The 112,860-nt window shown below is 38.4% G+C and overlaps 3 protein-coding genes and 1 long non-coding RNA gene across 9 annotated transcripts; 2 read left to right on the top strand and 2 right to left on the bottom strand.

Moving 5' to 3' along the window:
* Positions 1 to 1,948: 1,948 nt before the first annotated feature.
* pds5b (PDS5 cohesin associated factor B) lies at positions 1,949 to 57,584 on the top strand. 4 transcript variants are annotated; one of them, XM_081371261.1, is made up of 35 exons: positions 2,121 to 2,254; positions 2,920 to 2,976; positions 24,462 to 24,588; positions 26,281 to 26,484; positions 26,914 to 27,000; positions 27,093 to 27,190; positions 31,300 to 31,426; positions 32,973 to 33,053; positions 34,014 to 34,154; positions 35,625 to 35,740; positions 35,853 to 35,947; positions 36,485 to 36,630; positions 38,026 to 38,177; positions 41,291 to 41,404; positions 41,677 to 41,758; positions 41,867 to 41,915; positions 42,041 to 42,180; positions 42,276 to 42,391; positions 42,471 to 42,576; positions 43,257 to 43,417; positions 43,689 to 43,812; positions 43,989 to 44,147; positions 45,587 to 45,655; positions 45,920 to 46,056; positions 46,851 to 46,974; positions 47,809 to 48,013; positions 48,555 to 48,669; positions 49,190 to 49,322; positions 49,562 to 49,681; positions 50,190 to 50,252; positions 50,337 to 50,479; positions 51,717 to 52,184; positions 56,040 to 56,138; positions 56,229 to 56,337; positions 56,779 to 57,584. In XM_081371261.1, the coding sequence occupies exons 3-35, from the start codon at positions 24,481 to 24,483 to the stop codon at positions 56,812 to 56,814; spliced, it is 4,227 nt and encodes a 1,408-aa protein (XP_081227387.1). In that variant the 5' UTR covers positions 2,121 to 2,254; positions 2,920 to 2,976; positions 24,462 to 24,480; the 3' UTR covers positions 56,815 to 57,584. The 4 variants fall into 4 exon arrangements, with proteins under 4 accessions (XP_081227386.1, XP_081227387.1, XP_081227388.1 ...); XM_081371260.1 differs by lacking the exon at positions 2,920 to 2,976 and having other exon boundaries at positions 1,949 to 2,254; XM_081371262.1 differs by lacking the exons at positions 2,121 to 2,254; positions 2,920 to 2,976 and adding an exon at positions 12,524 to 12,650.
* Positions 11,522 to 12,176, bottom strand: LOC308694027. Its single transcript, XR_014030549.1, has 3 exons — positions 12,104 to 12,176; positions 11,964 to 12,014; positions 11,522 to 11,634 (listed from the first exon to the last, which is right to left on the bottom strand). It is a non-coding gene; the product is annotated as an uncharacterized lncRNA (long non-coding RNA).
* A 2,411-nt stretch (positions 57,585 to 59,995) lies between the features above and the next one.
* Positions 59,996 to 71,878, top strand: trmt9b (tRNA methyltransferase 9B). Of its 2 annotated transcripts, none has more exons than XM_081370410.1 (4): positions 59,996 to 60,200; positions 66,484 to 66,674; positions 67,086 to 67,259; positions 70,224 to 71,878. In XM_081370410.1, the coding sequence occupies exons 2-4, from the start codon at positions 66,521 to 66,523 to the stop codon at positions 71,180 to 71,182; spliced, it is 1,287 nt and encodes a 428-aa protein (XP_081226536.1). In that variant the 5' UTR covers positions 59,996 to 60,200; positions 66,484 to 66,520; the 3' UTR covers positions 71,183 to 71,878. The 2 variants fall into 2 exon arrangements, with proteins under 2 accessions (XP_081226536.1, XP_081226535.1); XM_081370409.1 differs by having other exon boundaries at positions 60,006 to 60,200; positions 66,487 to 66,674.
* Positions 71,879 to 72,838: 960 nt separating this feature from the next.
* hdac12 (histone deacetylase 12) lies at positions 72,839 to 78,045 on the bottom strand. 2 transcript variants are annotated; one of them, XM_081371711.1, is made up of 8 exons: positions 77,708 to 78,045; positions 77,442 to 77,585; positions 77,188 to 77,347; positions 76,318 to 76,514; positions 73,954 to 74,104; positions 73,678 to 73,794; positions 73,430 to 73,572; positions 72,839 to 73,008 (listed from the first exon to the last, which is right to left on the bottom strand). In XM_081371711.1, exons 1-8 carry the CDS (start codon positions 77,834 to 77,836, stop codon positions 72,985 to 72,987), a joined length of 1,065 nt encoding a protein of 354 aa, XP_081227837.1. In that variant the 5' UTR covers positions 77,837 to 78,045; the 3' UTR covers positions 72,839 to 72,984. The 2 variants fall into 2 exon arrangements, with proteins under 2 accessions (XP_081227837.1, XP_081227838.1); XM_081371712.1 differs by having other exon boundaries at positions 77,974 to 78,016.
* Positions 78,046 to 112,860: the final 34,815 nt, after the last annotated feature.

Raw genomic sequence — 112,860 nt, 5'->3', positions numbered from 1 at the left:
ATCAGAGGATGGGTACATGGTGGTCATAAAGGGATGGACATGGTCAGAAACAATGCTCAGGTAGGCCGTGGCATTTAAACGATGCCCAATTGGCACTAAGGGGCCTAAAGTGTGCCAAGAAAACATCCCCCACACCATTACACCACCACCACCAGCCTGCACAGTGGTAACAAGGCATGATGGATCCATGTTCTCATTCTGTTAACGCCAAATTCTGACTCTACCATCTGAATGTCTCAACAGAAATCGAGACTCATCAGACCAGGCAACATTTTTCCAGTCTTCAACTGTCCAATTTTGGTGAGCTCGTGCAAATTGTAGCCTCTTTTTCCTATTTGTAGTGGAGATGAGTGGTACCCGGTGGGGTCTTCTGCTGTTGTAGCCCATCCGCCTCAAGGTTGTGCGTGTTGTGGCTTCACAAATGCTTTGCTTCATACCTCGGTTGTAACGAGTGGTTATTTCAGTCAAAGTTGCTCTTCTATCAGCTTGAATCAGTCTGCCCATTCTCCTCTGACCTCTAGCATCAACAAGGCATTTTCGCCCACAGGACTGCCGCATACTGGATGTTTTTCCCTTTTCACACCATTCTTTGTAAACCCTAGAAATGGTTGTGCATGAAAATCCCAGTAACTGAGCAGATTGTGAAATACTAAGACCGGCCCGTCTGGCACCAACAACCATGCCACGCTAAAAATTGCTTAAATCACCTTTCTTTCCCATTCTGACATTCAGTTTGGAGTTCAGGAGATTGTCTTGACCAGGACCACACCCCTAAATGCATTGAAGCAACTGCCATGTGATTGGTTGATTAGATAATTGCATTAATGAGAAATTGAACAGGTGTTCATAATAATCCTTTAGGTGAGTGTGTATATATATATATATATATATATATATATATATATATATATATATATATATATATATATATATATATATATATATATATATATATATATATATATATATATATATATATATATTTATTTATTTATTTATTTATTTATTTTTACTTTTTTTCCTGTTCCCAAAGCAGCATTTAAACCTCTTTCAGAAAAATAAATGGTAAAACCTTGAAATATTATAAGTGTGGCCTTGGCAGTAACTGAAATAAGGTAAGTAACTGAGTGTATGTATACGATGGTAAAAATGTTAACATTTTTGAATCAAAACTTTTTTGTGATGAAACATTGACTCCTAAGCTTCATTTTTTTGTAAAGGTCAAAGCTCATAGTGCACCAACTAAGAATGACCCCCAGTGCAGAATCATTTACTAGTGTATTTTACAGTATTAATCAATTTTAGATTTTCAGTTTTAATCTTAGTTTTTAGACATTTTGTTATGTGCTTTTGTCCTTTTCAGTAGTTATATACAGTATCAGTTATAGATATATATTCATCACACACACACACACACACACACACACACACACACACACACACACACACACACACACACACACACACACACACACACACACACACACACACACACACACACACACATACATATATGTGTGTGTGCATATATATATATGTATATGTATGTATGTATGTATGTATGTATGTATGTATGTATGTATGTATGTATGTATGTATGTGTATATATGTATGTATATATATATATATATATATATATATATATATATATATATATATATATATATATATGAATTCAATTTTTATTTTAGTTTTAGCTATAGTAATTTAGTAGGCTACTTCGTCTTCAACTAAATACTAATTTTCTAAGTTTAAACTTTTTATATAATATTCATATGATATTTTATTTCAGCTTTATTTCAATTACGGGGAACATTTTGTTGGGTTTAGTCAACAATAGCAGCACTGGTGCACACTGCATTGATTGCATCCATAGCTGTCATAAATGTGTGTGAATGAAGGCGGAGACTGACTGTCGTCCTGCTCGTGACCTATAGATGTCGCTGTTACACCACACACTCTCCAGCCTGCTAAGCGACTCAACATAAACGCTCGTTTATGCACTGACCATTTACATTATTGTTATAGCAGTTTATTTGTTTTTCCAAACCAATACCGCAATATTGCCACACACAAAAAAAAACAGTCATGCACTTAAATAAGTAAACTCGAGTGGAGGAGGGAAGTGAAGGGTCTGTATTGAGCGGAGCTGCACTGACTGGTGCAGATAGGGACAAATTGGCGCCATTTTGAAGCCGACAGGAGGATCACAGTTGTGGGAGAAACGAGTGGAGCGCGCACTTTTTCCAAAAAGGTAAACGACTATTTAAATTTAAATCGCTCGCGAGTGGAATCGACCTCCGCCGATTGGAGTCCGTTAATGGGAATTGTCATTTCGTGGCTGTTTTAGAATGTGCTTTTTCCCTTTTCGGCGGTTGGTTGTCTATTCTTCTGTTAACCCATGCGAGGACATCTGACTCTCACTGTCTTTCCCCCCAAATCGGTTCGTTCTTAACTCAAAATCCCAATGGCAAGGACAGTTGTTGTTGGTTTACGTGTAACGTGTGTTATCGTGGTCGTTTTCATTGCAAAAGAGGGCCGTGCACTTTTCTGATGCCTCGTGTACATGCATATGAGTGTGTTTGTGTTTTAGCTCTGTTAGCTTAGCTTAGCTGCTCGTAAACCGCTTCAGCCTCTATTTAAATCTGATTCAGAACCTATTTCAGATTCTGCTACTGCAGTTAGCATTCATTTTTGTTATGGGTTAATATAGTCCTTTGCGTGTTGAGATCGGACGCGCTGTTATGCATTGGATCTAGATAGTAACGGAGGATCTGTAGTGGTGTGCAATGAATTTTAGCCTGTAAACACCCCCTTAGGGCTGTTATCTGGGTTTGCACGGGATAAACCACGGTCAAAGGAATGAAATGACAGCTGATGTGTGATCAAAACTGTATTTTGTTGTGGTTGTGGCTGTAGACAAGCAGTGAAGGAGCACAAAGACATCAGCTGAGAAAGCCAACCTGCTGTCAGAGTGTAAGCCTCTCTTTTTTGCATGCAAAATCATTGTAAGGCTGTAATTTTGTCTTTTAAATGTGTTGCATTGTTCAGTAATTGCATGCATAGAGGTGTTGTGAAATGCGTTTGGTGTTTGCTGGGAGTTTGAAACACCTGCACTGTCTTGATCCTCCTTTAGAAATGACAGCTATTTTCACTTCAGCTTGCATTAATTTATTAATTTCTTGCATAATTGTGCTGTTATAACTTCTCACTGGGAATGCGAAACACTTATTATGCATTTTGACTAATTTATTCGTACTGTTTATTTACATAGTCTATGGTGTTAGTGTACATTATTTGTAGTATTACATTATTGCATTATACATATTTTTTGACACAAAATTCTAGCAATTATTTCAGAATAAAAATGCATGTATTGTAATTTTGTGTTGTTGTAATTAGCACGAGTGTAAATCTATCACTACTTCCATTTCATGAAAATTTAACAGATTTCATTTTAATGTAAACATTTGAAATGGTCTTTTAGCAGATTTAGATTTAATATAACACGTTTTAAATGTACAGTCTTTTTCTCCTGGAAAAAATTTAACCAAAATATTGGTAAATATTTTTGTCCAATCAGATGCTTTCTAGAATGAGAATGCCCCTCCCCCTAATACCTGCTGGTTCTGACTGTCAATAGCCAAGTTTCCATTAAAGTTTTAAGCGCATAAATTCTAAATCAGTGATTCAAATGTTGCAAAAATTTGTTTGGAAGTGCTTTTTTTTTGTTTTATAGAAAAAAAGGGCTTAACGTAAATAAATGTGGTTACGTGACAGAATTAGCTTATGTAAAGCATCAGTGTTCATGGTGTTGCTCCCGTTAAAGCACCGTTTCTCTGTAATGAAATGTTCAATGGTACATTTATATTAATCTAGCCTATTATATTCATATTATTAAACTATTTATATATATATTTTTTATTACTGTTGGTATTTGGTAAGAAAAAGATGCATTACCTCTCAAACATCATCCTTATTTTTGTAATATATTTTTGGTTCATGATTACACATCTTAATTTTATGTTCCTTTTATTTTTTAAAGTTGCAAGTTAAAATGACTATTCTTTTTGATCTGAAGATGAAAAAATCAAATTGCATTCTTTACAATGTAACAAAATGGTTGTTTCTTCTTAAAGTAAGAGTTCATGCTGCCTTAATGTTATGTTTAGTCTACATAAAATGTGGGGTTGTATTAAGTGACAACTTTGATATTTGAGTTATCTCTACTAGTTAAATCGGTCAAAGTTATTCGAATGCAAATTTTGAAGTTGTGAGAGTGACAGCAAATTGCAGCAAGATTTATACAGAGTGAATTCGGAATAGGTGGTTGTCTCACATTTTAAAAATAATATTCCCATTACCCCATTATTAGTTTAAAAGTAAACTTTTCAATCTACAGTCTATTAAAAAATATATAACTGCACCTGAATATTGATTGATGATTAAGTAATGATCTAAATAGTCTAACAAAGTGACACTTGTTAATAAAAAATAATTGTATTATGTGTAGCCTACAATTCAATAATATAATAAAGTTTTGGTTCAAATGCATGGATGAGGAAAATATAGCATCTTGAAAATCTCTGCAGCTCATCAAAAATAAAAAAAATTAAGTAAGGCTATTGGAGATTTCAATGCTGATTGCTGACAAAATAAAGGTAAAATACACAAATAACATGTTACTTCTGTATCTGAATTAATAAAATTATGTAAGTCTGTTTTGATTTCATGCCATGGTCATCCTATGGCACATGACAAATGATAATCACAAACATGACACTTGTTAGGGTTAGGGTAATAAAAATAGTTTTAAATTGTAAATAAAATAATTGTATACAATTTGTTAAAGCTGCTGCTCATACAGTGTGCGAGTAGCCGAGTACTTATCTTACTGGGCTTGAACAGTCAAATACACACACTTATGTGTCAAAATGCCCGTCTTTGTGAGTATCTTTGTAAACACAGTTGTTTAAGCTATGTCTTAAGTAAATGTAGGCCTAAACCTCCCAAAAAAATGACAAGTTAATTTTTCTCAAAAAATAAAAATCTCACCTAAAGCTATAAACAAACAGAGCCCTGTCAGCTGGTATTATTATTAAAGGTTAAAAATAACATTTCAAATTAAATAATGCGTTTTTTTTATAACAACATTATAATATTTTAATGATATAGGTCCAAATATAAGAAATATGTAATATAGTTATCATATTTAGCAAAATAGTCCCCTCTATTTAAGTCCAACTAATGTGCTATGGTCATTAAATGGCTTTCCTGAGGTAAATGTAACGTTACGTGACATTCTTCTCCAGCTGTTTTATGGACCTCTTTCCGCGGTTGAAAAACACTGATCGATCGATTTTATTTCATTTCGGTAAGCTGAACTGTATTACCTAACTTTCAAATGAACTATTGATCATTCATGTTTATTTAGCCTACTATTAACTAGTAGTAAAGAGTAACAGATTATCGGTTCACATGCCGTTTGAACTCTGTCAGAGATCTGTCACGTCTCATTTACAAGCGCCAAAACGGTGTTTATTGTTTGAATTTTGTAATTAAATTGACCGAATCTGAGAGCTGAGAATTTGTTTCGTTGCAGTAGTAACCTTCTCTGTCTTGTCTGTCGGTGTCAGTGTCTTCTTTGCTTCACGATTTTTCTCTGCGTGAGAAAATTAATGTGTGGCGTGAGACTGAGAGCGTGTAAAAAGTGACAATTGCGTGAGTCTCACGGTTGAATGAGTGAGAGTTGCAGGCATGAAAACTCCTCACCTTTCGGCGAAATTCGCCGTTTTAAAACCTAAAAGGGTCACCTACGTGATTTGTGCAGATCCGATGAGAAAATATTGAATGGGGGTGGGGGGGGGGTCGAGGTCGAGGCCAGCATTTATCCCCTATAAAGTTACCATAAACTTCGCAGCTTTAAAAAACAATCATCATTCCTAATGCCGAAACATGACAGCCAATACGAGTCAGAGTAACGGGCAGAAATGTTTTCAAAGTCTTTTACACCGCGAGTCTGACAACTGGACACACTGCCGAACATAGAACCGCACGTCGGAAAGCAAGCCTGAGGTAAGTTAGCTTACAATGTTAACTGTCCTGTCAGATACAGACAGCGATGTTGCCAATGTCATTATTTTTACATTTTGACATAGAAGTGGGCGAGATAATATCGCGAGCGGGCGCGGGCGCCGTGAGCGCTGAGCGAGCAGGAAACAAGTAACAGTTAGTGCAGTGTTATTCATTGCGCGGCTCGCGAGCCTCAAGTGGCTCGCCAAGCTTTAATTTGTGGCTCGCATGGCGGTAAATAATACGGTGATATGATAATGCATTCACTAGAGATATTTCATAAAAACATTAATAACAAGTAGGGCTTTAACATTACCCGTTAAAAACTCACAGTGTCAGCTCTATTACAAATAATTTCGATTGGATTGAAAGGGGTGGTTTATCGAGAGAACGTGAAAAAACTTGATCGATTGAAAACCGAAACTGAAAGGACGACGTATGACGAGCTGAACGAGCTGTTCTCGTGATGAATAAAGTGTCATATAAATGAGTATCCTTTCATTCTATAATTCTCCTTTCACTCAGCATCTGTGAAGTGAAGCAGGACAGTCCTTGTTTCAGATTATCATACAGACGACTGGTTTGGGGCATTTTTAATGCGTGATAAATAGTAGTAGTAAATAGTTTTTTTTCTCTGACACCCGATGAAATGAGTAGATCAGCGGCCCATTGGTTCTTTTCTTGATTAAGTTAGTATAGAAATTAGTACAAAACTAATTATGAAAGTTTCCTTTATTTTTCAGTGCATTTGTTTTACAATATATGGCTATTACTATCATGGGATTGATATTATAACTATTATTGTAGTAGTAATGTAGACAGACACTGTAACTAAAAGAGTTTTGAATTTTTCTTTGTTTAATTTGCACCAGATTGATGAATTTAACATTTAAAAAGCACAAAATTTTCTTACGGGGGAGCATGCCCCCGAACCCCCCTAGAGTGGCAGAGGTCCACTCATCACAGTGATCCGCCTTGCCGCCTTCTCACCTTTTTTACCCCTGACCTGTTTTCATGCCTGGAGTTGGCAGCCCTGCGGATTCAGTTTGTAAATGTTTGTAAGACTGTAGGTTGTTTTTTGGCGGGTGTGCTTGTGCTGCCGTTGTCTTATTAATTTGCTATGTTGTTTATGTATCTCTGTGGCAAACGCACGGGGGGAGGGCTGAGCCCTTTCGGAACTACGGGAGCCCAGAGGGAGCGTCGGTGAATATTAAAGAAAAAAACAATTTTCATTAAAAAAAAACGATGTAAACCAGGGCTTGACATTAACTTTTTGAGGCACTTGTCCTTCGGACAAGTAAATTTATGTTTTACTTGTCCATGCACAAAAGTCACTTGTCCGGGTAAAGATTTATAATTTTATCATTTATTTATTTTTTTGTGTTTTGCTAATGCAGAATTCGAACAAACCATTGAAAGCATCCAAACACTATCAATATTAATAAAATTCAGACTCAGATTCAGATAAGGATCTCCAGACTCCATAATACAAAGTAATTCTTTGCACGCTGGTGCGCAGTGTATCACCAGAGGAAGTGGAGACTCGTGTAGGTATCCTCAGTATTTGCAAGCTAGCTAGACAAGCTAGCTAGACTTATTACTTACTGTATACTATATCTAAAATATTTTTAGTAGACAGAGATGCACCGATTACAATTTTCTAGGCCGATTCCGGTTTTTCATTGAGTTTGACCTGCCGATTCCGATTTTTTTTTTCTAATCACTTTACAGCACACACAAATTTATTTTTGATCTTTTCTTTAACCCTTTCACGCATAAGTTTAAAATATTCTAACTGACACCACCTCCCCACCCCCAGAGTGAGTTTTTTCAAGGCGAACGTTCCCTTTAATGTTTCCATGGCGACGCGTCACGCGATACACCGCAGCCACAATAATACTGTATGACAGATGTGTCGCTTTTATTTCGCTTTTCCTTTTTTATTCAAAATATTCACAAACTTGCTTACCATGTCATCAACTAGCCTATCTGATATTCCGATTCTCAAATACGTGTAAGTGAGTGTGTTTGGTCGTTTAAAAACCTTTATAAATAATCTTGATCTATAACATGAGATGTCAGTCGGATTTAACTTACAGCACGTGAATTCATCAGTTTCTCCCGAAAGAAAAAAGTTTCTTACTGAAAGAATAGAGTAAACTTTATAGTTAACGTTACTTCCACTATGTTTGTCTGATATGAATAACACATGCACTCAAAAAAATGACTCATTGGACAAACTCAATTTAATTGATGGCAGGATTTCCATCCAATAAATATGTGTAGCCCCAACTTATAAAAAACTAATTCATGCAATGAAATGTAATTAAGTTGGTCCAACTCAATTTTGACTAACTTAAGTGAGTTGGTCCAACTCAATTATGAGCAAATTAAATGAGTTGGTCCAACTCAATTTTGACCAACTTAAATGAGTTGGTCCAACTCAATTTTGATCAAATAGTTTAGATGAAATGGATACATTTAAAAATAAGTTTTATGCTTCTTAAACTTAAATTAGAACATTTCATTGAAAAATCAATTAGGAAATCCTTATTTTGTACCCCATAGAGACCAGAGACAAATCTTGATCGAGATGTTTTTATTTAAAACTCAATAGTGCAATAGTTATTTAATGTGAAAAGTACTTAGAAAAATGCAAGTACACATTTTAAAGCCTTTTTCCAAACATGTACAAATGTCTTTGTTCTTACTGAACACAAAGGAATATATGTTAAAGAATATGGGAAACTGAACAGTTCTGGGCCACCATTGACTTCCATAGTAGGAAGAAAAAACAACTATGAAAGTCAATGGTGGCCCAGAACTGTTAAGTTTCCCATATTCTTTAACACATCTTCCTTTGTGTTCAACAGAACAAATACATTTATACAGGTTTGGAACAACCCCGAGATCAGTAAATGATGACATAATTTTCATTTTTGGGTGAACTATCCCTAAAGACAAGAACGACTAAGTAGAAATACACACAAAAGTGTGTAAGAAAAAGCATGTAAGAGTGTTAAAAAAAAAATAATAATAATGTGTGGTGTGTGTGCGTGCGTGCATAAGGATGTTAATGACTCAATATACAACAATGTATTCTCAAATAATTCTCATTGTGTTCTCAAAAAAAGTGCACATCTCATGCAAACAGCTTGATTTTAAGTTGCTGGATTTTTGCATTCAGCCTATGTCCATCCAAGTTCATTAGGATTTTCTGGATAAACTTGAAGGTTTACTTGAGGTTGTCAGGAAAATTAAGATCAAGAGCATAAATGAGACCGAACAGCATGATGAATGCCAGGATCACGCAGTCTAGGTCCCTCAAAACCTTAATGCCCTCGATCACAACTCCTATGTCTTCTGTACAATCTCCTCTTTGGATTTTGTAAATCCCCATTTTCTGCATCCTCAGTGGCCTGGACAAAACACAAAACACTTTGGTTAAGCCCAGGTGAATTTGACCCTTTATATTTTAAAAGTAATCAGCAAATTGCATTGCTACTTTTCACTTTTACTATTACATTGTTGGCTGCCATTTATTTTCATTTTATGGACATAGACATACACAGGGCTCTCAAGTCTCACGCATTGGGCGTGAGACACACGCAATTCAACCAGTTCACACGCTCACACGCCACACCGTGTATTTCTCACGCTGAAAAGGCAATGTCAACCAAGTTGTCCTGCGAGCTTTATATATAACGTTGTATACGAGGCGCAGGCACACAAAGTGAAGTTTCCTGCCGCCAGCACGTATCTCGGCCAGATTGCGTTTGTTACAAGGCAACACAGATGCGCGAACACACGGAAGTTGACGGAACATTCTCGGCCACCGTACGTTCGTTACTAGGTAACCAACAACATCGCGTGAACACACGTCGTGATGGAGAAGGTAAGTTGGAAGAAAGCTCGTCTAACATTTTTAGGCTAGAACATTTAATATATAGCCCATCGTACATTATTATTAATGCAGTTAAAAACTCTACAACTACTCTGCAACCAGGCCAGAAGCTTTGGCTCAGTTTGGCTAGTTTACGTTTTCTTAAATTAAGGGAATGTTAGTGGGTATGGGAAGGAATGAAGATGTATTTCTTCATTTTATTTTAAATACATTTAAATTAGTTTATTTTATTTTATTTTATTTTAAATTATATATTATTCTGTATTAATAGTCTTTCTAGTTACATTAAGGCTACATGTATTAAAGCAGAGTGCTCTGGGTAATATTTTATATCCTGTGAAAACATACATTAATCATTGCCATTGCATTTGTATTTTTCAAACACAAAACACATTTCATAAGCTGGAGTGTGTACTCTTGTGTACACACACACACACACACACACACACACACACACACACACACACACACACACACACACACACACACACACACACACACACACCTTAATAATACTCTAATATGTCATTTGTTCACAATGTCCCATGCACCACACAATAAATAATTATACCATTTTGACTAGACACATTCAAAATGCAAAAAGATTTGTTTTTTCAAACTGTTTGGAGCAATTTGTTATATTTTTGTATAACTTATTTGTAATTTTGAAATATAACATTAATGAGTATATTGGATGTGATGAATTGCTCTGTCATTTATCAGATTTACCAATTGTTATAATTTCAATTTGGGCTGGTTAATTATGAACAATGGGTCAAATTGGGGGGCGGGGACATATGGGGGCGGGGCTCCATTAGGGCTCCTCCCCTAACCGCATGTGATCTCACTCCAAGCTTTTGGTAAAACTTGAGAGCCCTGCATACACATCTGAAAACTTCTACAAATTCTATTGTGTTCAGATGAACAATGAAAGGCATACACAAAGTTATTACCCCTGCAAAATTATTCCTATTAAAAAATACCTATTTTATTGTGAAATGAAAATGAAAATTGAGCATTTAATAATAATCAATCATATATTCTTTTAAAACATAAAAGTATTAACATTGTTGTTATATTCATAATAATCACTTACCACATACTCCTTGAAGAAAGAGTCTGGATCTTCAGTCAGGTAGATCATCAGGCCTTTCAGGGTGCACTCTCTCCTGATGTTTATGTTGTCACACTACAGCAGGGGGAAAATCAAGACTGAAATTAGCCAAATGCAGAAAGCTGTACAATAACTAGACAAAACAGAAGACATTGCATGCATTTATACTAACAGAGTCTCTGATCGCCAGGGCGTTTTTGATCTTTTGCCCCTTAACTCCTCCTTTGCTCTTGAAGATCTGCATCAGTTTATCTGAAAAGTGGTCCAGCTGTAGGAACATTGACTGCAGTGGCTTCATAGTGATCTGCATGAACTCTGCTTACACCTTCAAAATGGAAAAAAACAACAACAAAAAACAATTTCTTATTACGAAAAGAACCCAATAACGACTAAAATAAAACACTACATAACATGTTTACTTACTTCACCCTGCTGAAATAGAGCTGGCCATTGATTCTTAAACACCTCTATCATGGGCATTGGCTGACGACAATGGGTTTGAATTCTATTAATGAATGTGGAATGTGGATTGTGTTTCCGGTATCTGTGGGTGTTAAATGTACTGTAAATATTACTTTCAAATGCACATCCTACAAACATACACTGAACTGTTTCATTATGCCTGAGATGTCCATTTATGTGTTGAAAATAATCTTTCTGTTGCTAGCTCCTTGCATGAACACACATGATACTGGAATGTTGTTAATTCTTCTGGCTTTGGAGTTTCCTGTTTAGCATGTATTTTTGTATGTGTGATTAAGAAGCTTACTCCATGTACTAAACGTGCATGGGCAATCTGTGTATGGACATGGATAGCGAAAACTGCCCCTAAAGCACACATGAGTCTGCCTAAAATGCTGCAGAAACAAATACCTGCTAGCTAGTTTCGATGGACACATTCTTTGCACTAAAAAAGAAACAATCCTAAAAAGAAGAATAAAAAAGTATTATAAGATACCATATTTAACAAATGACACAAGCAGCCTAAATCAGAATATTTGAATATGACTTACTATAAATAGGAGGTTGCTGTTCACCTGGTCATGTTCATAAAACTGTGAAAGAGAAGATGTTGATTAGGAGTGGGAACCAGTACTCACATGAAAATATGCTTTTTGTTTACATGGTTCTGTTTTACCCAACTCGTTCACTTAAAGGTATAGCGGAGGATTTTCTTTTTCCGGGTGGGTAGTGTAAACTATTGGTCCACCTAAGTGTCAATCATTCTGGTGATATGTTTACGTAAGGCCGTCGTACGTGCTCGTCCCCTAGTTTTCGCTTTCTGCGCATGCGCACTTTCAGGTGTTTATGTGTGGTGGTGAGCTAGAGCTCCGGTTTAAGCCATTCATTGAAGCTCGCCGTTTCACCGGGTCCTTTGAAAATGTCAGAGGGTCGCAAGAGAAAAAGTTTGTACGAACTGTATGAGAAGAAGAGAAAGGCCTCAGAAGAGAGAAACAAGATCAGAGTGTTTTTGGGAGATTGTTTCACACGATGGCGTGCGCTGAAAACACAGGTTGGGCTTCCCACTGATGCCTCAGTCGCGAAGTTTCTACTTGACAGGTAAAGTTTGGCATGCTATTTGGAGAAAAAGTGCAAATCTTCTTTTGGAAAGTAATCTTGTATGAGTGATGCCGACAGCAACTTGTAAACAGAGCGTGCACGAGGAGAACCTCGCACACGTTTAATAGGCGTTCCCTCTCGGGAGCAGGTAGTGTGTTGCGCATGTGCATTTTTTCAAAAAGTGGAGAGGGCGGTTCTTATCTAAAATTCGGAAAGATCCTCCGCTATACCTTTAAAGGATTAGTTCACCTCAAAATGAAAATTTCCTGATAATTTACTCACCCCAATGCCATCCAAGATGTTCATGTCTTTCTTTCTTCAGTGGAAAAGAAATTAATTTTTTTGAGGAAAACATTTCAGGATTTTTCTCCACACAATGGACTTCAACGGTAACCAAATAGTTGAAGTCCAAATCAATGCAATTTCGAAAGGCTCTGAAGTGCTTCAAAGGGCTCTGCATGATCCCAGCTGAAAAAAGAAAGACATGAACATCTTGTATGACATTAGGGTGAGTAAATTATCAGGAAATTTTCATTTTGAGGTGAACTAATCCCTTAATATGACACTTTACAATTCTCTCAAGTAATTAAATTGATTTTAAAATAATTTTAAATGTTTACTTGGTACAATTGTCTATATCTATGCATATATCTATGCATATCTATAGCATGCATTGTGTTTCATAGTGCAATTGATACGCAAAAATGACTTTTTATATCATATTATACGCCATCAAAGTGCGTATGTAATATATAGATAGATAGATAGATAGATAGATAGATAGATAGATAGATAGATAGATAGATGCTTATTTTTTTGAGAAACGAATGGGACTTCACAGAATACATAGATCGATAATTTCAACAAATATGCGTTTTATAGCGTTAATCAAATAGCGTGTTTACTGCAAAAACAGACGACTATCGTCCATTCTGTCACATTTTTCAGGTGTTCTGATGTAACTTAGGCTAACCCGTCTGTCACTTGCTCTGATTTACCTTGGGCAGCTCAGCTACGATGTTGTAAATAGGTAGTTTACATGATCAAAGTAATCTTAATATTGTGATTGTGAAACACGGAACACCTCACTTCATGATTTTATGGTGAAATGTCTTATTTTTCATGTTAGGCAGGTCAAATTTGATCAAGAAAAACGCACTGTGGCCAATTCAGCGTGAGTGAGTGACGCAGCTAAAAATAGACTCGGCGCCGAAACAATCGCGGCGATCGCAAGCCTCCAATTCATTTTATGACGGATCAATCCAGCTAGCAAGCCAATAAGTTAAGAACCAATTTTGCACAGTTACAGTCAAGTTCGGGATCGTTAGACTGGTCTAACACAGAATTTGCACGTTGCGTGAGTAAGTTAAGCTATCGAAGGGACACTTAAAACAATTCACCTTGCATAACTTTCACTGCTGTTGCATATTTCACTCAAAATTATGATATAAGTTACACATCCTCTTACAGTGAGATAAATTCTTTATTACAAATACTCAAACAAGTTAATACTTACCAATAACGAATACGACGATGCGCAGTCCTTGCAGCGGCAGACGATAAAATGGCGGCCACACCCTCTGAGCATGTTCTTCTCTGAGCTTGTCTTGCACATGCGCAAATGACGCTCTCCGAAGCCAAATTAATTTGAGTTAACCAAATTAAATGAAATCTCATAGATGACACTATTTATACATTTTATGTTAGACTTATTAAATATATATACGTATTATTCCTAATTAGATATATTTAAATAAAGTGAACACAATTTAAATGTGTCATACCTAAGAAGGCCTTGAATCATTTTTTTGAGTGTGTCGGCAAATTATGTTTGAATAGATTGTTATTGCTGCTTCCACAGACATCAGTGTGTATTTTACAAACTCCAAATGTATTGTTTTACTCGTGCTTATGTGTATTTAAATATCTGAAGCCTAAAATAAACATTATGAGGTTAAAAACACTGCTTAGTTGTGATATATGACAGCGCTGAACGTGTCCGACTCTGGCTCAGCGCCAGGCAACGCACGAAAGCACAGTTTGAATCTGGCAGTTATGCGACGTCTCAAATCGGTAAACTTAAATCTGTAAAATTATAGACGTAATGAGTGGCACATAACGTGAAGTAACATGGCATTTTATTTTGTTTGAAATTTAACTTGTCCAGTGGGACAACTAATTTTCTCTTCCACTTGTCCTACAAAAAAATCCACTTGTCCCGGGCAAGCGGACAAGCCTTAATGTCGAGCCCTGTAAACTACACATTCGAGTTAATCGATAAAATCGATTTATCGCCCAGCCCTAGGGACAACCTTCCCCTGGCACGCGTAAGCCAGCGCGACAGCGTCCACAATCCAGTGAGAAAGTCTCTGTTTTGAGACTGTTGTCTTAGTACAGCAACCAAAGCACACGAAAAGCTGGCCCGACTGAAGGAAGGCGGCCACGCGATTCACATACATCCGCAAAACCCTGACAGGGCAAACAGCGCTCTGAGCGTCAGCGCTGATGACAGCTCAGCAGATAAGCGGGCAGAGAAACATCCTGTGCTTTAGGCACGTAATACTGCAGTCGCCGGTCCGAAACAGATAATATCACTGTCCATGAGAACACATGTAAGTCTCCAATGCGCTTAGCTGAAGCAAGGGCATGGAACAGAGCTGTTTTTTGTCTATTTTTTTTTCAGGGAGAGCTCTTTAATAGCACTCGAAACCAAGAGCTCGAAAGGCGGTAGAGAATGAGCCCTCAAACTACAGCAAATTTCCACGGCGGCACTGAAGCCGGCCGTGAAGGACATAATCTCCTCGCTCCCCTGAGAATCTGACCACCAGAGCACGCCTTCCTATCGATTGCACCGTAACCGGGGAACGGAACGGAACGAAACCGTAGCGGCCACGTATTCCTTCAGCGTGGGTTAACTCACATTATTTTCCAGTCTGTGCTGCAGGAAACGCCAAACATCCGACACGGGGGGAACCACCGGGTCAACGTCAGTAACCTGGCACCATTTATACCAATATATACGCAGTTAGATCAGTATAGCCAGTAGGGCTGGGTAAAAAATATCGATTTCTCGATTTTAATCGATTCTCATTTGTACGAAACAATATCGATTCCTAAATCCCAAGAATCGATTAGTCATCCTGTTTTCAGTTGATGAATGAATGGAACATTGTTGCGCGCATCCCATAAAATAAATCGCAATAATATTTGTGCTTTGATATTATTGATATGAAACGAAGTCTCAGATTTCAAATTACGGCCATTTTCTTACGAAATTCAAAAACATAATTACCGTTTTGGCGCTGTTGCGTGAGATCGCTCTGGCACAGCTCAAGAGAAGCAGCAGCGCGGAGCGCACATGATCTTCTCTTCCGCCTTAACACCAGTTACAGCGCGAAATAAACATGAAAGAGCATCTGAAAGTGTGTTAAAAGATAGAGTACAACTTATCGAAGTCCGTATCATGCCACATGGAATCGCTCAATCAGTGTTTCAACCGTGGAAAGACGTTAGTAAACAATGTCATGTAACTCATTTACCTCAGAAAAAACATCCAGTGATCATAAACTCGTTAGTCAGCTAGAAAAATTTACTCTAGCAGGGCTCCAGACTAACTTTTTTTATTAGGAGCGCTGTAGCCCCTGACTTAAAATTTTAGGAGCGCAAGCAGAAAATTTAGGGGCACACCTTAAATCACCTTGCAATGCAATTATTCACATTTTCCCCCAAAATAACTATTACTGACAAATGCTTTGATAATAAATAGCCTTAACGTACAGAAATTACAATGTGCAGTTTTATTTTAAGTTCACAGGGCTCCAGACTAACATTTGAGGGCAGCGGCACTAAGTTCTACAGAACGTATTTGGTAGCACTGTGGGATGACAAAGCACTGAGCTTAATCTGAGGTGTAGGGTAAACGTACCTATTAAGCTCACCAAAATCTACATTGAGACATTTTTAGTGCACAAGATATTGGTTTTAGTACAAGAAGTTATTTTAAAATAAAATATTAATCTCTCACACTATAATATTTCATTTTATTTTAAATGACAAAAGTATTTCAATTAAGATGTACATCATTAAATATAAAAAGTCTGGCTGTGCTTAATGGGTACGTTTTGTACCCTTTAAGCACACCCCTGTTCCCAATAAGCTCACAACAAGTTTTATTAAAAATTCTTGTTTATTTTAAACAACCTTTTTAAGGAATAATTGAAAAAAGTTTTATTTGAAGGTACAGAGTCAATCACAAAAAAACAGAACACTAAAATCAAGCAACAAGGCATTCAATTTGATCAGGTAGCCTATCCTATTCATAGTGACGTGTCATTCAAACTCATTGCAACATCTAGACTAGTCCACGTTCAGCTATGTAACCCATATTGAAAAATCAAATAACAAAACAAACCAATGTGCTCCTTAAAGGGATACTCCATTTTTTTTGGAAATAGGCTCATTTTACAACTCCCCCAGAGTTAAACAGTTGAGTTTTACCGTTTTCGAATCCATTCAGCCGATCTCCGGGTCTGGCGGTACCACTTTTAGCATAGCTTAGCATAATGAATTGAACCGGACAAGACCATTAGCATCTCTCTCAAAAAAATGACCAAAGAGTTTCGATATTTTTCCTATTTAAAACTCGACTCTTCTGTAGTTACATCGTGTAATAAGACCGACGGAAAATGTAAAGTTTAAATTTTCTAGGCTGATATGGCTAGGAACTATACTCTCAAAATCGCACCTTTTCATTTTCCGTCCGTCTTAGTACACGATGTAACTACAGAAGAGTCAAGTTTTAAATAGGAAAAATATCGAAACTCTTTGGTCATTTTTTTGAGAGAGATGCTAATGGTCTTGTCCGGTTCAATTCATTATGCTAAGCTATGCTAAAAGTGGTACCGCCAGACCCGGAGATCGGCTGAATGGATTCGAAAACGGTAAAACTCAACTGTTTATCTCTGGGGGAGTTGTAAAATGAGCTTATTTCCAAAAAAAGTGGAGTATCCCTTTAACTCTCTGGGTCAGAGCTTTCCTGTCTACTCCAAACTTCTTGGACAGATACGACAGGTTTCTGATGGCTCCTTCTTTGTATGACATGCCTCTTTCATCTTTGGGCATACACTATAGTTTCGTCTAGCTTTTGTCATCTTAAGACTGTGAAAATAAGTTTATTAATCATTTTTTTGAAGATTAACATAGTGACAACCATCAGTTAATATTTAAATTCTGATTATTAAGTATTTACATAGACGTTTAATGTGGGTGAGCTTAAAGGGAGCACACACTGTGCTTAATTGGAGCAAAAACATTTTTTAATTAATAAATATTAAATTAAAATTTAAAGGAAAATATTTAGCTAAATTAATAATCTAGGTAATGTATTAAGTTTATACCAATTTTAATATGAACAACTATTATAGACAATATCTATGAAATTATGCTTTTTCTAATTGATGTCACACTGAAGCTGTGTGATTGTCATAGTAGTGCACCCTTTAAGCTCACCTAACAATAATATGAATTCTTTAAAAATTACAGCAGTTTAAAACCACAGACTATCAATAAAATGTAAAATTATAATATTATGGATTTAAAAGTACAAGCCATTAATTCCTGTGAAGTAATATATTAATGTAGCACACAATCTTATACAGCTAATAAGCTAGCTATGTTCGTAGCATCTGGGCTATGTTGCTAAAACTATCTTTTAGATCTAACTGTAATTATTTCCCACATCCAGGTTCCAGGTTATAATATTCAAAAGTCTAAACATTAATCTCTTAATTTTGCAATAAGAAGATGTACTTCTTCAAAATAAAGGCTTAAACATATAAAAAATGCACATCTGAGGGGCTCCTCTTCTGGTGAAAGTTTTCAGACAGCTTTGAAAATAGCCGCCAGACAGTGTGAACACATGGACACACATATCTCAGTGTGCAATGGTCTGATTGGTTTAAAATTACAGGAGGTATATAGTAACAAACACATCAATTGGTTAATACATCAAATAGGATAATACATTGCTGTTTCTTTTTATAATCTGAGCTCCAAGATGGTAGTGTGCTTAATGGGTACTTGAGCTTAATAGGTACGTTTACCCTATAGATAAAGTTAACTTTAATTATTATCATTCATAATGTCTTAATATTAATTCAAAAGCAAAATGAGTGACAAAATAGATATTATGGAGTGAAAATAGCCAGTAAGCGTCCTCTGCAGCTATGTTTACAATAGTAATTTAATCTTTTTCTTTTTTTTTAAAAAAATAAGTGTGAGTTTTCCTACTTCTTGAAACTTTTAGTTTTATAAATAGGTACAATCTTTAAAGGAAGAACAAAAAATGTTTTGGTCAACACATTAAAAAATAACATTTAAATATGATAATATAGTTTTGAAGTGCTGGAAAAATATGTGTAGGCTACTGTTATAACCACAGTATACCATAGTTACAGTTAGTGTTACTACATTAAATCCAAGGTGAATGTTGCTGATCTGTGGACCAAGCCTTCTATAACTTGTTCGCTCATTGCACATGTTTCTCCTGGTTTCCACGTCAGCGCTGTTTGATCTGATATGGTTTATAACAGAGAATTCTGCGTCAAATCTGAATGTTTCTCACTTGATCTCGCAGCAATGTTATTAATTCTGTCGCGAACTCAATGGATTTCTTCACGGGATCTCCACGATGTAACTGTTTCGCATAATCGCGATCGGCCCGCGACTGGCGAGAGGAGCTCTGTCTATTATTGGTTCGAACTATTGAACGGTCTGTGAAGCAGAATGAGTGCTGAGTAGCGCAGTTTTTTTTCCACTTTCATTTTGTTTTTATTTATTAACATGTCACGGCATACTCTATGCTTGAGGCTGAGATTGAGTGTTTAAACTGCGAAGTGCCTGCACTGTCTGCAAATTTCGTTTTCCCCGCAGTTCTGGGGTAGCGACTGCCACATTCGTAGCTCATGGAGTTCATCTCCTTACAGTACCTCAACCAGCTGAATTCTCGTAGCCAGTCTTCCCGAAAATAGTGGGTTCAGGCCTTTATCACCTTACAAACCTCTGACTCTGAATCATCATCATCCTACTGTGTCTGTCCGTGACATTGATATTTGTCTCCGTCTCCTTCCCACTGACGTTTACGCGCGCTCGATTATCTCTAGGACCCTCCCCCTTCACAAATTAGCCAGTTACAGTGGCCATTCCCTTTTCTTCTCACACTCATTGGCCTGCCACACATTCGCGCCCCTTCCACTAGAGGTCTTCACGGGTCCAAAAATTCGTGCCCGAACCCGAAAGAGACCCGTAATGTGCTAAACCGAACCGACCCGGACCCGTCTATTATTTCAAAAGCTGGACCCGGACCCGTGCAGATCCGAGAAATGCCTAACTGGACCCGACCCGGACCCGTCTATTATTTGAAAGCTGGACCCGAAACCGACGGGAAGACACAGACCCGACTGGACCCGATTGTCACATATTCCACCTAGGGCTGGGCGATATGGAGCAAAAAATATATCTCGATATATTTTGCTATATCTCGATATACGATATATATCTCGATATCTTTACAGGAAAAATAACCCCCCGAAAACTACTGCAAAAACAAATATGCCAAATACCACAAAGTCTTTTTTTATTGAAGTGCAAATAGGTAGGCAGTTCATGTAGGAACAAAGTGCTTCTGCGACATTTAAAAAAAAAAAAAATCCCTGTATACAAAAATAATAATTTAACTGTAAAATAAAGGAAGAAATAATACATATTGCACTATTTTTAATAAACCTGTATAGAAATATCATTACTAATTTTGGCAAATAAATAAAAAAAAAAATGCCACATATCCCCCCAAAACTGCACAACTGTAGAGTAAAACATTAATTTAAAAAAAAGTGATAAAAATGCATCTAAAAATTGACATGATTGTTACAAAATCACACTGTCTGGGGCCTCTGGGGAACTCAGAACAACTGCTAGCATAAAGTTTAAGGTAAAAATAACTGCCATTAAATTACAGTATCTTACTACTATGCAATTAGATAAACTCTTCATTCATTACATCACTTTACCTCTGTCTTTATCCACCTTTATCCTCTTCTCTTCTTTTTGACACTGTAGCCTATATAGCAGAATAGGTAACTTAGGCTAATGCTAATTTATAATGTGTCATGTAAATTCGGCCATCCGTCACAATCAGGAAACTTTCACCGTGTCTAGACCTGGCGCGAGCTGCCAGGCCCGTTTCTACAGGGGAGCATGTTAAGTGTGAGTGTTTTAAGCGCCCTCAAACAAAAGCAATGCGGCGAGAGGCGACGCTACACAAAAAATTACCAACAACAACTGATCGCGCGCGCGCGCTGTTTCTGACGCACTTCAAGCACTCGCTGGGCGGGGAAAGATTGATGTGCCTGACCGAACTCGGGGGACTTGGTTGAATGAGACAACACGCGAGGGGAGGGGGAACAAAAGCAAGGAGGCGGAGGAGGGCGAGCGCGAGCACAACACAGAGAAGGCAAACAAGCAAATTGGCGAAATCAGAATTAAATATAAACAATATATCGATATATACGATATGTCAAAATCCATATCGAGTTTAAAAAATATCTCGATATATCGTAAATATCGAGATATCGCCCACCCCTAATTCCACCTTAAACTGCTATTACAAGTCAATAAACCTGTTGCGAAAAATACAACTTTTTGTCTTACCTAATTTAAGCCGTGGTAGCTTAGTAGTCTCCTCTCCCTTCCTTGTAACGTTACCTGACTGGCTGTGATCATGCATTACAATCCTCCGACAAGAAAGTTATTCATGTTATTCCTCTCGTTATTCCAAGTCCAAGCTTAATCCACTCATTATTTCAGCTTCAAAAGTCCACTTGATGTCACGGTGACGGATGACAAATGCAACTTTGCACATGTAACGTTAACTTACATTCTGACTCGAGTTAACTCGCATAATAACTTTGACTGTTTGCCCTTTTGAACTAACGTTATAATAACGATTGCTCGTTCAGTGCCATGGCCGCTGACGTTATTTATTTGCTATCATCTCTGTGCTCTCTGCTCTGCATCGAGTCCTAATCTGACCACTAAAACTTTAAGATTAAACAAGACGGTTAATTTATATTGTAAAATCTAAAGCGCGGTTTGGCGGTCCCTCACTGAAGCTCTGGTAACTGGTTGCCATAGAAACATGACACGCGCTTGAGACTGCACATGCACGCTAGCTGGATCAACCTAAAATATGCTTTTTAACGCAATTTATTTTGAGTGTCCTAATTTTACAAGTTGCAAGTTACAAAAAAAACACAAGCAGTGTCTAATCACGACCGGGTTTTCTCCGAGTCTGATCTAATGACTCCGATCGCACGGGTATTACACACAATGTTAAACAGACCCGGGACCCGAAGTAATAAATTCGGACCCGACCCGGACCCGGCTGATCATTTAAAATATAGACCCGAACCCGTACGGGTCCCGGGTCGGGTCCCGGGTAGGCATGTGCCGGTATTCGGTAATGCGATAAATCGCGCTAATGAATATGCACGATATTGTTATCGTGGGCACTTCAAAATACCGTGAAAAATAATAGATCAGAATTTATATTTATAGAACGCGTATTAGCTTATTTTCCATCAACCGCTTAAACAAACACTGCGTATGCTGCGCGAAACACGTGCGCACTCTGATGTAAACAATCCCCACATGTATTAGCACTGTGTGCATGCGGCGCAGTGCGCACTCTAGTCTAATGTAAACAATCCTCACATGGAGAAGAAGCATGGCGGAAGGAGGCACGCTGCCGACGATTTATCCCCGTTCTAAAAGCAGAGCTGTCAATACGCATTCAGTGTGAGACTCACGCAATTTACACTTTTCAAACGCTCTCGCGCCACATGCAGTTTCTCACGCAGAGAAAAATCGCGGAGCAAAGAGGACACGGAGACCGACAGACTAGACAGAGCAGGTTATTATGGTATGAAAACAATTCTCAGCTCTCATGTTCTGTCCATTTTATTACGAAATTCAGACAATAAATACTGTTTTGGTGCTTGTAAATGTGACTTGACAGATCACTGTAGCGCCTCAGTTCAAGTAAACCGATCATCTGTTACTTTTTATTTAAAGATACAGTAGGCTACAACTTACCGAAAGGTATATATGACTCATACATAATATCGATCATTCAGTGTTTTTCAACCACGGAAAGAGGTCAATAAAACTGCAGGTGAACAATTATGTCACAGAAGGTTACATTTACCTCAGGAAAACCATTTAATGACCAACACGTTAGTTGACTAGAAAAAAATAGCTATAGAAAGGAGTATTTTGCTAAATATGTGCACTATATTACATTTGTATTTATTTTTACTTGTGTCATAATTTTTATTATAATGAAAACCAAATTATATTTAATTTAATTAGTTAATTTTTAACCTTTAATAATACCAGCTGACAGGGATCTCTGTATGTTTACAGCATTATGTGAGATATATTTTTTCTTGAGAAAAATTAACGTCTATCTACTGTAGCATACCTAATATTTATCCAAAAAGTCAATACTGAATCAAGATTGAAATCAAATCCCAAGAATTGAAAGCGTGAAAATTGTGTAAAATTCTATTTAGTTAGCCTACCAAATGTTTTGACAATCACTGTTGTAATGCAAGTAGTTTTTTTTTTTCTACACCCCCCCCCCTCCCTACCAATCCATCCATTTCTCTTGAGCAATTAAAATATCGTGATAATACCGTATACCGTGGTAAAAGCTCAATCAACTAATCGCAGCATGAAAAGTTGATACCGGCACATGCCTAGTCCCGGGTCAACGGGTCTCGGGTTCACTGTGTAGACCTCTAATCCGAACATGCAAACTCAGAGTGGAGATTTAGACTTTTTTTTTTTTTAAATTGCGAATTCAAAGAAATTTTCACTGCTTATGGTGCTTCAATGGTTAAAAATCACTTGTTTTTAAACGGCGATACTTAAAAACGCATGCAAACGATAAGCTTTTGTGACTGCGTAGCACAGAAATGTCACAAGCATAATTGCGATTTGGTAGTCCAAAATCCCTACCGGTTAATCGTGCCTGCTGGTATATCCCTAATTGTTGTAATGTAAAGTAAAGAGTATTTGCCTTTTAAAAAATTACAAGTGATGCATCTTTCTCCATCTTCTTGTTACTTGGATAAAAACTTAACTTGATGAAGCATTTGATTGTGTTTTTCCTTATTTAATCTTTACTCTTCATTATGCCAGTAGGCTTAAATGTGCTGTTTATAACTTGTTGTAACTTGTTTATAATATGAATTATAGCTGAAGAACATGCACAACACTTTTCAATCGCACAAAGATTGCTTAGTTTGCATTTTTGACTTGTCTATTTGGATTTAGAACACTTGGTGTTATAGCTGATATATGTGGGTGTAGTGTTTTAGTTGGATAATCGGCAAAACCTCTGTGCACATCAGCTTGAGTTGAAAGTGTAGCATTTCTTTGAATTTAAATGTCTATGTGGCAATAAAATGCATGAGACTGCTCTTTCTAAAATGGATTTTTTTTTTTTTAGAGTCGTCAATATTTAACCATCCACAGGAGGTGAAGTTTTGGCCAGCATCCTGCAATTTTCAAAAAAAAAAAAAAGTTAAAGATTTTGCCTTAACTTTTTTGGGGGGAGAGATCCAGGATTTATACAGAATCCATTAGACCATTTCTTTAATAGCACATTTTCCAAAAGAGTAATTGATGTAAATTCCCTGTTCATTTATAAGTGTTCATATTCATGTCTTTTTTTTTCTCTCTCTTTCTCAGCAATCACTGATTGGAGAGCATGGCTCACTCCAAGAATCGAGCCACAGACGGCAAAATCACCTACCCGCCGGGGGTGAAGGAGATCTCCGATAAGATCTCCAAGGAGGAGATGGTTCGGAGACTGAAGGTGAGGAACAATCTGTCATTCATCAAAGTGGAAAGAGTTTATGATTAGTGGATGTAATTACAATGAATAATTGGTACTGAAGCATGTCTGTACCACTCTTCGGTTAGATATACAATGAATGTACATGTAAAAAAAAACAAAAAAAACTGCAGAAACAGTTTGTAATATTAACTTATTTCAAGGGCTGGGACTAACGATTATTTTCTCTTTTTTCTATTTATTAATTACCCCCACCCCTTTTTACTTTAGTTAGTTAGTTAGTAGGGCTGGTCCGAATACCATTTTTTTGAGCTTCGAAGCTCGGTAGTAATGAACATCGTATATTCGAAGCTTCGGAGAGAGGGGGCTGAACATATTCTTCTCTCTAATAAAGGCAGTATTCTCTATGTCTGTCTGTCCATTTGCATTTTGATTATTTCGAGAACTTTTCATCCAATCGACTTAACAAGGGAGTGCAGTGTCGCATTTGGTGCAATATAGATGGACACGCGAGAGAATTAATAAACTTTTAGTAAATTACAGAACAGCGCGAGCGGGAAGCGGCGCGCCTCACGCGGGCAGGGCTTATATGCTCCGGGAACGGACACTGCACTAGTGATATAAAACGCACACACACAGGTCTGTTAAATTAAGCAATACTTTTAAGGTAGTCTAATATTTTTCTGACTAACAAATTACTGACACAGTAAAGAGTAGATTTAAATATAGAAAAACATAATAAAAATAGAGGAAAACGAAATTTAAATAAAGAAAAACGAAATTTAAATAAAGAAAAACAAAATTTAAATAAAGAAAAATGAAATTAAGTTAAATTTAAAAACGAGATTAATTTAGATGGATAATAACGGGTAAAAAGGCTAATACATTTTGTTTCTATTATTCTATTTTCCACAATGTCAAAGCAATGCAGCTTAACCCAAAATACAAGCTCAGGCATGCACTTCGGTCCATACAAACTCCGCTGTTCTGCACTCTAGCCAGAGAACAATCCCATTGCTGGAACACTTTTAGGCGTCGGTTCTATTTCTAGCATGCACGTTTTTCCGCGTGGCTCGAGCCGCGCCTGAGCCGCGTGTCTCACGCAGGCAGTATGCAAATCCCAACCTGTTAACATGGGAGCCGAAATAATGGACACACCACGCAGCTGAGATGCTCACGCCACGCAGCCAGTGTGTCGCCGGCCTTATTCAAGCGCGAATGAGAACCGTTTCGCGGGGATTCCAGGTGTGCAAGAAAAAACACGAATATTCGAATGTCAAATTTTCAAATCGAATACCAACCCACCGAACGAATATTCGAATATTCGTGTCCAGCCCTATTAGTTAGTTAGTTAGTCACTTACTCACATGCTCAACAGACATGCCTGTGATTTGGCTATAAAGCTCAACGCTGCAAAAACCAGTTGTAAATAGACACCTGTAATGCTCTCTATAGGGCACTTACACAGATACACAAACGGAAAACTCAGTTGAAGTTTTATCAGACAGAATGAAATTATCATTTTTATGCTCGTATTTCAAGCCTCTTTTTATAGCTTGTAGATAGTTTCCTCCCTCTGTGGGTTTGTCACTTATGTCTATTTTGAAGTAGGACGGCCAAGTGAAAGTGTGTTCCCCATTAAGAGTGTCTTACATCACACTGTTAGTTGGATGCGTGGTTGACACACGGTTCTATGGTGTTTTTCAACCTCAGATGGTGGTGAAAACCTTCATGGATATGGACCAAGACTCGGAGGAGGAGAAGGAACTCTATCTGAACTTGGCCTTGCATCTCGCCTCAGATTTTTTCCTCAAACACCCAGACAAAGATGTCAGACTGCTCGTGGCCTGCTGTCTTGCAGATATATTTCGCATCTACGCCCCCGAGGCACCGTACACATCACCTGATAAACTTAAGGTTGGAAAACTCAGTCTATTGAATGTCATGTTAGTTATTGTATATATCAGTGAAGAACTATAAATGTTTATATCTATGATTACATTTTAATTTCCCTCCATGGTGGCTGCCATGGTGAGATCACATGACAAGTCTAATACTCTTAAGTCTTTTATGGCCCCATTAAGTACAATTTTGTGATTTCTGGTTTATTTTGGGAAAGAACTGTTAGATTGTAATTTGGCATACATTAAAAATACATGGAAATTTTGAGGGTGATATTTATGTGTGTGCATGTGTCTTTTTCTTCACCTTAAACAAAAGACAGCAAGGGATCGAGTTGTTCTGCAGAAAATACTAAAATAACACTGCGGTCTCTCATGCATTGTGAAGTCTTGCCTTTGCAGGTGCTTAAAATATTAAAACTCTCTGCTCTTCTTTTCCACTCAGGATATTTTCATGTTCATAACTCGACAGCTGAAAGGGTTGGAGGACACCAAGAGTGCCCAGTTTAATCGATATTTTTATCTTCTGGAGGTATGGCACCCAATTAATGTACTCTGAAGCAAGGTCTTACAATGGTTTTTCAACCAGTATCTGACCTCGTCTTTCCCCCTCTGGCTCTCTAGAACATCGCTTGGGTGAAGTCCTACAACATCTGCTTTGAATTGGAGGACAGTAATGAGATCTTTACTCAGCTCTACAGAACACTGTTTCAAGTGATCAAGTGAGTCTGTTGTTCACGTCTAACCATTGAAGCATTCAGTATAGTAAGAAAATTATATCTTAGTATTTTGTCATTTTCTTTGGTGTGTATGTATATGTATGTATATGTATACACATATACACTAGGGCTGTCACTTTTTATTCGATATTCGAATATGCATTCGAACATGATGTGAAATATCCGTAATCGAACTATAAATAAACTATTCGGTTTTTAAAGTGCCATGGGTAGCGCATTTTTTACAGTCTATGATTAGACCGTTTGTTTTTTATTTTATTGTTTGCCATCTCATCCAGTAGCGGGTGCTCTAAACGTATTGTAGAGTAGGCCCATGACCAAATCAAGCGAATAATAGCCAAAAGCCACCCTGTTTTGAAAATGGAAGATAACGCCCAGAACGGCCAGCCTGAGCGGACAATTCTACCCCAACTCATCTAAAAAGTAGTGTCTGGAAATATTTTGGGTTCTACACCGTAAATGGTAAAGTACCGTATTTTCCGGATTATATATCAAAATTAATTCATACTGACTGACATGAACCAAGAGACACATTACCGTCTACAGCCACGAGAGTATATTCTGCTCCTGTAGCCTACCCCTAAAAAAATTAACTGAAAACAACTGAAAAACTGTTAACATTAAGCTAAAGACAACTGAGAAAGCCTGAACACAAACAAAATGCCCCCAAAAAGAAAAAAAAATCTCCATGTTTTCGGTGCTGATGCGGTGGTGACGCGTTCATGTAACATGTGAGGGTGGCGCTGCCAATAACACACCTAAAAAGCTGTCACAAAGAACCAGCAAAAGTAATGACTATGAATATGTAAAATATAGCAAGGAAACATGTTAATTTTTTACTAATAAACAAGTGTTTTCTGTGTCAGTGTCGGCTGCAAAGATGAAGTTGAAGATGCTGACTCGCGATCTTTGCAGTAGTGAACGCGCCAGAGAGAAATGCACATTTCATACGGATGGCATAAGCAGAGAAAAGTCTGTTTTCTTTCGTTTTGAATTGTTCTGTTTAAAAGTAGACATTTCAAGCTTTCTATATATGTCTCAGGTCTGTGAGGCAAGTAGGCTACCGTATACGCTGAGTTTCGGCTCATTTATGAGACGAGCTCCAGGTTCACGTGCCGGTGCCTCCGTGTCGTGATTATCTATTTTCTACTATATTTACTTCTTATTTATTAAATCCAGGCAAGTGGTTGATGAAACAATGATTAAAATTAAGATACAATTAATACAAAATGAAATTTAAATTTAAAGACAGGCTTTGTGCTTTCTGTTTGAGGTCTCTGAAAGTTTTAAAGCAGTCTTTTAGTGCCGCTTTCAGAGCGCTCATGTCCGTAACGGAGAACTGTCCTGTCCATAACATTGTTTTTTTTGTGTGAAATAAATTTCTAAATAAATGTGACTTATAGTCCAGTGCGACTTATATGTTTTTTTCCTCCTCATGACGCATTTTTTGACTGATGCTACTTATAGTCCGGAAAATACGGTAACCGTTAAAGATAAGGTAGTTTGCCGAATTTGCAAAAAAAAAAAAAAAAACGGTTTACTTGCGCATCCTCAACATCCAATCTTCGCGCTCACCTGTCAAGTTACCATCCAAATGAGGCAGCGGAGTCAGAGACACAGCAGACGGCCAGGCGTCCAACATCGTATGACTGCATACTTTCCTGCTTAACCGGTCAGCACCTTTTTTTCCATGTAACGTTAGCCTAATTTTGTGATTGGCTATGCATAGTGCATATTGGCACTACATATAGATTAAGTTGATAACCTGCTGTTTCAAACATTAAGTCAAAAATTATTTTTCAGACAGACTATGGCTTGAATCCTGTTTATGACTGTCAGACTGCTAATAAATTTGTGATTGAATCTCCGTTACGGTGATTTTTTTTTCATGGGAGGCTCGTAGATATTCGATTATATTCGGATACATTGCTTGATATTTAATACCCATTCGAATTAGATTTTTCTCAAAAGTGACAGCCCTAATATACACATACATGCTGAACAATTGTGCATCTCCGAGTAACACACAGCAGTGTTTAAATTCTGAATGAATCCACGTTTTGAAGAATTGGGTGAACCAATGATTTAATGACCCATTTATAAAGAGAGCCATCTACTTTGTTCCTGAATGAATCAGCTGTTTGAACTAATCGAATGAATGACTCAGTGGGTGCGTCCGAAAACGTAGGCAGCTGACTTGTTGCCTCACTGCCTTATCAGGCAATAACTTTGTAGGCAGCGCACAAAGGTACCTCACGAAACCGAAGACTTTAGATGTACAAAAGTGAGTACAGTGAATGGGAGAAAGTGCACCACCCAATGCGGGGTAAGTCCCGCCTTCTAAAAAAAGAGCCAGTCACCAATTGGGAAAATAGGGCTGGGCGATAAATGATTTCATATAGAGAATGTGATAAAATAAGCTCTGGATATTTTTACACGATTTTACACGGATTCATCTAATAGCCTATCACACAGCAGAAATAAATGCAACAACAGCCATTCAGTTCATGTCGCTAATAAGTGATTTCTGCATGTCTCTGTGTGAATGAATGGTGCTTGATACAAAAACTCACACACACATGTAACTCTCACAGTGCTTTCAGCGTCTGCTGTCTCAATATATGAGGACATGAACATATGAACTTCATCTCCAGAGCTGCTTTGAGTCACTTCATAAGCTTTTCACCGTTTCATTTGAGAAAAACTACCGTCAAATACGCACTGAAAGTGAAACTAAAACTGAAAGATCTTCATGACAAACCATCAAAATAAAATTTTAGTTTAATTTATAAATTATAACAGAAATATATCACTACTGTATACTAAAATTAACTTCTCGAAGTAATAATATTATTATTTCTAAGCAACCCAGATATTTTTTCATCCATGTTTTAAATTTATACAGCATCTGATTTGACACAATTTTTTTTATTGCATTTTAAAAGCTTGATTAAATTGTTAAAGTTTTTTTTAAATTTGTATTAAATCATAAAACACAGAATCCTCAAAAAAATTTAATGGAAAACAGAATTTAGGCGTTTCAAAGCTGGCCACCGAGTGAAATGACTTGTAAACATTTAATTTCTACAGTAGTAATTTATCGCTAGAAATGACATCAAGAGTGGACAACGTGGGTCATAAATGTGCATTTACACAAACTGACCTCCAACTGCAACTTTCAGACGCCATCTTTAATTTTTAGCTGAACTGTCACAGAATGGAAAGCACAGGATTGTGGGATATCAAAGGCAGCGAAAGCGAAGGATATATTTATCTAAAAATCATGGTCTGTTTGATACTTTTCACATTTAACACAACAATGACTTTAAATTATCATCTGGGGTAACATTAAGGGTGAATATTACATAAAATGAAAATAAATAATTTTTATGTTTCTTTTAACTTTGAAAATGCAAATTTTTTAAATTTCATTTAACTATGAAAATGCATATAGTCATATGAACAAACACACTTACCAACATTTTTTTACCAAGAACATTAAGATATTTTAGACTTCTGGGAAAGTTTTTGATGTTTTGAGTGATATTTGCTAATTTTATATTTTTTATAATTACATGACCCAGTAGTTTTTGTAATCCTGTAATAGTGCTGCCATTTGGTTAGAGAGTGCAACGTTGAATCTTTCAATAACAACTGTCATAATTCAGTAAAGCACCTCCTTATTTTGCTGTTTTCTGTTTGAGATGCAAATGTGAAGCTGCAGCCTATTTGTTATGTCCTAATGAACTGTCAGCCTCCTGCTCGGCGATATTATTTCCCTGCATTCGGTCAGATGACAATGATGCGTGCTAATCCCAGGTGGAAACCCTTCATTGCATGTGCACTATAAAGGCTGCATATGGGGCGATTCATCTCAGCCACTGATGTTCACTCAGTTGGAAATGTCCTCTATGAGCGGGACACTGCAGTGCTCTGCCCTCATGTGTAAATGTAAAAACCTAGATGTGTTTCTGTTTTCTCTGCCCCATTGCGCTTGCTTCCCATCTTGCGCTTCTTCACTTTGATTGCCTGGTGCACCTGATTTTAGGTCAGTTCTTGATTTTTATCATGATTTATTTATTTGTTTTTAGCAATGGACACAACCAGAAAGTCCACATGCATATGGTGGATCTCATGAGCTCAATTGTCTGCGAGGGCGACTCTGTCTCGCAGGAACTCCTGGATACTGTTCTGGTTAACCTGGTCCCAGCACACAAGGTACAAGAGAACAAATAAACTTGATTCTCATTTAAAAAAAAAGACACACACACACGTTCTTGTACATCTATCTTTATGAGGACATTCATTGACACAATGCAATCTGTAGCTGCTTACCCTAAACTTACCCACCACAACTAAGTGCCTAACCCAAACCCTGACCCTAAACCTACCCTTAACCTAATTATAACCTTATCCCTAAAACCAAGTCTTGACCCTCAAACAGGCCTTTAAAGGGGTCTCAGAAAGTGAGGACCGGCCAAAATACTCCTCACTTTATTCTCTTTGTCCTCACTCCAATGGTCTAAAACTCAAACTGGTCTTCACAAAGATAGTTGTACAAGTACACACACACACACACACGTACACACACACACACACACACACACACACACACACACACACACACACACACACACACACACACACACACACACACACACACACACACACACACACACACACACACACACACACACACACACGTGTATAGATATATGTGTGTGTGGCCTATAATTGCATGTCTATAATACTGTATTAATGTGTTTACATAATTTGTTCATGCATTGCAAAGCCATTTAAAATGTCATTACTTATGAACAGTCATGTACTTTACGTTACATTTTAATTTTACATAATGAATTTTAATGTGGATAATACAATGAAGCTTTTAGCAGAACTTTAGCTTCTTGGGTTTAGTTTTGTTTGAAGTAAACTTAGGCCGTGTGTCCACCAAAGCGTTTTTAGCCAGCTGAAACCGCTAGACGCTCTGCTGAAAACGCCTAGCTGTGGGCGCTTGAGAGCGTTTTTTTGTTTTTTTTTTTCAGTTCAAACGCTTCGTTGCTATGATACAGAATATCCGCAGCACAGTTTACTTTTACGCAGATAATTTGTTTCATACTAAAAATGTATTTTTTTTATCCATTTTGTTCGGTTAGCTCTGGTGGTTGATGTCGATACAGAAAGAATGTTGTGACAGTTGGTCGGTGTGGTATTTGTCCCGCCCCTCCTCCACTGTTATTGGACGGTTGGGTAAAAAGTGACAGTGATGAGCGCTGTGTTTTACCCAAAGTTGAACATTCTTCAACTCTCGGCGACCTGTAAAAAACGCAGAGCGCTTCAGCGTGAAAAAAACGCTCAGCGTTTTGTTACGCTCATGGCGTTTTAAAAACGCGGCGCTCCCATTGAAAACAATTGAAAAAACACGCCAGCCGCGTGAAAAAAACGCTTTGGTGGACATTTTTATACCATGTTGGTATTTGTTTTAACTATCTTTAATTTTATAATGATATTTACGTAAAGAAAATAAGGCTTATTAAATAATTTCCATGTCAATTAGCACACTTTACCCCTAAATGATTATTTTCAATGTTGATTTGATTATCTTCAAGTTATTTTACAGTAATTTTGAAATGTATTTTTAATTTATTAATATTTTTTTATTTATTTAATGTTATTTAAAATAAGACCAGGACATGTCCTTGACAGGTTTCATGAGATTCACACACATACCTTAATTATTAATTTCCTCCATCTTGTCTTGCAGAATCTCAACAAGCAAGCGTACGATCTGGCCAAAGCCTTGCTGAAGAGAACCGCTCAGGCCATAGAGCCATACATTACCAACGTGAGTAAACGTGATTTATAAATAGTTAACTTTGCATAAAACATACACCCTATCTCTTGTCGGCTGTGCCAAAATCATGCTGACTTACAAGGGTGCGAGTAAGTTCTTCTCGTTTATTTAAATCGTGAATAATCCCTAATGAACTTCCATGTTGAGGCTTGCAACATTAACCAAGTGTTGAGCTTAAACACATTTATCAGTAACACCCGCAGGAGCATGCAGCGCTCTTATGCTGTGAACCTTATTCCCTGCAGTGCTCATTAAAAGTGCCAGAGATAGTGCGGAGGTCCTTACCAGAGGAGAATCCTTCTCAATAACTCTAATAGATCAGAAAGGCCTAATTTTCTTTCTATTTCATACATCTGCGCTCTGTTGGAGACAGCCCCTCCAGCCCAAAGATGAAGCCACTTACTTTTTTGTTTTGATCTAACGGCGCTGATCCACTTGTCCGACACGACTGTCGCGTGGTGTCGCGACGCCTCCCCACATTGGTACGTTGATGGGCGTTTACCGCTATGGGCGTGGTTTTGACCGAGTGGGAAATGTAGCGTATCAGAACAGAGGACCTGCAAGAGACTTCCCTCCGTCTCCATATGCTCTACTTCTATTGGATAGACGCGCCGCGTTTGACGGACTTCATTTGCATAAAGATGGGCATCGGCCAGCTTTTTGACGCGCAGCACTTTTTCAAATGAAGCGCCGCCTTCCCGGAATGCTTTGCGGGTGCGACAAAGTCGCGTGACGTCACCCATAGGAATATAGTGGAGCGCGGCGCGACAGAAGTGTCCCACGGACAAGTGGATCAGCGCCGTAATACCAGCTTCCTCAAACTAATCTCTAATCAACAGCATGTGAAGAGCTGCTGCCAGACGGATATGCAGTGAGTTTTAAAGGGTTCTCCAATGCAGCATGGTAGACTTTGATGGATGCGAGTGTGTGATGTGCAGTTTGGTGTCTCAGTTCTTTAACCAGGTGCTGATGCTGGGGAAGACTTCAGTCAGTGATCTGTCAGAACATGTCTTTGACCTAATCCTGGAGCTCTACAACATTGACAGCCATCTACTGCTGTCCGTCCTGCCACAGCTGGAGTTCAAGCTTAAGGTAAGATGGCTTTTTAACGATACATGGCATTATGCTGTTTTTGGGGATCTCCGATAAAACTGTCTGTCTGTGCCTTGAGGTCTTTTTGCTTGTGTGTAATTGTTAGACTGATATTTGGCCATTTTGAGTTTTTCAAAAGATCTATTTCTCTGTTCCAAAATCTAACAACAGTCATTATGAATGTATAATTCCTGTTTTCTGTTTCCAAAATATTTTAGCGAAATAGTGTGCAGAGAAAAGTGTTTTTTTCCCCCATTTTTGGTTTTCATTCATTATTATTATTAATTTACTTATTGATAAAATTATTATACATTATATCAGCCAGTGGCACCTTTGATTTCTTGATACTGGCATTAGCTATTTGAAAATAACTTTTTCGGGCTCAGTGTGTGTGGTTTTATTTAGATGATAGGGGTCTAATGGTAAACAGAAAATAAATCACGTTTCGGAACTTACCTTGGTTTTGGGGTCATGTGCGATATGAGTTCGGCTTATTAGTTAGGGTAGGATTAAGGGATGTAGAATATGGACATGCAGAATAAGGCATTTATTTTAGTAGTAGTAGTAATATTACATTTCTTACATGCATTATATCAGCCATTGGCCCTCGATATTTGAAACCATATTATTGGGTATTATTTATTGAAGGTCTTGTTAGATTAGGACAAAGTTGAACTACTAAATCTTCCTTTCCCCTTCTAATGTCAGGCTGCTTATTGGTCTAGTTTTGGATGGCTACTTCTAAGAAAGCATGGTAGCCCTGTAATTGAGCCTTTAGGACATCTTTGATAGCTCATGATTAACATCTCACAACACCACGGAAGCTTGTTTACAACTTTTCTTGTGGCCTGTGGGGGTCAAAAACCTTGTGTGTATTAACTGTGGTCAGAACCTGATGACATATGGAGAAGTGTTTAAATGACCAAATAAATTCTGCCTTCTGTGGCTTACCTGAGAATAAATGTGTTATTCTCACAAATGGAAAATTCAGCTCAGTTGTTTGTGAGTTAACTGGAAGTTAATAGAAACTTTTAAGCAATAAAACCCACATCTAATATGGACTTGACGTTCCCGAGCGAAAATATGCTGACATGCTGCGTGAACATGATTACACTTCAGCCAAGTCAATGATCCTTTCTTTCATTTTCTTTCACATGAGATTTAATCCAGCATGGCCTGAAAGCACAGCATTTTTCAAAAACTAGCGAAGGCGATTACTTTCTGTTGTGTTGGTCATGTTATTAAACTTGTACACACTTACAAAAGCAGGTTGAGTTTGTGATTAGCGTATGAATGAATGCTATCGGTCTGTTAGGGACTTGTTGTTCAACGTACCGTATTTGACGTCATGCCTTTATTCTTTTGTTTTGATGCAAAGCACAATGATGACAAGGCTAAATGGGTTCATTCATTGTAATTAATGGGTTTCTGCAGTTATATCACCAGGAAATCCTCATGTCTGTTTTGTAGAGCAATGATAATGATGAACGCCTGCAAGTTGTGAAGCTCCTGGCTAAGATGTTTGGTGCGAAAGATTCAGAGCTCGCTTCACAGAACAAACCTCTTTGGCAGTGCTACCTTGGGAGGTACAGCTCACGCACCACACATCCAATTACCTGCTGCTTTCTCTACACAAACTGATAAACATTTCAACAGCAAGACGAAGCTGAACGATTTTGACCATCTATGTTTCCTTAGGTTTAATGATATCCACGTCCCTGTTCGACTGGAATGTGTGAAGTTTGCCAGCCATTGCTTGATGAACCATCCAGACCTGGCAAAAGATCTTACTGGTACAAACTGTTCCCGTACTAACTTTCACAACCCTCTTATTTCACGAATGAGCATTAAGGTCAACACGAAACCGAAATGGAACTTTAATTCATATTTATATTAAAATATAATGATAAAAAAAAAAATAATCCATCCACTGCAAACATTTAACAATATATTGAATATCTATCTTTTAATATATTGAATGCATCACACAATGTTTTGTAATGTTTTTTTAAATATATATATATATATATATATATATATATATATATATATATATATATATATATATATATATATATATATATATATATATATATATATATATATATATATATATATATATATAAAAATAAAAATAATAATATATATATATATATATATATATATATATATATATATTTTTTTTTTTTTTTTTTTCTTTATTTTTTTTTTATAAATGTATGTATGTTTGTGTATATTTGTTAATTTATTTAAAATTTTCAGTTAAATTTGCAAAGAAAATTATGTGAATGCACAAACCAAAATTGTGCATGTAATTATTTCTTCTGCAGAGTATTTGAAAGTAAGGTCACATGACCCGGAGGAGGCAATTCGACACGACGTCATTGTGTCCATTGTGACTGCCTCCAAAAAGGACCTTGCTCTTGTCAACGATCACCTGCTGAACTTTGTGAAGGAGAGGACTCTAGATAAACGGGTAAGCGCCACGCTCTCTTTGTGCATGTTTGTTTGCTGTCTCCTAAACAGTCTTTATTAGTGCTGAGGTCATTTTATTTCATGCATAATATCTGAGGGCCTTTTCTCCCATTAGTACCTCAAACGAACCAGAGACTTTGACATCTTCGCATTCAGGGCAGAGTCGAGCTGGAATACATTAGCTTCTTGTTTCTTTCCAGACACACTCCATTTCTTCTCCCTATAATTTAATCAGCAGTCTCCTTTAGCCACCCGAGCTGGAGGGGACGGAATGATATAAATTGGACTATAACCATTTCTCAGCCTTTTCAAAATGCTTTCAGGGAGAAATTTAATCGAAGAGCCCCCTGTGTTCCTGGACAAATGACACCGCAGTAGTCAAGGCGTATTTCCATCTCATCCTATTACACCTTGTTTGCTTCTGTAGCTTGCCATACATAAGCTGTGGCTTTATATGCAGGAATGGTTATATCGGGCTATTTAGATTCAGCTGTAGCTAAATGGATGTTTTTATGACCTTAAAAGCAGTCATTTCTCTGACATGTTCATGCTGAGGCAAAATGTGACTACAGGCTAGATTAAATATGATTTCTTTCTTATTGTATTCATTTTTACTGTTTTACTGTAGACATGTTCCAAAATGTTGTGAGCTGCCCAGCAAGACAACATTTTTAATCATAATTGGCTATAGATTCTTTTATGAATTCCAGATGGTTCGAAAGTTTGGGGTCAGTAAATGTTTTGATGATGATGATAACAATGTTTTTTGAGCACCATATCAGAATGATTTCTGAATGGTCATGTGACACTGAATAATGAGTAATGATTTAGAAAATTCAGCTTTGCCATCACAGGAACACATTACATTTAAAAAAAAAACATTAAAATAGAAATTACTTAATTTTAATACTAATAGTTCACAATAATACTGTTTTATTGTATTTTTGATCAAATAAATGCAGCCTTGGTGAGTATAAGAGACTTGTTTTAAAAATTATATATATATTTTTACACTTTTTTTTTTTTTTTACTATTTTATTCACTACTGAAAAGTTTTTTATATTGTATTGTTATGGCTCATTTGATTACATCACTTGCAGTGCGTTACTGGGTGAGTAGTTCATTCTCTTATAAAAGTTAAGTACACGGTCTACTGATAATGAAACTTTGTGCGTCAGATAAAATGTAAAGTTTTTTTTTTATGTAATATTTTTTTAATGCATAAAAAAAAAAAATCAACAAAACAAAAACATCTTGTCCCTGTAAAATATGTTTTCTGACTTAAATGGGCTGCTGACCAAGGTGTTTTTATTGCTGCTGGCTCTAGGGTATGATTTTTACACGGGAGTAGAATAATCTCATTGAGTAGAGTTTCTTGTTGTGTGTTATCTTGCAGTGGCGGGTCCGTAAGGAGGCTATGATGGGCCTGGCTCAGATCTATAAGAAGTACGCATTACAGGCAGAGGCCGGCAAAGAGGCAGCCAAGCAGATCTCCTGGATCAAAGACAAACTGCTCCATATTTACTACCAGAACAGCATCGACGACCGGTGAGTAAAGATTAGCAGGTCTCTCTAAACTGTGAGTTTTAGCATAACATATTTAAATGTGCTTCGGAACCTGAAATTACGCTTGAACTTTTTTTTCTTAGAAAGTTTGTGTAGGACCAAAACATTGACACATTTTTCTGAAGTTGCAGTTTCAAAAATGCTGCTTTTTCGGTGTTGGTTTTAGATGCTATTGAAAAAGAGTGCTGGTTTCTGACAGGCTTTGAATGTGCCATGAAGTTTGTAAGATATATATATATGGATGTCACAGTGAGGAAATATAAACTTGCGAGTTGCGACAACACAACACTGGAATTACCGATAACATCGGGGGAGGGGGTGTTTTGAATGCGCACTTTTCACTTTCGCTATTGAATTTGCGATCACGCGTACTCTGTGTATAGGGAGCGGCGGTTCTACTGACCACACATTTTACAAGATATTAGTCAGACACTCAGGATATGTTGCACACCAAATCCTCCGCCATTGTCCTGTCAGTCATCTCTCCTTACTCTCGTCACATAAGTGAAATCTGACTCTGCAGTTCGTACTGTATGAAGCAGACCAGGCGCTTTCAGTTTAAAATTGTAGTGTCTGATATACAACTGAACTAAATGGTTTTTATTTCTATAAAAAAGCAAAAAGACAGTGGGGGCGGTGCCACATTGGCCAAGTAATGTAATCGTGTATGGCCGACCACCTTGTAACACTGGTAATACCGACTACCGCAGCAAGTCTACAGTAAGAGCTTGTTATAAAGCTGGATCTCCTGTATGAAGGAGCTCTGCTGGGTAATTGAACTTTATAAGATAATTTGCAAGTTGTTGGAATTTAAGGACCAGTGGTGGACAGAGGATTTGAGATGGTGCAGTTTACAGAGAAACCTCTTTGACCGTACTGATGCCGTGGCACGTCCTCGACATTAAATATCCAGTCATGTTTTTAAGGCTTGAGGCAACTTTTAGATTCATTGACAGCCAGTGGGCATGTTTCTCAAATGAGAACATAGAAAAATGACCTCTGAGAGTCTGTGTGCTTTGGCTTAAAACAAGAGGACTGTGAAAATCCTCAGCTTGAACCTGTGTTGAGTGATTCTGCAGAGCTGAAGTCAAGGCCAGTCATAAAGAAAGAATAGTGATGTCACCAGACAGACGCTTGCTAACACAGATTCAGTAACGCATTGCTTGGTGCCTGTTTATATAATGCATTATAAAGCTGTTATATTGCACATTGTGGGCTATGTGAATATTTTACACATTTTAATGCATTGTCTTTTTTATAAAGGGTTTTAATTATAGTTGGTAAAGTTGTTACAGCAGTTAAATTATTAGATTTTTAATTTGCAGTGATGGCTAAAAATTATACAGATAATATTACTATGGTGGCTATATTCATAAACTCTTTTGCTGAAAAATAAGGGCATATTGATTTTATTTCCATACCATTCAAAATAATTGTTCAAAGAGATTTGAAAATCATACTTGAAAACTTGAGGCAAACTTGATCTAGGTTAACCAGCTACTTATCTATATCTTGAAGATGTGGCGTTGGTAAGATTTTTGCAATGTTTTTGAGAAGTCTCTTGTGCTCACCAAAGCTACATTTATTTAATAGAAAAATACAGTCCAGTAATGTTGTCAGTATCACTCGATCCTTCAGAAATCATTCTAATATGCTGATTTGGTGCTGTAGGAAACTCAAAGCGAAGACCAGGAGACTTGGTTGAATTTTCAGCAGGATTCTTTATTTAGAAGACGAGCTGTCGGTAGCTGCAGTCATCAAGTCTAACTAAGGCAGTGTACATTGTAGTTTATATAGATTGTAGGAGGCAGTGCTTAGAAATGGAGACAAAGCACCAGACTGACGACCTTAAATGCTAAATTCAAGGTACTTTACCTTAGTTTTTCATGTTATGTTATGTAAGGACAAAATCAGCAGATGTTAAACAGATTCTTAAATTTGTAATCCCACAGTGCTCAAGAAACATTATTATTATGAGTGTTGAAAACAGTTATGCTGCTTGCTTAATATTTTGTTAACGTGTGAACAAAATATTATGCAAGCAGCACAACTGTTTTCAAAACTCATCCAGTTTAGGATCCAATTCTCACTAACTATTAACTACAACCTTTTGCCTCAAACTCCTAATTACTGCTTATGAATAGCTAGTAAAGTAGTTGTTAAGTTTAGGTATTGGGTAGGATTAAGGGATGTAGAATAAGGTCATGCAGAATAAGGCATTAATATGTGCTTTATATGTACTAATAAACAGCCAATATCCTAGTAATATGCATGTTAATAACCACCTAGTTAATGGTGAGAATTGGACCCTTAACTAAAGCGTTACCTTTTTGTGGAAACCATAATATATTCAGAATTCTTTGATGAATGGAAAACAACAGCATTTAGAACAGCAAAATAACATGTCTTTACTGAATAAGACATGAAATCATTAAAAATGCCTTCATTGTGCTAGTCAACAGAGAGCTTACAAGTCACTTATATAAAGCTTGAATTATCGGTATTGGCTGATCATGATGACAAGAAATCGGTAGTCGGTATCAGCTGCAAAAATCCACCAAAGATGACCACAGATTCTCTTCACTTTAAACCCAAGAATGGAGCCACAGGATGAAATGCTGAGATGGTCTCGCAGTTCGGGCTCACAACTTGTTTCACTTCTTTTCAAATTTAAATGCACATGCTGAGTTAATTTGCAGTCATTGTTTGAAACATGATACCTTATCCCGTCTTGTAATCATTTCTGACCTTGTTGATGTTTTTTGTGCTCTGCAACCAAAGTACTTTTCATTTTCAAGCTTTCATGGCATGTTGCATGCAGCTTGTTCAGATTACCCATTTGAACTCCTCACTGATGAGTTGGTTTATAATGTTATTGCATTATTAAAGCATGCGATGACAACTGTGTGCAAATGCAATTTCGTTTTATGATTGGGTCATCAATTTGAGATTTGAGCTCACTTGAATGCTGTCTAAGCTCAGTTAAATTTGGGTAATGACACGTCAAAGAAAACAATATGCAATCTCAAAAGAATGTAAATTAAAAAAAATGAGAGATATATAAGAGATTCATTCTGATTTGATTTTTTCTCTAGGTTGCTTGTGGAGAGGATCTTCGCCCAATATCTCGTGCCTCACAATCTAGAGACTACAGAGCGAATGAAGTGCCTATACTACTTGTACGCCACATTGGATGGAAATGCTGTCAAGTAGGTGCAGTAATTCTTGTTTTATTCATCTAAAACATCTGCTTGTGCAGAAATTGAGTTGATGATTTTGAACCATGCAACCTGCAAACAAAAAGCCCCATTCTGTTAAACATTGTTTAATTTAGAAATGCATCATGTTATGGAAGTAAAATTGTTTCATGATGTTTTTAATGGAAAATAGGATTTTACAAGGGGTCTGAAAAGAGTTTATGAAGATGTATTTGCAGACATGGAATGTTGATTGTGGTTGTTGTGGTCTATCTCTCCTATAGAGCTCTGAATGAAATGTGGAAGTGTCAGAACATGCTGAGACACCATGTCAAAGATCTTCTGGATCTTGTTAAACAGCCAAAAGTTGGTTTTTCCTCTCAGTTGTTTGGTTTTGGTTATAGCTTTTCTGATTTCTTTGTATTACATGTTGTACTCCTGGTTGAACATTCTTGAATTCCTTTATCCCCCCAGTCTGACTCTTACAACAAGGCCGTGTTCTCAAAGGTCATGGTTATCACAAGTAAGTCGTGTTTGTTCTCTGCAGTGCTGTTAGATTAATCTCCTGTCAAATACAATCAGCTTTTTGTGTAAGAAAAACGTTCACTGAGGGGGAAACATCTCTCCATCTCCATTTCTGTGTTAAAGAAAACCTGCCAGACCCGGGGAAGACGCAGGACTTTGTGAAGAAGCTCGCTCAGGTTCTTGAGGAGGACGAGAAGATCAGAAAGCAGCTAGAGACTCTCGTGAGCCCATCCTGCTCGTGTAAGCAGGCCGAGGTCTGCGTGGTAAGAACCGTATTTCTTCGCCTTGCAGAAAAATCATTTTTTTATCTTTTGTAGTTTAAGTTTTCTCAGTTTGTGGCTGTGTTTGCACTCCACAGAAAGAAATCACCAAAAAACTGGGCAGCCCCAAACAGCCCAGCAACCCTTTCCTAGAGATGGTGAAGTTTTTATTGGAGAGGATAGCACCCGTTCATATCGACACAGAGTCTATCAGGTACATTAAGACTTTTAAATACCGGGAATAAATGTACCATCATTTGCGCGCTGTCTCACTGCTTCCTCTCTTTCTGCAGTGCACTTATCAAACAAGTGAACAAATCTATAGAAGGAACTGCTGATGATGAAGATGAGGGAGTCCCGACTGAGCAAGCAATCAGAGCCGGCCTGGAGCTTCTGAAAGTAAATAAACCTCTACTAGACCCATTACCGCATTGGACTGTGTCCGTGCCGATGTTAAATCCCATTAGCACAGAAACATACATGCATGTCAATATTTGGATTAAGTCAGAATTTTTTTGTTAGTTTGTTGCTCCAGTTTATTTATTTTCATTTTATTTATTTATTTTTAATACATTTGGTGTCTTCTTTATCCAAAGCAATTTATATTGAATTTAAGGGTACATTTTATCAGTTTATGTGCTAGTGCCATGGTCTACTATTTTATTTTTATTTTTATTTTTATTTTTATTTTATTGTATTCTATTTTATTATTTTATTTTATTCCTCCAATTCAGATGAACCATTAATTCAACCAAACAGTTATTGTTTGATTCAGATGTTACATATAAGAATTAAATCACTATGAAACATCTGGTAACATTACCATGAATATGTGCAAACTGTTTCAATGAATTGATTAAAACTTGATTCACCTATTCATGTACTGAGTCAAACTTGCCAATACTACTGTATTTTAAATGAGAAACAGACCATCTTTAGATCTTAACGGCCCAATAAAATACCAGCAGACAATATCAATCAGCCTTTAATATACACATTTAATAGAATGTAAACTCTTTTTATCATTATTTTGTTGGTATGTGTTCATTGGTGTACTGAAGTGTCTTTACGCCCCTCAGGTCCTGTCCTTCACCCACCCTGTGTCGTTTCATTCTGCCGAAACCTTCGAGTCTTTGCTGGGCTGTCTGAAGATGGACGATGAAAAGGTTGCAGAGGCCGCACTGCAGATCTTCAAAAACACTGGCAACAAACTGGAGGAGAGCTTCCCACACATCAAATCGTAAGCTTGAGTCTGTCTCATGGACCCCGCGGTCTGTTCAGAAGAGCACATCTGGGCTTTCGTTCTAGAGGAGTGATGCTGCTCGAATTGTTCCACCACTTCAAACGTTTTAATCATACTTATATTTATTGAAGACCATTTCTCATTTTGTGATTTCTGAGATGCTCTGCCACTTGAAATTGGAAAACCATTTTCTATTGTGCTGTACAGTCATCCATAAAGTGGATGTTGCCATTCACTTCTGCCCGTTTTACTTCTTTTTGCCCCCTAGAGTCCTGTTACCAGTACTGCAGCAGAAAGCAAAGAAGGGTCCTCCTCGTCAGGCCAAATATGCCATCCACTGTATCCATGCCATGTTCTCCAACAGAGATACACACTTTGCACAGATTTTTGAGGTAAGATTGTGAAGAACAGTCTTGGTGTCTAAAATATATCTGGAATAATGTTTTTGTAATTTTGCTGTTCCTCTGAAATGACTTTCCTTTTTGGCTAACGTGACTGAGGCCTTCACATGTTCACTTTAAAATTTTACCTGGATGCCTGACATTCTAACCAATTTTATCTGCCACAGCCTCTGTATAAGAGTCTAGACACAGACAACATGGAACAGCTCATCACCCCTTTAACAACACTGGGACACCTGGCCATGCTGGCCCCGGAACAGTTTGCAGCTCCGCTCAAATCTTTAGTGGCCAATTTCATCGTTAAAGACCTGCTAATGAACGACCGGGTAAATTACTGCACTGCTCATTACTGTTTCCGCAATAAAGCCTGAATTTTGATGAGAGGACACAGCCAATCAGTGTGATGCACTGCATAGAAATGCACATTTTTATATCTCCCCTTCTGGTGAAGTAGTGCAGAATACGAGGACTCAAAATTAACTCAGAAACTTGATGTATAAACTCCTCTGGATTGCTTCACTGTAACATACATTATGAACCCAAAGTTCTTTTTTGTAAATAAACATTTGTGTATTTTCTGGCCATTACAGGATGGGCATAAATTATAAAAATAGAATATATGTGATATTAATTAAAAATAAATTATAGTAAATATATTTTTGACTTGGATATATTACTGTTCCAATGTAGAATATTCCAATATTAAAAACAATATATTCCAATATCGTAATGCCAATAATAAATATTTTATTTATATATATATATATATATATATACACACACACACATATATATATATATATATATATATATATATATATATACACACACACACACATATATATATATATATATATATATATATATATATATATATATATATATATATATATATATATATATATATATATATATATATATATATATATATATATATATATATATACATATACATATACATACAGTATATATATAATATACACTCACACACGCACATTTTTAATATAGTTTGTGTACTTTTTAAGTATATTTTGGATTTAAATGTTACTGAAAAAATATGCCAAAAATAATATATAAAATATTCATATGATTAAATGTTAATATTTGTTTGTAAAGCCTCAAGGGAAATCTTTTTGTGTGTGTGTGTTCTAACTTCAATATAAATAATGACTGTTCTTAAGGTCAGTATGAATGTGAACTAACATGGAAAAAATAACAAAAACATTAGACATTTAAATTGTTAATCACAATTATTTGTATAACAGTGAATCATCAGCCAAAGTTTCATGATCGTGAAAGCACTGCTGATAATGAATACCATAGCCGGTCAAGAGAGCAGCATTAAATATGCATGTGTTGTTTATTTGCCTGTAGCATGAACTAATTTAGACTCATTTAATTAATGTGATTTTATGGGTGTGTGCTTGCTTAAGGCTCAAATCAACCCAGTATAATTATGAGAGTAAATGCCTTAGAAAGTTCAGAATGTATCAAACAGATGAGATCCCGTTTACTGATCTCATTTGATTGACCTTGTGGGCACATATTTATTTAATTTTTATAGCAGTTTTAAATCAAGTCGTGTGCTTTAATACACATAGACGTGTGACACATCATTTGTCTCCTCGCCTCTATTACAAGCCGTGTGCTTATTTTTAGTTGTAACCTTGTTAGCAAACTTTCAGACCAAGCAATAAAGGGTTCTCCACACTCTCTGGTTTTTGAGGCATCTGATACTGATCTAGATTTTCTGTTTGCTGCAAAGATTGCTGGCAAGAAAACCACCAAGCTGTGGGTCCCAGATGATGAAGTCTCTCCTGAAACATTGGCTAAGGTGAGACGCTCCGTAAATAAATCACAACTTCAGCTAAGATTTGTCTTTTACTATTTATTATTCATTTTCCCAGAGTAAATCACATCTCAGCCTGTATTGCATTGATTCCCAACATATATGGCTAGACAGCTTCTTTTCTTCTTTTAGTTTTTTTTCCACCTTTATATTTTAAATAAATGACACCTAAACTTGCAGTCTCAGGAGATCCTAGTTACTAGTGAGTAAATAATGAGTTTAATGTTCCTCTGTCTTTGTGTGTTTCAGATTCAGGGTCTGAAACTGATGGTCAGGTGGCTGCTCGGCGTGAAGAACAACCAGAGTAAATCTGGCAACTCCACTCTGAGAATGCTGACGGCTATCCTGAGCAGCGATGGGGATCTGACGGAGCAGGGCAAGATGGGGTGAGTGGCACTTTGAGTTTTGAGGGTTGTTTTTTTTTTTGAAAAAAAATATAGGTACATTTTATGGTTTTAAGAGCACTCAAAAGCATTTACATCCAACAAATAAACACTACCATTCAAAAGTTTGTAAAGATCCATAAGATTTTTGAAAAGTCTTATGCTCACCAAGCCTGAGAATTTATTAGAATTTAAAATAACTGTTCTCCATTTTTAAATATTTTAATATACAATGTATTCATGTGATCCATGATACATTTTTCAGCATTCTTTGGTGAATAGAAAAACAGCATTTGTTTGAAATAGAAACAGTTTGTACATTATACATTTCTTTGCTGTCACTTTTGATGAATTGAATGCATCCTTGCTGAATAAGTGTTAATTTCTTTCAGTTTTTTTTTTTATTTTACCTTTTTTCTTTTTAAAAATCTGACTGACTGACTTTTGAACAGTAGTGTAAGATAAAACCGTCAAAAGTTAAAATGTATGGTTTTGTTTAGAATTTAATGTATAGTTTTTACAAATGTATTAATATACATTTTTTCACACAAAAAATGAGTTCCCCCCCCCCCCCCCCCTACTAATACTGGGGGGTCCCAGTCTGTTACATGTGCTTTACCAAAAAGGCTGGAAATTATACTTTCATATTAATAGGAAACTCCAACATCACAATAAATTCATGAACACTTTGGCTGGAAAATGATGGCATATATGGCAAAACATTACTGATTCTTTTATTTGTATGTTGTGATGTGGGAATGATTTTATGTGCTGGCTTTCTGTGTGTGGGTGTACAGGAAGCCGGACATGTCTCGTCTGCGGCTAGCAGCCGGGTGTGCGATTCTTCGTCTCGCTCAGGAGCCGTGCTACCATGAGATCATCACCCTGGAGCAGTACCAGCTCTGCGCCCTCGTCATCAACGTAAGACCCATCGCTGGCTCCTTATCTGACTGCATATTGGTCTAATGTAAAAAAAAAAAAAGGATCAAAACATTGTTTTAATGGGTTACTCTGCTCTGACTAACAGGCTGCTTGGTTTTTAGTGATTCACTGTATTCCTGGTCACCCACCACGCTTTGAAGTCTTATCTGATGTGCAGGTTATGACAAACATATCTTTGAGGAAGCCTCACTAAGGGTCACTTAACTTTTAGCTGCAAACCGACCGTTAAAATCAGAAGTCAGCTTCCAAATAATGCCTCTCTTATTGCAGATGTAGCCTCAGTATGAATGTTCATTCACAATCCATTTTACTTTTATAAGATGGATGACTATTTCAGAGTACAACTGGATGTCCAAGCTGAAAAAAACAGGGTGGGAATTAATTGGATTGTTGAAAGTGGGCGTTTCATATTAAAATGGAGCCAGACCAAATGTATGTTTGACCAAAACCAAAGCTTAAGCAGGATATGCAGGCTGTTAGATAATATTGCTACCTGACAGCCAAAAAGTGACATCAGAAGAAAAATAAAGCAGTTTCAGAGAAAGAAACCAATCAGTCTTTCACAGCAAGTCTAAATATGTGTATTAAGAAATTAATTGGGGGTCCATTTGGATTTCACGTTGATCTGTACAGGAAACAAAAACGTTGTAGGTTAAACCCTGCAGGAATGGACAGCGTTGCACAAACCTGGTGGTGGCACTTAACCCTAGGTCGCTGCAAGGTTATTGTTCCTGGAGTGTTTTGTAATCTGTTGATGAAAAGCATCAGCTAAATGACTTATTAGGAACTAATGAGTGCTCTTGTCTTTCTCAGGACGAGTGCTATCAGGTGCGACAGGCCTTCGCCCAGAAGCTGCACAAAGGCCTGTGCAGATTGCGTCTGCCGCTCGAGTACCTGGCCGTGTTCACGTTGTGTGCCAAAGACCCGGTGAAGGAGCGCAGGGCGCACGCCCGTCAGTGCCTGGTCAAAAACATCAACTTGCGCAGGGAGTACCTGAAACAGCACGCAGCAGTCAGCGGTGAGGACAGTCCGTCTAAATCCTGCTCTAAAGACAAAGCTAGAATCAAGAAACTGTTCTTATTCAGCATCACTTATTTGGTTAATTAATTATTATTTGAGGTGAGGGTGTGAGGGCACTTTTAAAAGCTAAAGGAATCATTCTGGAATCAAAAGCAGAATCAAATTCCTTATTAAAGAGGCACACACATGTGGTGTGTTTGTGTGCTAGTGATCTTTATTAGTTAATATTCACGTGTCCAGCACACTGAAATCTTGAGATGCTCTGCTGAACTGTTCATCAGGGTCATTATGCAGAAGACTCTGTTGTTATGTCTGTCCTGTCAGGTGGATTATCCAGTCCGTCGTGTTGGTTTCTTCATCTGTTGCTTTTGGAATAATTTGTTAGTTTCAGACCCTTTGAGAATGTGAACCTTTTCCAATTGTAATTCATATTCATGAACCAGAGTAATATTGTGGGACCTGGAAAATGCCCAGGATTTTATAATACTCACATAGTGTGTGTGTGTGTGTGTGTGTGTGTGTGTGTGTGTGTACTGCAGAGAAGCTGATATCACTCCTGCCGGAATATGTGGTGCCATATGCAATTCACCTTTTGGTCCATGACCCAGACTACGTGAAAGTCCAGGACATTGAGCAGCTCAAAGACATCAAAGAGTGAGTCCACACAAACTCCACCGGCTTCTCTTCCATCTTTAATCTGAGAACGTTTATCTCGTCATTAGGTTGTCATTTCAAGCTTTGGATGAGATATTTGTTACCAATATGTGCAGCTTGTTGGATGTTTGGCTGGCTGCCGAAAACACTGATAAATGGTGTTCCAGAGTTGCCATCTGCCTTTAATCTTGAAAATGATGTTTCTCTCTCTCTCTCTCTCTCTCTCTCTCTCTCTCTCTCTCTCTCTCTCTCTCTCTCTCTCTCTCTCTCTCTCTCTCTCTCTCTCTCTCTCTCTCTCTCTCTCTCTCTCTCTCTCTCTCTCTCTCTCTCTCATATCTTCTCTTTCCCTCTCTCTCTCTCTCTCTCTCTCTCTCTCTCTCTCTCATATCTTCTCTTTCCTCTCTCTCTCTCTCTCTCTCTCTCTCTCTCTCTCTCTCTCTCTCTCTCTCTCTCTCTCTCTCTCTCTCTCTCTCTCTCTCTCTCTCTCTCTCTCTCTCTCATATCTTCTCTTTCCCTTCAGGGCTTTATGGTTTGTTTTGGAAATCCTAATGGCCAAAAATGAAAACAACAGCCATGCGTTTATCAGGAAAATGGTGGAAAACATAAAACAGACAAAAGATGGACAGTGTCCGGATGATCCCAAGATTAATGAGGTCCGTCTTGTTTGAAGGATGCTTTGCTTTTTTCATGTGGCTCTTCAAAAGTTGTTCTAACAGGGAAAACCTTAGAAATGTAAATGATTTTCAGAACTGGACATTTATGAAGTACTGATAAAACTTGTCAATGTCTATAGTCATAAATATTTTATACCGTTATATCACCCATGCCTATATAAATGTTTTTATTTACACTGTCCTTAATTATCTCTCTTCTCTTTCTTTCTCCTTTCCAGAAACTGTACACAGTGTGTGACGTAGCCATGAACATCGTCATCTCTAAGAGCACCACATACAGTCTCGAGTCACCTAAAGATCCTGTACTGCCTGCACGCTACTTCACACAACCGGACAAGGTGCTTAACTGCTGCCTTTCTGTTGAACTGCTGCAGGACTTAGTTGTAGAAATACTAGGGAATGTTTATTTTATTTTATTTTTTTTGGATTATGGGATTTTTTTTTTGCTAGGAAAGTGGATGGGGAGAGAGAGTCAGTATAGGATTGTGACTGGATTTGAACCCATATCTCCCATAAACACCAGCTCTTTATTTATGTATCATGAACCATACACGTTTCTGCCCTGGAGTGGAAAAGTCACAGAAATGTATGAAATCTTAGAGTAATTGAAACTTCTGTACTGTATAGAAAATGTTCTTGTTGAGCTTTTTTTGCGTCTCAAAAAAAAAGAACAGAAAAGCTTAACATCTTTATCTAGTCAGAAGTCATAGAAGTTTTGATTGGTTAGCAAGTGTGGAAGACTTGCTGCTGGTACAAACTTTAAATCAGTTTTAAAAAAATGTCTGTTCAAAATGATTTTTCTCCCTCTCGGTCACTATATCTTTCAATGTCCTCCCTGCCTTTCAGAATTTCAGTAACACAAAAAACTATCTGCCTCCTGAGATGAAGTCGTTCTTCACCCCAGGAAAGGTACGTATTTGCCTTCTATTCTGTGCTTTTAACCTTCTTCAGCCCAATTGGACTGTGAGATTGACTGCCTGATTCTCTCCGCAGCCTAAGGCAGCAAACGTGCTGGGCGCCGTGAACAAGCCTCTGTCCGCCACAGGAAAACTGCAGACCAAACTCTCACGAATGGAGACCATCAGCAATGCCAGCAGCAACTCCAACCCCAGCTCCCCCGGCCGCAGTAAAGGACGGTTAGTGTCACAAACACACATACATGTGAGATAATTGTGTTTGTGTTGAGGAGGAAGGCAAGGCAGCACTCGGGATTACGAAAGATCGTCCTTTCTACTAGAGATGGGAAGTCTCATTCGTTCTCATTCATCAAGTTTGTTTTTTCAAAAAACGATTCTCCAGTTTACATTTGCATGCAGATTACACAAAAGTAGTACAGTTAATGTTCTTTTTTTGTAGTAAACAATTTTTGGTTCAAAAATACTGTTCATCGCCATGTCTGAATAGTCTACCTTATATTTGATAAGTGTACAAACGCTTTGCAGTTTGTTTAAACCAATTAATTAACAACCCATGTAAAAGCAGTTTGTTTGTGATCTGACCTCACTATAGGTTGTAGGGGAAAACACCATATCATGGCTAGAGATAGCTTTTGCTCTTTATGCTCTGAATGCAAGAAACAACACATATAACCGGCGATTTTGAAAATATGTAGTTTAGCACATTCCTAAAAACGACATATTTGTTGCATGATCTGTTCAGTAGCATAAATTTGATCCAGATGTCCTGTAAAACCAATGGTGGTGTGCATAAATACACAAGTGTTATAAATAACATTTGACACACTCCCTCTCTTAAAACTAATATTGTTGTAAACACTGAGCTGTCTGAAGTTTGATCTCAAACCTTATCTGAATCCATTTTATGTTATTAACACAAATTGTCATACTGCAAAGTCTGGCTGTGGTATTAACATCCTGCTGTGGACTAAACAAGCTCTATTGAGGTCACAGTGCTTTGTAATCATACCGCCTTTCAGCATCCACACGAGTGAAAGCAGGAAAGGTAGGTGTGCGGTGGCTGTCTCCAAGTCCACTGGGTTATTGAATAGGTGTCATTGAGATTCTTTTGAATGGAGTGTTTTATGTGTCTGCGTCACGAAGGCACAATAATTGCTGTTTCCTTTTACCTGTGCTACACTGAAAGAGCACTCTGGGGATGTACTGTTCAATGGCATTGACATGACTCATGCCGTCCTTTCTAGATTTACAATGGCCAAACTCGTAGCTGTCTTTATAATGTGACCAAGACTAACTGATGAGAAATGCCTTGAAGTTTGTCATACTTGGAGTCTTTTATTTTAGTTTTTTTCACATTCTTCAATTAGTAGCTCATGGCCTTTAATGAGATTTATAAAAAAAAAATTCAAAGAGTAACTTGTCTCGCACTTTATGTGCATTTCTTTTCTCACCCCAGACTGGACTCGGCTGAAGTGGACCACAGTGAGAATGAAGACATTTCAATGAAGAGCCCGTCTGAGACAGAAAAGCCCAGCAGGGGCCGCAAGCGAGGTGCAGCAGCCAGCCAAGACGACAAGGGCCAGGAGTCCAAACCCAAGCGGGGCCGGAAGAAAGCAGCCAACACGAGCACTGATGATGCTGAGGACCAGTGGGGCGAGGACAGCAGCATGGCAGAGCCAACCATGGAGACCGAAGACGAACAGAACAGCCCACCCAAGAAGGGGCGGCGAGGACGGCCGCCCAAATCAGCAGCCGCAAAGGACGAGACACCCAGCAAGGGCAGGAGGGGTCGCAGGAAGGCTGCTCCACCTGTAGATGAGGAGAATGAGGAAGAGCAGCAAGAGGAAGAGGAGGAGGAAGAGGATGATGCAGGCAGTGAGAATATGGAGGTGAAGCCCAAAGGCAGACGAGGACGGAAACCAAGGTGAGTGGCTGCCTGCATGCACTTCTGTTCTTCTTCATCTTATTCTTATTATCATTTATCATATATACTGTATATGACAATCAAGTGTCAGTGGCTTTGGAACATCGGGAGAATTGAAGGTTTATATAGCCTTCAACCTAATATTGGAAGTTTTTATTGGTTGCTCCTTGAATGTTGCAAAGCAACTAGCGATGGTACGACAAAACACCTTTTTTTTGTATATGACACGAGGGAAGCACAAAGCTTTGTTTACAAAAGAAACTAGAGGTTGCAACCATGGAAACATTTGGATTCGTGCTGAATGAGAGAGGCACATGAGCCCATACATTTAAGCCATTTGTCGGCTTTGTATTCTGTTTTCCGCGGGGTCTTAAGTCTAAGATTCTGAACTTTAAATTTAAGGCCTTAAAAAGTCTTAAAAACGGCCAGATTTTCATTCTAGGTCTTAAATTTCATTTAGTCAGGTCTTAAGTGTTTACCCTCGTTCATTTCCAGAAACGCTGACCGCAGAAAGTTATTACAAAGTAGCAAAAAAGTATGGAGTTGTAGCCTACAAAGCGGAGCTCTAGCAGGGGTCTCCAACACGTCGCTCGCGTGCTACCAATAGCTCGTGGCTTGATATGAGCTAGCTTGCCAGAGGCCGTTCACATATCGCGTCTTTTGCGCGCTCAAGCGACGCACTAATTTTTTTACCAGGCGCAACGAGATGAAAAAAATCTAAACTTTTCAGAATGCCGCAAACGCACCGCAGGTCATGTGACAGGAACCAACCAATCACCCCTTTCCATAACAACATTGAAAGCTCAGTCAACATGAAGGATGGGGGTGCACCCAAACACTACTAATAAATTTAAGCTAATGTGTAAATGTCAGTAATTTTTTATATAAAAAAATATTTAAAGGCTGAAATATGAGGTTTATCTTTGTATAAAACCTTTTTTGTCAAAACTTTATTTGAACTTGTACATGTTAGTAGATAACGTTGCAAGACACTCTTTTAAAATCTGGCCATCACTTTTAATGGTATTTTAATGTTCACGTTAACAAAAAGTGTATATTGATGCTAATCAATTTGTTATTTGCTGTTTTTCGACATAAAACTTGTTGAATTGACTTCATTCTGTAGTATTAGTACTTTTTGAACAGGATTCTGTGATAACCGTAATAATTTTGGTCACTTTAATCATCTCATCATTTCCTCTCTAGTTATGATCAACTATGATCAACTAAAATCAACAATAATTGTGTTTTTACAGTATAATATGCAAAAGTACAATTTTCTATAAAAAAAATATCTACCTCTCCCTCTCTCTCACACACACATATCAGATAATCCTTGATAGATAGAAAGATAGATAGATAGATACTCTAATGATCCCGAGGTAACTATCTATCTAACTTGGATAATGCGTCGTGTAGGTCTTAAATTTCAATCTTTATGGCCTTAAAATGTCTTAAAAAGGTCTTAAATTTGACTTACTGAAACCTGCAGAAACCCTGTTTGCGATCTGGCAATTTTTCACGAATTTCAAGTAGAAAAACGCTGTAGGACAGATACATTTTAAGGCCCGTTCACACCAAGAACGATAATTATAAAGATAACAATTAAGATATAGTTCTAAAAATCATTCTCAGTATTAAAGAATAGCAGAGTTCACACCACATCTATAACGATAATGGCACAGAGACACGATATCGTTGAAATTACTTTCAGAACGATTTTATCCAGCTGATGAATGAAAAAAACATTGACAGCCATTCAGAATCCATCCTGCTGTAACAAGCTTGAGGAAGTGACAGACCAGCACACGCTTAGAATAAACAGAACAATATCGTCCGCTGTTGTGGACACTAATATAGTTATCTTTATAGTTATTGCTCTTGGTGTGAACGGGCCTTTACTTGTACATCAAATTCTATTTAACAGTTTGTGCTTGTTTGGTAAGGCACATCAAGTTTATTTGTGTAGCACATATCACACCCCTGTAATTTAGTTTTGCTTTCTCTGGCAGCACATCAAATAGGCTATAGCTTAAATGTCTCTCACCTGCGGAAGATAAAATTAGCTCTTCATACCTTTTACAACAAGTGTCATTTGCTTTGGAACTTCGGGAGGATGAAGAAAAATGGAGTCTTAAGACATGAAGATATTAGACAAGAGATGGTATCTGTCCTGCTCGTGTCCCAAATCTCTCTCAGGGGCTGTTTACACCTGGCCACTTCATGCGTTTTCTCAGATCGGATAGCTATCTGATTTATCAAAACGATTCCATTTACACCTGGTCACATAAATGTGTTTTTGCAAAACGAATTTAAACCCGATCTTCAATTCCCGCGCTATATGCAGATTTAACGGAGTGCACGTCACCGAAAGCAACAGATGAGCTGCATTTTATTGATCATCAGCTAAAATTTCTAAATCAAAGACCACAATAAGAGAGAGCGGCAACAGCCCTGGTAATCATTTCGTTTCTTTACTTTTAATGATGATGACTGGGTCGTGTTAAGTGTCTGCGACTTACTTTCACTTTTTGCCATAGTTTGCACGTTTGCTTAATGAATAGATGCTCAGCTGCTCACCTGCTGTGATGCGTGTAGCAGTAGCGTCGTCATATCTGGCTATAACAAGACATATAGCCTATAACAAGCTCTCACACGTTTATTTTTTATTATTTTTGGGAGTAGTAAAATTTACATATGTGGTTTCAACAACCAGATGCGTTTACACTTGTCCAGTTTCGTCTGGAATGCGGCCCATACCTCCTCCTGAAGTGGTTTGAGCGATCGGATTCAAATCCGTCTCGAATGCGTTTCGGAGGGCATTTACACCTGGTCTTTTCGCGATCGGATAGCTATCCGATCACAGAAAACGCATGAAGTGACCAGGTGTAAACAGCCCCTCAGAGTGCTATTTATGATGACACATTTATCTTTGTGGGGAAATATAAAACAAATGTATTTATTTATTTATTCAACTTTCTTATATTATTTAGGTTACCATTATTTACTGATATTTATTTCAATGTTTCACAGGCTGAAGTGTGTTATATATGTATATTTATGTATATATCCATAAACACATACGTGTATGTATGTGTGTATGTGTATGTATGTATGTGTGTGTGTGTGTGGATGTGGATATGGATATGGATATGGATATGTGTGTGGCCACTTTATTAGGTACACCTAGCTTAAAATTTAGACTAATTAGACCAAGCAACACTTTTTCAATCTTCTATTGTCCAATTTTGGTGGGCTGTGTGAATTGTAGCCTCAGTCTCCTGTTCTCAGCTGACAGGAGTCTTCTGCAGACCTCGGCTCGGTTGTAACGAGTGCTTATTTGAGTTAATGTTCCTTTCTATCAGCTCGAACCAGTCGAGCCATTCTCCTCTGACCTCTGGCATCAACAAGGCATTTTCACACACTGCCACTCACTGGACATTTTCTCTTTTTCTGACCATTCTCTGAAAACCCTAGAGATGGTTGTGCGTGAAAATCCTAGTGGATCAGCAGTTTCTGAAATACTTAGACCAGCCTGTCTGGCACCAGCAACAATGCCACTTTTAAAGTCACCTAAATCACGTTTCCTCCTCATTCTGAGGCTCATTTTGAACTTCAGCAGATTGTCTTGACCATCTACATGCCTAAATGCATTGATTTGCTGCCATGTGATTTTCTGATTAGATATTTGCATTAACTCACCCTGCCACTGTCAAAATCCTAAATAATATTCATGAACTGCATACAAAATTGAGTCTGTACTTTGGATAATGTAGGAAAAACTGCTACTGGAACTTCCTGAATACCCACAAACCCTTTTTTAACACATATGTGTTTAAAATGTTTTTTTCGCAGAGCGGAGGTATCAGAGGCCGCCAGCGATTCTGTGGAATCCACACCTCAGAAAAGGAGAGGAAGACCTCCAAAGTCACAGACAGCTGCTAGGAAAGCCAGGTACACAGACCCATGCTGCTGAAAGCTCAGTCTACATGTGTGTCTAGGTCTGTTTCATGGTTTTCATTCAACTCGTACAATCTGTTTCAGTGGTGGGAGATCAAAAGCTGCCGCCAACCAGGAAGAGGAGTCTGAAGAGGAGATGGACACAGCCCAACAGAGTGAAGAGGAAGAGGATGAGTCAATGGACTCACCTAAAGTGAGTTTCCTTTCGCTTGAATTCCCACAGTCATGGAAAGCCCAATTAGCTGATTTAAAAACATTTTGGTATCTAGGCAAGGAAGAAACACATCTTAAAAGTCTATCCTTAAAACACTTAGGATGATCTTCTTAGGAAGATCTTTGGTTTGGAGACTGGAGATTTTTACCAGAAATTTAATAATTGTTTAAATATATAAATTCCGCATAGAAATCCACTCCAGAAATCTGTATGAAAATTAAAATAAATAAAAAATCTGATATTTATCATGAATAACTTGGTCATATTAAATTAATTGGTCAGAAATCTTGAAATGTATAACTATTTCCATGTAGAAATATGCTCCAGAACTGTTTCTAGTAATCATGAATGATCATAAATGTCATGGCAATTCATTGTTCAGAAACTGTTGAGAATATGTACTAATGACATGTTTTATAGGTGCGACGGAAGGTTGGAAGAAGGGACAGAAGATGAGTGCTTGCAGACACAAAACACAAGATTGATTGGAGATTGCTATACTTAAGGAAAAAGTCCCAAAAAGAGGAGTGAACTTGTGGAAAGTTTGGACTTTGGAGCCATGCATCTGCTTCAGCTGTATTTTGCCGTCTTTTTCTGCCGTATGCTTCTGCCCCACCTATCCACCATGCCTTGTGGTTCGTTTTCCATTGTTTTGTGTGCCGACCATGTGATCTTAATCTTATGAGAAAGTGTAAATAGTTTTTGGGCTCTTACTCCCCCCTCCCCCCCCACCCAAGGTTAGGGAGGCAACTTGTATAGCTTTTACCTCCAGCTTTAAATATATTGCACCAGCTGATCTGTCCAAGTAAAGGAAAAAAAAAATCTGAACAACTTTTAGCAGTACTGTAAGTGTCCTGTGTGTCTTCTGTATATCATTCTGTACTGTGCTACACGAATAACCATTTTGTAGGTCCCTTTTTTTATTATTTGTTCGTCATTTTATCCTTTCCTTTTTTTAACCCTACTCATTTGTGTAATTCTTGTGTGCATATGGTTGTGCATGTGCAAATGTGCCTCTGCAGATAAAAGAAACACTGGTCTGATGTTAAATTCATGTATTTGTTACATTTTACAGCCCAGTATTGATTTTATCAGTGTTTGAAACAGGGAGGAGATGGTACAGAGCATTGGTTTTAATATTGGCCGTGATGGGAAACAATTGAAGATTCTTCCCCCACCACCAAAATCAGTTTTTCAGTCTGCTGAACCAATAAAATATTCTGTATAAATAACTTGCGTATTTGTTTATTGGTAATGTAGTGTTCATTTATGCAGGGCTTTTAAAAACTTTTATGCCACTGACCTCAAAATATCACGAGTCCCTTTTGAGGAATCATCTTTCTAAAATACAATGGCTATATATTTTCATGTAAATGTTTTTTCCATACTGTGTATATTTAGTAAAATATGATCTGGCAAATATATAGTTATAATTTTTTCCTTAAGAGTACTTTTAGATTTCAACTCAAATGCAAAACTATGGCTGGCAATGGAATAAATTAATTGTGATTAACGTCTTTAAGGATAACGTAACCATAACTATATTAGCGTCACAAGATAACGTTTTGTTTATTATAAGCACGTGCTGCAGTTTTGTCGTCTATGTCTTAAAATGCTCGAGCTCTTTAAAGCAGGATGAATTCTGATTGGTTGTTAATGTTTTTATCATTCATAAGCTGGATAAAGTCGTTCTGAAGATTATTCCAAAGATACATATCCTCTGTGCCGGTTATCGTTATAGTTGTGGTGTGGACTGCTATTCTTTTAAACTTATTTAGATTTTAAGAACTATATCTTCATCATGGTGTGAACGGCCTTACAGTATAAGATCACTCTATCTGGGTTCTGCGAAGTGAGAGAGAGCGACCGACCGAGGATGGTCCACATGTAAACCAAATTTATGATCAGCCAATCATTTATTTGGCATCATTCAAGTGCTTTAAACCATTCAAGCGCCATAAGATGCAAAAGAGAACTGGCGTGCTGTGTGTGTTGTGACGCGCAAACATCTGTCCAGAAGATCGAGATTTTAAAAAAATATGCATTGATTGAGGCAATTCAAATAAATGAAGACATACACCATAAGGTCAAACAGAATCTACAAGTACTGAGTTGTTCGGCCACTGAAACTTGTCCATGGTGTAAATTCTTATTAGGCAAAACCTGTTTCAATCCGAAATCCATCATGTCAAATGGAAATTATATACACCTTATGCTTTCAACTGCCTTTTCGTTGCTCTGTAAGTCTGCTTACATATCATTTCAAGTGTTTTGAGCATTTGGTTAAAAGCAAACAGTTTCAAAACATGTTTTTGTAAGAGGTAACAAATATTGTTTTTCATGCACCCACCGTCTGCTTACCAGCTGCTGTGTGGCATTTACCGGTACTTTAAAACTGGAAATCTATTAGACTGCATTTAACTTAGCAACATGAAGCCTTTTTGTACAATTATAACAGCTTTGTGCAGGACTGTCATTTGCATGCATTTATACACCCACACTATGTAAGAAGAACTCTACTTGCTGCCAACTGCAACTGAGAATTAGGTAAATAAGAGAAACAATTCAGTGTTGGTTTAAGCAAAGGCTCTTAACGGCCATTTACACACTGGCAGTTTATCTATCTATCTATCTATCTATCTATCTATCTATCTATCTATCTATCTATCTATCTATCTATCTATCTATCTATCTATCTATCTATCTATCTGTCTGTCTCTGTCTGTCTCTCTCTCTCTCTCTATCTATCTGTCTATCTATCTATGTCTGTCTCTCTCTCTGTCTGTCTATCTATCTGTCTCTCTCTCTCTCTCTCTCTCTCTGTGTCTGTATCTATCTATCTATCTATCTATCTATCTATCTATCTATCTATCTATCTATCTATCTATCTATCTATCTATCTATCTATCTATCTATCTATCTATCTATCTATCTATCTATCTATCTATCTATCTATCTATCTATCTATCATCTTTTACAGCTTTTAGTATGTAGCCTGCAAATCACAGTTAGTTTTTTTTAGCTGTTTAACTATTATTTATTTACACCACTTGTCTTTTGTCTCGCATAACACACTGTAGTAAAAGTCTGAATCATCCTTAAGTAAATGAAAATCCTGCTTAGCCTCAATCGTTTGCCATGTGTCACAGTGTGTATTGTTGTGTTGGGGTCACGTGACTGTGCTAAACCAATCGGAGTGGGGGATATTACGCCGCGCACTAGTCCTGTGTTCCCTGCGCTCTCATTAAATTCCCTCATCCGTCTAGTAGTGCATAGCGATATTCGATTCATTTAAACGAGTCGATTCGTTTGGTTTGTTGAAATTATTCAATTCGTTTGATTAATCACATTGTTCACGGAATTCTCACAAGTGACATTTATAGTTAAATGCTTCTGTGTATGACTAAGTTTTTGACTGGGCTTTAGCTTTTAGTTTAGTAGGCTATCTGTGCGCTACAGTTTGGTGTTGAAAAGTGTTTTTCCAACCTTTTTATTCACACTTTATTCAGTAACTTCCCTACTGGAAAAATCAGGAACTTTTCATGTAAGAGATGTATTCATTTGAGAATCGGTTCAACCGAATCATTAAAAAGAACCGGTTCATATGAATTTCCTATTTGTTCGCGAATCGGACATCACTCCAGATTAGGGGTCGAGTGTAGTGAGCATGTATTTATTAACACATCCCCAGTGTGCACCCTGAGCCGGTCGGTTGCACACAGTCTGTGTGGGGTGTCGATGTTTTATCCATGTGTTTTATTTTCACGTGAATAATATGTGGCGAATTACAGGAACAACCTCCCGACGGTTTTGACTGCGACTGCAGCCTTGAGAGGGGAAAGGTAGGTTTGATTCATAGACGGTTCTGATTCTTGCGTTGCAAATATACATTGGATAAAACTTTAGACTGGAACAAATGCATTGATTGTTATCCCTTATCCCTGAAAATTACCTTTCTGAAGAAGCTCTTCTGTTGGCGTTTAAACTTTAGTCATACAGGTTCGTCAGGAATCAACATGATGATGTGTCCATTTCATAATGATTCCCAAACATGAATGAATGAATGAATAAATTATCAAGTACCTGATTTCCTGTTATTAAACTGAGATCATGTACATTAATATGTGCGCATGTGTGTTGTATAAACATGTGCATCGCTCGCATAACACACACTCATGTTTTGTTTTCATGTTTTATGGGGACTTTCCATAGACATAATGATTTTTATACTGTAGAAACTGTACTGTAGGCTATATTATATCCCCTTACACTAAACTTACCCATCACAGAAAACTTGCTGAATTTTTACATTTTCAAAAACATCACTTAGTATGATTTATAAGCTGTTTTCCTCATGGGGACCAAAAAATGTCACCACAAGGAGAAGGATTTCGCTTTGTGGGGACATTTTGTCCCCATAATGTAGGGTTTACCAGGCCACACACACACACTTATATACATGTTAATCAAGCACTTTTGAGAATACTGATGAGATCATGTACATTTGCTGATTGCTGTACATGTTATATATATATACAGGGGTGGACTGGGACTAAACAGTGGCCCAGGACTTTCTGGCTCAGAGCGGACCACGGTACCCGGTCCACAACACACCAAACATAACACAATGGTTCATTTTGCGCGGAGTAATTTTTACACCACTTACTTAAAAATATAACATGATATTTACAATTTTTTACTGAAATACATATTTTTTTGTGCTTAGTAAAATGAAGAATAAATAATGCAATTAGAATATTTATTATAATTTAAATATTAAACTAAAACTGCCAGTAGGTGGCAACAAGTCACTTTCTTAATAAGTGAATCATTAATTAATTTGCTGTGTCTCAATTCACCTATTTATACTACGCCCTAAAAGTATGTACTCTTTTTGTGAAGAAAAGCGTGTGTAGCAGAAGAGTAGACAAGCTTTGGGACATACTATCATGTCATAAAATAGCGTCTTTAACGGTTGCTCTCTGTCGCTTAGATCCTGTCACGTAAACTGACCTGTCAATCATCTTGTCAAAGATAAAATCCTCCATTTCATTAAATTTCCTACTGTATTAGAGAGAAATGCAGAAGCACGTTGATCTGCTGTCGCGGGTCTTTAATGCGGAAATCATTTAAAAGTTATTGGCCAAACGGATCTTTATAAAAGTTCACGTTGTTGTTGCAGTTGAAATATAACACGGATAACATTAAATAAATATTTTTTATCAGCTTAAATGTTGATTATTAGTCACTCAAACCCCTTTATCTAAACCTCTCTACTTAACCATCGTTCTCGCATATCCGCCATGTTTTGTAGTTTTCTGAACACTTTTTACTCGTGTTTGTAGTTCTGAACCAAATCCTCCTCCAAAGCGCAATGGGTTGTGGGCAATATTAGCTGTTATGGTGAGCACGGATCCACACTGAAATAGCCATCTGGGTACTTCTGGCATACTCTTTTCAACATACTATGCTTTGGGACACACTTATTTTAATCTCACATTCTGTTTAGGATGGACAGTATGGACATTGAGACGCAGGGATTGATTAATTCAACCGATTGTTTCAAAACAGCTGAGCTGATTCATTCAGGAATGAAGCAAGTGAATATCTTTATGATTGAGTCATTGAATCATTGACTGAATCATTTTAGGAACGAAACACAACTGTGTTGATCAGAGATGCAAACATTTTGCTCTGACTCCGTTTGAAACTATTTTGAAGCGAAACACTCAATTTTGACGATATTGTGTCTAAAATGTACGTCACGTATATTAGCTTAAACCTGGTCTATGTTTTAAATGATTACATTTTAATTTATTGAATAAAGTTTTAAATAGTGATGATCTTATGAGGACAAATGAGTGTCCGACTCAAGGTGTGCCGGGAGAAGGACATGGTATTTTAAAACCAGACTGTGCGACCTAAAACCGGACAGATGGCCACCCTATTTAGCATTTTTATTTTGAACAGTTGGGAAATATTGCTGCATTCAGCCTCGTCATGTTCAGCTCCTGACATCTTACTCAGGCTTGACAATGACATGCATACTCAGGCTAGTATCTATAGGCGTACTACACTGCTGTATATTAAAAATATACTATTGCGTTCTTATCTTATAAGAATAAGCAATGCTTAGATTTATCTTGACAGAGCTTTTTAAGTTCTAAATCATCAGTTATGGGAAACTTGCATGGAGTAGTGAATCTATCAGCGGATATATTACTGAACAATAAAACTCTTTATCATTCATTCCATGAGCCAGACCCACTGTTTCTCTGTAAGAGAATAGTGGTCAGGCGGGTATTGCCTGTTTCTAAATTTAGATGCTGCTGTTCAGTATGCTGAAAACATCCCCCTTGCAGCTGCTTAAACAAGGCCTGTCGAGCTGAGCATTTTAATGAATTGAAGGGACAATAGGATGCAATCTAAGGTGATGACGCCGTAATGCTCCTCTCCCATCCTTCTGTCAGCGGGTGTGATCTTAAAATAGCCTCGTAATGAGGGACCCTCAGAGTGCGCAACGGTGCAGGCCAGGGTCCTAAGAGAGGTGAAATCATAATGCTCAAAACGGAAGGGTTTGAGAAAGTCACGGAAACGGTTTTGCTTTGATGGAGGTTTGATATTTTCCAAAGGTGTGTTGGAGCGACACTAGTTGACATCTTTCAGTTAGGTGACATTTAAGGTCGGAGTCGGTTATCTCTTTATTTGATGCAGCGTGTGCTGGACGACCTTTAATATTGCTTGCTTGTTGACAAGACTCTCAAGGCCAGAGAGTCTAAAACGACTGCTCAGAAAACAACTGTCGTGCGGATATTTTGCCACGGAGAGAGTGAGAATCTATGTGAATGCAGCCTTTTTGAGTTATTATTGTTTCATTTCTAAAAGGGCTCTATTAAAGTGCCCCTATTATGCTATTTTAAAAGCTTAGGTTTTTAAAACAATAGGTTTAGATGCATCCAAGGTCAAAAAACACTTTAATTTATTAATTATATACACTGCAGCATCACCTCTTTTCTCACAGTGTCTGAAACGGTTCAATCAAGGATATGGTCTCTTCAAACTCCTCCTTTCTGAGAGCCTGCTCTGCTCTGATTGGCCAGTCTGTTGTGATTGGTCTACCGCTTACTGCACGTCTCGGAAATGAAACGCTTATTACCATATCTGATTTCTGCTCAGGAGCTTCCTCAGCATTTATATATTTTTTAAACTTGGCAGATTTTGACATTAATAAACAGCTATATTACACATTACATGACAGGTAATATCCGAAAAAGCATAATAGGGAACATTTTGTGTAGCAAATTAGCTCAAAAGGCTAAATTAATTCAAATTAGCTCAATGAATCCAATTGTCCAATTGTTTGTCCAATTGATCAATCGATTAATCAGATTAAAAACAGATTAATCGATGGTCTATTAACTTTCAGAAAGGATATTTTTCATGACCACAGAAAAATAACTCTATCTTAGCATGTAGCTGTGATCACATCATTAAATTGAAGTTGATTTACTAGCGGGGACCAGAATTAACACTTGTTTGAATTTACACAAGTTTTATTAACTAAATCCCGAACACATAACTAATCTAAACAAACACATACGCACAAATCACGCATACACTGGATATGGAAAAGTGAAAGTGAATGAAACTGGAACAGTACAGGTGAATGAAGCTATAAAAAGAGTCATTTAACCTGAAAGAACCATCAGTTTTATTTATTTCAAAACATATTTTTTAACAAAGGGGTCTAAAGCTTCTACTAAACCTCTGTTTAGTTAGTTAAATACTTGCAATGCCGTTGACCGAGTGTCCGGATGCAGTCTCAGGAGAAAGTCTTGATGGTTCTGTGAGTTGCACTGGATTTTTCTCGTTTTGAATGATGAAATTATGAGGAACTTGTGATGTTAGCCTGACTTGAGGACAACATGCATCACGAAATTGCATTGTGAATTTAGAATGGCTTTAAAAGATACATTATGCAAGCCAAGACACTTCCAAAAATAACCATCTTCATGCTTGCTAATTTTTCTTCCATTTCTGTTTTAATTTCCTTATTTCAGTCAGCAAATCACACACCCTCTTGTCAAATCGCACACACATACGATCAGCCCACATGCTGCTGTGTTGTCTCTTATGGCTCATCTGTGATTTCAGCAGTGGAGTTTCCCCTTTAGGGCAGTTTGTGATTCAACCGAAGAGCCTTTCTGTTTTTACGTAACACTCATCAGACTACACCAAACCACTGAGGCATTATAATAACAAGATAATCATTTTTTCGTTAAAGTATCTCAAAAGGGGAATTACTTATTCACAATGGCTTTGTTACACAATCAAAAACCACCCCTTTATAGATTCTGGTCATTTTTGTAATTGTGAAAATGGGATGGAAACCTTCATTCGCTCTTTGCAGACATGTCCTAACCCTTCTGGCGGCCCACATGAAGGTCTCATCAATTTACTGGCCAGACCATGTGATTATTGACTGAAACTTGCCAATTGAAATGCAGGAATGTAGATCAGCATTGAATGTGGATTTGCTTCGAAATGTTCTTTTATTGGTCCATTACTTCTTCTCAAAGGCAATTAGTCTACTTTTACAGCTGAGCACATCCCTTTTTCAAATTCATCTGATGCCATATGTCACATACTTGACAATAAATGAATAAACAAAACCTGAAGAGCTGATGCGTTTAGTTTCAGGAGTATCGGTTATATGACAGTCAAGGCTTTGTAAACAGATCAGAGGTGGCAACGCGGTTTGAAAAGAGGCGTCCACTCTGCATTTCATTTACGGGATATGATAGAAGCACAGAAATCTCTGACTGTTTCTTCTTCAAAGCTTTGTTTGTGAGGTCCTTGTTGAGGGAGGTGTAGTGTGTGTTTGGAGGTGGGGAAATGATGAACATCCGTGTGTTGGTTGTGAAGCATGATGCTGTTGTACTGGATATTGTTGAAGATTTTATTATTAAGATAATAAGTAATTTAGCTATACATTTTTACATTGTTATTTATTTCCTCTTTGGTTTGACTTTGGAAGCCTTTAAGGCCCGAATCCCGACACAGCAGAGAATGCTATTTCAGTAAAGTCACATGGTACAAACTCTCACCCAAAAATAATCTATAGAATGTATTACCATATTTGGGACAAGGATGTAGGTATATATGTCAAAACTGGACACAGAACGGGAGCGCCTTTTTCTGCAGAGGCGTTCAGCTTTGTTTGTTAATAAAGTCTAATATTTCTGGCATCAAAGTTCTCTGAAGTCATTTCCATGAAAAGATTGAAACTACAACAATATCTGGTAACAGATGTGCTGCTGTGAAGAAGTGGCAGAACGGCAACAATTTACAAAACCATTTTACCTGAAAAGGAGGAAAATAAAGAATGAATAAGAAAATTTCAGTTTCAGCCAAATTTCACAGACTCTTGCTTGGTATCAAAATCAGAAAACCACATCCATCCTTCCATCCTTCCTTATCCATCCTTATCCATCCTTATCCATCCTTATCCATCCTTATCCATCCATCCTTATCCATCCATCCATCCATCCATCCATCCATCCATCCATCCATCCATCCATCCATCCATCCATCCATCCATCCATCCATCCATCCATCCATCCATCCATCCATCCATCCATCCATCCATCCATCCATCCATCCATCCATCCATCCATCCATCCATCCATCCATCCATCCATCCATCCAGGATGATTCACTGGGCTGTTTTTCCAGTGTTCCATTTCCAGTTTTTTGCATTTATAATTGAAATGGGAACAAATACATCATAATTTGTTTTACATTTAGAATTAAATTTTTATAATGAGATTATGCTATTTATCTCAATGCAAAAAGAAATGGCCCTTGTTTTTTATTGTTTCTTTCTTTTTTGTGGTGAAATATAACAATTCTTGACAGTTTTCATGTTGTCCACCCAGGTATATATAAATATAAGATTGTGCTGCTGTATAGAAGCAACCAATCAAAGTGGCATATTGGATTCATTTTTTTTATTTTTTTTTTATAGCTACAGAACTAAACCATTAAACCCAGGGTGGCTTAATATTTAGGTCTGATTATGTGTCTCGCCTCCTCCCTCTCTGTTTCTGTCTCTGTCTGGCTAAGTAGTGAAGATGCTTGGTGGGGTTTAATAGAGAGCAGCATGGACGAGGCTGCCAGCCAGCTGGAGAGAGACCATGTTCACAGCGTGTACGAGAGGATCGCACCCTACTTCAACGACAGCCGCTACAAAGCTTGGCCCAAGGTCAAACAGTTCCTGTTAGAGCAGGAGCCCGGCAGCATCGTGGCTGACATCGGTAAGGCTTCATGTTTGATCTTTATTTTCTAAATGAGAACTAAAACTCTCAGAAGCATTTTACAGCCCCGCTTGCTTTGTAAACGACCGTTGTCACGTTTTATCTGATGATTTGCTCTCTTACTGCTAAAAGAGACCCATTTAATCTTGTCTTTATTCTTTTGCTTGAGAAAAAAACTGTGTGAGTAATGGCCCGTTATATCACAGAGACTTTGTCAACAGCTTTTACTTCACCGTTGCCTGAAAGGAAATGCAATTATTCATATTAAAGTTTAATAAGGATGAATGAGCACCAAAGTTATTACAGTACAACACTGGAAAAACAGCCCAGTTAATCATCCACGAGGAACTAATTTATGAATTTTATGAATGATTTTATGACATGCACTGATTATTTAAAAAATTATTTCAGGATGTGGAAATGGCAAATATCTGCACATCAATGAGGAAATCTTCAAGTTGGGCTGTGACGTGTGTCGTCCGCTGGTGGACTCTGCATGGAGTCAAGGACACGAGGTGCAGCTCAGCGATGGCCTGCGTTTACCCTACAGAGACGGCTGTTTTGACTCAGTGCTCTCCATTGCAGGTAAAGCATCAACATAAATGTCCTAAAACATTCAGGTGGATTCATTTAGGTTCTGATTTTGATTCCACTTAATGATTTAGTTCACTGGTTCTTGCTGAAGCTCAAACGTGCTGCGCAACACGAGAATGAGCCTCATTGGTTCTCGTGCATCAAGTGAACATGCTTGAGCTTCCGTTTACCAAAATTGATATTTGACTTGATAAATGTTTATATGTAAATAAAAACCTAAATTCAATTTGTTTCATCATATAAAGCGATCAGAAAATTAAATAAATCGCTAAATTCATATGGATTAGTTTTATTAGTTTTATCTCTTTATGAACTTTTTGAAGCGTCAAAGTACCGGTAGTAGTTCCATAGCTGTCAATGGAGGGACAGAAATCTCCCAGATTTCATTAAAATAACTTCATTTTTGTTTTAAAAACGAATGGGTTTGGAGTGACATGAAGATGAGTAATGAATTAAAAATTTTGGGTGAACTAACCCTTTAATACCTTCAATACATTTTTGTTGTTGTGTACAACCAGCGAGAAGCATTCATTTCCATATTTTTTTTTCTTTTAAAGATGTTTCTCAATTCCCATCCCAGTGTAACGTACGTAGGCCAGTAAGAGCTGTGCATGTAAACCTCACTCCCCTGGCCTCAAGAGGCGCGCTATCAAATGATGCTAGCGGCTGCGGTCTTTAGTGTCCTTGTTAGCACGCTCGCCTCCTATGCCATAGACCCCAGTTCGAGTCCCACTCTGAGAGTAGGTCTTTGATAAATGTCACATTTTATTAAAATATTTTTTGTATGCAGATCTGTTTTATTATAGTGCAGAATGTGCTGGAACTGTAAAAGGTCATGTTGCTTTAAAAGGAACATCTAGTGCAGACATTTTCTGCACATTACAGCTTGATAAATCAGAGTTGGGATCATTAGCATAATGATTGATGAGGATGTATGTTCATAGGACCACATTTCATGTGATACAACCAAATTAACAGACCAGTATTTCCATGATCAAGCCATTTAATTTCAATCTGCTGGTAACGCTGCTATTAACTCAAAGTGGAGCAGTTATATAGGTTTATTTAAGCTTTATGAGGTGGAGGAAACAAGAGGTGTTACTAGGCTACAGGAGATCAGTGGTTCTTGGAAGAGGCCTGGGAGTATTTGTTGTCAGGCTTTACTGCTGGGTCACCTGGCAACCTCTCTCGATCCCCAGAGAGAAGATTCATGTGGCCATTGGTGATATCAGAGTCTCATAATGGTTTAAACACTCTGAAAGCCCATTCTAAACACACAAAACGGCCCACTGCCATGAACTGGGCTTTCTGCATTGATTGTGGTTTTACATTTTTCAGAGATATGTTCTTCATAGAGGCACTATCTTTTGTTTTTATTTTTAGTTCACCCAATTTTTAAAAAAAAATCATAATTTAATCACTGTAATGTTCCAAACCTCTATTACTTTATTTCTCATTTTTAATAATTTTTTTTATTTATTTATTTATATTTTGACTTGCATTTGATAAAAACACAATATTGCTGCTTATTATTATTGAATTTGTAAATAGGACAATATTGACTCACTGAATTATAATAAATTATATATTATATAAATTATATAATAAATTATAGTAAATTATATATTTAAATTGATATCTAATTGAAAATTAACTCTGAAATAATTACTGTTTTACTATTTATAATAATTATAAAAATAATGATGATGATAATAATAAAATGATTAATTTAAATGAATTGAATTATATTTTAAGACGGAATTGATTTAATGAATCAATATATTTTTGTTTTTTAAATAAAACTGACAAATAATGACCTTTTTCACTATTTATAATAATTTTTAAAAATTCTATTTTATTAGTTTAATTAAAATATATTGTTGTTATTATTTTATTATTAATCATCTTCATTACAATAGTAAATACTGAGACAAAAATGTAATACCAACAGACTAGTAATTAATGATCTACTTTGTTAAACCCAACAGTTACATTATGCATTAATAAGATACAGTACATTATTTAAAACGAGGACATAAATATACAGTATGTCTCGACTAAATAACACATTGTTTCACAAAATGTATTGCATATATGACAAAAGAATTTAGAAATACAAAATAACAAAATGTAATTTTTGGGATAAGCTATTCCTCGAAATAACTAGACTGGATATCAATGACTTATGAATACCATTTCGGTAACACTTTATTTCGATGGTCCATTTCAGACATTTTACTATAAGTAACTTTGCAACTATATGTCAACCAACTCTCATTAGAGTATTAGTAGACTGCTAGGTTAGGTTAGGTGTTAGTGTTTGGGTTAGTAGAATAACTTTTGGCAAAGTTACTTCCAGTCAGTAGAATATCTGTTGGGGGAGCATCATAATAAAGAGTTAGCAGATATTAAGCAGACAGTCTACTGGTACTCTAATGACAGTTAGTTGACATGTAGTTGCAAAGTTACTTATAGTAGAATGTCTAAAGTGGACCATTGAAATAAAGTGTTACCGAAATGATATTCATAAGTCATTGATATACAGTCTAGTGATTTCGAGATTAATAGACTGTCTGGTTAATATCTGCCAACTCTTTGTTATGATGCTCCCCCAACAGATATTCTACCAACTGGAAGTAACTTTGCAACTACAGTAGTCAACATTTGAAGTGGATCAAAAAAGTTAATCAAAGTTGTCCTAAGACAAGAATGGGTATTGTTCAAAATTCATGTATAACTTTGATGAAAGGTTTTGATACACTTCAAATGTTGACTACTGTACATGTCAACTTATTCTACTAACCCAAACACTAACACCTAACCTAACCTAGCAATCTACTAATACTCTAATGAGAGTTAGTTGACATGTAGTTGCAAAGTTACCTATGGTCAGTAAAATGTCTAAAGTGGACCATCAAAAATAAAGTATAACCACAATTTCTTTCAATTGCTTAGTCATCCACCACATGTCCACCAAAGAACGGCGTATCCGAGCAATAAAAGAGATGGCTCGCACCCTGCGTGTGGGAGGGCGGATCATGATTTACGTTTGGGCCATGGAGCAGAAGAGGCGCAAGTTTGAAAAGCAGGACATCTTCGTTCCCTGGAACCCCAATCCACCTTTATCTCCTGCTCTCAGAGCACTCGGCCGAACCAGACAGCGAGGCAACGGAACCCAAAGCATCCGCGACGACAGCGCTTCAAGCGACAAGCACAGGAAAGTGAAAAGCACATCCTCCATGGTGGACGAGGGCGACTTGATCAGCCCCAGTCAGCAGAAACAACCGAGGCTTTGGTTCTTCTCCAGATCTTTGGATTCTGTGCTGGACTTCGGCAGCCTGGCCATGTCCCGCTCCTCTTCCAGCAGTTTACAAACTCCTGTCGATGAAGCGACGGAAAGCAGAAGCCGACGAGCTAGTAGTAGAGGCCTCTTCAGGCAGATGTCCAGCCTCTTTTCTTCCTCTTCCAGAACCAGTCTAGAAGAAGACGTCTTCATCTCAGACGCTCACGAACGGGTCCATAAAATCAACAAAAGAAGTGTTGGGAATGGAAATGAGACTGTTCCTGTGGAGCTTGTCCATGACTGTTCCTCAGTTCCACTGCCCGACTTGGTGTCCTACCAGAGGGATCAGTCGAATCTTGAAGGACACGAGGAGGTAGATGGAAAATCAAGCCTACAAGAGCCCTTGCGAAGGCAGGAAAGCACAGCGTCTCTCCTGGAAACTGAGGGGATGAATGGACGGAGCAGCGAACAGATGAAGGACTCTTGTCTGCGGTACTACCATGTATTCAGGGAAGGAGAACTGACGCAGTTGATCCAAAACCACGTTGATGAGCTCCATGTTCTGCACACATACTTGGACCATGCCAACTGGTGCGTGGTGGCTGAGAAGGTCCACGCCTGGAAGGTTTAAATCTCATTTTAATTTATATCTTTTTTGATGTCTTTTAACATTTTAGTTTGAGATTTTAAGTATTGGGACCAGAGAGCTAATATTACATATTAGCTGTTCAGTATCAATGGCAATAACAAGCGAGGTATTGATGCCCTGATGTGACCAGTGTTGGTCCATATTGTAACACTAAAGCTAGTTGTACTAAATTTGGCATTAGTCTAGTTTTGTTGCATTCAGTTTAAAGTTACAAATAATTTACTTAACTTGCACTGATTTTAATGGTGTATCACTGTTAACTGTCTTAAGCAATGCCTGCCTGGAACAGAAAGCATAGCACATAATTTTTCTGAACCAAACAATGTGAGCACATAACTAGAGTTTTCTAATGAACGTTCTTCGCGCGTTTGTCTGTGTAGGTGTTGTGTTGTGTGGTTAGTATTACCATAAAGCAGTTGTGTTGTGGTCTGAAGCTTTTACATAAGATTTTAACTAGTTGGCTGCTTATTAATCGATTGCACATGTATTTCCATTTTGAAAACTTGAACAATTGAAACATGTTTGTGCCGTGTTGTTGTGAATTGTGTTTGTATTTGTGTAACTTGACCATGTCATTGTCACAACAAAGGTCTTTAATTTTCCTTTAAACTTGAACCATTTTTATGTGTATTTTTGACTTAAATTATAATAAATGCAGTATATTTTGTTTTTATCTGACCTAATGGCTTCTTTTGTCTTTTTAGTAAAAGAGAGGTAATTTTTTACAGTTGCTTGAAGTATTTTAATTCTTCTTCTTAATAATAATGAGCCAAAAAAGTAATTACTCATAAAAGTAACTAATTATCTACTTTGTAGAATACTATTTTTTGAAAATACATTTATTAAAAGTGATTTAAAAAACAATATAATAAAACTACTTTTGTTTTAATCAGACCCACAAAAATTAATGACTTTTTAGTGAAAAGGTATTTTAAAAGTATTTTATAAAATAATTTATGAAACACAGCTTATAGGAAACTGCATTATTAAGAATTATTTTTATTATAAAATAATAAAAGCACTGTTTTTATCTGACCCACAGGCTCAAATTAAGGGTAAGTTTACAACACAACGATATGCTTAATAAAAATACATTTTTTTTCCACGAACAGATGCAAAACGTTTGTCAAAACGATCCTCGTTCACACGGATCCGCGATAATGACTAAAAACACTGCATTCTGCTGCCAAGCCATTAGATGGTGATGAAACACTATAGATTTAACACGTAATACGCATGTGCAGGACGTCATCGTTTTTACAGATTCACGTTTTTGTTGTTTACACAGAGACCGTTTTCAAAGACCAGTTTTCAAAAGTTTGCGTTTTTAGCTGCCAAAAACGCTGTTGCCGTGTAAATGAACGGCCAAAACGCATAAAAAGTGTTACGTTACGTAAAATTTATGTATGTATTCCTGCAATAAAATAAATAGTTTTGTTTTTAGTTGAAAACGGTGTCGTATTACTTCACTATCATTTTGTTTAATTAAATATTATTATTTTTATAATAATAATAGAGCAAAAATGTAATTTTAGCAGACAAGTAAAAAAAAAATTGTAAACATTGTAAAACTCAACCTATATATATATATATATATATAATTAAAAATACATTACTAAATGAGGACCAACATAATTTAGTAAAAATTTTTGAAATTTTTTTTAGTTTATTCATGAAATCTATTGCATCCAATAGCATTGGCACAGCAAAATGTCCATATGGTCCCTCTCAGTACCCAATGATCTCAGTTTGTTTAACATCCACAGGCCATTTCCATCCTAGAGTTAAAGTCCATATTCTCTCCAAACCTAAAAGCAGAAATGTGAACCATTAAAAGCATATAAACCTCTGACAGTGCAATACTGCTGATTATAGAAAGCACTTGTTTCATAATAACGTCAACACGAAAAACGGCAACATAGCATGTGCCGTTTTTCCGTTTTTTTTTTTTTTTTTTTTAAAGAACAAAAAAACAAAAACAATTACAGTCATAAAAACATAGCAAAACATACTGTTTTCTCACAATCAAGAGAAAAACAATTATCAAAAATAAATAAATAATAGCAAGCTATAATAAAACAATTAAAATACTCCATAAATCAAACAAAGTTAAATCATATGAATACATACTCTATATAGATTGATACAAGGCACCAATAATATCCATGTTCATTTCACTCAGGTCCATTAAATACCATGTTACTTTCATTATGGATTCTGCGAGCTCACCTTTGAAGCAGCTCTGTGAATTATTGAGTGCCTGCGTGCCAGTCGATCAATATCTCTTGAATAGCCTCCACCAATGACAGTGGCCACAGGGATGCCCTTTGTTATGACTGTCTGAAGTACATAAAGATCCCTCTGGTAAAGGCCTAAGTTGGGTAAAATGCACAGACATTGAAGGGTCGATTACATAAAGTACTGCTTCGATTATTATAATATATGATGTATGTGCATAATAGAGTGGAATGATTGACCTTCATCTGTGAGACGAAGTCTTCCAAGTTCATCCTCCCAGTGTGGATCCACTCCAGAATCATACAGCACCAGATCCGGGTGGAATGTCTCCAGTAACCAAGGGAGGTGTTCCTGGACTGTACAGGAAATGACTTAATGCATTTTACCATAGTAGCACAGATAGGCTTATTTAATAGAAATATATGTTAATGTATTGAAATGTATTCAAAAGTCAAAACTGATCTGCTTATGTTTTTGTGTAGGTGCAAAGCGAGTCAGAGTGTAATAAACAGTACCTTTGGAAAGATACTCTTTGTCTTCAGTGCCATCTTCTAAACTGAGATCTAGGTCACTCTGCTGCTTTCGCAATGGAAAGTTTTTCCCACAATGCACTGAGAAGGTAAAAACATTGGGTTCGTCCTTAAAGATGAATGCTGTGCCATCACCCTAGTGAACGCAGGAAAGGAAAACATCTGCTATAATTCAACAGCGTTTTGGTCAGCACAAAAAAAGAATTTGGGATGGGAGTTGTTATAGACATTCCTTCCCTATTGTGACATATATCTGAGGGAAAGGGCTTCTCAAAATAGAAAGAATGTAAGGCGGGACTTGATTTTTGTCCATCAGGAATTGATTAGTTGGTTAGATTGTTGCTGTTTTCTATTGGTCGATCTGATGTAAGTGACAGGTTGTCCCGCCAGTAAACACATCAGAGAATTTGCATGATTCTGAATAAACTGAGAATCACAATTATTTTGGTTTCAAATACAGATAACGATTCTCCTACCCTGGTAATCCAGAGTTCTCGCAGGCACAAGTTGAATTTGCTCAGCGAGTTACTCTGGCGTCGAGTAATGATGCTCATTAAATATGCCCCTCGATCTGATCTGCACCAATCACATGGGGTTATCTGATACAGGCGGGCCAGAGGCGAGATGACGACAGTGCTGTGACGTCGAAGTCATTAGTAAACATTGCAAGATGGCTATGGATGAATACCAGTTGTTTGAAATGGCTTTGGCCGCTACAATGAACGAGTTAGACTTGGCTTTTTATCTAAAACAGGAACAGAAGACGCCGCTCGAATCGTTCCTTTGCAAGAAGGACGTTTTTGCTGTTTTGCCGACCGGATACGGTAAGAGTCTAATCTACCAGTTAGCTCCGCTGGTAGATTATACTTATGGGGTTTATTGTTGTGATTGGTCGTAGTGTTATCCAATTGCGTGCAGTGAGATACTCAAATGCATGCTTGGTGCCGCCCCTCGAGCTGGCCGATTTTCATTAGTCGACGCCAGACCATTCATCTTTTAGATTTAGGTCTGGATTTCCAGGCTACGATTCTCCACCGATTCTGAACAAACAAACAAAATAATGTAATTTATAAGAGGTTCTGACAAAATGTTAATTGCTGCAATCTATTTAAAAATGTTTAATTAATTTGAATGAATTGTTTTAAAGAAAATCGGTTTGAATGAATGAATCATTCAAGTTTTTGAACAAATCTCTTGAATGAATGATTCAATGACAAATACATTTTTCACGTGTCACTTCATTTTTCACTTGTCACTTTTTCACTTGAGGATGTGATGGACACCATCATTAAAGCGCCATGTTACTTTCAAAAGGTGATTTACTCAATTTGATCGCTACTGTAGACATCAGTGTTTATATCCGAATTATAAATTTGATCCCAGTACTTCTGTGATAACCTATCCGAAATGACTGTTTGTGAAGCTGTTTCATACCTAAACTTGACAACTCTTTTCTCTGAGGCAGCGCGTTCCAGTATGATTTTGTTTCCATTACCCTTCAAATTGCGCAAATTGAAATTGCGAATTGAAAATACGCTCAATGGAAACACGTTTTTTCGCAAAATTTCGCAAAAACTCCCATTTATCGCAAAAAAGTTTTTACGCTCGCATGAGGTGGTTTTTCAGGCAATTCGAAAAAGAAATATTTCGCAAAACTGCAATGGAAACAGTTTTTGCGCATTTACAGGTCAGCTGACTTAGAAGGCGCGGTGTGTTTGGACAGAATACGAGACGGAGTTCTTTATTGCATTCATAAAAGACAAAAGAATGACAGAAATACTGGATTCTAAACCTCAAAGAAATGCCACAATCAAGACCTCGGAGCAGAAATGAGCCTTCATATGTGCCGCTCACAGACACAGTATAAGGGTCTTTCCTTGCCATTAATGCTTGGATAACACGCCTACGTTTCCTTCCATTAATAATAATAATGTCTAATGCGGTACGTGGCTGTGATATATATATAAACTTACCAATGTCCATTGTCATGATTTTTGGAATGACTTATCGCGAGAGGAAAAAATGACGTTTTAGTCGCATAATATCGGTTAATGGAAACACCGTCATTTCGCAATAGTTTTTTATCGATATTTAGAAAAAATCGCAAAAGTTTTGCGCGAATCTTTAATGGAAACGCGGCTACTGTCATTTAGGAATAAGATGTTTTAATGGAGATTGTGATCTTTTAATCGGTTAATCAGAGAAGAGCTGTCACTGTAAGATCATGAGGGCACATGAAAATAAAAAATGTGTACGGATAAATAATTTATAATAAATACTGCAATATTCCATAAAAATACGAATTGTCAATTTAATTTAATTTTATGGTGACTAAAAGAAATTTTGTACCTGATGTACATCCAGATCCACGATGAGAATCTTCCTCTTGGATGCGGACTCAGCCATCAAGTGTTTGGCGGTCACAGCCAAGTCATTGAGCAGACAGAAGCCTGCGCCGTAGCCTGGGAAGGCATGATGGGTCCCTCCGGCTGTACTGCACGCCAGTCCCCTCTGCAGGGCAATCTCTCCTGCCAGCACAGTGCCACCTGGACCACATCTCAGATGAGAGAAACACATTACATGAAGAGATGGCAACTGGATATCAATATACAGAAGCTTTACAAATCTAGTACCGACTTCAGTACTCAATAACAAAATGAAAAATTTGCTTAGCAAAAAAAGTCCAATATTCCATCCCGTAATCAAAAAGAAAGTGTTTTGCATAAGAAAATTAAGATTTCTTCCATTGTGACATTATTTTCAGAACAAAAAGGGTCTACTGTAATGCAAAAAATAAAAATATTACAAGATGACTACATTTTAAAGTTAATTTGTAAAGTATAATTTCAAATGTATGTCACAGTAGTATTTCTTGTAATGAATTTAATATATGCTTGTTTAAAAAAAGTGTTTATAGTAATGTGTATTTAGGGAAAACTATATATATTAGGGAATTGTGTGTATGTATATATATATATATATATATATATATATATATATATATATATATCAGTGTTAACAAAAATAAAACTGTTAAACAAAGCTGCAAAAATAAAATATAAATATTAGATTAAAATAAAACCTAATTCAAAATATTAATAAATGCTATAATAATATATAAATAATACAAACATATATACACATTTGTGTTTTGAGGTAAAATGATCCTGACATTAATGAGGTTCACTCCACTGTTTCAGCACATACTAAATGACATACCTGTTTCATATCTGCAGCGTTGAACTAAACCAGAACTCCAAGGAAATCCAGTCCGCCTCTGATCTTTCTCACTGATTTTTCCACCGATAAAGTTGGACAGGTACTCCTCAGTATGCACACATCCCAGAAGCCCTTTGGAGGCAATCTTAGGAGCCCACACCTAAAAGATGGGTCAAGTAGCCTATTAATATTCCACAAGTATATTCAAAACATGTGTATTAATGCAAGTTACAGATTCACTAAACATGTCCAACCTGTTTATCTGTTATGACTTGATCTCTGAACAGACTCTCCAGGACTTTGGGGAACTTTCCCATGGGAAACCTGTGGTTTTCAGGGAGGTCACATATGTACTTGACATGATGAACTAGAGGAAGTGCTCTTGATTCAAGGCAAACCTGAGAAAAACAGATGCAAATGAGTTGCAGCAATTCACTGCAATGTACTGTTAGTAAACGTCATGTCTGGACTAGTTTCACACTCTGGGGGTTTGAATGTGATAATATCGAGGAAACATTACATGTTCAGCGTTGAAAGACCTCCTCCATGCCCGATGCATTGGGTTTCGTTTCAGAAGTGTTTCATTTTGGACCACATGTTTGCATTTAATAGTTGCTCTATGCGTTGATTTTTTACATAAATGAAACATTGCTGCTTTGCAATCTACCACGTAACAACTGTTTGTTTGCAAATCGCGTGCAGTTACACAAATAAATAACGATCAAGAGATACATGACATTTTAAAACGCTTTCTGAATCAGACTGAATGTTATTTAAGATACGCACGTAAAAAATGAATACAGTCTCATCATCAGCCCGTCACGTGTGTGTATAAGACACTCGTATTTTTCTTGTTGTAATGGAAGTGTGCTACTGCCACCCTCTGTTGAGGAGTGAGACATCAACAAACAGGAGGACATCAACCCCTGGTTTCACAGACAGGGCTTAAGACTAGTCCTAGACTAAAATGTAAGTCTGAGCTGTTTCCACTGAAATAAACTTGCACTGACTGATCTTAAAAATATACCAGTGCCTTTTTAGTTTTAAGATGCACATCGGTAATGTTTTTTTCTAAGCATGTTTATAAAAATTACTTAAATGTCCTAATTGATCTATGGTCTAATCCTGGCTTAGTCTAAGCCCTGTTTGTGAAACCGGGCCCAAATGTGGTGGAGTCATTTTGTCATAGTGCATTTTTTTTCTTCTTTTTTTCTATTCTACATTTATTCAAGAGGATATTGTCCACTTGAAGGAGAGAATGAGCACAACAAACACAAGTTTAAGTGTCCTAAATACATGGTACTGACAGGATGGGGTATTGTACTGGCTTAGTCTGTAAATCTGGATAAGTTGAATTTATTAAAAAAATCTGATGAAACTGGTTGCCTTAAAGGGGTCCTATTATGCCCTTTTACGAAGTCTTGATTTTGATTTTGGGGTGTGCTAGAAAATGTTTTCATGCTTGTTCAAAAAACGCATTATTTTTTATCATATTTTTTATATTATTACAGAACTTAGCTCTCCCCAGTCTGTCTAGAAAACGCCGCTTTCGATGAAGCCCCTCCTTCCGAAATATGAAATGTGCTGTGATTGGTCAGTTGGGCCAGTGTGTTGTAATTGGCACCAATTAGCACATGTTCAGGAAATGTCCCGCCCCTTCATAACGATTATGGGGTCTCTGCGGAACAAAAGTGGGCTTTTCTAAATTTTGGGGTGTTTTCAAACTGGTGGGTGTTTATAAATCATGCAATGAAAATGATGCCCTTCACCCGACCCCACCGCTAAACCCTACCCTAACTTCTTTAGAGTAAAGGATGGCATCAATTTCAAACCAATTCGAGCCCGATTCAGATCCTGACAATGTTAACGAACAAGAGGACTGTGCAAGAACGGATTCAATACACAGACTTTGCAAGCAGGGATTTCACAGGACATTTCAGAGTGGTATGTTTTTGTCATTTTCTTATACTACATTATAGATACGATATTATCCACCGTTTAATTGTGATATTTGTCAGAAAACTAAGGTAATACAAACAGTAATCGATCACAAAACCATGGCTAATTTTCCTAAGAAGCGATGAACCGTCTTACAAAAGCGAGCGCTTACAGAAAAGCAAAGGAAAACAAGATGTTCTCCATGACATGTGCAGCGCAAAGATAAATGTTTGGGTTTTAGTGTTCAGGAACAGTGTTTAAAAATAAGTTTTATCCACTCTAAGTTCGTCAGCCTTAGGAAGGTAATACCAATAAGTTTTGGAAATGTTGTGAAAAAACAGGGGCTCTTTGACAGCGACAACTTCTCTAATGCAGCTCAACCAGGCTCTGTTCCCTTTTTTTGTATTAAGTTGGCAGGGTTTATTTAAATGAGTACCATTGTGACTTCATTTTCCGGTAAAATCACGTTGTAGTCCAAACGAGTCTTTCGTTATAGTTCTTGGAAAGTGGATTCTGTTACATGAAATATCTCCCTTTGGAGTGGACTTCGAGCCTTGCTTGAACCTTGCAGATCTTTTTTTATGCTCAAACAACAACATTACACACTAACTAAAGTTGAAAAAGTGGAAAAGCATTATAGGACCCCTTTAAAGTATTGTATTGTGTATTAAGTATCGTGAACTTAATTTCAATTAATTTAACTACATTTTGTAATAGAAATTAGTTTGCAGTTATTACAATTAGTAGCCTAGAAATCTATGCACCCTAGCGGCAGCAAAATGTATTTTGCAGCCAGGGTAGTCTAGCAACTCTCCGTTGACTTTCGGAGCTGTAAAAACCTAAATTGGGTCAGGCCAATCACATCGTGTATAGAGTAGGCGGGGCGGGCTTAACATAATGACGACAGAGTTGCGACGGTTCCCTTCTACTTGAAAACAAAGAATGACTGCTGCTGGAGAACAGTCTTTCGAATCAGCTTTGGCCGCGATTCTGGGGGACTTGGAGTTAAGTTTTTCTGTGAGAAAAGAGCAAAGAAGTCATTCTTAAAAAAGGAAGATGTGTTCGAAGTTTTGCCGGCCAGATTCAAAAGTTGAATCTAACGTTAGCTCCGCTGTTGGGAAAACGCTCTGGTTGGTTGAAGCGCTGTCCTATTGCGTGCTGAGGGAATTTGAAAGACAGCCGTTTATCCCGCCTCTCGGATTGAGCCGTGTCTATGGTGAGTTGCCAGACCTAACATCTTGATGTAGGTCTGGCTTGCCAGGTTTACTATACAATTAGTATATTTAAGTTCAAAGTTCAATTCCCAAGGTAAATTTATAACAATTGTTTATTTTTTTTTATTTTGTTAAACTAGAAAAGTGTGGGTGAATGAGAAGTGAGGAAGCTTCCTGAGGAAGCATGAGGGTATACACAGGTGTATGATCCTTCCCTGGGAGGAGCTAAGACTCGAGGAAAGGAAGCAAGGCAAGGAAACAAGGGGTGCTTCTCAATAAGAAGGCTGTATCCTAGGAAGGCTGCATATCTCGGCTGCCACTTCATCAAACATTGCTGAAGGCCATCTCAATTTGAAGGATCCTTGGAAGGCAGCCTTCATTTCATGTCCTTCATTTGGCCTGTTTTGAAGGACGTATCGGATGTATCCTTCGTGGCATTACAATTCTTTTACAATTTACGGCATTACAATTCTTTTTACAATTCTTTGCACATATTTAAATTTACGAAAATAAACAGATGGAAATCGAGTGGGTAATGAGATCATTTGAGTTTATTATGAAATGTAAGAAAAAATAACGTTTCGGACATTAAGTATAGATGTTATCTGTATAGTATAGTATAGTTTTGCACTAAAACTAAACTGACAATAATGTAAGCCACTGGAAGACCACCTACGTTTATCATACACTGTACTGTGTTAATAGAAAGCCAGTTAATATAAAGATTTTTAATACAAAATTATTATATATATTTTTTCAATTAAGTTCAAATAATATTTTCGTGCGGTGACTGCGGGGCAGAAACATTTATGACGTAGCCATGCACACTTCCTATACCGTCTCATTCTAGCGTTTAATGTTGAGGAGGACCTTGGCTGCGTTCGAAAGCGCATAATCAATGAGTAGGCAGCCAACTTAATTTCAATAAGTAGGTTACTTAGTTAATGAGCGCTAAAAGAAAGGATAGCCTACTATATCTTGTTAAGTATGAATGCGATCCGACATCTGCCATGTTGACGTTATCATGTGACCTACGACGCATTATCACAAGCGCAACAACTTGATACGAACGACGCGTTTAATTCATCTATCTGTAAATATTTTGATATTGATGAAACTTGCTCATTTTGTGGTTTTGTTGCAGATACAGCTGCATGTTGCAGATACAACATATACATGTTGCTGCTGATTGGACTGCAGTTCTGACACACCCACCAAACAAGAGAAAACGTATCTCAAACCCCGTTGCATACCGGTGCACGCCGTTTCCAGGAAACATGACGTTCAACCCGAAAACCGTAGCAAAACGTTGCGCACCGTTTTGAACTTGAACGTGCCCCTGGTTGAAATTAAAGGGTAACTAAACCCTGAACCAACTTTTTTTAGTTAATGATCTGTAAGAATGGGGCCTTATTAGTGCTGTTCATTGATTCGAGTAACTTTTTGAACGGTGGCTACTGCAGTTGAATTTTCCTATTGGATGTTTGCGGTACTATGTGACGTAAGCGGTACTACGTGACGTAAGCAGGTTCCAGCTCACCACGCCCTCCCTTGATACGAGCTACCACGCCCTTGGATGAGCTAGCGTAGATTTATCTGTATTTAGTAGCAGTGGCCAGGAAGGTACGTGTAGTGTTGCTGGTTACAACAGCACTGTTGGACTGCATAGCTTTCCAGCAGACTTGGAAATTAGGCGCCAGTGGTTGCATGCACTTGGCCTGGAAGACCGTGAGTGTGAAACCTGCATTTTACGCGGAATTGCTTTTGAAACGCAATAGAGGTGGAAATGGGCTTCTCCACACAGCTCGCGCTGAAAAGCGACGCAGTGCTAACCGCTGCTCCTCCTGCATGGACTCACTCTGTGAGAGACCGTGTGCGTCTGCGGCTGATTATGGATTGCTCGTCAACTGAGTCTTCCTCGGTCAGAAGGAATAGGCAAATCCAATGGTGCAGTTTGAGAATTTATTGAGGAGGAGTCAGGTACATGGAGATGATGATGTTTTACAGGTATTGATATGACAAATGAGGTGTGTTTGTGGATGTGTGTGTGTGTGTGGTTATCTGAAACAGAAAATACAATAAAATGTATATTAATAAACAAGTAGGCTATGGTTACATACAGATGCATAAAGAAATCACCCGCAGTACAACCAAAATCCACTAGAGGGAGCTCTAACACTATAAATGAACTTGCATAAATGCCATGAATCTCCAAATAGTGAAATGTGCCAAAAACAGGCAAAATATAAATTAAATATAATATTTAAAGTTTTTTGCAAGGCAATATAAAGTATATACAGTATATGGCTACTTTAGAAACGCATGTGGAGCGCCGTAGCGGGCCGCAGCAGTATAACAGTAGGGAATAACACGAGTATAACAACTTCGCCACCTGAACTAATAACTCTGCGATAAACGCGTCATTCATGCAAAAGTCGTACTTACATCTTAAGGACGCACACAGCACTCATACACACAAGATTAGCACAGGATTAACAAAGGATGGCAATTCTCTGCACCGTGAATGATGCTCTCATTCAAAAGTCAACTAGTTTGAAGAAGTTCCACTTGAATCCTCAGGCATTTCAGGGAGCTCCACCAGTTTGGTTACCGGGCGAATGTAGATACTGTCTTTAACCTTCACCTCCGCAGCTCGAACAACACCATCTGTTCCTGGGAAAACCTTGGTGATGGTCCCAACCGGCCAAAGTCCTCTGGGAAGGTTGGAGTCAATGATCATCACAATTTGTCCCACAGTAGCATTATCAGTGGATTTCTTCCATTTGTGTCTCAGCTGAAGCCCTGGGAGATAGTTCTGGACAAAGCGTTTCCAGAAATGATCACTGATCACCTGACTGTGTTTCCATCTTCTGTTGGAAAGGGCATCATGAGGGCCGTATACTGCCTGTGGTAATGCAGCGTCGCGCCGCCCCATTAGCAGCAGGTTTGGCGTGATGGGGTCCGGGTCAGCCACATCAGAGGAGGCATATCCGAGTGGTTTAGAATTAAGGAGCCCTTCAACTTCTATAAGAGCTGTTAGGAGCACTTCCTCTACCACAACTTGGTCTTTCAGGACGCCTTGCAGGGCTGACTTAATAGATCTGATCTCACTCTCCCAGGTTCCCCCGAAATGAGGAGAGTACGGTGGGTTGAAGTGGAAGTTGATAGTCTGCTTAGCCAGTTGCTGCTGCAACTTTGGTGCCATGCTCTCAAAGGCGCTCTGTAGTTCTTTATGGCCGCCCCTGAAATTGGTGCCCCGGTCGGACCACAGCTCGTACGGCTTCCCCCGGCGTGCAATAAACCTGCGTAATGACATTAAGAAAGAGTCAGTATCAAGGCTAGGGATGAGATCTACGTGGACGCATCTAGTGGTGAGGCATTTGTAGATGATTCCCCAGCGTTTTTCTCTCCTACGCCCAATCTTAATCAGGTATGGGCCGAAACAGTCTACGCCTGTAGACCAGAAGGGCGGTTTGTAGAGTCTTAGCCGAGATGAGGGAAGATCAGCCATCTTTGGTGTGGAGGGTGAAGCACGCCATCTCCTGCAGTCCACACAACGGTATTGATGTTTCTTAATGGCCTGACGACCTCTGAGAATCCAGTAAGTGCGGCGTAACTCTGCATAGAGTCTCTCTGCACCAGGGTGAAACAGCTGAACATCATAGTGCTTTATGATGAGCTGAGTCAGAGGGTGATCAGGTGATAACACAACTGGGTGGATGCTGTCAGGGTCTACATCTGTAGCTTGACGCAGGCGGCCTCCCACTCTGATTAATCCACTGGGGCTGTCATACTCAGGGGAAAGGGCGCTGAGACGACTGCTCGGGCGAACAGGGTTACCTGCTTGTAAGGCTTGGACCTCCTCTGGGAAGCTGTCCTTCTGCGCAGATTGAAGCAGCTGGGTTTCTGCCTCCAGGCGCTCACTTGCAGTGTAGGGGGTGGTAGCCGCCCCCTGCAGGGATTGGTGAGTGGCCAGAATCAAATCATCTAAAGATGAGTACTGTGCTGGATCTGGCAGACTTGGTGATACATTTGTAAGGCCACAGAAGGCGGTCTTTCTGAGTTCTTCACTGCCACATTCTGGGAACTCTGTCGGGGGCTTCGGCCAGGTGTCAGGAGTCTGTGTGAGAAAGTGTGGGCCCTGTGCCTATCGGCTGGAGACCGTGAGCTCTGATAGTGGTTTCCCTCTTGTGATGTCATCGGCTGGATTATCATCAGAGTTTACATACCCCCACTGTTCCGGAGAGGTCAGCTCCTGTATCTCACAGATCCGAGTCCCCACAAAAACTTTGTACCTGCAGGAGCTGGACTGGATCCACTGAAGCACTGTAGTGGAATCTGTCCACAGGTAGATTGAGTGAAGGGGTAGTGAAAGCTCAGTTTGAAGTACCTTGGCCAGTTGGGCTCCAGTGAGCGCAGCACACAGCTCCAGTCGGGGTATCGACACCTGTTTGCGGGGCGCTACTCTGGAGAGTGCCATGATGAAGGAGGTAGAGATGTGAGCTTGCTGCTCTATGACTCTGAGATAGGCCACAGCTCCATACGCCTTCTCTGAGGCGTCACAGAAGATGTGAGCCTCATATGTCGCACTGTTGCTGTTGTGAGGAGGAGCGTAACATCGGGAAATGGTGATATGCTGGAGATAAGATAATTCCTTTTCCCATTCGAGCCAGGACTGAAGCAGGTTTCCTTCTATGGGTTCATCCCATCCTCTCTCGGTGCTCCACAGGGCCTGGACAATGAGCTTTGCTCTTGTAGTGTAGGGGCAGATATAACCCAATGGGTCATAATGACTGGCCAGTACTTTGTAAACATTGCGCAGCGTCACAGTTGTGTAGGTTACAGGGCGGTGCTTGTATCCCAGGACGTCAGTAGTGCAGTGCCAGCTGAGACCCAGTGTTGACTCCTGGGGATCAAGGCCTTTAAGGTTTAGCCACAGTTCACAGCTATCTGACCTGGCAGTACCTGGCAGATGAGCGACCACTTCAGGGATGTTGCTCGCCCACTGTCGTATCTCAAATCCACCTTGGATAAGCAGCTCTCTCATTCTGTCAATGAGCAACTTGGCCTCTTGTGGGTCAAAAAGGGACTGCAGGCAGTTGTCCACGTAGAAGGCTGTGTGGACAGAGTCGTAGATGTCTTTATAGGTGTCTCTGTGCTCCCTTACGTGGCTCTGAAGGGCAAAGGTAGCACAGCAGGGGCTACACGTTGTCCCAAAGGGCAGGACTCTCCACTCATATACATCTGGGGGCCTCTCTGTTTCACAGTCTCTCCATAAGAACCGCAGCAGGGGGCAGTCTTCAGGGAGCAGGCGGATCTGATGAAACATGGCCTTTATATCTCCGCTCACTGCAACAGGATACTGGCGGAAACGCAGGAGTACACCCAGAAGTGTAGGCCCCAGAGGAGGTCCTGGCAGGAGGTAGTGGTTAAGAACGGTCCCCTGGAACTCAAAGGAGCAGTTAAAGACCACCCGAGCTTTGTTGTTGTGATGTACAATGTGGTGTGGTACATACCAAGATTCAGCAGAGCTATGAATCTCTTCGGGAGTCAGCTTTACAACATAACCAGAATCTATCAACCTCTGATTTCCTGGTTGTATGTGAGTGCCAGGTCAGGATTCTTAGCTAGCTTACGCTCAGTGGACCTCAGAAGGCCTTTCACTACTTCAGATGAGACATGCATCTGTGGGAAGTCCTTCTTCCTGAGCAGGGGGGTGGCATATCGCTCTACACCATCCACAGGTACTCTGATGGTCTTGGCCTCTAACATTGCTATGGCCTCTCTGTCCTCCTTTGAGCGTGTGACCTCCTTTCCAGGTCTATGGAGGAGAGCATCTAGTTGCCACAGACGCTGTACATCCTGTTGAAGGGCAATGGCAGGAGAAAGGCATGATATGTTCAGGCAGTGCGCCTCCCCCTGCTGTGTGGGCATACTGCAGCTCGGACCCTGGATAGCCCACCCGAGCTTGGTGCAGACGGCGACAGGTCCTTGGGCTGAGCCTCGCAGGATAGAACAGACAGGAGTTATGAGGTGAGCATTGTCAGAGCTGATTAACACAAGTGGCTGTATCTGATTGAATCCTTCAAGCTGCACTTGCTGTAGGTGATGATACTTCTCCTTTAAGAGCTCCACTGGGCATGACTGTTCAGCTAGGCTGAGCTGTTGAGCGGTAAAGGCACGCGTTATGTTGTAACGTATTTTTGGCTTGGCCTTTGGGGACACCTGGAAAGAGACATAGCCTCCTTTAATATGGATCACATCTTGACGAGTAGTACGCAGAGACTCCTCCTCAGAGTTTCCTCCTCCTGGGTTAAGCCTAACGACTTGACAGCAGCAGGGAGTATAATGGTTTTCTCCGAGCCATCATCAAGAAGAGCATATGTGTCCAGAGATTTCCTTTGATAGTGTAACTGGATGGGCACAACCTGAGGCATTACACGGCCAGAGTGACTGATGGGAGCCATAAACACCCGGCTGGTGCTCACTGTTAGGATATTCGGGTCCCTCCTCTTCGCTTCAGCCAGGTCATGAAGCACTAATAAGTGCTGTTCTCCACAGGTGCTGCACATCTTCTTAAGAGTACATTGCTCGGGGGTATGTTTACGGCCACAGCGCCAACATTTGGATTTTTCCTTTATCCAAGAAGCTACAGCTTTGAGGTCTAACTTCTTAAAATCTACACAGCCACTGAGGTAGTGCTCTGTCCCTTCACAGTATGGGCAGTATGGCTTAAACTGCTTCTTCTTATAGGAGGAAGAAGGATTAGTAATGTGTGCCTTAGTGTCCATCTTTGGCTGTGTTTGAGCGGGATCTGAGCCATAATAGATGGATGTAGACTTACTCTGTGCCCTGGACCCTGCAGAGACTCTGGGGTTGCCCCTCTCTGGGCGTGGTCTGTCTGAGGGCTGTGACTGAATGGCTTGCCGTGATAACTGTAGAACTTGGGACTTGCGCTCAAGCCACCCGGAGAAGTCGTACATATTGTAGGTGCAACTGCTGCCAGTGCGTATGATACCACGTGTGATGCAGTACTCGATAAAACTGTCTCTATAACTAGGCGGAAGCTTAGTGAGTAACCTGTCTACGTGTGAACCACACTGGAGCTCACTGGCTGCTACATCGTCCATAGTACTGAGGAGGCCCACTAGACTGGACACCGCCAGGGAGAAATCTTCAAAGGCTTGAGGGTCACCTGCCTTAATAGGAGAGCAGTTAAGTATAGCACTCAGTTCACTCTGGACTAATTGCCTGGGTTGCCCATATCTCTGCTCCAAAGCTCTCATTGCACTAGTGTAAGGAGTGCGGTCGTGAATATAGCGTCTGGCCACTTGTAACGTACATGGATGCTCTAACTGATCTATCAGGATGTGATATTTATACTCCTCTGTGAGATGAGCATGTGGCCCAAGTAGGCTGTCCAGTCCTTTCTTCAGTAATGCAAAGTCACTCTCTCTGCCTGATTTGAATGTCACCAGTCTAGGCTTCGGGATGCCATATGAGGATGCTAAGATCATCTCCATCAGGTTTGGCTGGGTGACTTCTGCTGCTGGTGTTACTGCGGCTTGTGCAGTAAATGCAGCAGGCAGTGAGGGGTAGGCAGAGACTGATGGATGAGCAGCAGAGTAGTAGTTGGCAGAATCAGGAGGTGGAGCTGCATAAAGCTGGTTTTAAGCCTGCGGCGCTGATATCCCTGGATCAACGTCCAAAGAGCCGCTCACCCCGTCTGCGCCGCGGCGGCGTTTGCGCCAGTCACCTTCGTTCGTTATGCCGGGCTACAGAACAGACCGTCGAGTCGCGGCAGATCAGGATGTCTTTGATCAATGCCAGGTCAGTGGCTAATAAGACGGTGATCCTCAATGACTTTTTTACTTCACGCAGCCTAGATTTTCTATTTATCACGGAAACTTGGCTTACTCCAGGGGATAGGAGCCCTCTTTCTGAACTGGTACCAACTGACTGTTCATTTTTTAACTCTCCTCGTTCTGTGGGCCGAGGGGGAGGACTGGTCTCTATTTTTAAACAGAACTATTGCTGTCGGATGTTAGCGACTGATGTTTACTCGAGTTTTGAATTGCAATCATTTGTCTTGGAATTGGATAGCCCAGTGGCGATCTCTGTTATTTATCGTCCGCCTAAACCTCATAAAGATTTTATCAATGAGTTTTCTGACTTTCTAGGGGGAATTATCCCCAATTTTGATAGACTGTTAATTATTGGGGATTTCAACATACATGTGTGTTGTCCAGCTAATTTATTAGCCAAAGAATTTTTGAGCCTTATTGACTCTTTCGATTTGGTACAGCTTGTGAATTCTCCTACTCATAAACAGGGTCACACTCTTGATTTGGTGCTTTCACATGGCTTGACAGTGTGCGACTTAGAAATAGAAGATCATGCTATTTCTGATCACAAGCCTATTACTTTCAGAGTGCCCATTTGTTTCAATATCACAAGACCCACTAAGGCTGTTCGATTGTCTCGTAAAATCACGCCGACTACTTGTACTGAATTTACAGCTGTTTTTAAGGAGGTGTTTCAATCATCTGACTTATTTTGTGATAACTGGAGTGGTGCAGATTTTCTTAAACATTTTAATACCACCTCCACTAATATTTTAAACTCTTTGGCTCCCTTAAAAGCCAAACAACACAAACCAAAGTCTGAGCCCTGGCTCAATGATGATACCCGTGCTCTTCGGCAGGTCTGCAGAAGGGCCGAAAGAAGGTGGAAAAAAGACAAGCTGCAAGTCTCATATGAAATACTTAGGGACAACCTGATACAATATCAGAAGGTGGTGAAAATGGCAAAGTCTAAGTATTTTTCAGATTTGATTGAAAAACATAATCACAACCCAAGAGCTCTTTTTTCCATCATAAATGCTGCTGTTAACCCCTCTGTTGGTCTTTTCCCCACAGAGTCTCTGGCTATGTGTGACACATTTTTAAAATTCTTTGTGGATAAGATAAGTAATATTAGGCAAAATATCTCCACTGTATCTCTTGAGTTTTCTGTCCCGCCAGTTTGCACGGGTCTTTTGAGTTATTTTGAGCCTGTAACTCTGCCCGATTTACAAGATATTGTAGCCAAGCTCAAACCCTCAGGATCTCCCTATGACGCTCTTCCCCCACGGTTTTTTAAACAAATTTTTGAGGTGATTGGGCCCATTGTTCAAAAGATCATGAACAGCTGTCTTGTAGCAGCAACGGTACCAGATGACATGAAGCATGCAATTGTACATCCACTTCTCAAAAAGCCAAATTTAGATCCGGCAGTTCTGACAAATTTTAGGCCAGTCTCAAATCTTTCTTTTATATCTAAGATTTTAGAGAAAATAGTGTTTCATCAATTACAGAACTTTCTTAATGAAAACAAGATATTCGAGGTGTTCCAATCGGGTTTTAAAAAATACCATTCTACAGAAACAGCATTGGTTAAAGTTTTAAATGATATTTTATTGACCCTTGATTCCAGCAAGTCTGCAGTGTTGGTGCTGTTAGATTTGAGTGCGGCGTTTGACACTATTGACCACTCTGTTCTAATTTCACGGCTGGAGCATTGGGTGGGCATTCGGGGAAATGCCCTTAAATGGTTTCAATCCTATTTGAGTAACAGAAGTTTTTCTGTTAATATTGGTGAGTTTACTTCAAATGCAGCGCCGCTTACGTATGGGGTCCCTCAAGGTTCTATCCTTGCTCCGATTTTATTTTCCTTATATATGCTTCCCCTGGGGTCGATTTTTAGGAAGCATGGCATCTCCTTCCATAGTTATGCTGACGATACCCAAGTTTATCTGCCCCTGGGATCAAATAACTTGGGTTTAGAAAGTCTGTTGGCTTGTCTAGCAGAGGTAAAGGCCTGGATGTCGCTAAATTTCCTTCACCTTAATGATGGTAAAACTGAGATCATAGTTTTTGAACCATCAGAAGCTGCTAGCTCCCTTTGCCCAAATTTTGGCTCTTTATCTCCATGTGTGAAACTATTAGTGAAGAATCTGGGCGTGGTTTTTGATAGTGCTCTCAAATTTGACAAACAGATTAATACGGTAGTCAAAACCAGTTTTTTTCATCTTAGAGTTTTAGCCAAAGTGAAATCATTTCTTTCTTTTAAGGACTTTGAAAGGGTGATTCATGCTTTTATTTGGACAAGGCTTGACTATTGTAATTCCCTGTATCTGGGCACTAATCAAGCTACTCTTAACCGTCTGCAAATGGTGCAGAATGCAGCTGCCAGGCTCCTTACTGGTGTGCGCAAACGAGAGCACATTACCCCTGTTCTTAAATCTTTGCATTGGCTCCCAATCTGCTACAGAATTGATTTTAAAGTTGTGATGCTGGTTTTTAAATCCTTGAATGGATTGGCTCCTGTATACGTCTCTGATTTACTTTCCATCCACAATCCTGGAAGGTCTCTTAGGTCATCCAACCAGAGACTGTTAAATGTTCCGCGGGTCAGATTAAAAACGAGAGGAGATCGAGCCTTTGCCGTTGCTGCACCAAAACTTTGGAACAGCTTACCTGTTTTTATTAGAACTGCCACTACACTACATGAGTTTAAAGCTAAACTCAAAACCTACTATTTTTCTCTGGCTTATAATTGTAGCTGATTTGTGCGGTGTCTGGTATGTTCTGTGTTTTGTCATGTTTTCTTATGTAGTAAATGATGTTAATGTCAATGTTTTGTGCAATAATGTACAGCACCTTGGTCAACAATCGTTGTTTTTAGTGGTGCTATATAAATAAAGTTGAGTTGAGTTGAGTTGAGTTTGGTGGCAGCGGCTCTGGCTGAATATTTGAAGTAGGCTGAATGATAGGGCTTAAAGGCAGTGGAGCTGGCTTTGGCGCTGAATGGAGAATGGGGCTTGCATTTCGCATTGGTGAAGATGCAATAGGTTCTACTGGCCTTAACAGGTTCACAGGCGTTCTAATGTCCTGCCTCACTGCTGGTTCCAGGACGTGTAGCTGATCAGTAGTATGGATGCTGCTCATACCCACACTGCTAGGCTGTGATGTTTGGAGTAGAGCTGGAAGTGAAGCGGCTCTATCTTGCTGTTGGCCATCACTCTGAGGAGGGAGAGGACTGCATGAGTTGCATGCTCGCTCCAGTTGTTCCACACGCTTGGTTAATGCACCACTGGTCTCCTTCATAGTGATTTGCATCTCATTCATCGTTTTCAGTACACTGCCCCAAGCTGCCTCCATTCTCTTCCATTTTTTCATCTTCTTCTTCTTCTCCATATCAGATTCCTCTGAACTGCTGCTGCTTGAAGACTCTGTCTCCTCTGGATCAGGTAGGTCGTGCTCATACTCCGCCAGATGTCCCGGAAGCTTTCTGCTCCTTCTTGGACGGGGACTATGCTTTGGACTCTTCTCCTGAGGAACTTCATCTTGTGGAGTTGCCATATTGTTGACTCAGCCAATAAACCTCTGGCTCGAAGGACCACTTGTGAGAGACCGTGTGCGTCTGCGGCTGATTATGGATTGCTCGTCAACTGAGTCTTCCTCGGTCAGAAGGAATAGGCAAATCCAATGGTGCAGTTTGAGAATTTATTGAGGAGGAGTCAGGTACATGGAGATGATGATGGTTTACAGGTATTGATATGACAAATGAGGTGTGTTTGTGGATGTGTGTGTGTGTGTGGTTATCTGAAACAGAAAATACAATAAAATGTATATTAATAAACAAGTAGGCTATGGTTACATACAGATGCATAAAGAAATCACCCGCAGTACAACCAAAATCCACTAGAGGGAGCTCTAACACTATAAATGAACTTGCATAAATGCCATGAATCTCCAAATAGTGAAATGTGCCAAAAACAGGCAAAATATAAATTAAATATAATATTTAAAGTTTTTTGCAAGGCAATATAAAGTATATACAGTATATGGCTACTTTAGAAACGCATGTGGAGCGCCGTAGCGGGCCGCAGGAGTATAACAGTAGGGAATAACACGAGTATAACAACTTCGCCACCTGAACTAATAACTCTGCGATAAACGCGTCATTCATGCAAAAGTCGTACTTACATCTTAAGGACGCACACAGCACTCATACACACAAGATTAGCACAGGATTAACAAAGGATGGCAATTCTCTGCACCGTGAATGGTGCTCTCATGGCACTGGACCAAACCAAAGTGAAAGTACCTCGCGCAACCGCGATTGAGTAAAACTACAAATGAACACATGCATTATGGGTAACGTAGTCTATGTCAGGGCACGGACTTTTAACACACTCCACCACCGCAGCGGCGTCTTGATGTGAGTGATCATATATATTTTAATCACAATTTATGGTTAGGCTAAAGTAAATCCTCTGGGGTCGACAAACGCACTGGCGCATTTTGCTGGATTTTTTCACATAGCGGCAAAATATGAAAATGCCTACAGAGAGTGCGCGCAGCGCGCTATTGACATCAACTCGATAAAACTCATCAGATGCGTGTATTTTACGTCGTCTTGCGACCCTGTGAGTCACTCTCCATTTTAGAGAGTCTGACAACAGGTCTCAGGTGCACGCCCCCCCCGCTCACGGTTCGTCCCCTCTATCTCCGCTGAGGTCTGCACACTTTTCTAGCACTTTTCAAATATTGCCAGTGGGTGGAGTCAGACCAGGGGTTTAGTTACCCTTTAACACGATGTAGATATTTCATGCTTTGAATATCACGATTATCGTCAACACCGGTATATTGCGACACCCCTAGTGACTATACAAATCACAACATGTAAATAGGAAAATGTTACCCTTATTTTGTCACTTATTAGGAGCAGTATGCTTGCTGGAGCCGTTTACCTCCAGTCTTTGTGCTAAGCTAGGCTAGTGGTGGTGTGTGCATCAGACAGAGTTACAGCATGCACAGAGATGAAAAAGGTATGTATGGACTTATCTAATTCAGGGGGATACGGTGAACAGGGGCGGATCTAGAAAAATATTTATGGGGTGGCGAGAGGGGGGCAGGAATTTTTGAGGGGTGGCAACATATGGCATAAGTATATATACTGAATTTAAATCACAGTTAAATTGGCCATAACTTTTAATTCGTTGCTGCCAATAGGGATGGGTATCGTTAAGGTTTTAACGGTATTACTACTCTTACCAATACTCCTTATCGATCCGGTACTTTAACGGTATTCTTATCGGTTCTTTTTGTTAGGGGGGAAAAACTATTATGAACACATTTAATATTGCTTTATATTTTGAAATGTAAAATAAATATCTATAGCAAAAAAAGCAATGCTTTAACAAAACAAATAAAACATGCAAGTTATGCAGAAGGGTGCAGGCTTTTGTGTTTTATATTCAGAAGACATAGGACACCAAAAACAAAGTACAAACACATGGTCAAACAAAAAAAGTATACAATTAAACAAATATACAAATTATATACCCAGTGCTTTAATTTCAGTAATGTCGGCATTACTGTTCAGGAGTAATATGGGCTAAAAAGACATCTAATAAAGTCAGATTTAAAATAACACTGCATAGTTTATCATAGATTAAAGTTATAAAAGCCAAAATTATTCATTCAAGAGCTGCGACTGATTTTCTCTTTGCCTTTTGTTGTTTGATTCACGTTAATGGAGCAATCGTCAGCAGGTTTATTAGACTGCTGCCCCTTTAAGACCAAATGCAGATCTAATCATTATTACGCATCATATTTTCTCCCAACTATTAACGCCCATTTAAGACATAAACTGTATTTAAGTGAATAAACTGTTTAAGTGAATCTCCAAGACAGCCATTTTGACATATTTGATCGTTTAGATGTGCACACGAAGCCCAAAATATACGTTGCTTGACTCGGTAGTTGAACTTTTCTATTGTAAAACAGTCAAATATATAAAAAAAAATCTACTTACATTTTACCAGGCATTCGTTAACTTATTTAATCATTTTGACATTGATGAGCTAGACCGCTGAACTTTTAGTCTTCCTAACAACAAACAGAGCGTTGCGTAATGTAGTGCATCAGAGCAGCATCAATAATAATATCAAGTGAATCTCTTATTTGCATCTTAAGTTTATTGCCAATAATAATGACAGTTTGCGAACGTGAACTCGGTGAGCTCGCGCAAAACACATCTTCAGCACAGCGACTCATTTAAACGCCTCTGATTGGCCGATGTGATCAACAGACTTGGCTCCAATGCTCAACGCTGCAAAAGCACGTCAAAAGTACCTTTAATGCAAAGGGAAAAATATAAATAAAAATGTAATATGCACTGTTCATGATTAGGTAATCGCGGCCACTGTAATCGTTTTCACATTTGTTTTTCTGATTAATTGCTTTGCTCTGTGAGAAAGACAATTGAACAAAATATTCGGGGCTTTACTAAAAACATTCGGGGCTTAAGCCCCCTTAGCCCAGCCCTAGCACTGCCCCTCAATATTTTATATTTTTTATTAAGCTGTTCTTGTCTTTACTAAAATCAAAATTAGGCTAATCAAAGGGAAGAGTGCTCTTACAAATCACGAGGGAGCGATTTGACCGCTGATTTTGGCTAACGTAATAGACTCGCTGTTTTTGCTGATGCTGAATCGTCTTTAGCATACAGTACATTCATTACAAATGTAACTTTAAGTTAAACGTGTGTTTAAACTACACCTGGGGAAACTCACTTCACCTTCAGAGGCTCTGTCAGGGGCAGCTCAGTCTAGTCGGGTTGCAGGACCACCGCACCGCAGCAGACTTGCTGTGTGTGTGAGCCAGACTGAGCGAACGCCGCTCTGCACGTTTGAATCAGGGACGTAAGTATTTGAGGGGTAGGGGGGAGGGGCGAATAATACATTTAAAATTAAAAATTAAATTGTTCACTTTTGGTAAATGTATTGGACATAGTGGTGGGTTGTTTTTGTAAGTACAGTTTTTGGATCATCAAAGTTAGGGGGGCAGCTGGGGGGGCACCTGCCCCCCTTGCCCTCCTTGCCCCCCTATAGATCCGCCCATGACGGTGAATAAGCTAAAGTCCCAAAAAGTCGGCATGTTCCTTTAAGTAGAAGTTTTCCTTTGCTGTGTATGGCTGAGGGCAGTCTTTTTTTGGCGGGGGGGGGGGGACGTTATGAAAATTTCATATCACGATTATAGTGACCAAAATTAGCATATGATTTTCAATATTATCACGGTTTTGTTAAAACGAGATGAAAGTGTTAAAAAAGAACTATGCTCACACTAAAAATAGTTCAATATTTAAAAATCAACAAACAACAATTAAAACTAGCAGCTCTAAGCACTTTTTAAAGCAAAATTATATTCTGTGGCATTTTCTTCCTTGTGACCGTCGTCAATAGCAACGCATTATAACACAGCGCACATCCATGTATCGCAACGGACGCGCTCTCTCGTTTACAACTTGCCGTCTTGCGTCTCAGTTTTTGGACGATTGTTTTGTACGCTGTACAAAATGTATTTACAATCAGGTAAGATTTAAAACATTAATCTCAGTTCAATTTGTCCCCGTGAGGTAAAAAAAAAATCGGTGTAATAAGTGTACAATGATACACATTATTACCCCTTGTCACTCTTTATAGTCTTGTTTGAACTTGATCGTTTGTCTTTGGCTCAAAGCCACTTGCTGCGAACTTTTCTTCGCGGAAGCTTCACGTTTATTTCAAGCGAGTGAGATCAAATATTTCAACTCAAAACAACATTTTGTGCCCACTTATTTCTCAGACGTAGTTTTGTTTAGGTGATTGTTAGTTAACCCCCTAGTTATTGAGGTCAAAGTTAACTTGCCTTGCGTTCGCTAAACAGTGGGTGATGGTCACACAAGACCATAGACATATATGCACAAGACGACTCGGCAGATTTGAAGTGTTTATTGTAGTGACCATCCTCGATTAAGTTTCACTCAGGACTTTTGAAAAAGCCAAAATATGACCACAGCTCAGACTGGGTCCTCTTAAAGGGGTGGCTGAGTATGATTTCACTTTTATAACTTATGTTAGTGTTAGTATGAAATGTTGCTGTTTGAGCATAAACAACATCTGCAAAGTTACAACGCTCAAAGTTCAAAGCAAAGGAAGATGTTTGCTTCTGGGCTTCTTCGTTTAGGGGTCACATTTGGCTTCTTCTCGGCCTTAATTAAAGGGACGAAGCCTTAAAATGTAACTTTTTTTTTTCAGGAAAACCAATGTGTTCAATAATATTTTTTATTATTATTTAAAATGGTATTATTTATTATTTGAAAGGTTTCTATGGTACTATGCAATATTTATAAACTTTTTATGAGCTATTTTTTCCATTAGAATTAATATTTTTTATTTATTTATTTATTTATTTCCATTCGGAAAGAAAACAATCTAATTACTAAGCAACCACTGAATGGAACACAAAATATATATCATTTTAAAGCTTAGAATCACTTTTATCAAATCCTAACGAGTGCTGAGTAATCCCTCTAAAACCGAGTGTACCACCAGCAGGCACCACCTACTGTAGCTGCGAAAATATTCATTATCATATTTTTCAAAAATATTGCCTTAACACAAAGTTGATGCCATTTGAAAGCTTAGAGTCTTAACTTTATAGTGTAGCCACTTTGAAAAAAAAAGAGTTATTTGCTGATTATTAGAATTTCTTTTTCTCATAATTTATAAAATAATGTACTGCAATGTGTCAAAAACATCATACATCTCTTGAAACATTCACAGATCATTGAAAATGGCACTTCATTTTTACAGCATATTATTACAATTAAAATGAGCCCAAAATTAACATAATCTATTGCTTTTAAGACAAGATATTCTTCATGGAGAAAAAATTGCCCATGAGGGGGCGTCAAAGACTGTACAAAAAGGCTATCTCTGTTCCAAATGCTATAACTTTTGATTCCTTTATCCAAATTTTTTTTTTTTATCCAGATGCAGCTAACATGTAGGGGGACTTCACCAAAAAGAATTTTCCTCCTACCTTATTTCCTTCCTGAGTTATTCCATGATAATAAGAAAGATATGCAAAATCATAATAAAAATTAAATAGCCTATATATTTTGTCTTTTATCAGCAGTTTCTCGGCAGGACAATGTCCAAATGTAATCTAATTAAAATTTTCAAAAAATGTAAAAAGTGTTCTTTCCAACAATACCTACCTTTTGACTCTCCTTGCTATAGTTTTGGAGCTATGATTTAGGGATGGGCATTAGATTACATTTTCTTAGTCGATCATCGGGAGAATTAACGATCGACTATCGATTAATCATTAATATTTTTATATTGAAATTCATTATTTCTTTAACTTTTTATAAATTAAAAATGCAATGAAAATACAAAAATACAGTTTGTTTGTCCTCGATGAGATCTTTATTACAATAAGATCAACTTGTGGCAGTGAAACTGGACGTTCGGTAGACTTGAAGATATGCCCTGCGGTGCTCTAAAACAGCGGAACCTGCAGCTGCGAGCCAGTGTTGTGCCGAATTTCGACTCCCTGCCAAATTTTTACCCCCCTCGTTGAAGTCAGTACCTGATTGCCTAATCCTAATCCCACCCCTAATCATAACCCCTCCCCCACAACTAATCTAAACCTACCAGTACTAAGGGGGTAATAATTTGGCGGGGGTAGAAATTCGGCACGACACCGGCGTTCTTAAACAGAGACCCATGGCCACTTCATCTGTTTTCTGTGATCGGATAGCTATCCGATCGTGAAAAGACCAAATGTAAATGCCCTCCGAAACGCATTCGAGACGGATTTAAATCCGATCGCACAAACCACTTCAGGAGATCTGAGACGCATTCCAGACGAAACTGGACAAGAGTAAATGCATCTGGTTGTTGAAACCACATATGTAAATTTGACTTAACGTTATCCCAAAAATGCTAAGAAATAAACGTGTGAGAGCGTGTTATAGGCTATATGTCATGTTATAGCCAGATATGACGACGCTACTTCAACACGCATCACCACTGATGACTATTCATCAAGCCAACGTGCAAACTTATCGCAAATCAAAGTGAAAGTCATTCATCAACACACAATCATCTTCATTAAAAGTAAAGAACCGAAATGATCTTACCAGGGCTGTTGCCGCAATATCTTGTTGCGGTATTTGATTCAGACATTTTCGCTGATGATCAATAAAATGCAGCTCATATCAGTTGCTTTCGGTGACGTGCAACAATTTAAATGCATATAGCGCGGGAATTCAAGATCGGATTTATATCCGTTTTGCAAAAACACATTTATGTGACCAGGTGTAAATGGAATCGTTTTGATAAATCAGATAGCTATCCGATCTGAGAAAACGCATGAAGTTCCCATAGAACTTCTGCACCAGTCTACTGATTTCTGTTGAGAAAGATGTTGACATGATCTGGGATCAGATGCGACCGCAACCTGGTGACAGCCAGTCCAGCCGCCGAAAACACCCGCTCTGAGGGGACTGACGTTGCCGGGATGCACAGGTACCTCTACGCTAAAATTAATTCCATTGCTTCAAGACTCACACTACGCAACGCAACCTGCATTAGATTAATCGATAACAAATAAACGTGATCGACAAAATTCTTAACGATCAATTATCGATCGTCGATTAATCATGCCCATCCCTATTATGATTATATAGTTTTTATATCGTTTGGAGCAAAATTTGTTGTTGCATGCAGTCTTACCAGTTAATTTTTCTCTGTGTGTGTGTGTTTGTGTGTGTGGGTGTGTGTGTGTGTGGGGGGTGGGTGTCTTATTTGCTCTCTTGATGTTTTAGAGTGTCACCCCTTCATTGCTGTGCAGTTTTTTCTGCACAGTGGCTGATTTGTAGTTTGTACCACCAAAAATTTCTCTGAGTTTTCGTATTTTTTCGAATTTCCCATTAATTTCTTTCGCATCGTTCCCATTGATTCTTATGGTGGTCATTTTAGGACGAGAAGAAGCCAAGTGTGACTATTTTTTTTACAACCCTTTAACATATCCGAATGATGTCCATGATTTTTTTGTGTGTGTTCACATAGCTAATACAACAAAAGTCACCAAGTGTCATCCCATTCCAATGAAGCAAAAAAATTAAACAATTCAAAACGTACAAGTTTTCGGTCATTTTAGCCCGAAGAAGCCCAGAGGGTTAAAGAAAAGGACTACAACAAACGGCTGGTACTAGGAGACTACACAACATTCCTCCAGGGTTAATGACATCACCAACCCTAAAATGTACATAAACCCCGCCCCGGGAACACGCAGTCCATGTTGAGAAGAGGAAAAGTTGTTGTATAAAGCCCTATTTGGACGGGACTAGTTTCACAGGGGGACGTTACAGAAATTTCTGTTTCACAGACATACTTTGAGATTTTAATCCTGTCCGAATCTGCCATGTCTGTCTTTTTCTCACACGACCTTCCAGAGCAATTCCAGAGTAAATTACCTATACTGTTTTTCGTCAAACTCGGCGGTCCTCAGAGAAATCTAATCCTGTCCGAATGCGAATGTCTGCGAATGCCGAAAATGTTTTTTTCCAAAACGTTTTTTTTCTTGTGTGTTTTGGTCAACGTGAACTACCGTACAATCTCTCGCTACCGCACCGGTATTCAAGTTTCTGCTTTTTGCGCACCGATAATGGATGTAGATGTGTTGGGTACACTGCGAAGAAATAAAAAAATGAAATCAACAAGAAGAGCCAAATCATGTAAACTGTTAAGACTGGCTACTGTAATATCAGTTTCAGGTAAGATTACTTTTATTTCTGCACTTAATTACATAACGTGTAAATTATATAAGTTAAAACTTTTTATTCCAGTGGGTTTATTATACGAACCCAGTTCTATAAAATCATGATGATAAATGTATGTTTAGTTTTTTTATACTACAATTTTTATAAAATGTTTACAAAACACTAAATACGTTTTTTTTTTTACTTTATATTTCTGAACACGTGATCTTCTGCAATGCCCACATGTAAAACACAGACACTCCAACCTCGGTAATAAACACGGAGATGTTAGTCCCGTCCGAATCTGTACATGAAATCACAGACGTAGGTTGATAAGAATTGTAACTCAGAATTTTTTGCAAACCCTCAAAAAGTGACAATTTTAACATGCTATATAAAAATATCTGTGGGGCATTTTGTGCTAAAACTTCACACACACACATTTTACCACCCCTTTAAAAGGCTGGAAAACCGAGCACGGTCACTGCCTTCTGCCATTCCTTCTCGAATAAATAAAACAACAACATTGCGCGCTGCGCCTGCGTCAGACTGTTGCTGGCTGGACAGGATTTACAGTGAGTTATTAAAATCACACTAATCAAACACGGTTTTAATGATAATTAAATTTTAAACGATAATACTAACCGTCAGTACATTTTATCGCAGAGTTTTTTTGTTATTGCAAAAATCCTTGATTATGCGGCACGTTTTCTTAAAACATGCGATGGAATATGCGGGATATTTATGCAATTTTATGCGATGAAATTTGCAAAAAATGCGGAAACTTGCAAATACTGCGGTTTGATGAAAAAGAGAGGAAAAAAGTGATTCCCCCAACCAGGGTTTTTCCTGGCTCAAAAGGCGGCGGAGGTGGTAAAATATTATATAATATTATTAGATTATTATTTTAATACTAAGGTAATTAAATTAGCATTTTTCAAAGATCATCATATAGCCTAATGTGTTTCCCACATTTTTTTTGTTGGTGGAGCCTGGTACCTCTAGGGGGGTCTGGGGGCATGCCCCCCCAGAAGAAAATTTTGTACATTTTAAAGATAAATTCATTAATCTGGTGCACTTTGAGTCACCCGAATCCACTGTTAAAAATAAGTAATCCATCCGCAAACCGCCCATATTCTTTGATTTATATATCTGCATCTGATCACATTACAATTATTCAAATTCTCAGTGTTAAGCATGATAACATAGTAACATATCACATTAAAGTTGGCTAATTAAAAAAGAACATTTATTTATTCTTTTGCCAAAATTACATTTCCTTAATAGCCTAAACTCCCTTCAAACTTAAATTGTCAATGTTTCATTACATCACTGTTTGAAAACACTCGGAATAATTTTTTGTACTTTTATAAAAGGCATTTTAATTAAATTAAAATAATAAGACACTAGGCTGTTACCAATACAATTAAATAATTTACATTGAAAAATTATAACTGTATTAAATGAGATTATTTTAAATAGTTTTGAATAAACAAATAAGGAATGTTGAATGATTCTTTATGATACTAAACCACAAGTAGGAGGCGGCAGGCGACCTTCTTAATGAGCTAGTCATTGAGTCATTCATTCAAACGATTCGTTCAATCGGCTGATTTATTCAGAATGAAGCAGTTTATGAATAGGTAATTGAATCTTTGACTCAACCGATTCGTTCAAAACGTTGAATCATTCAGTAATGCTGCTGCAACAAGCTGTGAGATGCGTTACGGTTCTGCTGTGATGTTTGTTTGGAACTATTTTCGGTGCTGAAACAGAACAAAAGCAGTCATTGCTAAAATGTAAGTGACTTAATTTTAACTTTTTGTTTATTGAACTGTTATGAAATCAGTCTCTGTTTCAATCTTGATGGCATTCAGGAAAACAGCTCTCTGGTCGCGTGTAGCCTAGGCTAGGCCTATATATTGATTTTTAACTATAATATGTTTTAAATAACTGTGTGAGCCTCAACAGCGCAACTTTGTTACCGTCAGTACATTAGGTAGGACTATATTATTATCAACTATATAGGCTGTCAATCGCCACTTACATTAAATGAAATAAAACAGAATCATCCTCACGGTTTCGGTGATTCCCTAGTTATTTTTTATTTTATATTAAAAATTGTTTTAATCAGGGTTTTTGTCCGGATTGGCTACAATTCTCTCTCACTTTTCCCTCTAAAAAACAAAACAAAAAAAAAAACCCACACGTGTCCCGGACAAGCGTTATTGTCGAGCCCTGATATGTTTTCCTTGATTTGTTTTCCCTGAAGAGAATTACGTTGTTGAAAACGAAAGTAAAAGAGTCACACACATTCATTGCGTTTTACCGTGATGAGAGTTCCGTGTCTTTATTAAATTCAACACATTATAATGATTTATCTGTCATCCACCCTCGATTAATTGGAATTAAGGGGAATTAATATGTGAGGGGGCAAACTCCTCAAGATGGGTGGTGACCATGGTGGCCATTTAGAAGTCGGCCATCTTGGATACAACTTTTGTTTTTTCAATAGGAAGAGGGCCATGTGACACATCAAACTAATTGGTAATGTCACAAGAAAAACAATGGTGTGCTTGGTCCATTGTGTTGGATTGTCAATGCAACCCTGTTCTCCCACTCTTCACACACTGAATGGCCCCCAAGGTCTCCCGATCTGGCCCCCTTAGACTTTTATCTTTGGGGTCATCTGAATGCAATTGTCTATGGTGTGAAGATACGAGCTGTGCAGCACCTGAAACTACGGATCCTGGATGCCTGTGCTGGCATTTCTCCTGCGGTGTTGCTATCAGTGTGTGAAGAGTAGGAGAACAGGGTTGCATTGACAATCCAACACAATGGGCAGCACATTGAACACATTTTATAAGTGGTCAGAAACTTGTAAATAACTCATGAACGAATAAAGTTACGTTGAAACCAAGCACACCATTGTTCTTCTTGTGACATTACCAATAAGTTTGATGTGTCACATGGCCCTCTTCATATTGAAAAAACAAAAGTTGTATCCAAGATGGCCGACTTCTAAATGGCCACCATGGTCACCACCCATCTTGAGGAGTTTGCCCCCTCACATATACTAATGTGCCACAAACAGGACTTTAATATCACCAACCATTCCCATGTTATTATGGTGTATCCATATAAATGGCCCACCCTGTATAACGCAAACTGGAAATTGTAACGCGTTTTCTCGTGATCACATGATAGTTTCTTGTGCGCACGCGAAAGTCTGTATATTTTTTTAGTTTTGCAAAGCTCCGTACTAAAGCCTGTAAAACATTGAATAAATATCAGTAAGTAATGTTAACTTACATAATGTTAAATATAAAAAAAAAACATTTGTTTTATATTTCCACACAAGGCAAATATAGCCCACCGCTCTGCGCTTTGAGAGGGATGTGGGACACGAGCAGGAAAGAGACAGTCGATCTCTTTTCTGATATCTTCATGTTTTCTACCTGTTGTAAAAGGTCTGAAGGGGGAATTTTATCTTTCACAAGGGCAAGATATTTAAGCTATGTTTGATTTTGTGTTGCCATAGAAAGTGAAACTAAAATCACGTGGTTTACAAATTAACTTGACAAAAAAAATGTGTTTTGGCATACTACCACCACCAGGTTTGTCAAGTTTACCGGCACAGCCCTAGTTTATTGTTAGATACAATAAGAGCTGTGAAAAATAAGCACATAATCTAGGTATACAGTATAGGCTATATGGCATAAATTCACTTATATCATAATCTTCTACAGCAACTGTCATTCACATTTTAACTAGTTAACTAGTTCCCTATAATTAGAAATTAATTATTAGTATTAGTAATTTATTAGTAATTAAAATTACACCATTTACTCACCCGCAAGCCATCCTACGTGTATATGACTTTCTTTTTTCAGACACAATCTGAGTTATAATAAAAAAATGTCCTGGCTCTTCCAAGCTTTATAATGGAAGTGAATGGCCGCTTCTGTTGTGAATAAAAGTGCATCTATCCATGATAAAAGTGCTCCAGTAACACTTGACGATGAGTGACGATGTGCGGTTACAAACAAACAGGGCTGTGCAACAAACTCAAGCTCCTCCAACATTTCTCTTCAGAAATTGCCGTTTTAGACTTTGATTCGTGACTGGTGTTTTGTTTTGCTCTATCCTCTGCGCTTCCGCGTTCGTCATTACGTTGTATGTCAGGTCAAGTGTTACTCTTTTGCCGTAAATCGATGCGTACGGCCGTCTGCTGGAAGCTAGTTGTTTTAGTTGATAGTTGACGAACACATCGCTTCAGAAGGCCTTTATTAACCCCCAGGGCCGTGTGGAGCACTTTAATGGACTTCACAACAGAAATAGCCATTCACTTCCATTATAAAGCTTTAAAGAGCCAGGACATTTTTTATTATAACTCAGAATGTATTCGTATACACCTAGGATGACTTGAGGGTGAGTAAATCATGAGGTAATTTTCATTTTTTGGTGAACTATCCCTTTAACAAGAGGATGGCAAATCTAACCTTTAGTACATCAAAAATATGATATTTGATAAACAGATCTCACTTGTTTGCTGTTATTAAATCAGGGTTCACTTGAAAATTCACATTTATCCTCCAGAACTCATTCTAACAACTTAATGTTTTAATATATTTCAGACCCAGTGGAAGTGAAAGAGCCAAGACAAGCACTGAAGTGAAATTTCATTTTCAAACTCCAGGAGTAGCAGCTGAAATCTGTGTGACTTAAAGATGGAGTTTATTAAAGAGGAGATTGAAGACATGAGTGATCCAGAACCATCCAGAGAAGAACATGAAGATACTGAGGAACAAATAGGTTGATGTCCATTCTTGATTCTTCATTGTTAACTGCTTTGGTAGATATGAATTAATAAGCAGTATATGGATGATAAATGATGAAATGCATCTAAATCATAACCTTGTAGCAGTTGTCAAACATATTTTAACTATATTAACAAGTGAATGACAGAACAAAACTTTGCCACATAAAATATCTTATACCTGATCTCTTTTGCTTTCTGATATTAAATCATGGTTCACTTGAACTGCTTCTAACTGTATTTCTGTGTATTTTAGACCAGGTGGGAGTGAAAGAGCAAAGACAAGAACTGAATGAAGTGGAGGAGGAACATCATAACTTTAAAATTCAGAGAACAAAAGCCAAAAAGACGCACACATGCACTCAGTGTGGAAAGAGTTTCACAAATAAAGGGAACCTTAAGACACACATGAGAATTAACACTGGAGAAAAACCTTACAAGTGCTCATATTGTGACAAGAGTTTCACTCTGTCTGGACACCTGAAAGATCACAAGCGAGTTCACACTGGAGAAAAACCTTACAAGTGCTCATATTGTGACAAGAGTTTCACTCAGTCTGGAACCCTGAAATCACACGAGCGAGTTCACACTGGAGAAAAACCTTACAAGTGCTCATATTGTGACAATAGTTTCACTCAGTCTGGAACCCTGATAAAACACGAGCGAGTTCACACTGGAGAAAAACCTTACAAGTGCTCATATTGTGACAAGAGTTTCACTCAGTCTGGAACCCTGAAAGTTCACAAGCGAGTTCACACTGGAGAAAAACCTTACAAGTGCTCATATTGTGACAAGAGTTTCTCTCAGTCTGGACACCTGAAAGATCACGAGCGAGTTCACACTGGAGAAAAACCTTACAAGTGCTCATATTGTGACAAGAGTTTCACTCAGTCTGGAACCCTGAAATCACACGAGCGAGTTCACACTGGAGAAAAACCTTACAAGTGCTCATATTGTGACAAGAGTTTCACTCAGTCTGGACACCTGAAAGATCACAAGCGAGTTCACACTGGACATAAACCTTACAAGTGCTCATATTGTGACAAGAGTTTCACTCTGTCTGGAACCCTGAAAAATCACGAGCAAGTTCATACTGGAGAAAAACTTTACAAGTGCTCATATTGTGACAAGAGTTTCACTCAGTCTGGAACCCTGAAATCACACAAGCGAGTTCATACTGGAGAAAAACCTTACAAGTGCTCATATTGTGACAAGAGTTTCACTCAGTCTGGAACCCTGAAAGATCACGAGCGAGTTCATACTGGAGAAAAACCTTACAAGTGCTCATATTGTGACAAGAGTTTCACTCAGTCTGGAACCCTGAAAAATCACGAGCAAGTTCATACTGGAGAAAAACCTTACAAGTGCTCATATTGTGACAAGAGTTTCACTCAGTCTGGACACCTGAAAGATCACAAGCGAGTTCACACTGGAGATAAACCTTACAAGTGCTCATATTGTGACAAGAGTTTCACTCTGTCTGGAACCCTGAAAAATCACGAGCAAGTTCATACTGGAGAAAAACCTTACAAGTGCTCATATTGTGACAAGAGTTTCACTCTGTCTGGACACCTGAAATCACACAAGCGAGTTCATACTGGAGAAAAACCTTACAAGTGCTCATATTGTGACATGAGTTTCACTCAGTCTGGAACCCTGAAAGATCACGAGCGAGTTCATACTGGAGAAAAACCTTACAAGTGCTCATATTGTGACAAGAGTTTCACTCTGTCTGGACACCTGAAAGATCACAAGCGAGTTCACACTGGAGAGAAGCCGTACTTCTGTACTCAGTGAGAGAAGAGCTTCAAACATAAAAAAAAGCCTTCTGTAGGATCAAGTTGTGGTTTTTTAACAAGCGGTTTAATCATAGCCAGCTTAAAGGTTTTTGGTACGTATCCTAGAGACAAAGACGAATTAAAGGAGAACTCCGGTCAATTTTAACATTGAGCTCATTTTTTTGTACATTTGGAGTGCTGTCAATACAGAGAACAACGACAAAAATCGGTGTTGCCTACACCGAGTTATTCTATTTTTAAAATTTGCACCCTATTGACTTCAATGGGGCAAGTACTAAACCTGCTTTTAGCCTCTTAACATCCTTGATGTGTCATTACAAGTGCACAGAAAATGTGAGTGATTCCTTCAGAGTGAACACGAGTGAATCTGACAGTAGATGTGAAAGATATGTATAAAAATGATGTTATTTAAGCCAGCGCAAATACCTGTGTTTACATCCTGTTTTCGGGTGAAGTCCAAAGTAGTCGATTGCCGAGTTCACGCGCATAGGTTTAGTACCTATGATCACGCGCGTGAACTCGGCAATCGACTGTGCACTTGTAATGACACATCAAGGATGTTAAGAGGCTAAAAGCAGGTTTAGTACTTGCCCCATTGAAGTCAACAGGGTGCAAATTTTAAAAATAGAATAACTCGGTGTAGGCAACACCTATTTTTGTCGTTGTTCTCTGTATTGACAGCACTCCAAATGTACAAAAAAATGAGCTAAATGTTAAAATTGACCGGAGTTCTCCTTTAATGATAGTAAGAAGAGGATCTATGACCTCTTGGAGCATCTCTTTCAGTAGCTTAGTCGATATAGGGTCTAACATACATGTTGTAGATTTAGATGATTTAATGAGTTTAGTAGGGCTGACTTCTAATAGTCGAGGATTCGACGATTCGATTCGGAGAGGTCTGATTCGACTATGAACCTCATAGTCGAATACATGGGCGTCAGTTTGGTTTGAAATGTGCTGGGGACAGAGACGCATTCGCATTTTCAGAAGGGCTGGGTACCATTTTTATTTTATTTTTTCGCTTTCGTGCAGGTCATGTTTTGAAAGACGATGTCCTGTAGCTTACTAATGTAAATAAATAAAAATGTATTCAAAAACCTGCTTCACGTTTTCAGCAGGGCTGCGGAGCGGCTGTGAGTTGACTCCACACGGTTCTCATGTGCGTTAAAAAGCTGACTCCACACGGTTCTCATGTGCGTTAAAAAGCTTTACGTGGTTTAATGTACCTAAACAACGATTACCAAATTTCCCTCTCATATTGCTCCTCATAACCACTGAAAATGGTCAAAAAATCGAACCCAGAGTCCAATTATTATGGACGTTATCTGATATTAAGCGTTTCTGCTTCACATTTTCAGCAGGGCAGCGGAGCGGCTGTGAGTTGACTCCACACGGTTCTCATGGGCGTGAAAAAGCTTTACGTGGTTATGTACCTAAACAACCATCACCAAATTTCTCTCTCATATTGCTCCTCATGTTTATGAAATGTTATGATATATGTGTGATATGTGTTTTTTAGCTCTTTTGTTTGAAATGGAAAAAATCTAGCTGCTATCTAAAAAAAAAGAAAAAAAAAAGGTTCGACTATCAGTCGACTACGGCAAAATCTAACGAATCAGATTCGACTATGAAAATCCTTAGTCGAAAACAGCCCTAGAGTTTAGTAAATTCTTCCTCTCCTATAGCAACAAATGAATACAATTTTTCTTCAAGGAGACTACAATGCACTGCCTGATGCGATACTGTAGTAGACGCTTGCATATTTATAATTTTGTCCCTGATATTATCAATCTTATAAGAGAAGAAGTTCATAAAGTCATTACTGCTGTGTTGCTTGGAAACATCTGGGTTTGAAGCTTTCTTTTTTGTTAGTTTAGCCACTGTTTCAAATAAATACCTAGGATTATGTTTAATTTCTTCTAATAGGTTTGAAAAATAAGCAGATCTAGCAGCTTTTAAAGCCTCTCTGTAAGTAATCAAGCTCTCTTTCCATGAAAATGCGAAATACCTCTAGTTTTGTTTTCTTCCAGTTGCACTCCATTTTTCTGGCTGCTCTCTTAAGGGCCAGAGTGTGCTCGTTGTACCACGGCGTTGGACTATTTTCTTTAATCTTCTATAAGCGCAACGGAGCAACTGTGTCTAAAGTGCTGGAAAAGAGAGAGTTAAAAGTTTCTGTTGCAATATCAAGTTCTTCTAAGCTATCTGGGATGCTGAGATGATGAAACTGATCAGGAAGATTATTAATAAAGCAGTCTTTAGTGGCAGAAGTGATAGGTCTAACATATTTGTAACACGGAGTCGGCTTTTCCAAATTGCAGCTTTGGCTAAATGTAATTTACATGAGACTAGATAATGATCTGAGATGTCATCACTCTGCTGCAGAATTTCAACGGCATTTCATGTCTATTCCATGTGATAATATTAGATCTAGAGTATGATTACGACGATGAGTAGGTCCTGACACGTGTTGTCTAACTCCAGTTGAGTTTACAATGTCTTTAAATGCCAATCCCAATGCATCTTTTTCATTATCTATGTGTATATTAAAATCACCAACAATTAGTACTTTATCTGCAGTCAATATTAATTCTGATAGAAAATCAGCAAATTCTTTGATAAAATCTTTATGGTGCCCTGGTGGCCTGTATACAGTAGCCAGCACAAATCTCAAACGTGATTTATCGTTTACACTATATATTTTTAAATTAAGCACCAACACTTCAAAAGAAGTATATTTAAAACTTGATTTCTTAGTGGATTTGAAAATATTATATAACCCTAACCCTATAAATTACAGCAACACGTCCCCCTTTGCGTTTCAGACGATGTTTATAACAGTAATCTTGCGGGGTGGACTCATTTAAGGTAATGTAATCGTTTGGTTTTAGCCAGGTTTCTGTCAAACACAGCACATCTAGATTATAGTCTGTAATCATATCATTAGCAATGAGTGCTTTTGGAGTAAGCGATCGAATATTCAGCAACCCAAGCTTTAGCATTTGCTCATCTGTATTACATCTGTTTTTTATGTGTTGAACATCAATTAAATTTTTAACCTTAAATGGGTTTGGGCGTTTTTTGGATTTCCAAATTCGGGGAACAGACACAGTCTCAATATGATGATATCTAGGTGAAAGAGGCTCTATGTGATGGGATTTATCTGACCTTGGTGACGCGAGGCCACTAGCAGACAGTCGGTTAAGCCAGTCTGTCTGCTTCCTGACCTGGTGCCCAATTTGTAATTTTTTATCTCTAAGACTATGAACCAAATTACTAGAGAGAAGAGCAGCACCATCCCAGGAGGGATGAATACCATCTCTTTTCAACAGGTCAGGTCTGCCCCAAAAACTTTTCCAATTGTCTATGAATTCTATATTATTACACCAATTAGACAGCCAGCCATTGAGTGAACACAATCTACTAACTATCTCATCACTCCTGCGAACAGGAAGGGGGCCAGAGCAAATTACAGTCCTTGACATCGTACTTGCGAGTTCACACACCTCCTTAATATTAATTTTGGTGATCTCCGACTGGCGGAGTCGAACATCATTAGTGCCAACATGAATAATGATCTTAGGCTGCATTTACACTGCAGGTCTTGATGCCCAATTCCGATTTGCTGACTATATCCGTTTTTTTTGACGATCCGCTTACATCATCTTTTAAAAGTGACCCGTATCCGATATTTGCATTTACACTATATACTGCCAAAACAACCAAATGTAGACGTTCTGACCAGGAAAATGAAGTAAAACAGCTCAATATGCAATGGATGCAGAAGCAGACAAAATTATTATAGACAGTGATGCTCAGATCGCGGTCATATCCGCGAGCTCTGTGGATAATCTGCGGATCTGGCGGGTTAAGTAGGCTAATAAAAATAACATTCTGATTAATTTCGGGTGGGTCGCGGGTGGATATGATAAATTGTTATTAACGAAAATATTAACTACATTCTCTAAAATATGAGTATGTTCCATTCCAGTTTAAGTTTCAAGGGAGTAAAGCCTGTTTATGCCATTAAGAAAATAAAATTCTGTCAAATAAATTTTGTTTTAAAGAACTGTTCATTTAAAAGCAGCGCTCATTTATCAGTGTATTATGTTACCATTAGAGATGCGCGCATCAACCGTCGCCTCGAGTCCGCTGTTGAAGGTGATGATCATCCATTTATAATCACGCGTAATAACACAGAATAATTGTAATTTGACCATCGGGTACGGATACTTAAATCAGACAAAAATATTGGTGCAGGTGGATGATTTGTTTTTGGCTGCGGATGCGGGTGAAGTTTTGCTTTCCGCACTATTTTCAAAAATCAGCAAAACATTGCTCTCGTAAGGCAGAGAAAAAAATTACTCCGTGTGTAGCCTTCGTCCTCCATCGCACCATTAATAAGTCATGTGATCGCAGTTGGTGTCCACCTGAGTTGATGTCCCTTTTTTAATGACGTATGACTCGCATTTACTGGGTAATATCCGATTTGTCTGCTTACATGGCAGACGCAAATGCACGTATCCGATTCATATCCGATTTATTACCACATATGAGTGAGGCCTGAATCCGATCTGAGAAAATCGGAATCCATGCTGTGCCACTTGAGAGGAAAAAATCGGAATTGGGTCACTTGAACCATGCAGTGTTACTGGGGCCTTAGAGAATTTATGATTAGCATTAGCCAGCACTTTTAAATTTGCTTTGATGTCAGGCACTCTGGCTCCTGGCAAACGTGTGACCATGGTGGCTGGTGTCTCTATTTTCACGTTCCGTGTGATCGAATCACCAATTACTAGGGCACAATCAACAGAATTCTTAGTGGGTGTTTCACTGAGCGGGGCAAATCGATTTGTTATGGTAATCGGAACGGAAGAGTGTTTTTTTTTATCCGCGACTAGAGCGATCTGTAACGTATTTTAGTGATTCTGACAGGTCAATTTAGCTCACAAGGAATTATTAATTAATTTATAGGGAATTCGAAAGAATCACTTATTACGACCGAGCAAATGACTCGTCCAGGGTTCATTTGAACCGGCTGCAACTATCAGCTCTGCAGCAGATATAAATATCCAAATTATAGTGAAACACTATTTATTTGCAAGGTAACTTAGATCAGCAGTTTGAGACAATAAATTTGTAAGCACATAACACAAGTAATACTTCTCTTTAAAATACAAACAAGACTTTATTGATTATTCTAACACATAAAACTAATATCTAACACAAACACACGCACACACATTTATACGAGTTGCAGAAAGAAGAAGAGTGAGGAAAGAATGACTTTTAAGAGTGATGAAATCCCAAGTTTCTATATGCACTTATAAGACATGGCCTGAACGAACCATCAATCATTAATTTAACCCTTCTATCGTTTCTTAGGCAGGTTATTAAATCTATATCAATGCACCAGTTAAAGGGATACTCCACCGTTTTTTCATATTAAACTATGTTATTCCCTTAACTAAGACGAGTTGATACATACCTCTTTCGTCTCAGTGCGTGCACTAAATCGCTCTGTCTTGCGGCGAAACTTTGTTAGCCCAGTTCATTCAATATGTGCCAAGCAGAGAAGCTACAAAACACCTCCACGTTTTCCCTATTTAAATACAGTTACTCGCGTAGTGTAACTCGACCTAGGACGGTGACACAAAACAAAACATTGCGCTTTTCTAAGCGTGTAAAATGGATAACTATATTGTGTGGCGGAATACCATAGCAAGTGCTTGGAAGCACTTCGACTTCGGCGCAGTAATATCTTCACTAGAGGGAGCGGGGGCCGGTGAGAGGACTTTTCACGAGTGAAGATATTACTGCGCCGAAGTCGAAGTGCTTCCAAGCACTTGCTATGGTATTCCGCGCCATACAATATAGTTATCCATTTTACATGCTTAGAAAAGCGCAATGTTTTGTTTTGTGTCACCGTCCTTGGTCGAGTTACACTACGCGAGTAACTGTATTTAAATAGGGAAAACGTGGAGGTGTTTTGTAGCTTCTCTGCTTGGCACATATTGAATGAACTGGGCTAACAAAGTTTCGCCGCAAGACAGAGCGATTGAGTGCACGCACTGAGACGAGAGAGGTATGTATCAACTCGTCTTAGTTAAGGGAATAACATAGTTTAATATGAAAAAACGGTGGAGTATCCCTTTAAGCTTAAGAGTCTAGAGGCTACTTGCTTGGTTCCTTTTTTGGGGATTCCCTTTTGTCAGCGTAAAAGGGGTTTCCCGAGTTAGTTCCTTGGCTGGTGTCCTCGTGCCTG

Source organism: Scardinius erythrophthalmus (genome assembly GCF_964197995.2).
Source record: "Scardinius erythrophthalmus genome assembly, chromosome: 7".
Classification (NCBI taxonomy): Eukaryota; Metazoa; Chordata; class Actinopteri; order Cypriniformes; family Leuciscidae; genus Scardinius; species Scardinius erythrophthalmus.
The sequence above is the reverse complement of the archived record's forward strand: the minus strand, read 5'-3'. Positions and strand labels throughout refer to the sequence as shown.

Bases quoted from the DNA above. Each gene is read 5' to 3' on its own strand.
- trmt9b (XM_081370410.1), top strand. From the start codon at position 66,521: ATGGACGAGGCTGCCAGCCAGCTGGAGAGAGACCATGTTCACAGCGTG. The intron at 66,675-67,085 runs GTAAGGCTTCAT...AAATTATTTCAG, and splicing joins CAGCATCGTGGCTGACATCG to GATGTGGAAATGGCAAATAT. The intron at 67,260-70,223 runs GTAAAGCATCAA...TCAATTGCTTAG, and splicing joins CTCAGTGCTCTCCATTGCAG to TCATCCACCACATGTCCACC.
- hdac12 (XM_081371711.1), bottom strand. From the start codon at position 77,836: ATGTTTCATTTATGTAAAAAATCAACGCATAGAGCAACTATTAAATGC. The intron at 77,586-77,707 runs GTAATGTTTCCT...TGTTTTTCTCAG, and splicing joins GGTCTTTCAACGCTGAACAT to GTTTGCCTTGAATCAAGAGC. The intron at 76,515-77,187 runs GTATGTCATTTA...GATGTGGTCCAG, and splicing joins ACGCTGCAGATATGAAACAG to GTGGCACTGTGCTGGCAGGA.
- pds5b (XM_081371260.1), top strand. From the start codon at position 24,481: ATGGCTCACTCCAAGAATCGAGCCACAGACGGCAAAATCACCTACCCG. The intron at 38,178-41,290 runs GTGAGTAAAGAT...TTTTTTCTCTAG, and splicing joins CAGAACAGCATCGACGACCG to GTTGCTTGTGGAGAGGATCT. The intron at 46,975-47,808 runs GTAAGACCCATC...TGTCTTTCTCAG, and splicing joins TCTGCGCCCTCGTCATCAAC to GACGAGTGCTATCAGGTGCG.